The sequence below is a fragment of the Solea senegalensis genome, linkage group LG5, assembly GCF_019176455.1.
Source record: "Solea senegalensis isolate Sse05_10M linkage group LG5, IFAPA_SoseM_1, whole genome shotgun sequence".
NCBI classification, from domain to species: Eukaryota; Metazoa; Chordata; class Actinopteri; order Pleuronectiformes; family Soleidae; genus Solea; species Solea senegalensis.
Genome location: NC_058025.1, coordinates 7,166,699 through 7,268,714, shown reverse-complemented (window position 1 = coordinate 7,268,714; position 102,016 = coordinate 7,166,699). Strand labels below are relative to the sequence as shown.

General features: G+C 42.4%; 5 protein-coding genes across 7 annotated transcripts in view; 4 read left to right on the top strand and 1 right to left on the bottom strand.

Annotated features, from left to right (window-relative positions):
• Window positions 1-52,448: 52,448 nt before the first annotated feature.
• Window positions 52,449-57,601, top strand: riok2 (RIO kinase 2 (yeast)). The gene is made up of 10 exons (XM_044026603.1): window positions 52,449-52,636; window positions 53,311-53,449; window positions 53,531-53,647; window positions 54,078-54,253; window positions 54,366-54,454; window positions 54,558-54,749; window positions 54,849-54,941; window positions 55,205-55,681; window positions 56,155-56,254; window positions 57,115-57,601. The coding sequence occupies exons 1-10, from the start codon at window positions 52,571-52,573 to the stop codon at window positions 57,274-57,276; spliced, it is 1,611 nt and encodes a 536-aa protein (XP_043882538.1). The 5' UTR covers window positions 52,449-52,570; the 3' UTR covers window positions 57,277-57,601.
• Window positions 57,602-58,301: 700 nt separating this feature from the next.
• Window positions 58,302-64,244, top strand: LOC122769773 (protein limb expression 1-like). The gene is made up of 6 exons (XM_044026604.1): window positions 58,302-59,231; window positions 59,509-59,714; window positions 61,014-61,154; window positions 61,242-61,337; window positions 62,289-62,366; window positions 63,540-64,244. The coding sequence occupies exons 1-6, from the start codon at window positions 59,156-59,158 to the stop codon at window positions 63,981-63,983; spliced, it is 1,041 nt and encodes a 346-aa protein (XP_043882539.1). The 5' UTR covers window positions 58,302-59,155; the 3' UTR covers window positions 63,984-64,244.
• Window positions 64,240-66,563, bottom strand: cfap73 (cilia and flagella associated protein 73). 3 transcript variants are annotated; one of them, XM_044026605.1, is made up of 7 exons: window positions 66,416-66,563; window positions 66,018-66,123; window positions 65,491-65,583; window positions 65,227-65,418; window positions 64,819-65,040; window positions 64,559-64,717; window positions 64,240-64,482 (listed from the first exon to the last, which is right to left on the bottom strand). In XM_044026605.1, the coding sequence occupies exons 1-7, from the start codon at window positions 66,454-66,456 to the stop codon at window positions 64,384-64,386; spliced, it is 912 nt and encodes a 303-aa protein (XP_043882540.1). In that variant the 5' UTR covers window positions 66,457-66,563; the 3' UTR covers window positions 64,240-64,383. The 3 variants fall into 3 exon arrangements, with proteins under 3 accessions (XP_043882540.1, XP_043882543.1, XP_043882541.1); XM_044026608.1 differs by having other exon boundaries at window positions 64,597-64,717; XM_044026606.1 differs by having other exon boundaries at window positions 65,491-65,580.
• A 707-nt stretch (window positions 66,564-67,270) lies between these two features.
• Window positions 67,271-87,972, top strand: epg5 (ectopic P-granules autophagy protein 5 homolog (C. elegans)). Its single transcript, XM_044025853.1, has 45 exons — window positions 67,271-68,342; window positions 68,731-69,399; window positions 69,569-69,829; window positions 69,919-70,117; window positions 70,207-70,343; window positions 70,437-70,544; window positions 70,629-70,702; window positions 70,841-70,949; window positions 71,488-71,602; window positions 71,693-71,843; window positions 71,938-72,099; window positions 72,204-72,361; window positions 72,458-72,609; window positions 72,867-73,007; window positions 73,124-73,285; window positions 73,379-73,501; window positions 73,590-73,846; window positions 73,935-74,075; window positions 74,202-74,346; window positions 74,962-75,159; window positions 75,480-75,587; window positions 75,702-75,824; window positions 76,137-76,303; window positions 76,410-76,646; window positions 76,729-76,852; window positions 77,128-77,272; window positions 77,485-77,656; window positions 78,182-78,344; window positions 78,454-78,596; window positions 78,748-78,904; window positions 79,338-79,532; window positions 79,620-79,833; window positions 80,665-80,852; window positions 80,944-81,151; window positions 81,241-81,316; window positions 81,976-82,079; window positions 82,179-82,354; window positions 82,735-82,959; window positions 83,128-83,337; window positions 84,036-84,180; window positions 84,359-84,601; window positions 85,453-85,666; window positions 85,797-86,015; window positions 86,405-86,519; window positions 86,628-87,972. The coding sequence occupies exons 1-45, from the start codon at window positions 68,289-68,291 to the stop codon at window positions 86,808-86,810; spliced, it is 7,770 nt and encodes a 2,589-aa protein (XP_043881788.1). The 5' UTR covers window positions 67,271-68,288; the 3' UTR covers window positions 86,811-87,972.
• A 6,523-nt stretch (window positions 87,973-94,495) lies between these two features.
• dnajb5 (DnaJ heat shock protein family (Hsp40) member B5) overlaps window positions 94,496-102,016 on the top strand; it is a 13,238-nt gene continuing 5,717 nt past the window's right edge. The window contains exons 1-3 of the mRNA XM_044025295.1: window positions 94,496-94,592; window positions 96,124-96,403; window positions 97,914-98,578. Of these exons, the coding sequence (XP_043881230.1) occupies window positions 96,175-96,403; window positions 97,914-98,578 (894 nt within the window). The 5' untranslated portion in view covers window positions 94,496-94,592; window positions 96,124-96,174. The remainder of the gene's footprint in view (window positions 94,593-96,123; window positions 96,404-97,913; window positions 98,579-102,016) is intronic.

Genomic DNA, 102,016 nt, shown 5'->3' with positions numbered 1-102,016 from the left:
TGTTAGTTATGGAGGTCTACTTACATATATGAACTTGTTTTCATGGTTAAAAACCTCCTAATCACTGCAAATGAGCCGATCAAAATATCTCCTCACTGACGCTCTCGTCAGCCGCGCTGTTTCAGACCAAAACCACACCCCCAGACTGTGGACTGTGTTGTGATTGGCCAGCCAACGAGCGCTTTCCCACTGTCCTGTGATTGGCCAGGTACCTGGAAGTGACGTAATAGATAGGCCAGCTCTCAGATACACAGCTCCCCCTCTGGCACGGTGGATGCTCTGCATCTCAGCAGCTACAAAAAGAGTAGTTCTTCTTCTTCTGCGGTTGACAACCGGATGTGCCCGGACTAGTGCCTGCACCAGGAGGCGCTACAGTGGTGTGAGGAGTGGTGAGGATTTCTGATGACGACATCAAATTCGCAGAGCCCAGGAAAACAATACAACACTATTTTCTCAGCAGTGGCTGAACTGTTTGTTCTGAAACTTTAGGGTTTCATAAACGAGGTAATGACGCAGATACACACACACAAACGCAGCGTTAATTGGAGCTTCCGGTCTATGTGGGCTTTAAATCAAACTTGCATCAAATGTAGGATATCGACACAGTCACGCTGTCCCTTGACAAGGTATCATGAAAAAAACCAAAACCATGCTGCTGATTAGATTATTTTTAGTAAACGGTGTAACAGATGCCTGAGTGAATCTATAATAAACATCCATCTATCGCCTCATCCTCTTTAGTTTCCTTCCCTTTATCTATCATTTCATCCTTTGTGTAAAAAAACATCTGAAGCTCACACAGCTGCATCGTACAGCGCACCCTGTGACAACAGAGCCTCTGTTTCCTCTGGTCAAACACACACACACACACACACACACATAGAGCAGTAAGTAGGAAACAGCTGAGGGACATAATGGGGCAGATGAGGATCATGGGGTTGCAGTATGCTTTGAGTCAGCGTGAATGTTTGGCAGCTGCGAGACAAAGACGCACTGATAAAACTGCTCTCGCCTTCAGCCTGCTCTGTACTGACACTTGTTTTGTTAGTCACTTTGCTGCAAACACTGAGCCTAATTAGCAGAAGCCGTGTGATCCTACCATCCACGCTCATCTTATTCCTCGTGCCTGTGCAGACAATCATGGAGGCAGTGCTATGTAAGTCTCTCACCTATCCCCCGCCTCCCGCTTTCTGTGCATTTACTTTGATCACACACACACACACACACACACACACACACAAATCTGTCTCCTGGTATTTCTCACACATGCACAGGCAGGCTGCTTTGTGGATGTGCTGTTACTGTTTTGAACACATGTTCACTCACACTGGGGCTTCACGGATATTTTCAGTCAGAGTGTTGTTGTTGTTGTTGTTGTTGTAGCTACAGATGGTCAGCTCCCATCTCCTGCTGGGATGACCCCGTCTTCCAGTGGTAAACACAAACCCTCTTGACCACACACGCACACACGTGTTTGAGCAGCATTCAAAGTGAGGACCCTCAAAGACATGATCCATTCCCTAAAAACCAGGTCTTAACCATGAAAAAGCCCTTTAAAGACTCCTCACTTTGCCAAAATGTGCTCACTTCAAATGGTTTATACAATTTTTGGTCCTAAAAAAGGCACAAATACACTTTGAATGAAGAATGAATACTTCATTCATAGGGAGGACCTTCATGTACTGTACATACTGCATTCCCTAGCCCCTTACCCTAACCTTAACCATCACAACTAAGTACCTAACCTTACCCTTGACCCGAACCCTAACCTAAACTCACATTTTTCCAGGTCTTAAGCAACTAAAGGTGCTTTAAACATGCAAGGACCAGCCAAAATGTCCTCATTCCATGTGATGTATATGTTTTCTGGTCCTCACAAAGCCACAAATACACAGATGCAGCTATTTTTCTGAAAGTAGGATATTGCACTGACTTGCATTCATTCGGAATCAGTGAGGTTCTGCCGCCTCATTAGAACGAGTTTTTGGTCTCCATAGTGGTCCTGAAAAGGTCAGGTGTTTATGCCAGAAAAGGTCCTACAGAGGTTAAACACAAACACTCACACTGAATCACTAACCTTAACCAAACCACAATTGAGATCTTCTTACGAAATTCTTACTTATGCGAGTCTTTGGTCCCCATAAGGACTAGTACTGAAAAAGTCAGTGTTTACACCAGAAGAGTTTTAACAAAAACATGAGTGTGCACACACACACACACACACACACACACACACACACACACACATAGAATGTGGCGCTATCTATAAATCACTCACACATCAGAGCCATATGCTCATACCTGTCTGTGAGGAAGAGGAAGCCCAAACACAGGTGAGCCCCTCACATTCCAGCCGCCTTCAACCTGACAGATATGCAGATGGAGGGGGAGAGAGAGAGAGAGAGAGAGAGAGAGAGAGGGTAAAAGTTCTCTCTTTCCTGCATCCAGCTGTGAGTGTCTCCCCCTATTTTCCTCCCCCATCTCCTCCCCTCTCTTCCCCCTGGGATAGAGTGCTCACAGAGTGGCAGATGGGTGGAATGCATAATACATAGTCTATTTGGGGGGCTGGGAGGGTGCAGTGTGTGTCTGTGTGTGTGTGTGTGTGTGTGTGTGTGTGTGTGTAGTCGGCCCTTGAGTCGGCTGTAGAGTCATTATAGATCTAATGGTTGTGTTTTAGACGTTGCACCATGCCAGTCTCATTTGAAGTGCAAAAGCCAAATGAGTGTGAAGCGTTTCATTACTCATGCTCTGTGTGTGTGCGCGTGTGTGTGTGTGTGTGTGCGTGTGCGCGCGCGTGTGCACCACCCTTCAGTTCACGCGAGGCAACAGATCAGTGATGCAGTCACAACTCTGCAACTAGCATGGGACATGGATGTGTGTGTGTGTGTGTGTGTTGAGGGACATTTAAGGTGAATTCCAGACTCTGATTACATTCGACTCTTTTGTTCTCCATGTTTGTCATTTCTCTGATTCCCTGCACATGTGAGCAGGCTTTACTTACCATAATTACTGTGATTAGAGCAAGATGAGGCCTATGTATCATAATGCTGTGCAATTAGCACTCACTTGTGAACTAACAAGACCTCCTTAGGCATAGGTAATGGATTTTGGATAGACAAGCTGAGCTGAGGCATGACTAATACATCATTGGTAAGTATAATTAAAGCCTCTGTCTCTGGTGTGAGGCTCGCCTCTCTCTCACACACACACACACACAAGACGTTTTAGTGAGACTGCATCAGTCAGCATCACTGTGAGAGAGGTTTGTGTCATCCCGTCCTGAATCAGGCCTCTTGTGTGATTAACCTCCCTGGGATTTAATGGCGATACGATAGATGTAACACGCCGTCAAATCTGGAGTGGGCGATAAAAAGAAACCTCATCACAGTCAGGAGGTTTACATGATGTAAGAAGCTAATAGCTCTTTTCCATTATATAGTTCTAGTACTGCCCGGTTTGGTATCATCGGTTTTACGTCGTCCTCAGCATGGCGGGGTTGTCATGGCACAGCTGAGTAAAACTGCTCGCGGTCGGGATTTTAAAGTCTTTTTAACTGATCTACAGTCCGGCATTGGTCAGTTTGATTCTTGTGTCGGACGCTGTGCTCATGACTCTTCCAGTGACGACACTGTGACAAATCAGTGACCGGCAGTCTGTCGACGTCCCGTTTTAGTATCGGCTCAGTTGGAACCTCGCCAGAGCAGGTGCCAAAGAAAAGCATGAGATACTATCACTGATGGAAAAGCAAAACAAATGTGTAGAGTCGAGTCGAGTCGAGCCGAGCTGGAACTGTATCATGGAAAAGCACCATAAGTATTGTGTTAGTCTAAATAAAGATCACACGAGTGTGGCAGCAAGTCGTCACGTCACCCATATGACTCTGAATTCCCCTTTTGAAGTCTCGAGATTCGCACTGTGACAGTGGCCGTGTTGATTTTGTTCAAAGGGACTTTCTAATTGGACAATATAAATTTTCAATCACACTATTGATGTGCTACTATGTCCACTCATATGTACCATGATTTATCATCTAATTTCCTCTTGACATTACTTCTATCAAAGAAGAGCTAATGCTAATGCTTGAGACCATTAGCGCCTCAGGATAATGTTCACTCATGTAATAAATCAAGTGAGAAGTTTTGCTCATTTTCCAATAGACTTTCATTTAAACACTGCTCTTTTCCCCCAGTGGCTATTCATTATATTCTTATTTCCTGGTTGGCTTCAGGGGAAAACTGTGTACATTATATATATATATATACATATATATATATGGTCTACGGTTTGAACTGAAGAGGAGACCAAATGTATGCTCTGTCAGCTCAAGCATTTAAAAGTTCATGGATGGTAGAAAAAACGTGAAATGATGCTAACACCTAGCCTAACATTGATTTGGTCCTTGACGAAAATAGTGCAGAACCAGTATGGTTTGGAATGGTAGGGTCCTTGAACTTCCATTGAGAACAGTAAATTTACTTGGTAGGCGGAGCTGCGTCGTGTGACGTCATCACAGCGCGACGCCGAGCGTTTGTCTCGACTGCCATGGGATATTTACACCGATCGCAAAGGAATGATGTTTTCTGTCGCCCAGTCAGCCCACTGTTATGGGTGGAGCCTGTCTAACTGTACCGTACCATTTTACTCTGCCACCCCAACGGAAGGGTAGTTAAGAATAGAAGGGTTAGGGATGGTTATTTTGGAAACACGGCTTATGTGTCTGCTTTTTGAGGGGGGCAGAAGCAGCACTTTTCGGGATATACAGCATCTGTCACATTTCTACCGATAAGTCAGTCATTTCTCATACAAACAACACGTGCTGCACACACTTGTGCCCTTACTAGGTCACATGTCAGGTTTGAAGCATTGGAAACTTGTGCGATTAACAGACAGAGTTCTCTATCATTTATAGCAAGATAGGTCAGTGAGAAAATGGTTAGCGCTAACAAGTTGAAACTGGGGCATATCACCGATAAATCGATTCCCCGCTCGTGCACGTATTCTGGGACAAGGACAGTAGTCCAATTAAGCTTGACATCACTGTGCATGGAAACGCACTGAGTGAGAGTGACAGTGTTGGTTTAAGCAGACGAACAGCGAGAGGTGCTGGTGCTGGTGGTGGGAGAGGTGGGAGAGGTGTGGGGGTGGTGCAGGATGGTAGAGTGAGCGAACAATGAAGACAAGACAGAACAAGAGAGAGCTGGCAGGTAGCTGTACGCTGGAGATTCATTAGGCTTGTCAGACATGTTGGCTGTGAATGTGCTCGCACAGTAAGCTCCTCTGTGGGTAAACACAAACACACACACACACACACACACACATACACACATGCACCAGCGCAGTCTGCCGCAGGTGTAAGGAGCTGTGCTCTGCTGACAGGTAGGCATGAAAGCATGATGGGGACAGTGGGATTTGGAGTCACACTGTGAAGACAGCAGGCTGCATGTCTCTAAATGGCTGCTGTGGGAATTAACATATCCTGACTGGCAGTAAGTCCTCAGCTGTGTGCGCCGCTGAAACTTTTCTAATGTTTTACTCATTGTTGGAGATTTCCCGTTTTATTTTGGTATTCAGTTCTTTCAGACTTGTGTTGCTGTGAGGGTTTCCTGTGCCGATAAGTACTTGTCCAGGTCTCGCTCTCTTTAGTGTATATATCTATATAAGTATATATACACGCTCACCTTATGTCTCCACCCAGAGCCAGTTGGCTTAGTGTGTGATCCTGTGTTGCTGGCTGTGATTCTGTGGCAAATTTTTCAGTAAAAGTTTTGACAGTGAACATAGAAACTTGCTGAAAAACACTTAAAAAGTAATAGTTAAGGGTGTTTGAAACGTGGCTGTTCTCCCTGAAAACATGGCTGATATTTGAAAAATAAGTTTTCCCAGCAGGAAAATGAAGTTTTTATACCTGTCACTCTTTCTCACCAGAGTCAATAGAGAAGTTTATGTTATTTATATAAACTTAGAAGAAGTTCTTCAATCACAGAAGTCACAAAATGACACTTTTTTTATACTGATGGAGGCAGCAGTCGACCAACAACTCCTCTACCATCAAACAATGCACAGCATGAATGAGGATCCACAGAAAAACACAGGATAGCAAATAAATATGGAAAAAACATAGAGCATTAAATGTGACACATATTGACATAAAATCAAGATGTGTTTTAAATAAACTGAAGGTAGTAAACTGTCTTATTGCAGCTGGAATCGGATTCCAACACCTGTTTACTGTGTGATGCACGTCTACGAGGTGTTGCACAATCGCCTCCTGTTACTTACCACTAATATTAATGAACTCGCCCAATGGGGGTGGAGCATGTGAGTGAGAGCGAGCCTCTGTGTCTCGTGTTAGTTCTCGGCACAGGGTGTGTCACTCAGTACCTCAAAAAACATGCTTCAAAAAAAAAAAAAACCCAGAACCATTATTTAAATACATGTTCTGTACAAAGAAAGAACCCGGGGCGGAATCTGTCAATTTCAGTGCCTAAATGAGGCTTAAAACGCTGCTACTGTAACTGAGTGGGTGCCCTGTGATGTGAAAAGGGAGGTCGGGATGTTGTATCACAAGTGAGCTGCTCACACAAGAACCAATTTGTACACAAAGGCTCCTTTTCTCCTCCTCGACTCTTTCTCTTTCAGAATAAATCAGTGAGTTTATTATGGCTGTTTGTTTAAGGTGAAAAGCTCACGGTGAAAAATGACTAACAGATGATGAAATGACCTGAAAAGTGTGACGCAAGCTGTGCAAGTGGAAGAATCCTTTGTGTGCACGAGAGAGAGAGAGAGAGCATGATTGCATGCATATGCATGTTCTGTCTTGGAACGCACGCATGTGTGTGTGTGTGTGTGTGTCTGGGCTTTGGGCAGCGTGTAAATCTCAGCGTTTAGGCGGAGGACAGAATCCCCCAGTCTGATTTCCCAGCTGCTCACACAGACGTTTCTCTGCCTCAGCAGCTCCAGCAGCTTCAGAAGCCTCATCGCTCACAAGGACGTGTTTACTCTACACACTCACGTACATACATACAAACAGACAGACGTTCAGGTTCATGTGGATAACACAGCAAGAACATACTTCTAATGAATGGGGAGGTGTTTTCTCTTTTTTTCTTTGCCGATAAGTGTCCAGAGAGCCAAGCGCCAGCTCCCAGATGCAGCATCTCATCACAGGGACGATCTCAGTGGGAGATGGAGAGAAACTCCACACCAGCAGCTGTAAGCTAGAGATGACTCTTCCATGTGTTCATGTCTCACTGGAGATCCATAAAGCATGACCGCTGAAGCCTGGGACCCATTCTCCAGTAATGTGTGTGTGTGTGTGTGCGTGCTTGTATTAGGACCTTTTTCTGGCATAAACACTCACCTTGCCAGGACCAGTAGGCCTCATGGAGATCAAAACCTGAGGAACCGGTGAAGTTCAGGGCTAAGATTTGAAGTGTGGTTATAGGTTAAGGTTGAGGTTAAGTATTTACTTCGGGGATAACGCTTTGCTTTATCTGTCCAAATGAATTCAAGTTGCAGATGCAGTGTCCTAAGGAAGAGACACACGTGTGTGTGTGTGTGTGTGTGTGTGTACACATGTCTCCAGTAGGCCGTTTTTGGCTGGTCCACACAACTTTAACAGGCTTTTATGAGGATTAAGACCTGGTTTAAGGGGCTAGGGAATGCATTGTGTCCATGAGTGTCCACACAAAGAATGTAAAACCAGCATGTGTGTGTGTTTAAGCAGAAAGAAGAAGAAGAAACACACACACACACACACACACACACACACACCTGCCTGTTTATATTCATGAGATCCAGAGAATAATTATATTTTCTCCACTCCCTATACTAGTATTACAGTGTGTTATATCATTTTTGTAGTCCTGGATAATGTCTTCCTCCTTCTGTCGTATAAAGAAAAAAAATCTCTCCCGGGCGCTGTCACTTTCCAATCTTCATAGTTTTTTTCTGTTCAAAATAACCCACGTTATTTGGGAGATTTAGCACTTTATTAAAAGCGTTTGGAGAAATAGTCATAGACTAGAAGGAAACGGAAATAGTTGACGACTACATTTTCTTTTTGGCCGAGCGAAAATGGCAGCAGCTGTTGTTTGTAATAAGAAAAAATGGACATTTTGAGCCTCATGAGAGTCTGAGTTTTGCTTGAGATGAAATGTTAGGTCCAAAGTAGATGATATACATGATTTCATTATTATTGAATACAGTTTTTTTCTCTCTCTTTATTTTTCTCTCCATACTCGTTTTCACATGAAGTGACAGTGTTTATTCTTTACCACATTTTCTGCCGCTTCAGTGCTCCTCCTCCTCCTCCTCCTCCTCCTCCTCCTCCTCCAAAGGGGGGGACTCAGCTGTGGGCTGAGGATCATGGGACCACGTTTCCGTGACAACCAGACATCATCGCTGAACGCTGACACTAAAATAACAGAGTGAATAATTTAGACAGATCCATTTTTAAACAGTATGTCAATTCAAAAATGTGTCGCTGGCCCACAGGCAGACACCCCGCCTGGCACCCTGCAGCGGGGGCCCACCCAGGCCGGGTGAAGGCTGGGGTGAGTGGGCAAAGTGTCCAAAACCCCTTTAACAACAGTGCGGCTGGTTTTTTTTGGGCAGAAAATAAAGCAGTGAAAATGTGAGTACGTGAAATCTGAGTGCTTCAAATTAAATATTTGCATGGTTACACTTTTTTTCCAGAGAGTGTAAGAAAGTGTCGTGGCAGAATATTTATGAGGCCTTCTGTCTAAGATGTATGTCATGTTTTGTGGCCAAACAGGAAAGGCCGGTTTCACCGTTTATTGTTTGGATGTAGCACATGGCTCCACGCACGATTGAAGTTCAAAAGACGTCATCCATCAGGATTCATTCTCGGGCCTGATTTCCTCATTTAACTCAGTTTGGAAAAAAACAGAGAATGAGCAGTGACGGTCGACCATTCGTCAGCGTCGAGCGTTGATTCAATATGATAATCAGTATAAGTCTAATTAATTCAGGCACATTTGTAACGCGTGTCATATAAACAAGAAGAACGAGGGCCAGATGTACAATTACGACGCACACTCCCCGGGCCACTTTATTAGGTACACCTGTTAATCTGCTCGTTAACACAAATATCTAATCAGCCAATCACATGGCAGCACTTTGACGGGTTGGTTTGAATATTTCAGAACCTGCAGCTCTGATTTTTGTTATATTTCTATTGATTTTAACACAAATTTAACACGTTAAATGTGTTGCTGAAAACCTCACACGGCCGAATTGTTCCCAAACAGACACAAATAACCTAGTATTTCCCTTTCTTTGTCTGTTTGTGTGCTTTTTTTAAATTAGATTAATTCCCCCTGTTTGTTCTGCCTGTATTTGTTGTGTTTAATTATGTGTTGCTGTGTCACATTATCTGTCAATCTTGTCTTTTTTTTAGTTGTACACACCAAATTGGTGAATAAATGGGTTAAAATAAAGGAAGCTGCTCATCTGCTGAGAGTTTCAAACACACCCATCTTCATGTCTCGTGGAGAACGGGCTGAAAAATGGGTCAGAGGAGAATGACCAGACTGGTCCAACGCGACAGAACACACCTTCAAGCAACTTGACTACAGCAGCAGCAGAAGACCACAGGTGTACCTAATAATGTGGTAAGCGTGCATCTCTTTTCAGGGGTTCCTTTCTTACATTTTGGACAAACACAAGCTGCAGAAGAAAAAATCAGTCGCATGAAAATCTAATTGATGACTTTTTCAGATGGAACATCGGGCAGTGCACCAAAAATATTTGCGACACATGATTTACACCGCTTTCCTCAAGGCCTGACTGTTGAGAAATAGTCAGACTCCATTGTGTCTGTACATGTTTGTGTGGGTGTCTGTGGAGCTGCAGTGTCTGTGTGTGTCTGTGTGTGTCTGTGTGTGTGCGCTTGGTTATTTGACAAGTTTTCCTTCACGCCCACGTCATCAGACAGCAATCAGAGCGAGGGAGCAGAGAGAGGGAAAGGTCCTCACAGGTGTTCTTTGTAATCTGCGTCTTTGTCTCATCTCCATTCAGTGTCACCTCGTCGTCTCTACCTCCATTTAAACGGTGCTTTCGTCCCATTATGAAACACACGACGGTGAAAGTGGTCTCCCGTCGACTATAATATGTTTCCTTATCTCTCCATGAGGAGTTTAAAGGCTGGGGTCCTGTGTTTCCGTTTCCTTATAATAGACACTAATTAAATAGAAAACGAAATACGGTAATAAACATGATATTCTGCCTGACAAGAATCCGTTCAACAGAAATGCATCTGCATCACTTTTTTCCAAATGATCAAACCTCCCAGTCTCATTTTTGTGCTGCGGAGTGAATCCTATTGACATTTCCAGCTGCAAATCTACATTTCTAATTCAGCGGATGATTGTAATTTACATAAAAAATACCTCCCAGCTCTATTTCTATCTCCATTTTCTTCCTCTGACACAATTTTCAAATATGACCTTATTTCTGTGCTGGGGTTTGGGGACACGCCAACCTCCAGGCATTGCACCTGGGTTCAGCGCTCAAATTCACACTCACACACACACACACATTCATTCTCACATATACCTTTATATTCAAGGACAAAAAAAAAAACCCCAGACACACTCACATTTGCACCAATATGTGCAGAGTGTCTAACAGATTGTGCTAAACCCCGTGTGTAGCTCCTGATAGCCGTCGTCTGAAGGTCTCCCATTAGGTCTTCTAACAGTTAAATGCCATGAACCAGGAACCATAATGACACACACACACACACACACACACACACTCACACACTCATGAACGCTGAGTGGAAACTGCAGAGAGACTCACAGCAGGATTGATCTTCCTCAATGGCATTGATTAGTCGAACCCCCAACTCAGACCAGAAGATACCAGCTGTGTCAAGCCGCTCTGTTTCCTGCACGGAGGATGAAAAATAATGATGCTGTGAGCAACTTCACTCGGAGAAATTCTGCTGCCTGCTAAAGGGCAGGAAGTCCACAGGGAAACAGTTAACCTCAGATGAAAGTCGCTCCGAGGCATTTCTGTTAACCCCTGCCCAGGCCCTGAGTGTGTGTGTGTGTGTGAGGACTTGTATTTGTTACCTCTTTAGCACCTTCTCTGACATCAACACTCGGTGCATTTACATGCTTGTTAAAGGCCCTGGTATACTTCCAACTCCCAACGTGCACCGTGCGCATGACGAATTGTGTCATCAACGCGCGTGCAAAGAGAGCGTTGGGCGTGCGCGACCTGAATTTGCACCAAGCAGACTGACAACATGAAGAAGTCGTCGCCAAGGACGGTGCCCCGAGCCTCGGCCTGAGCGACAGCCCGACTCCCCTGCCCAACGGACCTTCAACTGTGAGCCGCTCGAACCAGACATGTTCAAGGCAGCTGTAGCATTGTTCGCTGTGCGTCCAGACTTGTACCGCCACCAGATGGCGGAGTGGGATACTACAGGACCCTGACGCGCGAGTACGCCACGGTCTGCGCACTTTGCTGCGCGCGACGTGTGCGGATATTCAGTCGGAATCATGTAAAATCAAGTGTTCACTTCTGAGGAATGTGTGTGTATCATGAGAACGTTTAAGACAAACCCTTTCATCATATGTTTGTTTGACATTAAGCACCTAGAAATATCCATCCATCCATTTTCTACCGCTTAATCCTCCACAGGCGGGTTGTGGGAGGGGCTTGCTGTGCCAATCTCAGCTGACATAGGCGGGGTCACACCCTGGACAGTTTGCCAGTCTATTACAGGACCACATATAGAGACAAACAACCATTCACTCTCACACCTACGGTCACATTAAAGTGTCCAATTGACCTAATCCTCATATTGTGTGTTTTTGGACTGTGGGAGGAAACCATGCAAACTCCATGCAGAAAGGCCTGTGGTCTTCTTGCTGCAAAGAAGAAGGCAAGAGTGCTGCCTTTATATGTGTATATGTCCACTGTGCTGTCTTTGAACTGCACACACATGTTGGTTGAAACCTGTGGTGACATTTGCATATTTTCAGCACAGGTGAGACTCCCTCCGTCTCCCTCCTGCTCTGCCCCATTTCACCCCCCCTTTTGCCCGCCTCTGTATTTTTCAGCGTGAAACAGAGCGTTGTCAAAACGTCAAACTTTATAAAATATAGATTTAGAAAGAGACACTACGGACATGGGGAAACAAAGATGGATGGGAGGAATATGAGAGAAGTGTAAAAAAAAAGAAGAGAGAAAGTGGAGACAGAGTGAGAAAAGAGATATGAGCTCTCGGTGGTAAAAGACAATAAAGTGTGAAAGGTTTTTCCTTTGTTTGATGTCCTCCCCTCAGGGGCCTGTGTGACAGAGACTGCTGCAGAGGCCGAGTTAAAAGAGGAAAAATGACAGAAGCCATTTCTCTCTTTTCCTCTCCGTGGCCCTTCAGGATGATCGTTGTCTGCATGTGTGTGTGTGTGCTTCAGAGAGTGAGTAAGAGGAAGGAAGGAGAGAACAAAAAGCAAACGAGAGGGAGCCCTTGGGGTCTAATAAATCAGGTCTGCATTGAGCAGGGAAGTCCTGAAGGATCCTGCGTGGGAAGACAGGTGTCCATAGCATTCTGGGGCAGAGGTTACGGTCAGACGTATCAGTCAGTCATACGACACACACACTCACACACACACACACATTTTCCTCCTCTTCTGCCTCATCGCCATGCATGTCACTGCTCTCTGCTTCAGATTTGGTTTCGTTTTAAAAGTGAAATACTGCTGTGATCAAATAACGAGCGCACAATGCAACACGGGCAGCTTTTGTAAACAGTTTACCATTGATTATTCTGACACTTTCTGTGTTTCATTGGGTTTTCAGTTTATATTTAAAAAAAGAAACAGCAGGGCTGCAGTCGTAGCTGATATTAGCATAGTAATATTTTGCAATTTGCAGACTGGAGTTATGGAAATGAAATAAAGTGTAATTTTTTTTTATATTCCACCACACGCAGCAGTATTCTGCTATGACAAGCAGTTATTATACAAGACAAATATGAATTATAGACACCGGTCTGAGGCAGAATGAAAGCTGCTCGACTCTCACTCTGCCTCTGTGCTCTCCGAGGGTCTGAGACGTGTACGTGCACAAGTGGCGAGGAACATGGAAATGAGGTCTTTGACATTAACTGCATTCGTGTATAAATTTGTCTTTAAATGTCAAACTCAGATCTTAACGTGAACAAAAATGAACACAACTTTCACAATTACCACATAATTCAACCAGGTGAATACCCATGTTTGTCATGTTATCAGTGCGCGGAACAGATTGAGCCCAAACATTCACAACCCAGTAGTAAAAAACCAGGTATGTCAAGGTTTAATAAGATAAAACTTAGTCAGTAGTCAGAAAGTGGGTGGAAATATCCTCAGAAACACTTCACTCAAAGGACAGAGACAAACTGGCAGGGAACACTGGGGAAGAGCAGGTTTAAATACACCTGCAGGTGTGGGGAGACAATTACACGCAGGTGGAACACATTGGGGAAGGTGCACGTAATCAAAGGGGCGGGAAACACAGGAGAGCAGGATGTGAAGACAACTGAAATGCATTTCAACCAAAGAATAAAAGGAAATGTTAACAATTACCTAGTATAACAAATGGACAATGCTTTTTCATCTGTGTTTCTCTAAATGGGAGCAAACTTTACTAAAGACTATAGCGATTGACACCTCTCCTAATGGAAATGTAAACAAATCACCAACGTCTGTCTATTGTTACCTTTTATAATGTTAAATGCAAACTGCAGACCTTTGTTTTAATTCTCCTCTGGATTTTTAGATGTGGTAAATTTCAGCATTTTCAACCCACAGCTCAGTGTTGATGACGAGCTGAGCATTTGAATCAGGTGTGTTGGAGCAGGACAGCATCTACAACATGTACAACACGCAGCTCCATGCTGATAACCTGCGTGTTGCAGTACAGAGTTTGTGGCCCAGGTGTCATTTGATGACTTAATATACGGCGTTTCTTACATCATGTACCTGATATCAGGACGGCTTTTTAGCTGAAGCAGCAGGGCGGTGACCGTAAACTGCAACTCAACAACTTCAAAGAAAGACGACCGGTGAAAACCCAGCACAGATGTTGTAAAGCGACCTCAGGAGAGCCGTCCACAGTCGACATCCTGAGACTGCGTCTGATCTGAAGCAGGTCTGTGAGAAGAGAGAAACTTCCTTCTGAATGCCGTGCAGGTTTGATTTACAGCTGCACAAACCTTTGCTTGAGGTTAAAAGGGGCAAGACCTGTATGTTCACTTAGTTTTTCCACCGGCACTGTGAATGTATAATGGGTGTGTTCCATAAGTACGTTAGAATTGTTTGGGTGTTACTTGCTTGAACACATTTTGTTTGTCTGTGCCTGTGACTTGAGTAAAGATCAGATCAAGGGCTTCTTTTGACAACTTACTACAGAAAATAGGATTTTATTCCCAAAGATTAGCTTAATATTTCTTACCTGTGCATAAACAATTACCACAATCAGCCACTTTATTAGGGTCACCTGTTGTTCTGCTTATTAACGCAAATATCTAATCAGCAAATCTTAGCATCAAATCTAGTCAAACCAACACTGATAAAAATGAAAGACTGAATGAACTGGAATTATGTAAAACTGATGAAGAACTGCTATTATAATCGTGTTTTTACAGAGTGTAACATGTACAAAGGATCTATATTGTAGAGCAACACATAATGCACTGTTTCATCCACATGGGACAGAGACAGGAACTCAATATTATACCCTCAATATTTCCACAACGCTGTCAATCAAAAAGTGGTTCCGTCTTTTCAGTTCCTCCAATCATTGTGCATCAGCCCAGCGTCCATGCCCCGCCCACTGCTCCAACGCAACACTACATATTTGACCGTAGTTTATTTTACGACCCTCTGGTGCATGACCAAGACGACCAGCTGCTTTGGTTCAAAATGGGGAAGAACGGTGAATTGGGCCTGTGTCATGGTTGTCGACAGACCGTCAGAAACTGCTGATCTTCAGGGATTTTCACACACAACCATCTCCAGGGTTTAATGGTCCAAATAAGAGAAAATATTCCGTTCGACAGCTGTCAGGGGCCAAAGGTCAGAGCTGAATGGCCACACTGGTTTCAAGAGGATAGAAACACAACAGTAGTTCAAATAAAAACTCATTATAACCAGAGAGGAAAATCTCTGAAGGCACAATCTTGAACCAAGAAAGCGGCTGAGCTTTCTGCTGCTGACACTTTATTACTGTGTCCTGTGTCTCATAAAGTGGCTTATAATGCCCCATTCTCACTGGGAAAACACGTTTTAATCCCAGGTTTGTTTTACCAGTGGGAATACATTCACTCATTCACTTCAGGGTCAAGTGACTCTGTAATACCAGTGGCTCCTGTTCCAGTTGGCTTTAGTGGGAATACAAGACTCAGGAACATGAAAATGGTAATTTCTTCTTCTTCTTCTTCTTCTTCTTCATTTTGACAGTGGTGAGAATTATCTTTGCAACACTGAGGCACATGTACATTCATTAGCATAGCTGTTAGCCACACACGTTTTTAGCTAACCTTAGTGTTTACCTTTGATTTTGAATGACAGACTTAAGTAAAAGATGCAAACATGTAATGACGGTAGTTCCCTTTTGTTGTTCTTGCGCTCTTCTCCCTCCAATTCATTCTTTTCCTTGACACATTTAAAACAAAGTAAAGTAAAAACAGCAGCAGAAGCACCACAGGACAGTAGGTAATACCCAGGTTGAAATACCCAGGTATACACACTCATTTTAGTGTAGAAAAACAGGCTTTCGAGGGTGTGTTTTTGTAGCTTGTAAAACCCCGAATCGATTGTTCTTTGTGATGTTATGTACACAGGAGGTCGTGAGAAACTGAGCTGTGTATTTGTTTGCGGGATAAAAGCGGAGCAGCCGGCGCTCCATCACCTGCTTTAGTCGTTTTCCCTGTGAGTGTGTGCATGCCTCGAGGTTATGAATGGGGGAATGTTGCATCTCTGTCCTCCTTTTCACCCTGACAGATGCAGAAAAATGAGACACGAGTGAGTGAGTGAGTGAGTGAAGGGTCCCACAGAGTTTATAGTGAATAATAAAAGCATCACACTGGACCATGCTGTCTGACTGCTGAAAGAAATGTCTGTGAAATAAATAGGGTTCTTGCTGTGTGTGTGTACTTGTATTTATATCTCAGTGAGGACAGTTTGAAGTGCCTTTTCAGGTTTCAGGGTTCAGGTGAGGCACTTAGTTGTGATACCTCAGGTTAGGGTAAGGGGCTATATGTCCTCACTGAGACATAAAAAACAGTTTGCGTGTGTGCATGCACATATGTATGAGTGAGCGTGCGCTCTATGGTAACTAGATGAATTATTCACTGTTTACCGATGAGGAAGCATTTGGGCTCCCGGGAGTGGCGCTCAGAAGCAGGCCTCACCTCTCTCCTCGTGCCTTCTCCATCTCTAGCTCCTCTCCTCCTCCTCCTTCGCTTCTACTTAGCCCATCACACATTTATCTTTTCTCTCATTACTAGGAGATGTTGCTTCTAACAGCACGCCTCTTTTGGGATAATTACGCAGCTGCAGAGATGTTCTGATGGGGAAATTTCAGTGATAGGAAATGCTGTCAGAATTTATTTGCATGTATTTAGCAACAGGATGACATTCAGCTCTACTTCTCTGGGGATGCCTTCGGTTTAACCCTCTCACTCACACACACACACACACACACACACGGGTATACCTGCAATTTTTAAACCTTCTATCTCACCTCCCGCTTTCCCCCATTTTTCCCTTTCAGCCCAACCGAGGAAGATGGCCGCACATCTTTGAGTCTGGTTCTGTCAGAGATTTCTTCCTGTTAAAAGGTGTGTGGGTTTAGCTTTTCTCTATAATACTGTAAAAGGTTTTGCTTTACTATGTACAATGACTTGAGATCATGTATGTTGTGATTTGGTGCTATACAAATACATTGAATGCTTGAATACAACTAAGTGCCTAATCCTAACATAGACCCATTTATAACCATAACCCTAAAACCAGGTCTTAACCCCCAAAAAGCCCTGAGGACCAGCCAAAATGTCCTCACTCTGTAGGGTCTGTACGATTTTTGGTCCTCACATTGCTACAAATACAAGAACACACACAGTTACTATATTGCATGTTTTACTTTGGTCCCCTCTGTCAATCAATCCTTCCAATGACCTCATTGATGAAATAAAAATATATTGAGTCCTGTCCCAAATAAGTAAAACTGCCACAAACAATCATGCCTAACAGCTGGTAAATGAATGCATGTCATAGCACTGCGCTGGAAATGACACAGCACAAAAATTGAGCTGACAAAAGAAGAAAGTGTCATGTTGTTGTTCACCAAGGTCTTGCATTCTCACTGAAAATCCCACTTGAATTATTGGAGAGTCATCAATCCAGGAATAAATGCCAAATAAATACATTCTCACTGGTCGATAACCCATTTAAACCCCAGGATTAAACATGATTTATCCAATCCAATCCAATTTATTTATAAGGAAGGCCCATTTAAAAACACAACAACAGTTGACCAGAGTGCTGTACAGTAGTAATGAAACAAATAAACAAACAAGTAGACAATGACAACTCACCCGGAAAATGCAGAACAACAGACTCACACTGACTCAAATGCAAAGAAGAACAGGTGCGTCTTTTTTTTGACCAATGGGATATAACCCTAACCATCAATAACAAATGACTAGTCCAACGCTTAGTTTTGGGGCGACACTTAAATGTCACATGATGGCATCTAAATCTTCTTTAAGACTCAGAAAAACCCTTTGAAAATGCCCCGAATTGTCCTCACGACTATAGAAAGACATGCACTTTCGCACACACACACACACATACACACACACACAGACTGGTTAAAAAACCAATTAATAGTCCCACTAATCAAGCCTCTATTACCAGGAGGAGGCTTTAACACCTGAGGACAAAACTGCCTTCATCTAATTGGTCCGCTGAGAAAATCGCTAAGCTGTTCACATCTGCAGAGATCATACACACACACACACACACATATGCACACACACACATGTATGCACACACACATTGTCGCTCTTCAACCAATCAGCGCACAGTTCCTTGGGCAATGTGCATGGTCCCGTCCTTTCCTTTATCCAGCCTTTATCCCATGGTTCATCCTTTGCTTTCAGCTCCATCAGTCCCAATTACCACAGCCAGGGACCCCAATCCCAACACACACACACACGCACACGCACACACACCAATAAAAATACAGCGTACTTAGCCACAGAGCGTCCTCAACTATAACAAAAGGGTCCAAGCTTTTTCAGCCTATTGGTAGTTTATGGTGTCTTCTTTATGTGTGTGTGTGTGTGTGTGTGCATACTTGTGTGTGTATTTGGGCACCTTCCCATCCGGAGCAGCCGTTGTGCTGCTTATTTACCAAAGCCTGTCTAAATCTGTCCTAATCCCTTTCCCATAGCCATTCCCGACTGCACATATGGACACATAGACATATCTGTGCGGCTGCTGAAGTCCCGCGCTCAGCAACACATTTTCGTCTTTTGTGTGAAAAACCCGTCTCAGGGAGACAAATTCCATTTCTTCCGCCCCCCAGACGCATGGCCTTTCATTTGGAGATCATTATTTCTTAATTTCACAGTCAAGATTTTGTCCTTGCTTTCCTTCAAAAAATAAATAACTAAATAAATAAACCGTCTCTCTTAAAATGACCTTGCTTCCCATGCTAATTTGCTTTGGGTTTGTTTTCACTCAGACATAATGTTGCTAATCTCCTCACACACACAAGCTGCTTGTGTGCACTTGTGAAACTATGGTGGAGGAAAAGGCGTGGTTATACACACTTTCTGTATCACACACAGACACACACATCTTATGTGTAGAGTACATAGTTTCTTGTATGGTCTGGTGGCTTGTCACCCATGTGGGACTGAAGATAACCTTCACTACACATAAGTCTATGCAGCAGTGTGTGTGTACTTGTATTTATATCTTTGTGAGGTCCAAAAAAACGTGCAAACCTATCTTTGTGGGGACATTTTGTCTGGGCCCCACAACTTTAAAGTAAAAATGTCCTGTGAGTTCAATGTTTTTGCAGAAAAACGTTCAATAGCTGGCAGTTAATTACAATTTGTTGCATGTTTAAATAGTGTATTAACAATTTAAAATGAGGAAAAAGGTTTTTTTTATTGAGAAAAAACACTGTAGTTGCACATGAAAACCAGATTCTGCACGTTAAAATATCATTTGGTTGAGTCTTTTGTCTCAATGAGAAAAAACACCAGAAATATTCTAATTATGTACAGGTGTTTTTTCCAACTCTCTCCTCTCTGGCGTCCTCCGGCACAAAATTACCGTAATAACCACACGCTGGTTTGGACGTGCAACTTCTCAGCTTTAAGAGCCCATCGTAAATTTTCCCAGTAGCACAAACTGTCGCATAATTGCGTTACGATACGTTCGGTGTCAAAGGGTTAAAGAGCTTTGTCAGGGTTAGGACCTGGTTTAAGGGTTAGGGTTAGACACCCTTGAAGTATCTTACCAGAAAATGGCTTTGGTAGAGGTTGAAGTCACAATAGTAATATAAAATGTTCTTAAGTTTTAGAAGTAAAAGTATTGAAAAAGGTGTAGAGTTAGGATTTAGACATGGTAGCTCAGTGGTAGGGCATATTTTTCAGTCAACTGGAAGGTTGTGTGTCCAATTCCTGGCTCTGCTAGTCTATATGTGTCCTTAAGCAAGACACTTAACCCCATGTTGCTGCGTGTGAATGGGTATGAAAGACCTCATCAAGACCAGAAAAGCTTCATATAAATACAGACCATTACCAACTCTCCTTCTGATTTTATTTCATAGGTAACAAAGATAGTTAAAGGAAATGTAATGGAGTAAAAGTTGCTAGAAATATTAATAACAAAGTAAAGCACAGATACGTGGGGAAAAAAAGTGTGTGTGTGTGTGTGTGTGTGTGTGTGAAAACACTGCGTCATCTATTTTCTGAAGCATAAAGCCATTACGCACTGAGAGTCCGCGAAACCTGTACAAATCTCTTGACTTTGTTTCAAAAATAATATGTCACAAGTTACAGCACATAACTGAGACACAAGGGCGGACAAAATAACTGCCTTTGGACGCACAACACAACCGTGAGCCTATTTGAGCTCATTTTCGCCGCATACATCAGTTTTAAGGGACTGGTCTGCATCAAGGGTGGGGAACCATTTTTCCTATCAAGGGACACTTCAGTTTTTACAACATCTTAAAACCTCAATTCTAAATCACTGAACAAAATGTGACACTGACTTTTTGTGAAGTCGTGGCTGGAGTTGCTTCTTGGGAGGCGTCTGATGTCAGATGGTGGTGATAATGATGCTCATTTGAGCCAAAACAACTTGTGCAAACAAATCCCTACCTTTGGTTGCATCATACATGACTAATAAAAACAGCAATTACTCCCTCGTATCAAAAATCAGCAGCAATCCCACACTCTAAAAACGCTTAGTTGGGTGGTGGTTTCATTTATTTAACTGTAGCTCGTTGGCATCACTCAGAAAGTAAAGGACAGAGTTCAACGACATTCTCCTTGGGATTCAGATTATGGTCCATGGAAGAAATGATTAGGATCATTTCTTTGTTAACCTTATGAGATATGGGAACACACGGAGACTGAGAGGAAACAGCATGTGTGGGTGGATGTTTGCGCTCTTTTCTCTAGTTTCAATAATGTCTATATCTACACCTTTATGTTAGGGTTAGGTATTACATTATATACAGTTTGTTTACATACATTGTCAGTTGACTGAAACTGGTGTGAGTGATTCATAAAGTACAAACATGTTAGCAAGAGTTGTCTGAGACACAAAGGTCTAAGAGCTGGTCATTTATATTAGGGCCAAATTTAAGGGTTTTATTTGAATTTTTTTGAGAATAAAGTCGTAATTTTATGAGAATAAAGTCGTAATTTTATGAGAATAAAGTCGTAATATTATGAGAATAAAGTCGTAATATTATGAGAATAAAGTCATATTATGAGAATAGAGTCATAATATTATGAGAATAAAGTCATTATGAGAATAAAGTATATTATGAGAATAAAGTCATAATATTATGAGAATAAAGAATAAAGTAATATTATGAGAATAAAAGTCGTAATTTTATGAGAATAAAGTCGTAATATTATGAGAATAAAAGTATGAGAATAATATTATGAGAATAAAGTCGTAATATTATGAGAATAAAGTCGTAATCTTTCAAGAATAAAGTAGTAATCTTATTAGAATAAAGTCGTTACGATAAATAAGTCGTAATCTTTCGAGAATAAAGTTGAAATATTATGAGAATAAAGTCGTAATTATTATTCCAGCAAAATCTCAAATGATATTACGACTTTATTGTTGAAAGATAGTCATATTCATAGTATTTTACTGCAGTACACTTGTGTTCTTATTCACACTTCAAGTACCACCTGAGAACATACTGAGCTCTTGTAGTGGCGTAAATACATCGAGCAAAGTCAGCTACAGACTTTTCACAGGAGGCAGATTTATTCCCAATAAGATCATTTGCTCTCTCATCATCCTCCTCTTCCTCAAATTATACTTCACACACTGTTATAGTGACATTAGATTAAGATGGAGATGGAGAGATAAGGTAACTAATTAGTATGTAGTTTATCTTCTATGTACTATATACTTCTATATACAGTAGAACAGTATTTGTGATTTTCCTCCAAGTAGCACCAGAGGAAGCGCATCACAGATTTGAGAACCCTGGCTCTATAGAAACAATAATCTTGAGTCGTTCATACATGTTTTACTTAAGCCTGATCGTCTGGTTGTATCTCCCTTCACATATGTCTGCATTTACATTACAGTCGGTTCTGTGCATTCGTTTGCAATAATGCATGTGTGTAATGAGGCTTACGTGGATTACCTCCGCCGCGTGTTCGCTCACTGACTGTGTGAGTGCGAGTGGAAAACTCTGTGTCCACGTCTCTGTTTGTGCTCAGATGTTTGCTGTGATATTTGCAGCTCTGGTTTGTGTGAGCATGACACCCTGTGACTTTGGTAATTAAAGCGCACCCATAGAGGTCTGTTTATGTGTGATTGTGGCGAGCCCTGCAGATCCAGCAGCGGGCCTCACCGCCATTAAACACCATCAGTGTGGAGGCACAGTGAAGCGGGGTGGGGGAGTGGAACTGATTTGAACCTGACACTGCTGTGAACAAAGCACTTCATGCCTTCATCCAATTTACACAGGAAGATTCTTTGGTGTTTTTTGGACGACGTGTTTTTGGATAACGTGGGCTCAACATGAAGGAGAGAGACTGAAGAAACCACCAGCAACACATTAAACAAACGATTCTGAGTGTTGAAATTGGGGTCGTGGCTTCCTTTTCTGTCTGTGTGTGTGTGTGTGTGAATGTGTCTGCATGTGAGTGTGAGATGGGTTGCAGGTGTGCATGTTTGATTGACTGCCATGTGTGTGAGTGTCTTGGAGCTGATTGGTCCTGGAGCACAGGAGGTTCCAATATAAGAGGCCGGATAAAGCCAGCTGCAGTGGACATGAACTGTTCACTGAGAACCAGCATACATTTTTGGCACTTTTTGATTATACAGTTCCAGCACGGCTCGTCTCCACTCAGTTATTTGTGCTTTCACACAGTTAAAGAGACTTAACAATCCTGAAACATGTGTTAATCTCCAACATTTAGCAAAGGAAATGTCTGAAATCTCAATGTTTAACCGAGGAGTCTGGAATACAGTGCCCTCCTATAGTATTGGAACAGTGAGGCCAATTCCTAAACAATGTAACAGGACACACCTGTCAGTCACATGTTCCAATACCTTTGCTCACATGAAAAATGGGTGGGTTCAAACAAAAGGTGCTCTCTTCTATGTTGTGTATCAGATCCAGATGTAAATACCTGGACGTAGAAGCTGAAATGTTCATCCCAAATGTTTTCAGTCTATGGCAAAAATAAAGGAATTGGCCTCACTGTTCCAATATATACTATACTATAGGAGGGCACTGTATAACGCTATTACTGATACCACCACCTCCGTATCAATATTCTCCAACAGTCATCACTTTCTCCTAATTCAGATTTCCTCACCCTCATCCTCCATCCACCCTTCTTTCCTTTTCCTCTTCCCTTCTCTTTGTTCTCCCTCATTCCACTTGTTTTATTTTCTGTAATTTTATTCTCTCTTTTGTCAGGTGTCAGGAGTTTGAATGTATTCACGCGTCAGTCTGTGTTCATCAGTTTTGTGCGACACATTTAACAGGAGGGACAATTACCTGAAAACTGTTCACCCTCGCGCGCGGGCACACACACACACACACACACACACACACACACACACACAGAGGTGGAGGTGATGGGGAACGTTTTGAAGAGCCGCTTCAGACACATGCATTTTCACGATTTAAATGCATCACGGTGAAGTGTCCTCATCATGGACACAGCTGTCAAAGGCAAAACACACATGGTGCACACACACACACACACACACTCAGAACTGTGCCCTGAAAAACGTTGTGTGTTTGTGTCCGAGAACAGCGCGTCCACAAGCACTTCTTTGTTTCAAGACAAAGAGCAGGTCAAATACATCAAACACAGTGGGAGGCTGCAGGACACACACACACACACACACACACACACACACACACACACAGTGATTTCCAGATGCTAATATTGTCGCCAACAGGGGGTCTAACCCCCCAGAGAGACTCTGAAGCAATAACTGAACTCAGAAAGAAATGCATCTCCTCCCTCAACAGCGGCAGCGTTATAATCCAAAAGGAAAGGAAATTGAATTTTTATTAAAGTGACCGAATATAAATGCGAGGTGAATTGACACGCAGAGAAAATGAAAGGGAGGAAAATTGTTTACAAGCCCATTGTCCAGCTTCCAACAAAAGGCACGAAAAAAAGGAGCTCAGTCTATAACCTTGTCCTTGTGAGTCGAGGCATACATCACTGTAAAGTGCGTTTGTTCACACTAATCCACCCTTGTTGTGCGGTGGAACAGTATAGTCAGCACCTACATGTGCACACAACCCTCACCCCCCCATACACACACACACACACACACACACACACACACGGTAACCTGACCTCGCTCCTCTCTGACCTCCTCTGAACTGACATCAGCCTCACAAAACACTCTGACATCAGCTTATTCTTCATTAGAGTCAAGAAAATCCAATAAAAAATGGAAGTTCTGGTTAGAAAAAAAAAGGTTTTGGTGAATATGCATGTCTTTTTTTGACAGAGAGACATTGCGTCCACGTGGAGACAGTGTTTTAGGGGACCTGAATATATTATAGGGAATACGCTCCTTCAGGAAAACGATGACACGTACAGACACGATGACGACGCTAGATATTAGACTAGAACACGTCCTGTCTTTCGCACACGAACGAAAACAAACACAGTTATAGATGGAGCTCACTCGTGTGGCAGAATTTTGCATTTCCTTCTCGTAACGTATTTAGATTTATGACAGAATCACAAAATGAAGTACTGAATATTGCTTTCCTCCCTCTGATGTTTCATAGTTTGCGCCAGAAGTGTTAGTACACTACTCAATAAAATATCTTGTTTTAAATGTTATTGCAGAAATATTACATATGATGTCTTTGACAGGCTGTCTCTGTCCCTCGCTTTTCTTTTATAATCCCCTCTTTCTGAATGAGCGCAAGGTGTAAGGCCAGAGGAATGTTCTGGTGTCTGAGTCTGAATAAACACAGACTGCACTGAGAAAGCAAAGGACAGCGGCTCACACACACACACACACACACAAAATGAGGTTGTGCTACCATAAGCACCTCGGAGCGGAGCGTCAGGGCCGAGTGGAAAACCACAGGAGAGGAACGATGACAAAGAGATGTTACACCTCTCCATCCCTCCTCCTCCTCCACCACCTCCTTCAACTCTCCTCCCTTCCCCCATTGTTCATTCCCCAGCATCAAGGTCACACCGTGATAGAAATGAAGCACTGCTCCACCCCTCTCCTATACACCAAAAAATATCCCCACTTATTATAAACACACACACACACACACACAGGCTCATGACCGTTAGCTGCTGTAACTCACTCCTGGCTGTGACATCATTAATACGACATACTGCCCACAGTGACATCATTAATAAGAGCAGAGGTGCTGACTCCTCCTTAATGGCTCCCTAAATATGACAGGCGTGACATATTGTCCGTGTGGCGATCTGCTGTGTGTGTGTGTGTGTGTGTGTGTTTGAGCACGGAGGCCCGCATCCACCGTGACTGATTTACACTGCAGGCTGTTTGCAGGAGAGTAAATGTCAGCCAGAGCAGCTCACTGTCCTTTTAAGCAATTAGAGAAACACACACACACACACACACACACACACACACACACACTCTCAAAATCAAACATTGATCTTCTCTTCCTCCCCTGCCTGAGTAATTATCTCTAATTATTCACAATCCATCTTCAGCCCAGTGCAGGCCATCACACCGAGAAACCACTTTGTGTGTGCGTGTAGGGAGGGGTGGAAGTGAAAGGGCAAATAATGTGTGTTGACATATTGTTCATATTGTTCACATTTCCAGTTTCAAATGTTGCGAATAAAGACCACAAGGCCAAACAAAAATCACTGTGTAAGTAAAAAACAGACTTTTAGTCCGACGCAGATAATGTGGTTGGGAGCCCATGGAGGAGTGGAAGGGAACTGGGCTTGTAACCGAAGGGTTGCTAGTTGAAATCACAAGGCAGGTCAAAGGTTGGATTGGCACCCAGCCACCACTGCTCCCTGGGCACAGGTAAGTGCTGCCCACTGCTCCTGCACCCAGTGTGTGTGTGTGTGTTCACAACTGATTATGTGTTAATGCAGCAGTATCACTCACTATCATTTGAGTGCAAATAAAACTAATTGTAAAAAACGCATGTGTATGTTTAATCCGATTCAATCAAACTGACCTTTGACCCAGAAATGAAAGAAGACGTTGTCACAGAAGAAGACAACAAAACAAAAAGAAAAACATGGTGTGAACCAGTGGCGGTTGTTGGTCTTTGAAACAGCGGAGCTCATTACAGATTTATTTATACATAAACTCCCACATAATTTGAAATCCAATAATAGTGTTTTTATTTACAATGTATATATATACAAACAAGCTAATAACACACAACGACCAGCTGTGTGTCTACAGACTTCCCTCCCAAAATCCACACAGGACTGAGGCAGAAAAGGCTCCGCTTTGCAACGCTGTCAATCAAAAACTGGCTCCACCTTTCAGACACTTCCTCCAATCATCAGCGCCGGCCCACTGGTTCCACTGACTCCTAGAGAAGCCGAGCTTCCGTGGAAGTGGCGATTTTTGCCATGTTTGTCCAATCACCGCAATGGAAGCATTTTCGCATTCCCGTCGCAGCCTCTGCATTAAAAACAACTGGAAGCCAGTTGTTTTTAATGCAGAGGCTGCGACGGGAATGCGAAAATGATGTCATAGGTCAAACACCTCGTTGAAACGGGGGCATATGACCACCTCAATAATCACTTCCCCTCCAGTGTTACAAAGACAGTGAGCGTAGCGAAGCTACAACTATAGCAAGACTTAATTATGCATGGAAACATACTGAGTGTAAATGATGTGCACACATACAGACACTTCAAACACAACTGTCCTACTTACCAATGTACAGAAATAAATATATTGAGGCTATTTATGGCAGTGTAAATGTCGTTGGGGACGAGACTAAAGCAAGAAAGAAAATGTGTGTTTTTGGAGTAAGACGACGCGACGAGGTTTCTTTGTTCAGAATCAACAGAAAGAGACTTTGTTGCCTTTGTTCAGCAGGAGGGAGAGGAAGGCAGGTCAGGCTGCACCTGCTAAGCAACGGATAAATTGTCGTGGCAGGACTCCTCATTCCCCTCACTCTGTCTCTGACACGCACACTCACACTGGACACACACACACACACACACTCGTCGCCTCCTGTTTCCTCTTAAACTTCCTCCAAAGCTTTGTCTCTCTCTCCGGCTCCTGCTGCTCTCCTTCTGTGCTCCTCCTCTCCCCTCTCACTTCCCCCTCAGACAAAGGTGAGGATACGTCAGCCTGACAATCAGACTGGAGCTCAGAGTGTGAATATAATTAGCGTGCACACACGCGCACAAAAACACACACTGACATACGTGATGAGCTGCCTCCACCTCTCATGGCAGCCAAACAATGAGCCTCACTGGCATTCATCTCCATCAGATTTATCTTCTGGCAGACTACAGGAACGGTTTTGCCCCTGCTATCTTCTCTTTTTTTTCCCCCATCATTTTCTCTGTGTAGTGCATTTGCATTTCATTCCCTGAATTCAAAATCATTATTTTTTACTATCTAGTCTACCAACAAAGGCCAACAACTGAGACAGCATTCCTGTCATCTCTCTGCATACTGTACTGTTAACACTTATCATAGAAAGATGAATGTATGGAGTCTAGAACCTGTTTAAAAAGCCCATTAACATGTTCCCCATTTCCAGTTTGCCCTGTAGTTTTACCCTATGTCACCCATGTATTACTGTGATGTTATTATTTAAAGTTTATACATATACATATATACATACAGTACTTACTAAGTAACTTCTTCTGTATGTTAGAAGGTAATAATGTCACAGACGCGATTGAAACACAAGACGATTCTAAAACACAGTGGAGCTCAATGATGATTTAATCGGTCTTTTAATTGATGCAACTGATAAGATAAAAAATGTCGCCGGAAATAATGCCACATAATTCACATTGCTGCCAAGAAATGATCACACAGAATCTTGAATTTCAAGCGACAACAACCTGCGTCGTAGAGTCACATGACCCACAACACAAGTGAAGGCAGATTAAATACATTCCTGCTGGTCAAAATCCCGTTTAAACCCATGTTTGAGCTTTTTTTGGTCGTTGGGAACGGAGTAAAGCCAGGGATGAAAGAGACGGGGGACATGTGAAGGACAGGGGGGGACAGCTGGGGGTGTAATGCTGAACAAGATAGCGGCATCTCCATATGAAAGGAGCTCTGTGCCACTCTAAACACGACGTATGCATTTGTAATGCAGCTCAAACATAGGGCTGGGAATTCATCCACCACTACAAATGTGTGCGCGTGTGTTTAGGCAGGTGCTCAGAGGACAAAAAGTAATCAATCTGGATTCAAGCAGTCCACTTCCCACCTGGCACAGCACACAGGTCATTTCTTTAAGCATCTATTGAGCCATGTCATGTAAATAACAAAGGTAAGTGAGTTGTGATAAGTGGGTGCCCAGTGTGCACCCCCTTCTAATTACAGATAAACGGATGTTACGCAGTGACGTAATGACGTGTAAATCAACTAGTTCCCACTGTAAAAAAATAAAAGAGTAAAGTGTATGCAGTGCATGTTGTCCTGTCTGTCTTTGTGTGTGTCTCTCTGCCTGTTGGTTGATCCATGATCTCAGCCTGGAACTCTGGCAAAACTGTCAGCTGACTGACAGCTCGAGTCAAAAAACATGAAACATGTTATGTTTCAGCACCTCCCGACAGATGACACCCCGGGGAAGCAGAGCTGACTTTAATGGTTTGTTTAGTTTGGAGTTGTGTGTGTGTGTGTGTGTGTGTGTGTGTGTGTGTGCACGCATGAGCATGTGTGTGTGTTCATTTCGAAGCGAGGGGGCATTAAAATTGCAGCGGCTCTGTGTGGGCTGATGACTTCACACACAGTTATTAGGCCAACTCGGTCGTTTCCGCACAAAACTTACTTCCACGGGCAAACCTGAATTTGCCTCATGCACCTATAATGGAAACACTTAAAACTAAATAACCATAAAGTCTGCCTGTGATGTTATATTTGCTGGACACTGTAATTTTTAAGTGCTTTATTGACAAAAAAAATGCTGCTCACAGAAAATGATTTCTAGAATAAACAAAGAAAAATCACCTTCAGGCTTCAAACTGTGTCTCATGTTTGCAAAAATCCTCCTCACTCAGCTCCAAAGACATTTTACTTTAATTCACTCCTCAAAGAAAGAAAAATCCCAAAACACCAATGAAACTGGCGCAGAAAGAAGAATATAATCAAATAAGGTACAGACAAAAGAGCCTGTCTCTCCCTGTCACAACAAAAAAGAGAATGAAAACGTGTGTCATTATGTATTTTTTATGTCATATTTGATTTAGATTCTTGGGATTTTCTGTCAAGACTGTCCATCAATTTCGTTTTCAATCTCTGTTTCTTTTAAATTCTTTCTTTAATTATTTTTTCAATTCTCTGAATGTTGGTAGGCAGAGTATTCATTTGAGCTTTATGTGACACAATCACTTCACAAATGCTGGAATGTTTCACAGCAAAATGACACATCGGAGTTTTAAGTGACACTGGCCCTTTGTTTCACTGGAAACACTATCAGACTGTGGATGTGGAAATAGCTTTTTTCCACAGAGTAATACAGGGTAATATGGAAAGATGACTGTGGTAACCACACACAGTGACAAAAATGAGAAATAAAATACATTATAGCCCTCTCTGCAAAACAAAAAAATAGGCTATAATGGAGTAATCTGCTGAACACATTAACTAAACATTACACTGTCACGAGGTGGTTGATATACTATTAACTCCTACCACTGTTACTGAGCTGTTATGGCAGCACGATCATATCAGTGCCGGAGTACACACACACACACACACACACACACACGTTTGCACATCTATTCTTCTTGAGACCCTGAACTGACGTTCAACCATTTGGACAGCCTAACCTAAATGTTATCCTTAAACTTAACCATAACCACAACCACTCAAAGCCTAACTCTTACCTTAACTGAACCACAATTTCAAGCTTCTTCAGAAATGAGGTTCTGCCTCATTAGGACCAGATTTGGTCTCCATGAGGATGACTGGTCATGACAAGGTCAGTGTCTATGCCAGAAACGGTCCTAAAGAGGTCCCTGACCCCCATACCCTGACCTTAACCATCAACTAAATACCTAACCCTTACCCTAACGCAGTGATTCTCTATTATTTTCTGTCATGCCCCCCCAAGAGGACAGAAAGGTTTTCACGCCCCCCTGCCCTGAATTGAAATACTATTGAGAACCTGATCATTTTTATTTATTTATCTGTATAAACCCCCTACACCTCACCCACTATTTGAGAAGTACTGCCCTAACCTAAACCAAATTCTAAAGCTAACCCCCCAAAAGCCCTTGACCAGCCAAAATGTCCTCACTTCTTGTAATGTCCTCACTTCATATGGTTTATTTTATGGTCCTCACAAAGCTATACATACAGCAACACACAAACACACATGAACTTGTTTTTATATCTTAGTGAGGACACCTCATAGACATAATGCATTCCCTAGCCCCTTAACCTAAACGTAACCATCACAACTAAGTGACTAACCTTAACCCTTACCTTAACCCAATTCTAAACCTAACCCTAAAACCAGGTCTTAACCCTGAAAAAGCATTTTAAAGTTGTGAGGACCCAGACAAAATGTCCCTACAAAGATAGGTTTGTAAGGTTTATACAAGTACACACACACACGTTATTACTTTTGCTTGTGTTTTGCATTTTCTGCTCATAACCAGATCTGTCAGAACTACAGTACACAACAGACTGAAAATCCAGTTATCCTCCATCCATAGAGGAAATGACCTGGACCAGGCCATCTGTGAGAGAAGTGTGAGTAAGAGTGTGTGTGCATCTGTACGTGCATGTGTGTGTGTGTGTGTTTTTAAGACAGTGAGAGAGAGAAAGGAGAACAGGGTGGGGATGAAGCAAAAAAGAGGGAGTTTCAGTGCTGATGCTCATGTGTTATTCATGAGAGCGTAGAGAATTTTCTGGAATAAAAGCTTTTGCAAACATTAAGCTAAAGAGAGGACAGGGAAGTGAGGAAGATGGCGGCGGGTGGGGTGGTGCAGCAAGACTGAAAGTATGACTTCACTCAGCTTTTTTGCTGTTTTCTTTCTCCATCTTCTGCTCTCTTTATAGTTTCCATTCGCAGGCTGTCACATATAAAAGAGAAATGTGACAGACTGACAGAGTCGTAGACATACGTGACAAGAAAGAGGGGAAGACGGGGAAGCAGATGGGGCAAATTACTCAGAAGGAGGGAAAGAGTGTTGGGTACAGGATTGAAGTGACAGCAGAATGAGGGAGGGGGGCTGAGGCAGGCAGATGGGCTAAATGAGGCCAATAATGCTCCAGGTGCCACTTTTTAGGATGAAAGCAGAGCTGATACGTCTCTGATCCACTCAAAGACATTTGGAAAAGTCAACTGAAGCCAAATTGACTCTATTAGCCTCTGGGAAAGATTATGAATGAAGATGAACAAACAATTACCCGGTGTTGTTCAAACACAGAGCATCTTAATATGCGTCTTCCACACAAAGCCGACGCCGAGCCAATTACAAACACTGAATGAATCCACTGCACCGAACGCTGATAAAGCAGCGGCGACTAATTTGTTTCAGCGTGTTCTTTTAATTAGAAAACTATTGACTTTTTTATGAGGTCTGATGCAGCATTTTTTTTAAAGCTTATCTTGTTTTTTGGATAAAAATGTGTAATTAATTAAATACCAGTTAGTTCATATTTTCCTCACCATAATAAAACATTTTAATGGAGGTACACAAGCTGCGGGATGTGATCGGAGAAGAGCTGAGGAATTTTGGTTTGGTTTTCAGAACCTGACTCACAGATGTGCAGCCATCTGGCCCGACCGGTTGGGGTGAAAGGAAAAATGGGGGATCAGAGGAGAGGAAGGGGAGAGAAAAGAAAAGAGGGAGGTGAGACAGAGACGGAAGAGAAGAGAGGAATAAATCTCCCTTCTGTGAAAAGTCTGTAGCTGACTTTGCTCGATCTATTTACACCACTGTATTTTAATGTTGGTGTTACTTCAAGATACAACTACAACACACATTCTGCAAAAATAATCAAGTCTGACAATGCAGTACAGGCCAATAATAGAATAAATAAATGAAAAATGCACTGTCCTTTCAGGGAACAGAGACGTCCGCACTACTAACTGTTCATCCCGAGGCTTTGCAGACTATTTTCCATCTCACTACCACCAACAAAGTGAGTGCACTGAACCTGCACCTGGAGCTCAGCGAGTGTGTCTCTGAGGTCAGGCCCATAAAAGTGCACCAGCAGGTGCCTGCTACAGTGCATCACACAGAATTACACATTCAGTCTCTCTCACACACTCACTCACGCACACACACACAGACACACACATGCATGGCTGAGCAGCATAATCCAGACGTCAGACTCCAGAGCTCGTTGCTTCTAAGTGCTTCTCGTTTCCTCAAATCGCCTCTGTGGCAGAAAGACACACGGAGACAGTGAGACCCTCTTTTCTCCCGCACATGGGTAACAATTTGGCTCAAATAAGCGGTTGTGTTGGACGTTACAGGGCAGATATTGACGCCATCCACAATACACGTCGCAGAGCAGATGCATGTAGGAGCTGCAGACTCACTCTCTCCAGATGTCTGTCTGATTAAGATGATCTACTGTTACGCTGCTTGGCTCTGCCAGGGGGGGTTTGGATGAGGACTTTACTACGAGCCCCGTGATTGGCTGGCCTCTGTGTGACCCAGACTTGTTGGGAGCCTTGAGGTATCACACAGACATGCCTCTGATGAGAGCTACACATGGAGGACCACAACGATCTGTGGTTACGGGATTGTATTGGCGGTTGTTGGAGTTGCTTTTGTGTAATTGTGCAGATGGTAAAAGAAGAAAAAAGAAAAAAAAAAGTGGGTCAAGTGTCTGTAAGCCACTGCTGCCCGGTTGTTTTGTTTGATAATGGTTGTGCATGTTCAGCTTTCTCCTCACATGAGTGCTTCCAGGTGGGTCCTCCTGAAGATCTTTCCTGAACGCCCTTCTCCTCCCACCTCCTCCATCTTCAACAATAAAAAATAAAGTTAATTTAAACATAAAGTTGAAGACTTTTCTTCGCACCAGCGCCCCGGGATCCTCATGTGGAAGATAAAGTGGTAGAAGATGGATTGATGGATGGTTTCCCAGGAGGCAGCCGGAGTTCTGGCGCCTTTTATTTACTCTGCGACACCAGAGGCTATCAGTAGATGATTCTATACTGTATATATATATATATATATACTGTATATCATAAAATATTTGACAACACCTGTTAAATTAGAGGAGGTGGCATTGAATAATGTCACTACATACAGCTTCACTGCAGCCGCAGGGACAACAGGCCCGGTCGTATTTTATAGCGGCTGAAGAAGAGTGACTTGATACGAGTGGATTAGACGAGTGATTTGACACGAGTGGGTGTACATGAGCGATGGCCCACGCAGACCATGTGCATGTTAGACAGAACAGTCCAGAAGCTTCATACTCATGCACATAATCAGCACAGTCAAACACTGTGACGAGATGTATTGATGCCACTGAACCAAAAATACAGAGGTAATAAATTACAAATGTAGGAGAAGTGGATGAGAGGCCTCATCTCCTGCCCTAATGGAATGAAACTCACTCCTGGGATGTATAAATAAAATGTTAATAGTGATATATGTAAAATGTATACACAAAATATTGTACAAGCACAATAGCAACCGTCAGCATTTACAACAGTGACTGCGATCCCAGTTTTAAAACTTTGCTAAGCGTGGCTCGCGGAGGCTGCCAGAGTCGACAAAACACATAAATAAGATGCCGCATTTATACACGGTGCTAAAACCCATTTATACTTGGGGATGGATGGAGCCTTTCGCCCGTACTTTTACGCTGACAGACAAAACTGAGCAATACCACTGGAAATCCTGGGGGCAGTATTGGGCAGAGTCAATGGTCCAATTTGTCAGGCAAACGGCAAAGACGAAGAGTCTATACGGGCATTTAAAACCGGCTGCCAGAGCTTGTTGGCTTATCCCTGCAGCCAGAAAACAAGAGTGATTGCCAGGTGATCGGCTTTACTCACTGGTGCACTGGAGGATGTGGCATGTTTGATTGGAGGGGCAATCCTGCAAAGCAAGTTGTCAAAAGTCACGGCGGACATGCGGAAATATTGAAAATGCCGCTCAGCATTGACTTACCTTCAGGGTTCTTACATGCCCCCGCCACAAAATCTGCTTACGTTTCAGTCTATCTGGAATCAAGTACAATAAAATAATTTATTCACTGGTCGACATGTTTGTTGATGCCTGCAACTTTCCTTTATGGGGTCACACGGTGGAGGATAAAGCGGTTGAAAATGGATGGATGGATGTTTCCTTTACCTACAGTGACACGTCACTGTCATATGTGTGTTAATATAACACATTTATTACACACATCCCCTCTAATGCTGGTCTGTTTGCCAATGAATGTCTCACTGGAGTCAATCTGTTCAGACCTGCTGGTCTAAAACGGGTAGTTTTTAAGTTGTGGTCGGGGAAAAGAGGAGCATTTGTTTTGACTAAAGCGAGAGCTGGCTTCGTAGAACGTGAGTGGTGATGGGCAGCATGACAGAGCAGATACAGAAACTCAAATAGCAGATGAAATAGCCTTTTTTTTTATCACAGTCATAATCTCTCAGCGCCAAAGCGGTGCAGAAAGGACGGGTGAGCATGGGTTGACGCTTTCATGCTCAGTTATGGAGCATCATTGTGTGTCTACTATAGCGTAACTTTATTAATCAATAATTACATTAATAATCCTTGAGCGCACAATAAATCAGAGATAGAGAGATTATACAAAGGCCATTACTTTAACGACCTGTGGACAAACTCAACCATAATCTGTTTTTCCGGCGGAATTGCCTTCTGCAGCTTTAAATGAACAGTTAGTTAAATCCATCCATCCCCCCCCCACCGGATGACATCTCTATCTCTCCTCCTGTCTTTTGTACCTGACTATCAATCTAGACATACATGTGGCACTCACTCAGCCACACGCCCATTGAGAAATATGCATTGAATCTGTCCATCCATCCTCTCCCTGTGAGAGGCTCAGCTGCCTCCTGCGGACCCATTTAAATGGTGAGATTGAACTATAGGCTCCTGTGGTTCTCCTGAGACACACACGCGCACACATGCATCAAACACTGTGTGCAACTGCGCGCATATCTTTATCTGCATTTCTCTTCCTGCACGTGTCTCACTTATGTGTCCTTATGTTCCGTCACGGCGTCTTTATACAAATCACATGTGTTTAATTCATGTTGCCCGCTGGTCTTTGTCTTGTCACCTTCCTTTCCTTCCCCATACACAAAAACACAATCATCCACCCATTCTCTTTTCCCCCTCCACTCCCTTTTTTCCCCTTTGTGTTCCCATATTCTCCATTCCGGTTGATGATGTTGTGCTGTCTGCAGTAAATGTATTGTGCTCCTGTAATGTGTGGGGACAGGGCATGTGTGTGTGTGTGTGTGTGTGTGTGTGTGTGTGGCAGTCATCCACGCAGGAAAAAGTTAGCTGTGATCAGCACAGATGGAAGAACACCTGCTCTGGAATGGTGTTTTCAAACATTCACCCTCTCGCCCCCCAGAAAAGAATCACAAACACACAGACTTTAGAGAGTGGGCACAACATGAAGGAATATCTTCTTCCTCCCATGGTGCAGAGGAAGCAGAGAGACTGATGGGATGGGGAGAAATGGGAGTTAGATAAAACGACAATACGGAGCCAAAGAGGTTGCTTCAAACGGAAGGGAAATGGGAATCACAGATGGAGAGAGTTGAAGGGGGGCAGACAGGGAGTGGTTAACACATTTGGCGAGCGAGAGTAGCTCTGATAAGCCCGGCAGAGTGGCCTTATCTGTGCTCAGTTGTGTGTTTGTCCTGTGAGGCTGAGAGGGAGCAAGATGGCGCAGCTATGGGGCAAACAGATATATGTGCTGAGGCCAGGAGGCGTTCACGGTCCACGTCAGGGGCTGTGGTTCCACCTCTGAGTTTGGATTCTTGTGACACTGTCTTTGAGATCCAACGTACTAGCGAACACAAATACAATTTGCCTCCAAGGGCTTCACAGTCTGTACAGCATTGCATTAACCGTAACATGAACTGGTATTAATATTAATGTCAATTTTAGTATTAATGAAGATGGCATGAGTGCAAGGCTGTGGGTGGTTCACAGTTACAGGTCCATCCTAGGGAAATGGGGAACAAGGGTGCACGTTCTGTCAAATCTGAAGAATTTAGCAACCCATGTCCAGTTTTTAAATTTTTTTAAAACATAAACACATTTTTTGAAAGTTATCTTGAGTTGATAATCTTTAAATATCAACAAATGCCCATTCAATTTGTGCCACAGACACGTGAGGCCACACAATGCTGATTAAGCCTGTCTGTATTTCTCAATATTACTGTGTTTGAATCTTGTTTCACCCAACGACCTTTCCGTGCTGCACACAGGAGGTGATGTGTTTCATGGCGGCTTCAACGGCAACGTAGTCAGGTCTGATAGTATTGCTTGACAGCACCGTTTGCAGATCACAGACACAGCATGCGCATATAACGTACCATTGTTTCCGAAACCAATCAGAGGCAAAACAATGACATCAACAACAAGAGGGGAAAAAATCCCTCAGTGAAATTTAGTTTTATAGCGTTATTACAACTATTAACTCTATGAGCAGTTGCAGATTTAGTTTTTCCACATTCATTTACATGCAGCCCTTCACTTACATATTTAGTAACGTGCAATTATGTATGTATATCTTGTCTGTAACATGTAATATGTGGATATAGACCCTGGTAGGTACTTGGTTAGTTGTGTAGCCCCATCTACACAATATTATGCTGAATAATTGAGGTAACTTTGCCGTGCACTCCTCTGACTCGGGCCCTGGTGCAGAAACTCAGTCTGAGGGTCCACTGTCACTGAAAACACGAGTGCTAGCAGAGACACAGCAGAGACATATTTTTTTGCAACATCTTGCAAAAATATACTCTCCACTTCCTCTCACCTTTACACAGAGTCTTCCTTTTCGTCTGTAAGATAGAATGTGTTATTTCATCAGCCTTACCCAAGTGACACAAACTTGCCAAACAATGCAGCAGTAGACCAACAGCTCACTTTTTATATAAACTTAAAAACTATTACCTTGACCTTGAATTCAGTGGTAAAGCTCTATTTTGTCATAGAATCGAGAAACTCTCCATTGAAGGCAGTCATTTTCCCTGTGCTCTGTCCCCCCTCTCACTTGATGAGGGTCATGTAGCCACTCATATTGAATAGAAAAAAGTATTTTATTGATGGCCATTATTGTACAAAAACATCAGTGCAGTGGACCAGGCAGGTAAGCAATTTTTTATTTTCTGTCATTTCCAATCACCAAGCTTAAGCACAGAAACATCAGCTCACCAAAGAGGTAAACAAAGACAGCAAATTAAAGATGACACACTCATTTACCTGCATGTTTACAGTTGAGTGAAGCACAGTGGTGGACCAACTGTGCTTGTTTGAAATAACTTGTAAAACGTACCAGCGCAATCATCAATGTCATTCTCTTTTAGCGAACTTGACACTATTCTAACAAGTTCTCGCTATGAATATTTTTATATATAAATCGATGATGCCTGTACACTTCACTCACGTCTCTATTTTTTTAAAAAAGCAGTCTTCTGTAATTTGGTGGTTTGGACATTTTTGGGTTTGAATGATTTTGCCGAGCTGCCGGCGGGTTGATTCCGTTGGAATGAGAACAAGGCGGCGTGAGGGAGATGAAAACGCTCATAGAATGTTTAAAGTTTGTCGGGTGGTGCATTTTTTAAAAAGGTACCCACGATACTGGAAAAAAAATCATTTATTTACCCCCAAAATGATGTCCCTGTTTTAAGATGAATGTTGGTTCACAGAAGAGAACGGGCGACGCAGCCCTGCAGGCAGACACAAAGCAATGCATGTCAATGAGGAGATGATGTAGTTTATTTATACACACACACACACACAATGGTTTGTGCAGCTATCCTTTTGAGGACTCACATTGACTTCAATTCATTTGAACAGCCTAAACAAACCATTATCTATAACCTTAACCATAACCTCACCACACAAATGAAATGAGGTTCTAATTAGGACTATTTTCCTGACAAGGTCAGTGTTTGTGTCAGAAAAGTTCCTAAAGAGGCACCAAATACAAGAACACACACATACACGCACGTGTCAGAAATCTCGTTACATGCGCACATCGCTCTCTCGTTTTCATTTATTTACGAGCAGATTCACCGCAACATAGCCTTCAGGTGTCATTAACGTTTCAAACATGGGAAATTATTCAAACACCCTGCGTCGCTGTGGGAGCATGAAGCTCTGCTCAAAATCTGACCCGCACTAGAGGAATTTTTAAAGTCTGACTTCATAATCTGTTCATACCAGCCTCCAATCCGGTCAAGTCAGGAGGGACAGTTCGGGAGGACCGAAATCTGGCCAATTATCCTCTAGTGTGAGACAGGCTTTAGTTAACACACTCCTCTAGCCTCTCCAACACGACTGTCAATCTCACGTTTACAGTACATTAATGCACGCTCAGAGACAGACAAAAAAAAGAAAGAAAGTACAGCACAGCCGGTGCTGGGAATAAAAAAAAAAAACCTAATTCCAAACACGCTCATATTGACGTCTCGCACATGAATGATGGCATCAATGAACATTTTCTGCTCTCATCATCTTTTCTGACCCCGCTGGATGGACGCTCCATTCCTTGTGCCCAGTAAAACCAATCTGCTATTATTTTATTTCATCCCAACCGATTCTTCTGCTTGGGTGAACCGACCACAGTGTGTGTTTCTTTGTGTGTGTGTGTGTGTGTGTGTGTCCATCACACACACTGTAGATCTGTACGTACGGAATATGAGGTAATCAATCACATCATAGTGCTTTAGATTAGAGGCACATCGATCTGGTCTCAGCTCTGACAAACTGCCTGACCCAGAATACATCCACCTGGACAGGACACACACACACACACACAGAGTTTTTCATAGCTATTCTTCATAGGACACTGCATTTGGACAGCCTAAACCAGGGGTCCGCAACCTGTGGCTCTCGAGCCGCGTGTGGCTCTTTCGTCCTTCTGCAGTGGCTCCTTGTGGCTTTGAATAAAGTTTAAGGTGTTTTAACTCTTTGCATTACCGTGATCATGTGACGGTTTGGTCTATCGGAAACATTCCAACAGTTTCTGAAAGCTGAGTAGTTACACGTTAAAGCCAACATGTGGTTACTACAGTAGTTTCACTCGCGCTAATGCAGGGAACCGGCAAATCGGCACCTTTGTCGCCAGAAAGGGAAAAACGCCTGTACATAGTTCCTGGACATTGAGACAAAGACATTTAAACGTGTTTTATACTTTTCAATTTTCAAATTTAACACACATATCTTTGTTGTTACACTATTTTAACATGCACTAAATTGTAAATAACTGCCAGATATTGAAAATTATTCTGGAGAAATAGGCAAAAGCACTTTTTCTGGCCCTTTAATGGTTAAAATAAGCAAAACTAAATAAGTCTAGACAGACATTTTGAGGCTTAGGTGTTAAAGGCTTAATATTTTGTGCATCACACCCGATGTCTTCATCAAGTGTGATATTGAAAACCAACCCAAACCCGACAAAACTGTATGCCAGGTATATTCTCAAGCATGAACGACATGAAATCCAAATATTGCTTTACCTACTTCAAAGTGGGTTTCCACAAACAATAGAAGGACTAGGTCTCCATAAGTCTGTGTTTTATTTCAAAGTAGTTTTTTCTCCACTTTATAAAAGGTCAGCAATGAAATGTCAACAGTTAACTATCATTATTTTGTATATACAATATATCTGTATAAAAAAGCTGACATTTTATGGGTCAAATTTTGCGGCTCCAGATTCATTTTATTTGGGTAGATAGGGAACAAAAATGGCTCTTTTCATTTCCTTATCCATTAACCTAAACCTAAGACCAGGTTAACAGTTTCCACAAGACTACTTGTCCTGACAAGGCTGCTGGTTTTTGTTTTTTTTGCGAGAACAGGTCCTAAAGAGGCAACAAATTTGTTTCCTTGAAGCGTTTCTGCACTGGGCACGAAACACACATATATACACACACATACCAGGGATATTTACCGAGAACCACAGTCTCTCACAGTGCTGTCCCTGTGCAGAGAGCAGTCACGGTGGGGTGATTTTTCCCCGTGGGTGGCTGTTCATTTGTATGCTCTTTCGCTGTCCATCACCTCCACTGCCCCCAGTCCACAGCAGCAAACACGCGGCCACAGTCGGCCGTTCTCGTCTCTCATTCTCGGCAGACACCGCAATGTCACACATATTTCTCCCACCGTGTGCGTGTGCGCGTGCGAGTTCTCTGCATTGGCCACATGTGCTCATTTCGTTTATTAATGCTGCGTATCGTGCCAATCAGTGGTCGGCAGTGTGATGAAGGTCTTTGCCTGAGGGGGGAAAAGAGAGAGCAAATGAAAAAGACTGAGATGTGCAATGTTCACAGATTCATTAAGTCTGGGCTCAGGCCTGTGTGTGCATGTGTGCTTAACAAGTAATCATTAGTGCTGGAGCTGCAGCCCGAGTGTCAAGAGTCTTATCCAGGTATTATTTGAAGATCTTCGAGCAGACAACCCTGTGGTGCAGACGCGAGAATATCAAAGCCACACTCTGTGTGTGTGTGTGTGTGTGTGTGTGAGACAGAGAAAGTGGGTGTGGGTGGGGCGGGGGGGTGGGCGGCTCGTACCATTCCATCACAGTACACAGACCGAAGTATATTCTCAAGTAAAACTACTGTGAAGGAGCAAACTTTTCCGCCATCTGTGTTTTACAGTATGAAACATATGGCGAGTTAATGTATGCGTCGCCATTAAGAAGATTAACATGGTTTGTTTGTGGAGTTTATTTGATTTGATTTTTCTTTGTATCGCTGCAGCTGAGGTGAAACGACCAAGTTTCAAAACACTAGTTGACGGCGTTGGGTTCACGCTGGGTGAAGAGTGTGAGGACACTTTGTATGTTAGGAGGAAGACAGACAATAATATTTATACCACCGTTGAAGCTGCGATGCATAGCTTTTGGCGATTTTTCTTTCTTGTTGATGTTATTATCGCGCTTCTGTTTGATCTTAGTATGTTGTGTCTTTCATCTGAAAACGGGCTCTGTCAAGTTAATGCTCTCAGACCTTACTGAGGGAGCGCTTGTGTGTCATCTTCTTCTACTTTACCCTCCACATGAGGGGGAAAGGCAGGGTCACGTGCTGGACAGTCCCTCACACAGGGACACATATAGAGACAAACAACCGTTCACTCTCGCACCAAGGGTCAATTTAGAGTGTCCTATTTGCCTAATCCCCAAATCTGCATGTTTTTTGACTGTGGGAGGAAACCGGAGAACATGCAAACTCCATGCAGAGAGACCCTCGTTCAGACCGGGTCACGAAACCCAGGTCTTCTTGCTGCAAAGGCAAGAGTCCACCAAGAACCATTTCTCTCTGCTGAATGACCCGTTTTTTTAAGGGCAGCGTCTTTGTGTTTTCAGTCACACTCTATGTGCGTCATCCTGTTTGCAGTCGTCTCGCTTTACTAGCGCAATGTTGCCGTTTCCTCTTGTCCGTCTTGACATAAAACACATCACTTCCTATGTCCTGTGTACACAGCTGTACCGAGAGACGCCTCCATAGGTGGCGCTGTATCTCTCTATAAGGTAGTGCTATTAGCTCAGTTTCCTGTTGACCGTTTACATCATAGACAAACAAACAGCGAGTGGTGAGATTGAATATTTAGTTCCCTCAACTGCCTAAGCATGAAGGTCATCTCTTTGACCGTCCAAAACTGAGTCTTCTCCGTAGATTTCCCTCTCATCGATGTCACGGTGATGTTTGTTCTTTTCCGGCGACAGTAATGAAGTTTACACGATGTCTACTTCTTCTTCTGGGTCAAAGACCGGGGTCTGACTCCAGTCCTGCATGCAGGCGTAATCAGACTATGAATTGAATTATCTAATGCAGGTATGTTAGTCCGACTAAGAATGGTTTGATTTTACTGGGACTAATATGTTTATGTGACCCTCAGAAAAGCCTAAACTATTGTTTTAGTTACACCAATAGTTAGTGTGTTAAAAGACTAAAATCAGACTTTTAATAACATGCAGTGAAAGTGTTTTCTTCTAACATTCGTTTTAGTATCTGACTACCTCACTCATGTTTTCAGAGAACCAGGGTTCATTCTTGAACCTAAAGTTCCAGGGAACTTTAGGTTCGTTACTTAATCTTAAATTCGCTGCCGTCTCACTTTACAAGCATAGCTGTTATGTGTCTGCCTTCCCCTCAGTACAGCACATTTTTAAATGAGAAGCCACAGCCTGCACAAGAAGCCTCTGGCTACTGTCACACATATCTTGGGATAAATCAGAACTTGCATTATGAAAAACCAGTTATGAGTTCAGGTGTATCGACTCGCCCTTAGCCTTGCTTTGTATTTCACTTTTCATTTCTGGCTTCTGTGCCAAAACAACCCAAGATATTGTTTCCACTTTTTCAGTCAAATATTTCCAGACGAGCATCCGTTGCCTTTATGGAAGACCTTGGAGTTTATGTAAAACACATGATTTCTGTTTTACCTCCGATTTCACTTCAACAGTTTGGCAGCCTTCCATTTATCCGCTTGGCACAGACGACTGGGGAAAGTTTGGGTTGGTTAAAGGAGCTCAGGATCTAAATGCAGACACAAACTGGAGGCAGGAGAGTGAAGTGAAGATCGTTTAGTTTAATACTGATGCTTCTACCATTTTATCCTCTTAAAGGCTGATGGAGAGGTGGAGCCAATCCCAGCTGAGCGAGAGCAAAAGGAGGGTTATACCCTGGACTGGTCACCAGTTCAACACACACATTCATACCTCAGTTTAGAGTGTCTGGTTAATCTCAATCCTAATCTGCACGTCTTTTGACTGTGGGAAACCAAGAGTTCACTCACACACAAAGAGATGCAGGTCCACACAGAAAGGCCCTCAGTCAACAGGTGGTTCAGGTGAGAGTTGGTCAGTTGGTCGATCTAACCAGGATTCAAACCTGTGACAATGTTGTCAGCATTATTTAGATTTAAATCATTTGGAAACACATGTGAATGCAATGTCGATTCAGCATATTGAAAGATTAGTGTTGATAAATAGTAAAGTACAGGTAAAAAGATATTTAGAAAAACAAAAAGGGGGAAAATCACAATGCACACAAAAGGAAGGTCATTTAAATAATATACATATATATATTATATATACATACATATATATGTATATATATGTGTATATATATATATATATATATATATATATACATTACAGGGTTCAGAATGTCCTTTTTTTTCACTATAATACCAAAACTTGAAATGTCTTACCTGCATGTGAGCAACTGCAGGACAGTGGGAGACATCCAGAGACAGCTGGGTGGACGCATGACCAATGAAGTTGTGCTGGAGGTCGAAGGGCCGACCAATGAGAGAGCGCGGCTGATTGGGGTTGATTTACGCTCCTGACATCTTTAACCAAATCACCCAGCATCCTTTGCGGCGTGATTGCTGTTATGCACAGTCTCGATGTTTGTGTGTGTGTGTGTGTGTGTGTGTGTGTGTTTGAGTGTGGGTGTGTCGTTTCACTTCACTGGCAGGACGGCAGCTTGTGTTGGACTGGCGAATGGATTTGGACACAAATGAGTCTCCTTCCAACTAAATTCAAATGTACTCTAGTTGTAATAAGACTGTCTTGACATAAAAACCAGCAGCCTACAGATTTTTAAATGAGTTGAAAGTCGTCGCTTAACTCACATTTTCCTTTTTTTTTTTTCTCATGCAACCTTTTATTACACTCTCACTGGCTATTAAACATAATATACTGTATTTTTTAGTAAAGTATTTTAACCATTTAAATGTCAGTGTTTTTCCACAATAAAATAGCCCTAAATATGCAGTATTTTTCATGTACCACAAGATAATGAGATTTCTTCCAGAGGGATAATACAGCCTGAAATATGTCACGGATTATCAATAAAAATGTTGTGTGTTAGTTTGTTTTTGTAAATAAGTAGTAGAGATGACTGTTGTTTTCATTAAAAACACAACAATTAAATTGCTGGTCTGGAAACCCAGACTGCTTTGAGTGGGTGAATTTTTATTTTTTATTATATTTTTTAACTGGTTTGGACACAACATGCCCGCTTGCACTTTACTGTCCTTACACACTAATGCATCACACTTACAAACATAGAAGCAAATGAAAAGGAAGCAAGTGAAGCACTTTTTGAGAGTTTTCAAATCTACTGACAATCTAACATCAAACACTAACCTTAACCTAACAACAGTTTATATAAATCCACCTTCCATAAAACTACTATTAAACAGAACATACTGTCATTTTTTTAGAAAGCAATTTAACTTTAACGATAAAAATAACCCTAAATATGCAGTATTTTTTCATGTTTTGCAAATGTGACGTCCTGTGCTTTAACACAGCCAAAAATATCAATACATAAAAGACGAAAGAGTGTAACACATGAGGGTTAACAGCTAATAAAGTGGGTAATGTGAGTTCACCTGACCAGCACATTTTCTATAAGAGCAAACAGGCAGCTCATCTGACTGGAAGCCCGCATCATCCATCTGCTCATTTCATCCACTCTGCTCTCTGAGCCTTGCTCTTAAAGGCAGATAGTGGGAGACTGTCTCATTTCACGCTTGCAGGAGTTAATGCTATTAAAATAGACGCACAGATACACTTACGTATGCGCACGTTCAGGCGCACACACACACACACACAGACACAGACACAGACGAGCTGTGGCTGATATCTGATGGCCTGAACATCGGCAGCCTCTGAGATAAAGAGCAGCTTTTCCTGTTCCAGTGATACACGGCCATGTTCAGCCTCTTTAGATGATGTGAGTGTGTCTGTATGGGTGGTTGTACCTTTGTGTTTGAGCACACATTTGTACACATGTACTGTGACTGATGCAGGACCTATCCCTCTGTGATCCCATTACAGGGGCCTGACAAACAACTACGCATGTGTGTGTGTGTGTGTGTGTGAGATGGAGGGGATCATCTGAGGACTGTTGTTATTTAGCGGCGTTCTCTATCACTGTGGCATGTTATTATCTCGCTGGGTCCAGTGTTACATCACTCATACTCACATGTGCACACATGGATGCACATGTACACACTCACACACACACACATACACACACAAACGCTATTCTAGTCAGGAGGCTGCATTGACTTCTGTTTATTTGAACAGGCTAATGCTAACTTAACTTAAATCCTTAACTTAAACTTGAAACTTGAAAATGTCCAGTGATAGGTATCGTATCATTTTTTGACAGACATTCAAAACACTCCTTCAGTATCATACAATTCATCCTTTTGTAGGTTATTGCGCTGCTGGTCTGGCAACCAATGCTGCTTTGAATGTGTGATATTTTTTGTGACTGGGGAAAAGTGGTCTGTTGCACTTGTGCTGTCCTCACACACTAATGCATCACAGTTACAAACATAGAAGCAAGGGGAAATGAAAAGGCAGCAAGTGACACTTGTTTTCAACAGCCTGTCCCCAAATCTACAGACAATCTAATATCAAACTCAAACCTTAACCTAAACTACATGGTTTACATGTTCTTTACCTTTAACCAGAGCCTCACAAATGTGGCTCTGCCCCATTGGTCCTCCTTATTTATCATCACTATATATACAACTCTAAAGAAAAAGTTTTAATATTTTGGGAAACATGCAAATTAGCTTTCTTGTCACTAGAAACACTTGAGCAACTACACTGTGGGTCTATTGCTTCACTTTATTGCTAACATTGTGTGCAGCAAAAGCTGAGAAATGTTCAACTCTCCAAGCATCAGCCAATCCAATGATGTTACTCATGCAATGTGAGCGACAAATCTACACAATTAGAGAACTTGGAGTTGCACTGAAACAGGAGTCTAAAACAATAACAACTGTTTTTTTCTCTGTGTCAATGCAAACCTGCACTGCCAATCCTTTGTTATTCCTGTGCGGTGACAACCATCCTGCCTCGCTGACGGTGCAGCACAACTCAACCAACTCAACTCAACCTCTTAGCAACAACAATGCTGCTGTTTTTACGGTGTTGTTGATTTTTCTCCATAACCTAACCACAATGGTTTTTTTTGCCTAAACTTAAAACCTCTCTGCCAGGAGGTTTTATTGGCAGAAAGCCCTGAGGTCAAACTTCACCCTGCGGCACACGGATGGAGAGACAGTTGAGTGATATGTCGCCTAATGTGTGCTTAGACACAAACACGCCCATATAAATGGTAAAAGTGCATACACAACACAAACTTCCATCACACAGATTCAATAAACAATGGAGTTAATGCTCAGTTACAGGCCTTGAATGTATGAATTCAAATTGTATATGTGATATGTGAAAAGTTAGCGTTACTGTAATTGAGTAGGTTTTTGTATACTTTAAACTTTAAAATGTACAATTTCACTTTTACTTCAGTATGTTTTTTTGGAAGTACTGTACTTCGCTATGTTTTAAATCACATCAATTAGTGAGTAATTAAATTAAATGAATGATGAGGACAGGTGAATGATGAGGACGGGTGAATGATGAGGACAGGTGAATGATGAGGACAGGTGAATGATGAAGACAGGTGAATGATGAGGACGGGTGAATGATGAGGACAGGTGAATGATGAGGACAGGTGAGCGATGAGGATAGGTGAACGATGAAGACAGGGGAATGATAAGGACAGGTGAATGATGAGGACAGGTGAATGATGAAGACAGGTGAATGATGAAGACAGGTGAATGATGAAGACAGGTGAATGATGAGGACAGGTGTATGATGAGGACAGGTGAGCGATGAGGACAGGTGAATGATGAGGACAGGTGAACGATGAGGATAGGTGAACGATGAAGACAGGTGAATGATGAGGACAGGTGAATGATGAGGACAGGTGAGCGATGAAGACAGGTGAGTGATGAAGACAGGTGAATGATGAGGACAAATGAGTGATTAGGACAGGTGAATGTTGAGGACAGGTGAACTTTTGACCCATTTTGGCTGATACATTATTATTATACATGTTTTATTTTGTTAGTACTTTAATTGCCTAAAAAATAATTATGTGAGATTTGTGTCCCTTTGTCCTGTTTGCACGACCCAAGAGACATTGTTAAAAAGTAACTAAGTTACTTTCACTCTTTTATTTTAAACAAGCTGCTTTTTTAATCATTAGATAACGAGTACATTTTTATACCAGTACTTTTACATAAGTAAAATGTTATCAGAATAGTGATACTTTTACTTGAGCAGAATATTTTAGTACTCTTTCCACCTCTGGTGAATATCTAATAATCTTTTATGTTTATTTAAATGTGTGCAGTCATGTCCTGCATAATAGTCCCAACACATTTGTAAAATCCAGACTTGAAAACAACAATGTCCATAAATCACTGCTTAAGGTCTAAAACTAATTCCAAAGAGAAGTGTCCTTCCACCAGAGTTCATGCGTGTGTGTGTGTGTGTGTGTGTGTGTGTATACCTGTGTCTTGAGCTGTATCAGCTGGGCTCGGAGGGAGCAGGCTGTGCTTCCCCCCAGAAGCACAGCCTGCCCTCAAATCCCTCATTTTCCTGCTGCTTGTACAAGCACCTGAGAGCAGATTATTGTTTAGGAGACTTGCAGCAGAACCGGTGGTGTAAGTAGATCTCTTCCCCTGTGCTCTAATCTAATCAAGTTTGATGTTTCCAAACACACAGCACCTGGATGAAGGCACTGCGATGATACTGTAGGAACAAAGCCCACGCTTGTTGCTGGAGACTTACTTAAGCTTCTCCAATTCCTGCCTCAATTTGGCATTCTCCCTCCCGAAGCTTAACGCTGACAAGAAAGCAATTTAACGGCCCAGCATGTGTGGGTGTGCTTTCTTTTTATTTATTTTTTTATTTTTTACTCACAATTGTTCATGTCTATTTGTGGAGTACGCACCTTCTCCATGACCTAATGGTTATGATTCACTCATATAAACCCAAATAGAAATTCAACAAGACAAAATTTTGATTTTAACATTCTTTTCAGGACAAAAATCAACCGTTTAAAGGAGATGTACAAGAGTGACCTTTCATGTTTATCAAAATCACAATACAGCCTATAGTGCATTTTTCAAATGCCAAGACAACAAAATGTGTGTCAAAATATTATTTTAGATGTATTATTGTCTTACTACTTACTATACATATCTTATTCTACAGACTGAAGAGTCATTCTTACCTACGTCACCCTTAAATATTTAAAAAATGAAGTCAAAAATCACTCCATAGTTTCACAAAGGTACGTGAGAGTGAATGGTGGTTTGTCTCTATGTGTCCTTGTGATGGACCTGGTGTGACCCAGCCTTTTGTCCTATGTCAGCTGGGATCGGCACCAGCAACCTTCATGAAGAAAATCACTAGCTTTTACTGATATGTGAAATGTAGAAAACAAACAAAAACGTTGTTTCTAATGAGTTTTTATGTTCAGAGTGTGTAAAAAAAATATCAGAAATTTAAGCTCTCATACATTATTAAAACAAGTAAATTATATTCCCCGTGAAGGAACTAACGGGGGGGATGGGTGTGCAGCTTTGATGCACAATGTGTACGCCAAATATAGAGATCGGTTCACTTCAGTCTGCGCTCCAAAGGTGCTTTCATCACTTTGACCTATTGCAGCTCTCACTTTCATCTTACACTAACGGGGGTTGTGGGGCTCTTATTCATTCCTAATCAAAGGATCCTGATTCACTGTAGCTCCGCTGAGTATATATAAGTGCATGGGGGTCATCACATTTTAAACAATACATCTGAAGACCTGGGCACACAGGAGCCAAACGGTCTCAGGACATTTCAGCCTTCTTTTAATCTGATGTATTAGAGCCTGAGACTAAGACTGGGACTTTTTTTTTTAAAGTGAGGAGTTAGGATTGAGCCATGGTACCTCAGTGGTAGGGCGAGTCATCTTTCGACTGGCAGGCTGTGGGTTCAATTCCTGGCTCTGCTTGTCTATAGGTGTCCTTGAGCAAGACACTTAAGCCCATATTGAAGCATGTGAATTGGTCCGAGAGATGTGTGAATGGGTGAATTTGTTACTTTGTTATATGACATTACAGGCTGTTGACATAGAACAGACTCAGATCCTTAAATATGAAGAGAGCCACAGTGCACAGCAGCTCTCCATGCAATGTAAGACCAAGTCCTTATTCTATGTACAAACAAATTATTTCTGCTTTAAAGCAACACAAATATATATATATATATATTTATATAAACGTATACATTCATAAGGGTATTATATTCAATTTCTGCCAATAAACCCTCCAGAATACTGGACTTTTAAAATAGTACGAGGCCGAAAAAGAGCTGCTGTGTTGAAGTTCCTTTTCACACATCTGGAAAGAAGACACTATCACACTCTGTGTTTGTGTGTGCACAGGAATGACCGTTCCGCCACGTTCCAGATTATTCCACACACAGGCGGGTCCGCACTCTCTCCTCACTACTCCCGGGTGAACTGCACTAACACACCATCGGTCACTCTAAAATGTGCCTGTGTGCAACTGTACAGACTCAATAAAACACACGACTGTGTCTATCTGTCTTTGGCTGTTTAACAAAAAAACAACAACAACAAAAAAACAACAACTTCTGCCTCAAGACTTTCCATCTGTGGACGAGGGAGAGAGCACGGGGAGCAAAACCACATGTTTTATCAGTGAAAAGCACATTAACTCTATCAGTGCAATCAATCAGAGACTGTCCACAACGTCCACAACTGTTCACCACTGTTGCATTATATAGAAGTAGCCAAGTCCTATAATAGCAACATATTAGGAGAATTCCTTTGAGAAATTGAGTTATGGGATGATACGATAATCCAATCATGATCAGAGTTGGTCTGTTATTACTTGTGTCCAACCATGTAACAGCTGATCACATGCTTCCATTTGCCTTGAGGAGGCAAGGACAGAGGAATAAGAAAAATCTGATTTCTTTTTTATAGCTATCTTTTCATCTGTTCCACATACTTACTTTGTCGTACCTGCATGTAAATGAGCATTTTTCACTACGATTTGAACCATTTTGCTGCACACCGTCTGTGGCATTTATGTGGCACAAAGAAACACAGTGGAATAACAAATGCAGCAATTAAGTCACAACACCACAGAACAATGTAGAGGAGCGACGTTCATCTCCTCTTGCACTCGTCCTGTAATTGAAGTCCCAGTCCTGTTAGAAACACTGTCAGTTTTATAGCCTACACTAACAAAATACCAGGTGCACAAACATGACTGATTTCTATCACCGGGCTTTTAACAACAACAACATTGTGCAAGACAAAAAAAAAGCCTGCAGCTCCAGTCAGGTACTAGTGTCACAGTGCCATCTAGCAGTTACATGTTGAATTACACAGAAAAGGGCCTGGTGTTGTTGGGTTCTTTGGGGGGGGGGTTTACACAATAGAATTAACACAAATACATGCAGATTTCTAATACAAATTAATTTAAAATAAAGTTTTGAATCATCATTTAGTTTTTGGAGCTGCTGTATAATAAGCGTTATATTATTGTAAAGTGTAATTTTATTATATTATATTATATGTCTATATCAGGGGTGTAAAACTCAATTCAGGGCCCACATATGGCATAATTTGAAGTGGGCCAGACCACAAAAATAATAACATAATAACCTATAAACAAGGACTTTACTTTAATGAAGTATCTTTTGACAAAACATATGAACAACCTAAGGTTTCGTACAAAATATTATGCCTAAATTTACTATGCACACATTTGCATTACAGCTTACAGATCATAGTGGATCTACGAAGGCACAAAACATCAAAGCATTTAGCCACAAGTATCTCTCACTCCATCTTAATCGAATGTCACTATACCTACACCACTCTATTTTAACGTTGGCGATAATGGTGTTACTTCAAGAGCTCAATATTTTCTCAGGTGAAGCTTGGTATAAAAAGTTTGAGAACCACTAGTCTATACTATCTATATATGATATGTATTCAAACAATATGACAAAGCTGCTGGAGCTATGAATGCACGCTGCACTCCACAGTGACACAATGTTTAACAGGCTGAAGCAGAAGCTCATTTTCTTGTTGTCTAGTGCTTTGAAAGAAACTAATCGCTAATAAAGGATCCAATTCCATTCTGCAGTAATATAATCTAGTAAAACACCTCTGCTTAATTTGAAGGTATATGTGCTCACACAGCATGCTCCTGGGCTCTCTCTCTGGACACAGGCATTTGCTGAACCGCACAACGTTAAATAAACCAGTGGAGGAATTTCACTGAGTCAACACGGCCAGTGGAGCTGGGGAACTGTGTGTCCTGTCACTCACAAGCTAAAAGACAGAATTCAGACTGGAGACTGGTTAAATGGATGCAGGTTGTTTAAACACTGTGTCTACAATACAAAAAATACAAGAAATGTTTTTGAAGTAGGATTTTTGTGAGGCCAGAATGGCAGATTATCACAACTTTAATGGCCTTTTTGACCTGGTTTTAGAGTTGGGTTTATGTTAGGGTAAGGTTATGGGTATAGGCATTTAGTAGTGATGGTTAAGATAAGGGTAAGGGATGTTCTTATTAAGACTCTGCAACTCTAACGTTAATCAAAACCAGTTAATTTCTAACCTGACCCCTGACCAAACCACAATTCCCATCTTACCTCTAACTTTAACTGCCACCTCAGAAATGAGTCTCACTGTGATGATGCAGTATTTCCAGCAGCATCATTTTAGATCTATTTTTCTCATTTCACAACACAGGTCAGTGTCCTTTATCGTCGCTGGGGGAATGTCCAAGACATGTTGTCCTGGATTCACAGCACCATGGCACCATGGAATTATGACAGCACAACTACCAACGATCAAACACTCTATTTATTTACAATGAGTAACAATAAACAGCATTCAAACACAACATATTTTTCAAAATGTGGAAAAACAAAAAACAAGTTCACAGTATAAGAAAACAAGGTAAAATAAACCAATCAAGTAAGAAATGTTTTAAAATAAAAAATAATATCAAAATAAATAGGTATGTAATAAGGGAGAATCACTTTTCTTGGAAGAGATTTGTGTAGAGATTAACAGTTTTAATACTCTTATTCACACAGACAGATTTGAAATGTTAATATTATCTTTGAATTCCATCAGAAAACCTATGAAATTAGGGGAGAAATTTGACACAGAATCGGCAAGCCAACAACAAAATCAACCTCACACCACTTATGTTCAAAGTACATCATAACACAGATAGATAATAACTCTAAAGCTGTAAAATAAATGGGATAAAGATTCTCATTTTCATATACACACACACACATAATCCATGACACCAACGTGTCATATCCAACGTGTAGGCAGGGCACGTCGAGATGACGTAAGACGTTCCTGTGACGTTCCTTCCGTTTGATGCACTTCCGCCTCGCACGTGTGTTTACAGAAAATGTGGACGGTCTAGCTAAAGCTAACGTCAGAAAAATCAGCCTGTAAAGTAAACTGAACCTGTGCGTGTGACCGCAGAAACATGGGGAAGCTGAATGTCGTGGTGTTGAGGTATTTGTCTCGTGATGATTTCCGAGTCCTCACAGCGGTAAGTAACGCGATATTTAAGGTCAGCTCTGTGCCAGCTGAGGTAGCGTATGCTAGGCTAACTTCATCATGTATTTGAGCCTGTTAGTGAAACTCTGACTCTGAAGTATATTCACCGTTCAGTCACAATATTAAAACTACTCTTTTAATGTTGCCATTGTCCGTTTGTACCTTTTTTTATTCATAATTATAGTGTTTAAGGAAAACGTGACCATTGAGGAAGCTAAATAGAATTGAGCTATAATTATAATTCATTATTTACACTTGAGGAAAGGGGTTCATAATATGTATTGTTTTAAAATGCTGCTTTGCAATAATGTCATGCTATTGTCTTAACATGTCTCATCTCATGTCAATTAATCAGGGCACTTAACATTACAGTGCATTAGCAATGGTGATAGTATGTTATAATTAGAGAATAGAGGGGTAATAATATCTTATTTCCTTATTAATACTAAACTAATTCCATTGTTATAAATGATCTGGAAACTGCATTTGAAATATGATGCCGTTACCGTAACATTATGTCACTATTTAAACATTATCTTAATAATGTCATATTGTTACTGTACTGTAATGTAAAGTATCACCAATTTATATATTAGCTGTGACAATGTTGGTGCAAGCAGGAGTGAATTTCATCATGATGATATGCTGTTCTGTTCTTATGTTCAGGTTGAGATGGGGATGAAGAACCATGAGATGGTTCCAGTGAGTCTCTTGTCGTCCATCGCAAGCCTCAGACACGGCGGCTGTAATAAGATTCTCAGAGAACTTTGCAAGCACAAGCTCGTAGCCTATGAACACACAAAGAGTAAGGAAGCTAACACCGATACTCGCTCTGTTTCACAGTTGATGATAAAGTTTGTTTTTCTGATGTATCTGTTGATTTCAGCTGTGCAGGGCTACAGGTTAAACTACGGTGGATATGACTACCTTGCACTGAAGACTTTGTGCGCCAGAGAAGTGGTCATTTCTGTTGGAAACCAGATGGGAGTGGGTAAAGAGTCAGGTGAGAAAACATCAATCAGTAGAAAATATTTATATAATCAACTTTTGCTTTATTGTAGTGATTTGGCTGACGTTAACTAAATGATACATGTACATTTTATGTGTTTATATAGTATAAGATGTGATGTTTTTTATTTTCAATCAAGTGTTACATCTTAAAACTTTCATACTTAGTCGTTTGTAAATAGTAGATTTGTTACCTCAAAGTAAACAACAGATTAATTTTTATTCTCAATTCTACTTTTTATCAAGATGGAGGTTGTGACAAAACTGTCTTACTCAAAATCATAAAATAATACTGAAAAAGAAAGAACACAAATAAAATACATGGAATGAAACATTAATAAAATATGTAATATGTTCTCAGGTATAATATTTCGGCACTTCAATGCCAAGTTCACTCTCATTTGCTCTTGTTCTTTGTTCTGCAGACATATATATTGTGGCAGGTCCAAGTGGGGAACAGTATGCGCTGAAGCTTCACAGACTGGGTCGTACATCCTTCAGGAATCTCAAGAACAAGCGAGATTACCACCAACACCGGAAGAACATGTCCTGGCTCTACCTCTCTCGGCTCTCTGCCATGAAGGAGTTTGCCTACATGAAGGTAATGTGATTTATCACAGAAAGTATGTAAATTAAGCATAATAGATAGAAAATGTCATCAAACAGTTCACTTTTATGTGGTGCATCTTTTGAGTTGTCTCCTTATGTTTCAGGCATTGTATGATCGAGGCTTCCCTGTTCCCAAACCTGTGGACTACAACAGACATGCTGTCGTGATGGAGCTCATCAATGGATTTCCCCTGTATGTGAACAACACATTTATCTCTCTTGCTTTAAAATATCACACTGCACTCTTTATTCTCTGACCCGAATAGTGATGTTTGTGTTGTGTGTGTTTCTTCCAGGTGTCAGATTCATGGGCTGCAGGATCCAGAAGCTCTGTACAGTGAGTTCATGGAGCTCATTGTTAAACTTGCCAATCACGGCCTAATTCACGGAGACTTCAATGAATTCAACCTTATGTTGGATGACCAGGATCACATCACTATGATTGATTTCCCTCAGATGGTTTCCACGTCACACCCTAATGCTGAATGGTTTGTGTTTTTACCACAAAGTTGAAAATTGGTGGTTAAAATGTTTTTAAAACAAACAAAAGGTGTAAATGTTGAACACTTCTCCACTTTTTGTTTCAGGTATTTTGATCGTGACGTGAAATGTATCAGAGATTTCTTTGCAAAGCGGTACAATTACGAGAGCGAGCTCTTTCCAACCTTCAAAGACATCAGGTAACTCCTATTTTCATTCGCCATGACATACAAATAAGCGTTCATACAATATTTCTATATTTTGCTGTGTTTGAAAGGCTCTTACAGTGATTATATCTATGGATTTCTACCATTAAGTTTCTTGCCAAATTTGATGCCTATCAAACAAACCGCGTGATAGATATGTCATTAACAGTTAGACTTTTTTAGAGTACTATTTTAAATGCTGACATTTAAGTTGACTTTGAAGTCTTACTTTGTCTCCTCATGGTTCGTTCCTACAGGCGGTCGTGTTCTCTGGACGTTGAGGTGTCAGCTAGTGGCTTCACCAAAGATATGGAGAGAGATGGTGCATTGCTTCACCCAGCAGGACCAGAGGGAGAGGAAGATGATGAAGAGGATGGTGAAGATGAAGAGACAACAGACGAAGAAATAGAAGGAGAAGATGAGAGTGTGGACATGGAGGAATATAAACATGCAATGCAAGAACTAGAGGGTCTGAAGATCAGTGACACACATACAGACAGAGAAGAAGAGGAGGAGGAGCAGCAGCAGGAGGAGTATGATGAAGAGCAGCAGCAGCAGGAGGAGGATGACGAGAGTGAAAACCCGACAGAACAAAAAGAGACTGAAACGGCACCTGCTGCAATCGGTGATCTAAATGCACAAAATGACTTGGAGGAAGAGCTGAAGGAAGCAGAGGATGAGTGTCCAGAGCTGTCAGACATTTCTGCCGCCAACAAAGAATTCAAACCATTCAGGTAATGGAAAGTTAAAACGTCCAAATAAAGCCCATTTGATAAGATTATGTTTTTAGATTTGAACACTCCATTGGCAACTCTGGTACTGAGCAGATTTCTTTTTAAGTCTTAATAAGGAGAGTTTGGTAGCTGGAGAAGTAGTTTGTACATTTCAGAGATGCAAACATTTGACAAAAATGTAGTGTGTTTTGTGTCAAATTAAGCAGGATTGTTAAACATTTAACTATACAATGGCAGGGCTCTAACTAATGATTATTTCCATAATCTATTAAACTATTGATTATTTTTCTGTTAATCATTCAGTTGGATTGTCCAGAAAGTGGATAAAATGTCATTTACTATTTTCTAAACTTCAAAATTTCTAATTTTGACCTCAAAATGATTTATCACAGATTCACAGCTTGTTTTGTTTTTTTTGGTAAAATTGTACCATTTTAGTAAAAGTCACCACTGGTGTTTCTTCTCCCCTGCAGAGACTCAGACAGTCTTCTACACATGGCAGAACACAGGAGGAGGCGGACAGACAGTGAGGCCACAATGGGCAGCACAGGGAGCTGCTCTACTATACCCCCAGTAAGTTAAACACACACACACCTGTCTGCACTTGAGTGTATAATACAGTACATCTAAAAAGTACAAACACTGATTTGACCCGTGAACATACACAGACTGGCCAAAAAAAATCACACACCTATGTTTTTGGTGGACTGCCTTTTACTTCGATAAGCTTATGCTATGTCACGTTTATTTTAATGCACTTTATTTTGCCAAGAGCTTGTCTTTATGATTGGACTGATATATATTGAATAACCACCAGGGAGCGACTCCGCTTGTCTGCTAGACGTCATCAAATTGAATGGAAGTCAACCGCTTTATTGCTACTTTCAGGTCTTCTTCAATAGAAGATGATGTCACTTGTGTAAATTATGTTCCCATTTGGAGGTAATAAGTGACACATGAATAGACACCAGTGTGATTGACAGGTAGTATCCAGGACCCTGGTTGCAGGTGACGTCTGAGCTCCCATTTGCAAAACCTTGTAGACTTACAAAATCACAGTCTACAGGGAGCTTCATATTCTTCATATCTGTGGTGGCCAGTCCATGTGTGAAAATTAATGTGCATGCTCCCTGAACCATCAATTTGAGCTCAATGAATCCTGGCATTGTAATCTCTGAATATGTCTGAAAAACCTGGTCGGTCAGTGTATTTAGGTTCTCAGGTGACCTGAAGCAACCTCAGATCATAACACTGCCCTCACAGGTTTGTACAGTAGGCAGTAAACAACCAGGAAGTGTGTAACTATTTGGACATTTCACCACACGCTGTAGCAGAGGAAACATGTTTATGTAAGGATGAGTGTGCCCTTTCAGAGACAGATAATGAGTACATTCCTCTGTAGTGACCTGTTGCTCTTGTTGTTTGTGCTGCAGGAGGTGGTCCGTCAGAAGGTGCGGAGGCAGCTCACCAAACAGCAGAAGGCAGCACAGAGGAGACGTCTGCAGAAGGGAGAGGCCAACTTGGTGACCAAATCCAGGAGGGAGAACCAAAATAACATCAAGTCTAGTATGGAGAGCGCCTCTTTCTGGGGATAAACAGGACTCCGGTGATGGACGGATGGAATTCATGTCAGCCTGCTTTTTGTTTGGTTAATTTCGCATGTCACATGGTTCCACACGATGATCAGTGAAAAAAGGACTTTTGCAAAAGCTGTTGTTGGAAAAAAAGGAGATAATGATGACTAAACTGAGAACATGCAGAAGTGAAACCAGAGAGATCCTGTCTGTTTTTCTCTAGTAGCCTTTCCTTTTTGAGCTGCTACTGTTCTTTACACATGTCAATATAATGATGATATAATGTGGTTAATTATTAACCACACTTTCACTTTCATAATAATTAAACCATTTATGGTATATTTTACTGCTTAGCTTTGTTTTTTGTCCAAAATAATGGTCAATGTCATACTCATTCTGTGTCCACTGCTGAAAGTCATAGTGTGTAAATATTACGTGTGTAAATATGTGTGTATTCAAATCATTGTCAAATGAGTTCACACATTGCTGATTAAGTCTATCAGCTCCACATGACTCTCTCTTTGTTTCTCAGTATAGCTGTGTTAAGGTCTTGTACCGCCTGGCGACATTCCCCCACTGCACACAGGAAGTGGTTGCTTTTATGTTGCAGCAAACGGAGGCAACAACGACAACATGGAAATGGTAAAGCAAGAAACAAACAGGTATTGAGTTACTGAAAACACGAAAACACCCACAGCAGTTTAATAAGACGAGTGCCCCTTGTTCCACCTGCTCTGGCGCTGTAGACACACAAAAGCTCCTTCAGTGAAGTCTTGTAGTATTGCAGAACCTCAGACGAACGACTCGGCAAACAATTAATGTCGCAATATTTCTGTACATGAACGGGCAGAAAAATAGCATCGACCACAAACGTCACCAAAAGTTACTCACTGCGGCTTTAAGATCCAGAGCAGGCGGTTTGGGGAAGAGCTTTCATTTATGCAAAACTGCCTTTCAACTATTCTCCCAACTATTATGGTGGTTTGAATAGCGAGTTACCCTCACCCTCTCATCAGCCAGTCAAAACAGGGGAGACGGACAAGCATGTGGGAACCTAAATGCTCAACAACACACCCAATACGTTTCCCATGAAAAGGGGATGTATACCCATTCGCTCGCTCTTTCACTGGGTTTTTATTTTTTTGTAAAGCGCGGGAGACATGTAAAAGATGAGTGAGGGAGTGGAGAACTCGGTAGCTAAAGAAACCGCTTGTTTTTGTCAGTATTTGGTTCATTTATGTGTAAGAGGCTTTGAGAGAGTGAATGAATTCAGACTCGGAACAATGGCCTTTCATATTGAAGAGGATGAATGGAGCTCAGACCCTGGACTTGGTGTGTGAAGTCAAAAATGGCCCACTCCCCCACAAGTTTTAGACACACATGTTGGGTAACGTTGATTCTTTACTTCCTGGGGTGGGGAAAAGGCACATACTTGCATACTGGACTTCTCTCTGAACAGTTCATTATTTTAACGTTCCTCAAGGTGGTACATGTGGTTCAGTTTGCCAACTTACTCCAGGTCTTCAGCTATTCAACTCTGTTCAGGGATTAGCCAGCTGCAAGGCCTGGAAGGAGGGGCTCAGCATTCCTGCTCTGCACCTCTGTGTGTGTGTGTGTGTATGTGTAGAAAGAGTGGGGGGCCCTCTGAGCTAATTGGCAGTGAGGGTGACAAAGGTGGTCTCCTTCAAAAGAGATCCTGTTGAGATGTTCACATACAGAGGAGAAGGCCGAGGGAGAGGAGGAGTGCAGTGAAGGAGAGTGATGGGGCTTTCAGATTTCTGAGTTCATTTCTTAGCTGTGATGATGATGATGACGCCGGTGGCCGCTGATGTCTGGTGGACAAGCGAGAGAGGACGGACTGTGTTTCAGGACGCCATGGACGTAGTAACCAGTGCAGAGGATGAATAAAGTGAACGTTGAGGAGAGCATCATGTCGTGCCTGTCGCAGAGCGAGACTGACAGCATCCCCAACGACTGTAAGTAACTGAAAAATAACACGTGGGAAAAAAGGGATACAACTGTTTTCTCACAACTTTGTTACATTTCTTGTAAATGACAAAGAATCCAAGTTTTCCCTGCAAGCATAAAATGCACTGTAGTAAAAAAAAAAAAAGTGCAGGACACAGGAAATGTTTGAAACCTAATATGGTGCAAGAAAAAGTGCAGATCTGTACTATTTAAAGAAGGGTGGTTCCCTTCCTTTTCTGAATGCTGCTAAAATAAACACTGCCTGCAACGACGTTCTGTGTGCAGTGAACGTGGTGGCCATGCTCCACAACTTCTGGGAGCAGAAGCAGAAGAGTCCGCCGAGTGATTCCTTCAGTGAGTCGGACGGTTCTGTTGGACACGCAGCTGTCCACACAGAGAGCTTACTGTTGTACGAATCTGCTCCGTCCCCTGGTCCACCCTACGTCTGCTATGTCACGCTTCCGGGAGGAAGCTGCTTTGGTAACTATAAGGTGTGTTTGTCATCAACGTTCCTGAATTTTGGAATTGTAAAAGGCCTATGCTGACCTAAAAGATTATAGAACATACGGTACACTAGTTATCCATGATGTGCTGTTGATCACATCACCACCATGGTGTGAGCACACACAGGAGACCAAAAGTAAAAGTGTGACGTTTTGATGCATGAAATACAGGATGGAAACTGAAACATCCAGGGATGCAACAATTAATGGATCAATTCCCAAAATATTCAAACAATTTGATTTTAACAGTTTGAATTTGTTTTTTTTATGGAAGAACTCAAAACAAGTTGTCTGACTTCAGCTTTTTAAACGTGAATATTATTCGCGTTCATATGCTGAAAAAAAGTCATTATTTTAAATTCAGGAAAACACTGATTGATATTTTACACCAGTTTCTGTATTTTATTGCCATAACATCTAAGTAGATTAATGAAGAAAATGATAAACCAAGTCATTGTTTCTAAAAAATATAATCCCTGTAAACCTATAACATGTAAATAACAGCAAAATGTATTTTCCAAATCAAGCAATTAACTATTTAATGTTCAAAATCAGCAACTGGTCTTTCATTTATTTATTATTTCTCAGTTGGATTAGGGTATGGTGAGAAATGGGTAGAAATATATTATGTTTAGATAAACTCTTAGGTAATCTCGTGATAATCTTTGTTTTTGCTCCTATTTTAACTTAACATTTTGCTCAAATAAATTGATTAGCAACCTGTGAAACCTGAAGCACATTAATTTTGTCCAACTATTTATTTATTTGCCCTTCCTTTTTTTTAATTTAATGTTACATTTCTAACAATCATGGTGATGGTGCTGAGAAATATTTGCCCAAAACAAGTTACATTTAAAAAAAAACAAAAAACATTTAAGTTTGTACTGAAGTTATTCAAAGGTTGATACTTTCACACCATTCAGCATCTCTCCCTCTCTCACACACACACACACACACTTTTAAATTTGTCTTAAATTGATGTTGTTCCATTTGAATCCCATGATGCCTCTCAATGGGGCTCATTGTGACCCAGATAGCAGCCCCAGCTCAGAGCAGGCATGTGATTGGTTATCTGTGAATGCCTCTAATATCCACATCTCATTGTGATTTCAGTTCTGATCCCATGATTAGCTGTAGTGGAGTGTAAAATCAACTTAAATGTCGGAGTCTGTGCTCACACACGTCAGCAGACCCTGAAATGTCCTGTTTAAAGTGACCTTTTCAAACAATGTTGCTGCCGTTCTGCATTCTTATTCAAGACGCTGTATCCTCTGTGTTTGTGCTCAGGTGTGCGAAACTCAGGCGGAGGCTCGGAGGGACGCCGCGCGCGTGGCTCTGATGAACTCTCTCGTGAACGAGCTGCCGTGTCGACGCATCGACGCGCAGTTCATCGCTCAGAGTTTGCAGCAGGCGACCGCAGACAGTGCTGTGAGTGTGAGACCGCGTCACCACGTACACTATTGCTCTGTAATACAGTGCAGACTGTATTTGACCTGCACTGTTGTCTCTGTAAAGGTCTCAATAGAAGATGCCTGTGATTCAAGCACCAGTATAGGAACGTACAGCTTCCTCCTCCACTCCTACATAGGAAGGACGATGCTGGAGTTCCAGGTAAAACATAACAACAACAGCTTATATCAAAAACCATCGTGAGTCATGTGGCAATTGTGTGAACGACAGACTTTATTTACTCGAGCCAGACTCTGTAAAGGGCTTCTTTGTGGCTGGGATTCTCTATTTATAGTAGTTTACCCCAAAATGAAAGCATCATTAAGCCAAACATAACACAAACTCACTGGGTGGGAATTCCAGCACACACTGTTATTGTTTCACCCTTATTATCCCCTATCCCATCCCACACTCATGGTATGAAACACTTAATATTTCTGCCTTTGTGTAAATAAGCATCTGTCGGCAGACAGAGGGTTATTAGTTAAGGGGAAATGGGTTCATTATCCCTCTTAAGTAACACTCATAAAGATGGAATGCGTCCAAGTAACACACACATACACCTCCACATGTGCAAATGTTCACTCACTGTCACACCTTTGTAAAGGTCTACACACACACAGCCGTGCAGATTTCCAGTGCTTTGTATAACAACAGGTGGAGGAAGTAGAAAACAGTTTTGTCGAAGCGTGATCACAAACAAAAGCGCGAGGCAAACGCACAGCAGTGCAAGTATATGGACTTCAACCCCCAGACGTGTCACATTTTCCACCTGTGGCTCACTAGATCAATTTCAGTTAATGTACAGACTCTGTGTTTAACACTAATGTCACAGACTCTTTAACATATGGCAGCCGCTCAGTGAGGCAGCGTTTTATAACTCAGGATGAAACTGGCCTGGTCGTGCAAAGGTTTACATTATCTTTACAAACCAATCATCTGCAGTTTAGACGTGCGTTCATGTAATATCCACATCATGTGTTATCTTTGTCAGTCGTATGTACACAAAGCGAGGTTCTTGGGTTTGTTCCTCGAGTCGTGACTGTCGGAGTCACACACTTTGTGTCTCACTCTCACCCAATTTCTCCTGCTCCCCTCTCCCCCCCCATGCAGGAGATGATGACAGTTTTCCAGCTGTTGCACTGGAACGGGACGCTGAAAGCACTGAGGAAGAAAAAGTATTCTCGAAAGGTACCCGGGGAATTGCCAAGGATTTGATTCATTCATTGATTATTTTTTTGTTATTGTGTCATGCAGAGAAAATATGCCCAGCGCAGTTGTGTTTACAAAACCAAAATATACAGACCAGCAAACCAGATCATAGAACATAAATTACTCATATTAAACAAATAACCTTCTTGGAATTCTTTCCCAGGTTTTAGACACATAGGTAACAAATGTACAGAGCAGTGGTTCTCAAACTTTTTACACCAAGTATCACCTGAGAAAATATTGAAGTAACACCATTATCACCAACGTTGAGATACAGTGGAATAAATAGGTCGAGTAAAGTCAGCTACAGACTTTTCACAGGAGGCAGATTTATTCCCGATAAGTTAATTTGCTCTCTCATCATCCTCCTCTTCCTCACATATACTTCACACACTGGTATAGTGACATTAGATTAAGATGGAGCGAGCGATAAGGTGATTCTAATTCTTATTATGTAATTTTAATGTATGTTATTTGTTTCATTTTCTATGCACTAGAGGTAGAACAGTATTTCTGATTTTTCAGATATAAGTACCACCAGAGGAGGCTTGTGTATCACTGGCGGTACACCTACCACAGTTTGAGAACCATGGGTATAGACATTAAACTTAAAGAGCCATTCCATTCTGTCATCATCAGTGCACCCAAATATTTCTAATATTATATTTTTAAATCATCACGATGAGGATAATACAAGAGAAAGTGCGACTCGTTCTCAATTTCATCTAATTCACATAATTAACACAACTTATTTATTTATTTGAAAACGCTGTATAGTCACAATTTTGGCCTTAAAAGCACATTGTGTAAGATTTAGCAACTTGAGTGGTGAAGTTACATGTCGTTGCCTAATATCCTTCCCTTGAAGCACCTATATCGGCTTCCGTTAGCATCAAAATGTATCCCATTATGTGCTATTATAAAAACATGGTGGTCCAAAATGCCGGCCTCCATAAAGCTGACCTGGCTCCAGATATAAAAGGGGGCAACAAAAACAACAACAACAGTACAATCAGGTGATTGTGTACTTATAAAACATAAAGTATTTTACACATTGGACCTTTAAAAAAATGTCCTCTTGCCATTTTTTTCTCATTGTGCTCATGTTGCATCATAAGGTGACTGCTGCTCATTCTCTTTGTTGCGTCGCAGAGTGTAATCGCCTACTACTCTCAGCGAGGCCTCGACGAGTACATGCGCAGCAGCATGGCTCTGGATTGGCTCGTACGGGAACAGAGGACGCCGGGTCAGCTCGGGGAGGAGCTGCAGGTGGCGCAGAGGGAGCTGGTGCTGGCCAGGCGTCAGGGCGTGGAGCTGCGATACCACAAGGAAAAGACGGAGATCCTCTCCCTGGCTCTGAGTCAAGCGTACATGCACGCACCTGAGGCGCCGAGCCAGACGCAGAGTCACACTCACAAACATGCACAACTTCCTTTACACACGTTCCACAGCCAGAAAACAGAGGTCCGGATTACACCACCCTGCACCCCGTCACCGACCCTCCGTAAAAACACAGAATGTCAAACCTCTGGCAAACACATGGCCTCCAACAATCCTTCCCCCTGCTCACAGCACACATATGGACACGAAGACTGAAGCAGCATCAAGTACAGAATTAAAAATAAATGGACTACAAAAGGTACACATACTGAGACATGATAAACACGGCTTGGTGGTACTTTCCTGCATTTTTATATACTTTATTTCGACGTTTATTGATTAATTTCTGTATTTTTACATGTTTTTTCATTGTATTTCTGTGTCTGTATGTTAAGGTATCAGGTACAAAATGTCTGCTAATGTTACACCGGCACTAACACTAAAAAATAATAAAAGCAAAGAAGGTTCAACGTGTCATTCTTCAGTGAAGTTTATTGTCTTAACTCACAGAGTTTTACTTCAGAACAACTGTTGCCATGAAGTGAAATATTATGCTAATTCAATAAAGTCAGCGTGGGAAATCATGTTTAGGTTCAAATATAAACAGATATGTCTCTCAGTGAGGCGTGGAAGGCACTTTTTGCCTCGGTTTCTTGTCCGTTACTCTTTGTGTCTGTTGTACGATGTCCTTGTAGTCCTGGATGAACATCTTGATCTAATGGAGAGAATAAAGCACGGTTAGTTCGGGTTATTTTCTATGATCCATCAGGGTTGTTTGTCAGAACACGTACCTTGTACAGCTGTTTCTCTGTGTCATTCATATTTTCACCTTCTTCTGCTTCTAACGTGTCACTTGTCATTTCGTAAAGGTTCAGTGTCGCCATCTTTATCTGTCCCAGGAGAAGCGTTTTCTTTGCAGCAGTTTCCTGAATGTGGTTCCACTTCCGTTCCTGTGTGAAAAGTGGAACATCTGAATTTCATACAGAACATGTTGGTTGAACATCTGAGCAACATCTGATGTGGTCTGTGACTCCGGATCGTGTGTGGTTACCCAGGTAAGAGCTTCAGAGCGCGTCTCCTCCATTCTTTTCTGGAGCTGGGACAGCTGATTGTTCTTCTGCAGCAGCATCAGGTTGTGCTGGTCGTCCAGTGTCGCCGCCTGTTTTCTCTGCTGGTCAACCTGCTCCTGTGCTTCTCTCTCCCTCTGACAGAGCTGCTCTCTCAGGTGGAGCTGACTCTCCAGATGATCTGCGAGCAGCTCTGCATCTTTGAACTGTGACATACACACAGAAAGGCAGAGAGGGACTATTGTATAAGTCATTATCAAAAGATATGGGTCAATCCACTGTCATGGTGACTTCTGTCATAGTTGTTTCTGTGTTTATTCTCGTACATGCACTGTGAAAATATCTTCTAAACAATGTTCCTATGTCGTGTTAAAATGCTCACATCCACCTACCTTAGTCATATTCACCACCTGCTCCATGATGTGCTGGTACACGGTGTGTTTCTGCACCTGATGACGCAGCTTGTGTTTCCCGTGTGTCAGTTGGGCCGTCTCCTCCTGTAACCTCTCGATCTGCTCGCTCTTCTGAACCACCTCGTTCCTCTCCCTCTTTGCTTTTGCTACAGTTTTAGCAGCGTCTTCATCCTACTCACATGCACACAGACGGATTTTTAGGCAGTTTGGCGTGTGTGAGATGTGGTGACTTAATCTACGTACCTTGAGAAATGTATCAAAGCTCGAGTGTAACTGCTGTGCTTTCTCCTGGTCCTTGTGCAGCTCCTCCATGCACTTGTGCAAATGCTCTAACTTCTAAATAAAAACAACAACATTTTAAGTATGTCACATAATATGTATCTCATAATTTTTTAGACCCCACATCACATAAAATTGAGGAATAATTTTATTCTCTAAATATCTCAGTAGTGTTGAGCTTAAGTAATTTGGTTTTATTTTGTAGTTGAAGATTTGTTCTTTTAGTGCACATTTGCTTAGGGCCCCATAAAGGCTTAGGCCGGCACTGGATGTATGTATAATCTGTCCTTGTTTACATGTGTTTCTGAAGTGTTTCCCTGATGCAGGAGATTATTGAATGTATGTCATGTGTCAATCATATTATTATATTATTATTATGAGCCAGGTGTTGCCTGACAAAAAGCACATTTAGTTAGTGGGACGAGGAGAATCTGTGACATTCCTTACATGACAATTTAAAAATGTTTTATGTATTTCTTTTGTTCACGTACCAGTTCACGCTTCTGTAAAGCTGATCTCAGTTCTTCATCCTCCTGACGTTTCTTCTGTACTTCAAAGATCGCAGCGCTTTTTTCAAGCGCTTCTGTCAGCACAGAGCTGGACACACGCGCACACACACACATACATGCTGGTTTTACATTCTTTGTGTGGACACTCCCTAATCATCACAATTAAATGCCTAACAACCCTCTAACCTAAATCCAATTCTAACCCTAACCCTTACACCAGGTCTTGATCCTGAAAAAGGCCGTTAAAGTTGTGTGGACCAGCAAAAATGTCCTCACAAAGATAGGTTTGTTTGGTCCACAAAGACATGTACTCACACACACAGGACACAGCAGAGAGTTGTTAGTGTCACACTGATGATCTCCGCTCTTCTGGAACTCACCGTGAAAGCTGCTGTTCACTGATCACTGCAGGCACACTCATGACTCTGTGAGGTTATTATTCCATTCACTGTTCCAACTTTTCCTTGTGTTTCGTTCACTGAAGTTCGTCTTCAAACTTTCTGTGTGCGCGAGCGCGCAGCGTCCCTCCCTCTCGTTTCTATGGAAACCCAAACTGTAGTCGTTAAAGGTGCAATCCGCCAATCAGCACCAAATATTAATACAAACTGTATATATTTTCACATTAACTTTAATGTGAACCATAAAATGTCAAATGTTTAACCAACATGCACAGTCTTAAAATAAATGTTTTTGTTTCATTATTGTATTGACGTTGTCCTTTTATTTTTGATACAGAGATGAAAAGAAAAGAGATTGTTTATCATAGTTATTATTATGATAAATTGAGCAGCTGTTGGCCAAGAGGAAAGGAATTGGGCTTGTAAGTGGAGGGTCGCTGGTTTAAATCCTGGGACAGGTCAAAGACTGGGACTCCCCTGAGCAAGACAAGTGCTGCCCACTGCTTTGTGGTACTGGTGTGTAAAAGGAATGGGTTAAATGGAGAGGTCAAATTCGCTATCACACATTTGTTGTGTGCAAAAATAACTAATTCTTATGCTCTATTATAAGTAGTAGTATAACCTTTAATTAATCAGGAAAGCCTCACTATCCCGTTGGTCAATCAGTCAGTTCTAAATGTCTCACTAAAGATGTGCTCATAAATTCAAAAAAACAAAAACAAACGAGGGTTTCGTTCATTAACCATTAACTCAACATTTAGAAACGGCGGCGCCTATCCAACAACACTGTACAATTTGTCCTCTTCTGCTTCCCGTAGAAGGGAGGAGTAGTCACGTGACGACAGATTGTGATAGCGGAGTTCCTGGAACAAACAAAACAAACGAGAGCTGAGCAGAAGAGAGGCTTCACGCTGCGTGTCACTCGCCTCTGACTGTTCAAATCTGAATTTGGCAACATGGGTAACAGCCCGGAAACAACGTAGAGCCGCCGCTGGATGTATTTCTCTGGGGGGGAAAAAAGCAACGTAATATAATAACAGCTTCGCGTTAGCTTAGCTTAGCTTTGGCTGGGCGTCTTCAGTGTTGTGTTTTCATGCGCAGAGTCAGCTTTCGTTTTTTCGTTAATGTGGACCTTTCGTTTAAACTGGCATTCAGACTAGCTGTTCTTCTGTCGGCGACTTTTTTAAGGGCCGTCCACGAGTGTTTAGTCCACGCGTACTGACAGTGTTTATCTCGACAGTACAGCCAGCTTCCTCCTGTTTATCACAGGACAGACTTATGTCATAGCTCATGATAGCTGTTTGTTTTTATAGTTGATCCGAGTAATTAATCTGTTTTCAAGTCGAAATCCAACTTTTTAAGCAGAGAAATTGACACATTGTCGTTCTTTGTTTTATTGAAGAAAATATTGAATGATTTTTTTTTTATTCCAGTGTACTGCAGTGTTGTTAAAAGTCATATGTGTAGACAACATTCAGAATTGTGCTTGAATTAATTTATTTACTACCTAAGAATCACAAAAAGTGTTGTGTTTTCATGACCTTACTCAATAGGCAACTTTAATCCTAGATGTCACTTAATACAATACAGTGGGCCTTTGATGTTTTGATGGTGTCACATGGTAATAATGCTCCTTTACTTTCTGAATTGGTTAAATTGTATTGTTGCAAAACAACAGTCATAATACCTGCCAGAAATCACAATTAGTTGTACTCCCCCATTTCTTTAGGCCCAATTTATAGAAAACATAAATGAGGGCTGCACGTAGCCAGTTGATTGTTTCCTGTAGGAAACGCCTCGGTCCACTGTGTGTGTTCTGAGCTGTGGGGGTAAAAAGCTGGGGTGAGCAGTGAAGATGGAGGCCGTAAGACCAAAGAGGACCAAGGCCAAAACCGTCGGAAAGTCTCAGGTGAATAAAACAAGTTCCTTCAAGAATAGTCAGATGTGTTATCTGTAAACATAGAGAACCTAGAAAACCTGTACAATTTGACATTAAATTGACCTTTTTCCATGACCTGCTTTTGTTAGTATGTCTGTTTGTTTGTTAGCTAGATAACCATGGAAAGGACTTGATTTTCTGGGGATGTGGGGATTATAGCCCAAGAAAGAAATTGTTAGATTTTGGTGGTAATCCCAATATGGATCTGGAGTCTTTTTTTCACATTAAAACAATGTGTTAATCTTGTGAGATTGGAGACTGTATTGACACTGGGGGAAATGAGCAGCCTTGATGGAGGTTTGAACTTTCCAAGTGCTTTCTGTAGTTTTCATTTGTGTTTATTGTCTTGTCTTTTCAGTCGGCTAGAAAACAGAAGCAGGCAGAGGAAGAAAAACGAGCCACAGCTCCCTCAGCAGTCAGTGATGAAGCCTCTGATTCTGGCTTCACTGACATCCCCCTCAGTCTGCCCTATCAGGAGCCAGAGGAGGAGCAACAGGACCATGCTCAGCCCCCTCAGACCCCAGCACAGCTGTCAGACCTGTCCTCTGAGAAACAGAAGACTTCATCATCGCAGACTTTATCCTCATCTGTGTCGATCAAGACTTTACAATCAACTCTCAGTGAGTCAACAGAGACATCACAGGGTACAAAGCATCTGCAGTCAGAAAAGGTGCAAGAGAAGGATGACAGAGTGGCAGATCAGGGGACTGAACTGAAAGCTGCTCCACTCTGCAATGAGGTGGAAAAAGACACACAATCATGGAATCAGTCTTGTACTTCAACTCAGTTTGAGATCCCAAATGTTCCGAGTGCCCCTGCACTCTACCCGTCTCTCCCTACACTGGAGGAGGGTCCTGTGATACAGCTCGCCATGCAAACTATAAAAAATAGTGCAAAAGGTCCTGCAGTGTTGGCGCTTCCTGAGCAGGAGTCTTCTCCCCCGAGTTTGCAGCCTCTGGAGTCTGTAGCCGAACTTTCCATGAAAAAACTCTATCCAGAAATACCCGTGACAGCTCCAGAAATACAGGTACCCTACTCTCATACACACAGAGATGACATAGATTAAATAATTTATACATTTGTAGGGGAAAAGACTGAATGGGTTTGATTACATTGTTTTCTATACATTTATATACAGTATTTTAAAAACCTCAGTATTGCAAGGTCATCAGTGGTCATGATTTCCCTTTTTGCAGCCATTCTCCTTGGAGCAGCTGAGTGTCTGGGAGCCAGGGGGAGGTTTACGAGCCTGGTTAGAAGGTGTTGAAATGTATGCAGTTCAGTTCTGTGCTCTGGCCCGGCAAGAGAACCACGAGCTGACTGAACTGCTGCAGAATTACTGGCGCTGCCGCAGACAGCTCACCCAGTCACACACACAGCTACACACACAGTCTTCTGACTGCAAGAGCACACAGAACCGCCTCTGGAGCTTCAGAGATGAACAGCTCACACTTCAGGTGAGTATTTGGATCCATAATGAAAGAACTCTAATACCACTCCAATCGCTGTAATGATGCCACCTTTGAAATCATGTCACTCTCCACAGGGTGTGTGTGCAGACCAGTCCAAAGTGTGTGGGTACCATCGCTTCCAGCAGGCAGATTTCAGTCAGAGTGTGCTCGCTGAGTTGAGGAGACTTTTCGAAGCCCGCAGTGAGCTGCTCCATCAAAAGGTGGCGCTGCACGCATATACTGCTCTGTTGTCACGACTGCAGGTAGAATCATACCTGTATCGTCTACTGAAAGGTGAGAGAAAGCTGTAGCCATAACTTGCATGTTCCAAACACGTCCTTGTTCATACTGTACACTGTTGTCTTGTTTACTTTCCTTTTCAGATTGGTCTGGCAGCCAAACACAACCTTGTTCTCTCCAACCACTGAAGGAAGCCATAAGTGTCCTGTTTAGCTTCACACGCAGAGTCCTCGATGATGCACAGTTCCAAACAGACATCCATCACTGGCTGGAAAGATTGGTATATATACACACAAAGTACATTTTAACTCACTCTTCCTTTGGTTGCGGTATTTTGTTAAGTTGTCCGTCACCACTATGGTCCAATCTCCAGGTGGCTGTCCTGCTACATGTTGGAGGGTCAGGAGAACATCTGTACTTGCTGTGTCATCTCCTCTGCTGCCCTGCTGGGGTTGGAAAGTGGTCTGCACCTTTCCTTCAGGTTAGTTAGGGACACATTATTACATTTTTTTGAGGATTTATCTGTGGTATAAAAATGGCTGAAGCTTTCTTCTAAATGTTGCAGATTCAAGTTTTCGGAAGCACCTGTGGAGTGCAGCACTTCATGCAAGCTCTGGCAATCCTAATGTCACCTACCAGGTGTGTAAAGGAGCCCATTCTAACCTACTGACTTTCCGCTGCATGTTTATGTGTGTAGTTTTAATTGTGAGTCCAGATCCTCTTTTCTCTTCTAACAACCCTACGTCTCTAACTAGTGGCCTCTCTGTTTTGACTTAGACACCGTGCAGAGTTTCTGGGCCATATGAAGCCAAGTGATAACCAAAGCTCTTCAGGTTCTGGACCTGAGTCTGGCAACTGGACCCTCGTGGATGAAGGTGGAGAGGAGGTAAGTGTAGTAGACCATGTGTCCCTTCTAAGTCAAGTTGCTTCCACAGTTTGACACAAAAAATATATCTTCACAAAATACAGTCAGGGTAATATGTAGAAAGATTTTCAGTCAGTGTTAGAAAATTGTGTTTTCCTGCTTCACTCAGTATGTTAATATTTTCTTCACTGTTTGTATAAGTAAAAAAAAAACAAAAACAGGTTCATGTCATAAAAAGAAATGTCCTTTTTTGTACATTTTAAAACAGAATGTTCTAGTCTTTGTTCTAATCTGCTAAATCACAGTTAAGCCACCAATTATCATTTAAATATCAGCGTGCTCGTTTAAAACCACGGCCACTGCCATCGCTAACATGTTGCTTAGGAACCGCTTTGTTTTGAAGAAACATTGCAAGACAACAACAAGCTGTAATTTAAGTGTTCAAAGTAATACCACTAATGTTTTATTGAAGGGTCATTGCTATTTCATTTGAAAAGATGCAGCTTCCTCTTTGCATTTTACCTTAACTTTAACTTAACCTGCTGTTCTCTGTGTTAAGGATGAAGACCCAGAGAGCAGCTGGCTGCTCCTCTGTGAGGAGGATCTGATCTCCTTACTGAACCAGTTCCCCTTCCAGCAGCTCTACTCGCACATGCTGGGCATGAGTAAGCAGGGTAAGACAGTCTGTCTGTCTCTATGTTCATCCTTCTGTCTGTTGATTTGAATTGTTCATAGTATGAAGTGACACACTGCTCTGTTTCCAGGTGTGTATGAGCCTCAGGCCTACTCCAGTCAGAAGATGATGCGTTTGTTTGCTTTCGCTTCTTCTCTCATTGAAATTCTCGCCCTTGGCCTACAAACCTACAACAGGGCGCGATACAGACAACTAGTCAAACGAATAGGACACATTATACGGTCAGTGCATGCACACACTTCACAAGCCAGATTATAACACTATTAAAATCAGAAAATCCATTCATACATGTACTTTTGGTTTTCTGTCCCTCAGAATGACTGTGTGTTATGTGAGTGATCACTGGGCCCAGTATGTGACTGTGACCAGTGCTGGTGGGTCCAGCTCTCATGTGCACTCTCTGTCGTTGGACAAACTGCAGCTGGAGTATGATCATCTCTTCCTCAGAGCTGTTTTACACGTGCTCAGAAACAAACGGTGAGGCAACTTTAATCTTTGGCTTCAGGTCTCCATCTCAACTGGAAATGATTTGCTTCATGTGCTTAAGTTAGGTATTTGATTTCTCTCCTCATCTCTCACAGGTTGGGTATTTGGTTGTTTATGTCGGAGATGCCTTATGGTACTTTGTCGAGCTGTATGCTGTGGAAAGTCCTGTATGTTATGCAGAGCGCAGAGACGGCAGGAGTCGAAACACTCGGCACTGCACGAGACACACAGTCCTGCATTCAGTCTCTCAGAGGTACCAGTACATTCTACTGTCTTTGTAACCCTACAAAACTATCAGTCCTTGAAGCAGTTGTCATCCTGATACGCTGATATGTTGTTTCTGTCACAGACCCAGAGCACCAGGTGAGATTTGAACAATGGCTGTGTGAGGTGAACAGCTCTGACGGCATCTCCCTCCTCACTGCACTGGCACACATGGCTACACCCACTCAGCACACTGACCCTGTTTTCATCACGACTATAACTCTGCTGATTTACCAGGTAGGGAGGGACGAGAATAAGCTCTTGAAGGGTTGATAAAGTGTGATATGGATTTTAAACAAAGTGGGTGTCTAACTCTGACTTTATACAGTTTTTATACTGAACCAGAAGTTGATTGTGATGAAAGTACTTTGCAAACTAAACCCAGACTACTGGAGGAAAAGTTTACATGATTAAGACTGCATCTCATTCATGTCCTGATGCCTTTTATTACTATCAACATTTTCTTTGACATCTCTTCTCTTATTCTGTGTCAGGTGTCTTATGTGAGCATGTCGACCAGAGAAATATACTCCAAGGTGGGGAGGGAGTTGCTGGCTGCCATAGCAACAGCCCATCCCTATGTTATTTCTGTGCTCCTGGAAAAACTGAGAGAGACGATACAGACTGTAGGAATGGTTAGTATTTTCTATTCAGTGATGACATTATGATTTTATTTTGACTGCTAGTGCTTCTTCATTCGTAAACGTAAAACTGACAAGTGTTTTTGTGTGTGTGTGTTTGTGTGTGTTAGATGGCTCTATACCTGTGTAAAGAGCTGCCTCTGAGTCTGTGGCTACCGCGGCCAGAGGAAATATGTGTGATCGGAGCCTGGCTGCTCCTAAACCCTCTGTCTGCCGTGGAGAACCGGCTGGCCTGTGTCATCCTGGAAGGGCTGAACTGGGGCTATGCACAGGTAGTCATTGGAGCACAAGAGTACATATCCCAGAGTCGTGGCAGGCCAGTGGTGAGTTTGTAATGAAAAGACTAAATGTGTTCACTCTTGTAGGATGGCTCCCTGGTGCTGCCTTCATCTCTCCACAGCGAAGTTGCTCTTCTGGTGGCCGAGGCTTACCAGAAGTATCTAACTGACAAACCGTACAGTGGCCTTATATCAGAGGGGATCAAACAGGTTACACATCAGCCCGTTAACCACAGACAAACGATCTGACTCTCTATGGGTGTTTTCAATGAAGTCACTTCCTGTTTCTTCACCTCAGGTCTCTTACCTTGCCAGTGTTCTTCGTTTGGGCGTATCTCCCGAAGCGTCTTTTAGTCAGTGGGCATGGCAGCTGTTGTTAAGGCTGAAGCTCCACAGAAACAGTCAAAACCCTAAAGGAGCCTGGTCAGTTCCTGCATCCACCCCACCTCCAGAGCTTACACACACTCCCAGCATGCACTCTGTCCTCAGGGCTGTAAAAGCAGGCATCCCGATTGGATGCTACCTCTCCATTGCCATGACATCAGTAGGACACAGGTTTGTACTTTTCATGTCTAAGCTGAGTATTTTTTTCCACGTGCTTGTGGGATTTAAGTCAAATTATGTCATCTCTCCGTTTGTCTAGCCTGGAAAACTTCTGCACCGAGGGAGTTGGGTTGTTGAAGAGTCTGATTCAGTCTCGTCACTTGAAAGCTGCCGTACATCTGCTGGACAACATACTGCCGCCGACTTACCCTCTCAGCTTCTACCTGCTCAACAACTCTCAGTAAGAAATGCTGCATCTCTCAGCCACAGCCTTTAAAACCAGAAAGAAATGTGTTACAGCAGCTACTGTATGTCCAACACCTAAATATTATTTGTGTCTCTACTGTCGTCTCTCCGTTAATGCCAGGTTTGTCAGTTGTATGCAGCTGTTCTTGCAGTACGACAGCGTGTGTCCTCAGGGTGTGACGCAGCAGGTCACTCATCGGGTAGCTCCACTCCTCACAGGAACCACCTACGGGGACAATGTCCGACTGCTGAACAGCGTTATTCAGGTTTGGCACTGAGAGCTTTAAATATGAATTCATGTTTGTGTGATGTTTAGATGGATGCTCACTTACTATTAAGATATTTGGATATGGAAGTAATGTTTATGTTCGTAAGATGTCAGTGTTAGCCCTTTTTCGCAAAATCCTGTGCGCACAGATGATTATTTTGAGGGAACACGTCAGCCAGTCCCCACTAGAGTGTCTCTGTCTTCATTTAGGCACACATGTTAACTGATTAGAGCTGCCACACCACGCAGCTCTTTTTAGGAATTTGTAAACCGTAACAGAATCAGCAGACACAGACTCCCTGTGTGAGCACCAGAGCTGTGTGAGATGCAGCAGATTAGCAAAGCATTTGTCTCACTGCACATGCATCCACTGAGACTGAGACAAGAGAATGTTTTCATATGGCGTTTAAAGGTAAATATAAAATATGAGTAACATTTTCCATATTTTGAGTGCAAATTATCAATTTTTGTTTGATTAAAAACTTATTTTGTGAAACTTTAGGGCCTCAGTAAATTAGGGTTCTAGCAAATTGAGTGTATGCTTTACCATCTCATTCATGCTTTCCAAATCACAGATATCATCATCATCATCTATACATATTTTATTCCCCAGAGCCATGTGGTGGAGAGTTCACAGCCTGGACACGTTGGAGCTGCAGCAGTGCTCGAGTTTTGGGTGGGAATTCTGACACAACAGAACCTGTGGTACCGGGACAAAACAGTCCTGTTCCTCATGGATCAGTTATGCTGCGCTGCATTCACACACCACCAGGAGGAATGTGTGCAGAAACTCCTGTACCAACTGCACAAGGTAAGATTAAGATTTCAGGAACCTCTGCGGTTTCACAGTTGGTCTGTAAATTGCCACAAGGAAGGAATATTCAATGTGTGACTCACTGTAAAAAGAGGAAGAGTGCCCATGTGTGGTTATGAGGCACGCTCATAACAACACATGGGCTTCATATTTGTGCTGACCAAGCAGCATCTGGTTCATGTGACCTGAGATGAAAACTGGACTGCTATGATTTTTTTCTTCATGATAACTTGAATAGAACATTTGTGTTATTAAAGAAGAATGGTCACAGTGACACCGCTAATGTTTGGGATTTTCTTAATTTTCATACCATGCAGGATGCCTTGGGTTACCATGGAGATCGGGGTCTGCTCTCCTCTCTCGTTGGCTGGATTGCTGGAAATGCCACGCCCTCCTTTATAGAGGGCCAATCCCTGAGTGCAGAGGTAAGCACCCCAAAGCATGTGCAAGTCTTTCTGCTATTATCAGTAAAGCACTCAGTCCTGACAGACTCTGTGTTTTCGTTGTGTGTGTATGTGTGTGTTTGTGTGTTTGTGTAGGTTTGGTTCGCCTGGCTGGTGCTGAACATGGAGGGTTTGGTTGAGGAAGATTCTCAGCTGAGACGCTGTGTTGAACTTGAACTCCTCTCAGAGCCCAATGTCTCCCCAGAACAAGCTTTAAAGGTGTACAAACAAACACAATTATACATTTCTTGACCACTTTTGTTGTTTTAAAGTACAGAAATATATTGCTGCCATGCCAGAAAAATAAAAATGAATCCATATCACATAAGGTGAAAAGTTTTGTGTTATAACAAGATATTCCTCAAGTTGTTATGACATACAACCTTATCATGTCATCAGAAGAAACACATTTATCTCATTACCATTTATAAAATAATTTACCATGTTATAACGAGAAACTTTTCATATTATTATGTAATACTGATTAATTCCTGACTTCCTGTATTAACGGTGTATCTGTGTCTGAGCCAGAAGGCGCAGCAGAGGATTAAGTTGCCAGCAGCTCCGTCCCTGCAGCGGCTACAGGTGTACCGCTGGGCGTGTCAGGCTTTAGCCACACCCCCCGACCACCCGCTCCTTCCTCTGGTCTGGCAGAAGTTCCTACAGCTTTACCTCAGACAGCCGGGACCAGAGTACGGGTATGATGCACACACAGCTGTCACTATTCCCTAGCCTAGAGAGCTCTAGATGCATGCAGAACCCAAGTTCTTGTACCATGTATCATGTTTACATGTTTTCCTGCAGACTTGCTGCTGGTGGATGTATCGGACGCAGGTTCTTCCAGGCTTCATCTCAGGCCACTTTACTTGGAGGACTGAAACTTAGAATCCAAGAAGTGTCAGACTTCCACCATGCTGCCAGCCAGGCCCTCAGGGTGCCCCCTCCACAAACACCCTCATCAGACAGTCGGAGTGATGAAACTCCTGACAATCCCTGTCCCTCGTACCTCACGTCTCCACAGCTACACACAGAGCTGGTCAGGTTGGTCTCTCATGTGATAAAAGCATCCCTTCCTATTGTTTGGCAGCTGGTACCCAAGTCTCAGTGGATTGTTTGTTTACAGGTTGTTTGGTGTATTTGCTCTGTGGCTGGATGATGAGACACTGCAGAAGCAGGAAGTGTACCTTCCCTCTCTTCCTCCACAGTACGAACCACACAGACTGGCACAGGTCATGCAGCGGCATCAGGTGTGTGGCTCTTATTGTTGAGCTTTTTCTGCTGACGTTGCTCCCGATGGCTGTGCCAGTAGTGTGTCAATAGATATAAGTGATGTGCGATAGGAATTGCGCTGTATGGATGTGTGAGTGAATGGCAAAACTGTAGTGTAAAGCAGCTTTGTGTGGTCAACAAGACTATAAAAGTGCTATATACTATAAATACAGACCAGTTGCTGCAAATAAGTCAAAGCTCTTGTGTCACATGATATTTTTCTTTCGTTGTCATGTGTGTTGTGATGTTTTAGGAACTGTGGCTAGAGTTTCTGGACCAGGAGCGTCTGCAGTATGATGAGAAGGAGGTTTTGTCTCTGTGGGAGAAGGTGAAGAGTGAGCCAACCTTCCTGCAGGCCCAGAATCCTGGCTTTATTGACTGCACCAGCCCGAACAATGGTACAAAATTCTCTTTTTAGAATCGAAAGAATGCTTTAAGATGATATACAGCGTAAATGTAAAGGTGGGTGATATTGAAACGTGACTTAAAAGAGCATGAATCCACCGTAGAATGATATTGCAGTATTGATGATATCTCACTTGTTTTTATCATTGCCATAAGAGTGTTTTTATTTAGTTTTTATTCCTTTGACATTGTGCCCTGTGTGCAGCAAAGGAACGTATCCTGTCCAACCTGCAGAAGCATCCTATTCCCCGAGCGCCTCCAGAGCTGCAGCAGCTCAAGGCACCCGTGGGTGAGATTCTCACCGGCTGCTTCACTGATTCAAAAGCTGCTGCTGAACTGCTGCAGCAGGACCTCTGCATTCTGCAAGACCAGGCCAGGTACGTGTTCATTGTGTAGTCAAGCTACATCCACACTACTCAGGTTTTGTTTAAAAACACATACCTTTTGCTCTGGTTATGCTTGTCGTCCACCAGTGTATTAGAGTGCCAAAAATGGAGAGGTTTATAAACGCGGCTCTGTTTTTGTTTGTAAAGTCTGACAAACAATGACGCATTTACCCACATTTACTTCCTGATTCATTCTTATCTGCCGTGACTTGACTATCAGCTGTAAAGGTCTGTATTAAATCAGAACAGAAATCCGTATTCTTGCTTTTCATCATTGTTATATGACGTTAGTACTATTCTCTGAAACTGGGCAAACAGCCACAGAGGAGAGAATCAATCAACTTCCTGTTTACACCAGTATGTGCATGTCCAGTGTATGTTCATGGTCATGTGATAAATGTTTTTAAGCATATTAGTATGTACACAGATTACCTCAGAAACAAAGTATATGCACTGTATGTGTGCAGCTTTGTATATTAAATACTGATACACACAAACACGTTTCTTTGTTGTCAGGATTGCAGTGGCACGGGAAGCCCAGCAGGTGGCGATGGAGCAGGAACTGCTGGAGAGCCTTCCTCTACTTTATAAGAACCGGTCAGAGCAAGTCACTATGGCCCTGGAGTGTAAAGGGAAGGGAGGGCAGCCGTGCCAGGGACCTGCAAACATCACTGTCACAGTACATTCTCTAAAACTGCAGATATTTCAAATTGTGAGATATAACAGTGAGGTATTTGCCATTGTTTATTAATCTATGAGTGTGTCTGTGTGTGTGTATAATCACGTAGTGTGAGCGTGTCCAGAGACAGGAGGCAGTGCAGACTCAGATAACGTCACTGCGCAGAGACGTCAAGAAACTCCAAACAGACGCTATGGCCCCTCCACCTCAGAGCCTGGCCCAGGCTGCGGTCCACACTGAGGATTTTATCACGTTAGTAAACATACAGTTTGCTATCAAGAATAAAAACTTATAACATCACAATGAATTTACAGGAAGTGAAAAGACATTTGGGACAAAGAGTTGGGTTTTGGATTTAAATGGGGTGTTTGAACTGCAGCACGAACCACTTTTTTGTGCTCAGGGCTCTGGTGAATATGTACAAGGCGCAGAAATCTCCTGCAGTGCAGCATGTTGGGGTGTCAGCCTTTTACCAAGTGGTCTCTTTTGTGTGCGAGGACACACTGCGACATCCGCCGACACGGCAGTATCTCTCCTCGTGTGTCGAGATACTGGGACAGGTGCGTATGTAGAAACACACAGCAATACACCATTTACAGTATTCATGTATTGATATAGAATTAAAGATTTCCAAACAATTTCTGCAGGGTTTCCGTTTGACTGATTTAAACCAACTTTTGGTACAGAGTTAGGAGGGACTGTGATGTCACTGTCATGCCAGGAATTAATGTAATGAGTGATGAAACTCAGAAGGGGGCAGTAATGTAACATCATGGATGCCAGCAGCTGTGACACTAAAGTAGAAGAGAATCTTTGTGCACAGTTTTAATTGCACACCTTTATGTCTTTATTATTTTCTATGTTCACTTTTAATGGCAGTGATGCATGGAGACTAAATGAAGTTTACCAAACAGAAGAGAACTCACAGATGTGAACAATGAGACAGAACCGATAATAAAACCCACTCCTTAATCAAGTTGAATTTGTATCCAGGTGTTTATCCAGCATAATCCAGAGGAGTGTGGCCGTGTCCTGAAGACCATCCTGGAGCAGCGGCGTCTTTGCCCTCTCATTTCCCCCTTCTTCACTCCCAACGCTGCACCTAAACAGCTCGTCTTTCTCTACCAGGACGTGGTGACGTCCCTGCACTTGGACAGTGCCGACGTCATCTTCATGCTGCTCACAAAGGTCGGTGCCGACATAAATAACACATTATATACGTTATATACAATATATTGTACTGTCACAGTCCACTTACAGCAACTCCCTCTGTAGTTTGACTTGCCCCTGTGGCTGAATGAAGCCCACCCTGTGTTTTCGGAGAGAACTCGTTTGCTTGAGTTGATCCACGGAGCTCTCTGTGTCTGTGGCCAAGACCCAGAGCCTGAACTTCTCATACCTTTTCACCTTTTTGCCAAACACTGGACTTGGCTGCTGCGCCACCATTTCCCTGATCACTACAGTGACTGCCTGCGTCTGCTCATGACCAGTAAGTGTGCCTGCATGTGTGCATATATGCATGTTGGATTTATTCAGGAAGCCAAAACATGTCTTATTTCATATAAGCTGATAAAACATCCGATTGTAAAAAGTTGGAAGACATCAGGCTACAAAAGAAAAATACTTGCAGGGAATTACTGTCACATTGAAAAGCACGTTTTCATTGTCAGTCATGTCACGTGTTGCCTTGTTAAAGCACTTATGAGCAGGGACGTCTCTGAAATTCATGTGATTCAGAGAAAACACATTCATCCTCCTCACACAATCCCTCCTACTCATCTCCCCAACAACAAAGGAGGGAATAAATAATTTAATTTCCGTTATTGTTAGCTGAGTCATTCCTCCAATCAACAGGCAAGGCGAGTTTATTTAGATAGCAGCGTTCGTACACGAGGTATGGTAAAAAAAGTGCTTTGAAGACTTTTTAAAGTTTCTATTGTGTTTTAATTAAACATTGTAATTAAAACACAATATAAACAGAAACATTTAGAAACCGTAAAAAAGACAGAAGCAGGCTAGATAGCTAAAGAAATGATGGGAAAGCTGCAATAAACAACAAAGTTTTCAGCCCTTATATAAATGAGCTGACAGATTGTGCACACCTCGGGTGTTCAGGTAGTTTGGTAGTAGGTGGGGAGCATAGAGACTAAAAGCTGCTTCACCCTGTTTGGTTCTGAACCTGGGAACATACCTGTAAACCTGTAAATTATCACTTTACTTTTAGGGGGTTTGCTTTTGTCTCTCTCCCATTTCCATGACTATTAAAGGCTAAATATACACAAAAACAAAATCAAACTAATTTCATTTTAAATCTCACCAGGCTCTTCAAACCAGTTACTGAGTCCAGAGTGCTGGAAGGTGACTCTGCGAGTGTTGGGCTGCTTACCTCCATCCCGCAGCACTAAGAGCAAAGCTGAACAAACCCTCACTTCCACCGACGTCCCCGGCCGTGCCGTCGCACCACAAGCCTCTCCCTACAGATCCCCCATCAGCCTCTCACCCCAGCAGGTAACTAATGTGGGACCCACTTCGCCTGATATCAGGATACTTTCACATGCATTGCTATTACAGCATGGCTGTCTTTTTTTATTGGTAACAGGTGGATGAGACAGTTCAGTGGTTGAGTGATTACTTCCTGCGGAGTCGTCTCGGCAAACAAGACCTCCGCAGCTTCGGCCTCTACTCTGCTTGGACTCCTTACATCAGTGACGTTGTCTCTTTCTGGGAGCATTTGATCAATCATTTAATCAACATTCAGTTCAGCAGCTGTGCCAGAGAGTCAGTGGGCAGCAGCAAAATAATAAAAGGTAACTATTAAATGTTTTGTTTTTGTTGCATGTTCTTAAGTTGTTGGTTGTCACAATGAAGGAGAAATGTCTCTATTGCTCTCTCACAGCTCTGCAGGACCTCCACAGTAAGATTGTGAACTTATTTAAGCCCTGGATCTTTCCTGTGGACTGCGACGATGGCGGGTAATCATTGCACAACTACACAGCTATCAGTTTTACACAGAGGAGAAGAGGTGTTAGTGTCAGTGGGACAGATGTGAAACAGATGTGAGCACAGACAGGTCAGCAGATAAAATAGTTATAGTCTGCAAGATGGATTTTTTTTTCCCCCAAATGGAATTTTTTGTACAGATGTGCAGATGTTCATTATGTTGTAGTTGTTATACATACATACAATACATATATGGTGGCATTTTGAAGTAGGTGGGACTTTTCAATCACACAATCTCAAAACTTCCTCTTTTATTTGCTAAATCGGTTTCCACTGCATTTATTCATATTTACCTTTATCGTTACACCACATCTCCCTCAAGCATAAAACAAATGACAGCAAATTACTGCAGTTGGAATCGAACCTTGGTTGCTGCAGGGGGTTTGTGACTCATGGAGCGCCATCTCTACCAAGTGGGTTATCCAATGCACCACATTCAGGTGTTTTTACATGCAAATCCAAAATGCACATAAACACAGACTGGTGAAATCTATGACAACAGCATACATTACAAATACAAACAATGATTTAAACAGAAAAACAGAGTAAAAACTAAAGCTCAGACTTCAATTAAAATTAAATTAAATTCAGTTTAACAATATTTATAATAAACGCTTCTCTTTTGTCTCAGAAACCTCAAGTGTTACCCCTGGCTGGAGACCGATGCGAGTGCCGCAGAACGCCTGTTGGGACTGTACGCTCAGCTCACTGACGCGCTGCATCACCGATTCAGAGGTCGGTCCACAGAAGTTCAGTGTTCACACATGAGCATGTTTTTCAAGTGCTGCTCTTCCTCGTGTTGTTATTTTTAACGTGTGTGCTGCTGCGTTGCAGATCGCTTGCTCCCTGGTCAGAGAGGAGCTCTGTGGCTGTGTATGATGCAGTACTGTGAGAGCTGCACTTCGCCCCGTACACCTGAGTACCTTCTGTACCTGTACCACACGCACCTCCGCAGCTTACCCTGGAAATGCCTTCACCCCGACACTCAGCTCATGGAGCAGCTCTTCAATGTGAGACACTGAACCTAGTGGTTCCTGATCTCTGACCCCTCCCACAGCACTGCACACTGATCCAAACATGCAGCACTCAGGGGAGCTTGTTAATGTGAGACCTCAGTCCTTGGCCCCAAGTTCTATTATTAGATTTGCTTTACGTAATTATAGTCTCATCAACATGTTCCTAGAAACTAGGGCCATATGGGTCTGTCTCTTCAGAACCAAGAGGCTCTTCAGAGGCTACTTTAGATCAGAATTAGAATCAGCTTTATTGGTATGAGTGCACATACAAGGAATTTGACTTGTTTTTTGTCACTCACTGTGTAATTACACTTAAGGATAGTTGATTAGTCTCTAGGTCTGTGTTTATTCATTATTTCTTGCTGTAATTTCAGGTGGAGAGAGGAAGTCCCAAGAGCTGCTTCCTGTTCATGGGAGAAGTCTTATGTGAAGTGAACTGGATCAGCGTCTTGAGTGACCACTTGCAAACCCCTCATGCATCTGCCACATATCCCACTTTACCACAGACGTGGACTCAGAAGGAGTCACACACCATGTTAGTGTATCTGCTGTACATGTTAGTTTTTCTGGCAAAGGAGGATCAGCTCCTGACTCAACAGGTGGGTCAAGTTATTTGTTTGTATAGTGCTACACCAGCAACACCCGAAGTTGTGCCAAAGTGCCTTTTAAAAGCAAAGGCCAATAAGGCAAAGGATGAGAAACATTAAAATAGTGATGAGTCCAGATTATTTTTTGTGTCACAACATCTTTCCTCCTACTACCCACAGGACTCCCCTCTGCTCAGTCTGTTGGTTCAGTCCACCTCTTTGCCCTGGCGTCAGCTGGACCTGTCCTCATACCAAGGCATTCTGGGATATGTCAGCACCCACTACCCACCCACTTTGCTGCTCAGCATCGATTCTGCCCCTCAGCTGCTGCTGAAATCACTGCGTAGTGCTGCTGGACTCCACTGCCGCGCTAATGAAGCTCCATACATAGTAAGACAATGTGTGGAGTGTGTGGCCCTGTGTGTGTGGCCCTGCTCTGATCTGATATCACCATCTTTCCTGAGTGATCTGATCACATGTAGGCAGAGCTTAAGTCTGAATTCACCCAAGTCCAATCACAAAAACCACATTCAGAGGTGGTTTTGGAGTCACATCTGTCCTCACGATGCATTACCAGAAGTGATTTTACTCTTCTCAGTGCCCATACTTTGTTTAATATTAAGCCACTCCCACAATATTAACTTTGATTGAAGCATAAAGTCTTATTTCATGTTAGAGCAGGGTGAGTAGAGCTCTGAATCACTCAGTTCCATACTATGACATGGATGCACACATGCACTCACCGTCACACACAAGCATAGTGACGGCGGCGTGTCTGTAAAGTCTGACCCGTTAAAAGAATGTTGCTCCCCTCAACAGACACGGTCTCAGTGTGTATTTGAATAAAAGTCTGCAGGAATTTGTGACCAAACAGTCATACTGAGATTAGGTCACTTGGGATAAATGATAATACCAGGTCTGTATGGGTCATATAACTGGAAAGCTGTAAAAAATGTAATTTCCCTCAGCAAAGATATGTCAAATGTTCTGGTAGATGACTGTGGATGGTAAAATGACTGTGGCAAACTCAGCTTTATTTGTGCAAATATTTCGCATAAATTGAAATGCAACCTCTTTCCATTTGTCAGGAGGAGACACTGAAGGCTGGAGCGTACGTGTGCTGGTGTGTGCAGTCTTTAGTGAATCTCGAGCAGGGAGGCAGCATCAGCCTCGGCAGCCTGGAGGCTCAGCTGGAGACGCTTTTAGAGAGTATTGTCACATTCAACCCCCCAGGTGAGATCTGGCACTCATCTGTAACAGCAGTACCACCCGTGGGGTTGACAAGTCCTCCACTCAACACCTGTCTCCCCCGCTGTGTTCTTTGCATGTCTTTCTCCCTCTGTCTCGACAACACCTGAATGAATATTTCTTCATTACCATTCTTACCTTTTTATCCACGTATCCTTCACAGAGACGGGTTTGGAGCAGAGGCACATGGCATTTTGCAGCCTCTTTAGCGACGCTCTGGCTTTGCTGAACGGCGTGGGCGTCTCATCCGGTGAGGCACTTGCAGCTCGTGTCATTGCCTGGCTGGACAGGAAGGGGAGGGGCTTTCCTATTCTGCCTCTTCTCACAGCTTGCACGCGCTGTCTCGCATCAGTGCGGCACATGACGCGCATCATGGAGGCGTGCATCACGGCGTACTTCAACCACGGTAAGCAAAGTAACAGTGTTTGTTTTTGTTTGTAGAATTATCTCCTTAAAGAGTGTTACATGAAGAGTTAAAGTGTCTCCATATGGCAGATATTTCTGTACATTGGCACATTTTAGCTTAAACCAGTATTGTTTTACATATCACACCTTCGTTCTAAGTTACAATATACAATAGATGCCAGAGTTTTATTGGCATTTTGCACAGTAAGCAACTCAGTGGTTTAGCCCATGCAATAACATTCTTAACTTGCCCATCTCCCTTTACACAAAACAAGAACATTTAGCATAAATTATAATATATAGAGTGAAAATTTGATTCAATGAAGGTGTAGGAGAAGGGAAAAAAAGGTAAAGTGCTTTGTGCTTACAGACAGTAACAGTCAGTGGGAGTGATTAGAGTAGGGAGGCAGCATTGAATGTATTGTTCAAGAGTCTAATGGCCTCTGGGTAGATATTTGTCAGCTATTTTTGTCTTTGATTGATGTTGTGGGCGTATGAACTGCCCTGAATGGTTTTGCAGGCTCTCTTGATGACCCAGGTGGTGTAAATGCAGAAGTGACCGACTATTCAAAAGGTTAATTGACTAATCAATTAGTGAAACAAAGAATCAGCTGATATATCACACAATTACACAATATCTGTACAATTTCAGATATTGTCTAAATCAGATGTCGATTTGTGTGTAGAAAGTACAAACTTGAACCTTAAAAACACCTTGAAGTGAAAATATACAACCTGTAAGTGATTCAGACTGTTTGATATAATTACCACGCTTCTCCATTGATATTAAATGTAATATCACATGCCTCTCTCCTCTCTCTCTCCCCATGTCTGTCTTTTCTCCCTGCTCAGCTGAGGAGGAGTCTGTTGGTTGGGGTCCGGTGTTGGCATCGCTGCAAGTGCCTGAGCTCACAGTGGACGACTTCCTCTCTGAAAGCCACGCAGGAGGAAGCTTCCTGACACTCTACGCCTTCATCCTGCAGCGTCTCAACACTGAATACACAGCAGCTAACGAGAGGAGGACTCTGGCTCTAATTAACACGTGGACCAGTCAGGTCTTCCCCAGGTTCATCCCACTCAGTGTCTCATCTCCTATCATATGTCGTGTTATGTCAGATTGGATTTGACATTGTTTTGCTGTTAACTAACTAACTAACTGACGGCTGTATGTGCTATGATGTGTTTTGCTGGTGCAGTGGTCCAGGTGATGAAGCCAAGCTGTTTCTTTGGTGGCACAAGGCGCTTTACCTGTCAGCGGAGCAGATCCAGCCGCAGGCCGGCCTCACTGAAGTGTCGGGAGTCGTCATGAATCTGCTGAAGTTGCAAACCAGGCTGCTACAGCTGGGAGAAGAAAGGCAAAACTCGGGGCTGCTGGGCGCTATAGGCCTTGGAAAAAAGTCTCCTGTTTCTAATAGGTATACTCACATGTATTTTATCGGCAAATGGGCCAAGGGTTAGTGCCAAGTATACACTTAACAACCTTTGGAGATGGAGTACGTGCATTCCACACTACATGTGCTCTCTTGTGATCTGGAGTCTTTTAACATTTTTGGAGAAGTTGATCAGTTATTTTGACTCTTTATAATTCTATCAAAAAAAGACACTAAACTTTAAAGATGGGAAAAAGATTCTTACTACTTTAATGACCATCTAATTTATGATGCATCTATTATCACAAGGTGGCTGCAGCAGGAAACAGTTAGTGTACTACATGTGTGTTTGTAGATGTGATGGAATTTACGAGGTTTCTTGAATGCATCTCGTAAGCTGCTCCTCCAATCTCAACATCACCTGTCTTCTCTAGGTTCAGGGTGGTGGTACGAAGCCTGGCTGCCTTCCTCTCAGTCCAGGTACCGTCAGACAACGAGCTTCGACTTCAACCCACCAGTGACCTGCAGCTCTCTGTGAAAGCCCAGCAAGTATGCAACAATACCTGAAAATACAGTCTTTAGATTTCTGTAGTCTTTTCTGTAGTATCTTCTTAAAATATCTCGTTTTCCCTGATTTTTTTGTTTCTGTGACTGCAGGCACTAGGGCTGTTGGAGGCCATGCCGAGCAATAAGCAGTACGCCGAGTTTGAGGAGTCTGTGAATAAGGCTGTCCAGTTCATTCGCTACCCAGGACACTGTCTCAAAGATGCACCCCGACTTTTGTCCCTGCTCGCCAACCTCCTGTACCCTGACCTCAGATACCTGCACATTATCCGCTAAGACTGACTTAACTTGACACTCCTGCTCGAGACTGGAAGGACGTTACTCCTCTGTGTCAAATAAAGTGACCGCAAACGTCTGTCGTGTGCAGACAAAATCGAGAACTGGAGCACAATAGTGTCCAAGTAGTTGCACTGGTACTGAATTACTTTGACTATTTTATCAGTACAAACTATGTGTCGTGTCAGCGAGGACTTTGTGGGACTGAAACTGACACAACTAAGAATCACCAACTGAGTAGGATCATAAGAAATGTTGCGTGCTAAGCTGTGACCTTTTCTTCGCTGCTGTTTTTTTTTGCTTTGTTGCCTTTTATTTAAGTTCTCTTCTTAATTTCAGTGTTGCGCCCATTTTTCTGAAGCAGAATCCATTAATCAGGACTCAGTTGCAGGCTTGAAGGAAGTTGAAGGACACATCTAGTAGACCGATGACTTAAGTCGTACCATCTTTAAATGGGGAGGGGGTGGGGGAGCGATGTAGCAGCAAAGACCTTTTGGGTTTAATGTCTGATCCTGAGATTTGCTGTTAATTCCAACACCAGGCTTTGGTTTATGATCTGAAATGTCTCAGAGATCTTTGGTGCTGTATGTATACAGATGAACACAACGGCTGCCTCAACAGAAGTGATCATGTTTGTGCCAGTATTATGTTTGCGCTCAACCAATCGTGCTTTGTTTGTTTGTTTGCCAAAAAAAAAAGATGTTATTTTCTTATGCTCAGCTACGTAAACCATTTTGACCATGTCCTCTGGTTGTGTCGTCTGTGTTGGGGACTTTGGTGACTTCAAAGTGAGGAAGTCTCTGGATTATACACAGTGGTAAATACAAGTGTGACTGACTTAATATAGGGGATTAGATGATTAGCTGTAATAATCTGGTCTTTGTTTCATCTTTATCTAAACTTTGACGATGATTGGTTTTGATTGGCTCTCTTTACTGGACTGGAACTCACTATTGGTTTCTGTGGAGACAGCCTTGGTCTCTATGTCTAATCGTCCCCTTCAATGGAAGTTTAGGAACGTTATCTCTGTGAAACTAAGTGTGCCTCTTTAATTTAAAGCTATTTATATGAATTTATCAGTATTTAACCAGGTATAGATGGATGAAGATCTTAATCTGTGTCTATTTGCTACACAAAATAAAACATCAGAAGCTACACAAAATGTTTACAATGGGCCACGTCATATTTTCTGGTTTCTTTGCTCCATGTAACAAAGAAATCATTTTTGACAAAAACAAGACACTGATCAACATTTTTCAACATTTTCTGGACCAAATATTATGAAAATAATCATTAGTTGCAGCCCTAGTCGAGACCCACAGATGGGTCGTGGGAGAGGGTTTTTTTGGGAGGGTTCCCACACAAATTTGCAGAATCGTTCCAACCTCTGAGTAACAATTTATGTTTATATGTTTAACCCTTAAGAGTTACTTTAAAAAAAAAAAAAAATTGACTAATGTGTTCCTTGCGGTATAAAATGTCCCTGGGAACTCTTAAGGGTTAATAACATGTATAAAATGAAAAACAATCTCTTAGAAATGATAAAAGTGGGTCCCCATATAGAAAGTTTGGGAAAGAGTGAGCTGTAACATTCGTACATGGTGACATTTAAGAATAATGTGTGATTCAAATGGACAGATTTCACATCATAATTATGTCATGTCAGTCATTTTACCTCCTCTGATGCTCTGTGATCGTTCTGCTGCACCTCTGTGGCCTGAAGCGGTTATTATTGCCTGTGTTATTTGACGACCGTTAATGTCAAATGTGTTTCTTTTTTATGAGTCAGTGAGCAGGAATGGGTCTGTTGGGCCGCTGCTGCTGCTGCTGCTGCTGCTGCTGTTAATGCTGCTGCACGGGGGTGTTGCACAAAAGAGACACAGCTCTGTTCAGTGAAGGGAGCGCAGTGTCTCACAGTTCCGTTCTGGGATCTTGGACCAAATGTTAGACGTGTTAGAGACTCAGAGCAGGGAGACTGATGCTAGGACGGGGTCACATGAGGAGACGCCAAAGTGCTCTGACATCTGCATTCTCCACACATAGCACTGTAGGTTGGATTTCAATGCTCCTTTTGTGAGAATCCAGCTGTGACAAGGATGACTTAATATGACAGGGATATAAATAATGTGATTGTCGTGTGCGTCCTGTTGTTCCCTGCATCTGGGAGACGACGGTACAGCACGTCTGCGTCTGAGAGAAGTTTTGACAAAGACTGTTCAGCAGGGGAGGGGGGCAGCAGTGTGGGTATACATGCATCCTGTATCCTCATTTGACTCCACCTCATCTGTCGGGCAGAAAACCTCTCTTCACGCCAACAGTGGTCTCTATGGTTACAGGACGGGTAGAAGGGAGAGAGGAGGTGGGAAGGACGCTGCGTTTTAAGATGGAGACAGACGGGGAGGTGGGTGATGCTTACAGACGCCGGCTCTTGACAAACCGTCTGTTGTCTCCCACCACTGAGTCAACGTCTCTCAGCACAGGTGGTGGAGTACACACCGCGACATAAACGTGGCACTTTGTTCTCAGACTTTAGCCTCACACACTTATATTTATATACAGTCCAGGTGCTCAGGGGACATACAGCTGAGCGTAGTCCTGGCAGACAACAGTGCTGTCTGGCAGATTCCTGTGTTACCATGGAAACCCAGCATCAGCCCGTTTGCTCGTAGCCAGGTTGGAGTGCACACTCAGCAGCGTCGCGGCAGCACGTGGATCGGCTCTCGCTGGCTGTGACTGACAGTTAGAATACAAACATCAGACAAACGCGAGCGTACGCCTCCCATTTGCAGCCGTGACAAATACATTCTCACAAATGTTATGCAAGATCTTCAAATCATTACAGAGCGAGTTGAATAAGCTGCACACTTAAATGAGGCTGGTTTGGTGTCCAAGTCTCAAAAGAGAAACAAATTGGACAAACTCTCTTTTAGGCACTTGTATGCAGTAAAGTAAAATGTCCCTCTGATGTTTCTAACTCTCAGTATCCTCCACCTTCAGGATGGAGGTTAATATTTTTGAATTCTTAATTAGGTCTTAAAAACACTGCAGATACAATATAGTCTGTCCTCACCATACACTCTCACCACCACAGTGTTTACCATGCACATAATTAACAGGTCTGAGCAGAGCTGAGGTCCTCAGGGTGAACATAATCTCCCCCCCCCTCCGCCCTCAGACTCACTGAGTTGTCTAATCCCACCCAATTCCTGGCTACTACATGACCTCATATAAATCCCCTTTAATGTTCAGTTTCTTATAGTTATTCATACCGTTTAAAAGTTCAACTGCAAAAACACGTAAGATGAAATGAGTCCTTTTTTATTCCCACAATGGGGTCATTTACAATGTTAGAGCAGCAAAGACAGTCAAAAGTAAAGCTTCTAAATAATAAAAGTGCATTTTAACATCAATGAATATAAGATAATACAAAATAGAATAACAAGACTTATAGACAGTGAGTAATCACACAGCATGAGCTTAATGGTTTAATGGTCATTGAACAAACTATTTGCATTTACGTTTTTTCTTTGGTATTTTGTGAATGTTAGATCATAATTTGTTATCTTTTTAGTGAATATAAACATGATGATTTACTGTGTTCTAATATAACGGTGTTTATCTGTGCCAATTATGAGTCTGGCTGTCTGAGCTGTTAAGTGTTTTACTTCGTTTTATTGACTAATGCTGTGAGGAACATTGCCCTTTGGGGAGAGGAAAGTCTTACCTTACTTCACCTTACCTTACCTCACACACTCCAGACACTTTATTAGGGAGACGGAACCTTAACTAAAGTATCAGACGTGTGGTCTTCTGCTGCTGTGGCTGCTTTAAGGTTGGATGTGTTGTGCGTTCAGAGATGTTCTTTTTCTGTGGTTGTAACATGTTGTTATTCTCTGATCTCTAGCAACAACGAAGCACGTTCACTCATGAAAAGAACAGTAGATCTGCCGCTTTCTGAAATACTCCACAACCGTGTCTCTTAAATCACCTTTCTTCTCCGTTCTTGTGATACTCGGTCTGAACTTGAGCTGGTCGTCTTGACCGCGTCTGCGTGTCTATATGCATTTAGTTGCTGCCGTACCATTGGCTGATGAGATATTTGGGTCGAAAGGAGGAGTGCTACTTAATGTCCCTGTGGTGGCATGTGGTGCGCTTCAGTCTTCAGTGAGGGATCCAAAAACATCTAAAAGACAACCTGAGAAATCTTAGGCACTCTCTGAGGGTGAGAGTTAAAAAGCCTTTAAATATTTCACGGCTGTCGAATCATATATAGTAAAAATGTCCCCATTACAAAGATGCTCATCACGGTCACTGCAAAACAAATATTTGGCACAGTCTATAGAAGAGGAAATATACATTAAAAAGAAAGTATGAAGAGAATCATTCTCTGGAGATGTCGATTTATAGATTTGTGAGTCTGCTTTCCTGTTGTGACCTGAACTGCCTGCAGAGGTCACGTGACTGCCGCTGCGATCACATGATGATAAAACAAACCAAAACAAAGAAAGTATGGCCATTTTGTATGTTTGCCTTGATGGCTTTTCAACTCTCAGCCCTCAGATTTCTCAAGTTGTCTCTGATTTAGACATTTGCATTAACAAGCAGCTGAACAAGTGTCCCTAATAAAGTGGCCGCTGAGTGTATGTGCTCAGTACGTACACACACACACACGCAGATTTTACATCTCATTTGCTTGCAGTAGTGAGGAGCAGTTGACTTGGACATGTTTCACTGGCCATCACAGACTTCAGTGTGGAAAATGCTCCTGCACTGACCAGTTGCTTTTCTGCAACAGCTGCACAGCTGAGTCCCACAAGTCTGTCCCTTCTGCCAAAACACTCACACATTCACACACACACACACACACACACACACACACACAGTGCCAGACACAAAAATGTCTCTCTCTATGCTGTGCGCTCCTTCTCTGCACACTTGTGTTGTGTGGAATGTCAGATCGTGTAAGTGTGTGCATGTAAGAAAGCTAAAAAATGTAATATTTGCTCCCGTCAGACAGAATCCTCTCGAGACGCCCGGTTTTCTTCGCACCTCCTCGCCAATCCTGTGGGGAGCGATGACTCAAACGTAAATGAGTCTTTATTTCTCCGTCTCTCTCTCTCTAAATTTGACCCAGCAGAGCTGAAGAGCTTCTCCCCGCTGAGTGTACCTTCCTGTGCACTTAACTGTAAAAGTCATCAATAATGACTCAGACCTCAGCCGTGTGATGTTTTTTGGAAAGCTGGGTAGGCAGCTCGCTGATCTGCGTTGGACTGAGGACGACGGTGAAGTCAGGGAGGAATGTTTGGCCTCCAGGATTTACTGTGTGTCTCCTCAGTCTGATGTCAGAGCTGAAGCTCCCCCACAGAGAAGGACGACTTTAAAACAAGTCAAATTGTTGTTGGTTTTTCTTCTCTGGAACATGGAATTCATGGTTTTGAGGCCGGGATGTTAGGGTTACTATTGGAGGTATTTGAGTGTTGTGCTCAACTTTAATAACCAACCTGTCAGAAAGGTTTCAGACCTTCATGGAGCCTAAAAGCCATTAAATACCATTAAAGGGCCACTTCATCATAAAAACATACAGGGGTTTTTTTGTACTAATTTCCAGAGATAAATGTGTTATTTGATCGACAGACAGTGGATCTGAGATACATGTCTCATTCCCACAACAACAGAGGATGTCAGCATTGAAAAGAAAGTAATAAAATTGACAAAAAGTCGACGTCAAAGTCACTTCCTTCAAAGAAAATAAAAGCCCTATACTTTTAAATGCAAATGTTTTATTCCCTAGCTGATTAGTTTTTAATAAGTTTTATTTAAGTTTTAATGAGTTAATAAGGGTTTTTTTTTTTTTTTACCTTTAGGATTTTTAGCTCCTAAAGGTATTTTAGGTATTTTTGGTACTTTACGTATTTTAGGCTTGAGGTCAAGCCAATAAATCATTTTATTTATTCTGGGAGGAAGTTAAAGAGCTGAAGTTCATATCTTTAGTTTAGCAAGTGTGTGTGTGTGTTCTTGTATTTATATCTTTGTGAGGTCCTTGTGAGGACTTTTTCAGGGTTAAGACCTTGTTTTAGGGTTAAGTTTAGACATTTTGTTGTGATTGTGTGTGTGTGTGTGTGTGTGTGTGTGTGTGTGTGTGCAGTCAATGCATGACTCAGCAGTGAGTTTATATCCACTCAGCCCAGGTACGACCACGCAATCCCGCACATAGAAAATCTCATGCACAATTTTGCTTTATCAGCGATGGCACAATACAAATTTTCATGTCTGATACAGTTCATGGATACTACTTCATGAACGTGCACAACTTTTTGGACACTACATTGACTGTATGTGTGAGTGTGAGAGTGGATGGTTGTTTGTCTCCATGTGTCCCTGTGATGGACTGCTGACCTGTCCAGGGTGTAAGGGTGTACCCCACCTTTCACCCTATGTCAGCTGGGATTGACACCAGTGCCCGCCATGACCCTCATGTAGAGGATAAAGTGGTAGAGGATGGATGGACTGGACAACAGCATATTTATTTATATATATTATTTTATTGTGCTCAAACATAGAGTAATACATGTGTATATTTATATTGTATATTGTTTATAATTTCACATTTTTTCCATGCCTTATTCCTGTTTTTATTTTGTCACTAAACAGTTTTTTATTTGAATGTTTTACACTTGCTTTGGTAATTTAAACGTATGTGTGTCGTGCCAATAAAACCCTTTGAAATTGTAATTGAGGGAAGGACATTCAGAGAGAGAGCTACAGAGAGAGAGGCTGATTGACAGGGAGAGAGATAGAGGGAGTGTAAGAAAGGACATGAGAGAGAGAAACAGACACTCAAGGAGACAAAGGAACAGACGGGTACTTTAAAAGTAAGATATTATACATACATATATATATATATATATATATATATATATATATATATATATATATATATACAGCATTATGCCTCATCTTGTTTTGATTTAGTCACTATGTCTTTAATATTTCTCGTGTACAATTCTGTTTTATTTTGCCACTTGCTTTGACAATGTAAATAAATGTTTACATTTATGCCAATCAAGCTTTTACCAAATAAAGCTGAATTTAAATTGAATAGTGACTGATTGACACACATAGAACCTGGATTAATGTCCTCACACCGGGTTCGTGTCCTCAGACTGGGTTCGTGGTTCGCGTCCTCACCTCAGACTGAGTTCGTGGTTCGTGGATTTGTAGACACCGGCGGGACCAGCACGACCGAACATAAAGACAGAAGCAGCAGCAGCAACACAGACTCGGTAAGAAACTAATCTCACAATTTAAACGTAAATATGCGTTTTAATGGAAAGCTTCTCAAGATACAGATGATAATCCCTCCTCCTCCATCATCATCATCATCAGACATGAAGAAGTGTGAGTGAGTGTGTGATTGTGACTCCTCGACAGTCGTAAAAAAGGAACACATTTTCTCTCTTTCTCGCGGTTATTCTCTAAAATAATGCCGTTGTTTCCTGGTGTCGGTGACTCGGTGTCAGTCACGGAGATAAACCCGGGTTAAAGTGTCAGTGTCGCGTCAGACTCACCTCACCGTGTTCGCTCACGGTCTTATTTCGGTTGCCTTGATTGCTTTGATCCTCGCCGCTGCGTCATGACGTCATGACGTCAGTGTATAAATGAAGCCGGCGGCGCCGGAGACTGTGAGCAGCGGCAGCAGCAGCAGTCTGTTCAGCGGAGAAGCACCGAGACAAACCGGACCATGTTGATGTAAAATCCTCCTTTTTGCCGCTGATTGTTGTGGTAGGTCTACATCCGCTTCTGTTCTCCTCATTCCCGCCTTTTTATTTCGCGTTACATTCATGTTTTCAGCCTGTTTTTCTGTCACTAATGTTTCATTTTCTTTGAATGGGCCAGTCATTCTGGGAATACCTCAGCTTTATTACCCGGTAAAACCCGGTGTAAATGACAAATGATCTTAAATAACGGATAGTGTGTCCTCTGGTAGGACTGCAAAGATCAATTTATTACTTATTGATTACTAAATAGATCTATAAGTATTCTATAATCGAATTATTTGAATCTTTATAAAATAAAAATGAGCTATTTGTTATCATAGTCTCCCTCTAAATAAATTGCATGTCTTTGTTTTGTGTACTAAACAAAACCTTTAAAGGTCCAGTGTGTAACACCTAAGTGGGTTTATTTGCACACATTTAATATAATACCAATAAGTGTGTTTATACAAGTGTATTACTGCTTTAAAATAAAAATGATTTGCTTTTCATAGTCTTAGAATAAATCAGTTAGCTAAGGGCTTTGCTTTACAGAGGCCGCCATCTTGTGCTACCATGTTTCTATAGCGGCCCAAAGGCGAATGGATGGATTCTACGCTTAGAACATGCATAATGATATATGCATAAAAGACATATATTTGAAAATATGTATACAGTTATTGTAGACAAACGTGTCATTTTCACACAAAGTGACTGTAGTAAACAAACACTGCTCGTCCCCTCACTGTCCGTCTCAATTCCCCCTCCTCTTCTGCGCCTGCGACTTTCGCGTCTGTTCATTACGTGGATTAAACACACGATAGCACCAAGCCGGGAAGTCATGATCGGATCGACTGTTTATATGAACACCGATCCTAATGACGATCTGCATATTCCAGCCCTCTGGTTGGGAATGAAAGTTGTTTCCGAATGGGCTGTATCGGATCAGAGGTTTCGGATTGGCTTGGGGCTTTTATTTTCTGATTACTTTTGTCCATGTAAATTGTCCTCAACCACAGGGGGGCCACATCCATCCTAGTGTCGGTCCCAAGCCCAGATAATAGGAGGGTTGTGTCAGGAAGGGCATCCGGCTCTCTGCCAAATCAAATATGTGGATCATCCACTGTGGCGACCCCTAGAGAGGGAGAACAACTTGTGTCAATGTCAACAAAGCTAGTGTCTTTCAAGTTGGATAATGCATTTTAGACTTTGTGTTTTGCCTCACAAATGCAAAACACAGGACTTGGTCTTGCAAGTGTGAGTCTCTACCTACCTGAGTGAACAGTGGGGTGCCCTCTGATGAAGTAGAGAAAGGGAATTCCTCTGCACTCTGCCTGGTGCTACATCAGCACAGCAACCACGTCCCCATAGCAACAGTTGGTAAAACCAGAACTCTGTGTTCCCATTTCCAACCACCACTAAACAGACTTCACAGTGACGCTCTGAAGAAGAGTACTTGAGTGCACTCTGCACTTTTGCCAGGACATATATAGTCTCTGGCTTTGAGCAGCAACCAAAGTAATTATAAGGCCCTAACTGTAAGTCCTCTATCTCACCAGTGACTGACCACAGCCGGAGGTGATTAGGGGACGTCCCGGTGCCAAGAGTGTATGTGTGTGTGTGCAGCTATGGGGAAGGACTACTACAAGACCCTGGGCATCCCCAAGGGCTCCAACGAGGAGGAGATCAAGAAGGCCTACCGTCGCATGGCGCTGCGCTTCCACCCTGACAAGAACAAAGATGCCAACGCAGAGGAGAAGTTCAAGGAGATCGCAGAAGCCTACGAGGTTCTCAGCGACCCCAAGAAGAGGGTCGTCTACGATCAGCTGGGAGAGGAAGGTGAGGGGGACGATTTGTGTCTGTTTGTCTATCTGTATCTGTGTAGAATCACTGCGTGGCCTCAGTTGGTGAAGCCTTGTTGTGATGGATTAAGTTGTTATGGAAAGACCTCGTGATGACACTCAGCATCTGATTTCAGAGTGGAGGAGTAATAATGACAAAAATTACATTAGACATCGAGTTAAAATGCTGTAGTTCTAGATGGCTCAATCGTCTTCTTGCAGTCGAACACAGAATATTTTTCAGTCGTCGTCATATTTAATCTTCTCAACATATCTTCATTCATTAAACAAGCGCCCGCCGCTCAAAACACAACACACACACACACGTTTTAAATCCATTCTTTCTCTTCTCCTTGGAATGATCTCCATCTTTGGTCATAACGTCCTGCACGACTTGAGACAGCACTGTTAGATCTGGGTCACTGATGCCCATGAGATTTAACTCCTTAGTAATTGAAATTTGTTGTCTAATGGCAACTCACTTTTGATATTAGGTGATGCAGAGGAAGTTAGACACCACATTTTTTTGCACGTCTGTCAGAAATGGTGTGTGTTATTTTGTTTACTCATGTGTGACATTGCTCCACCACTGAGACATTTATTTTCTGTGCTGTTACCCAAAACTTACCTTTCTCCAGACGGGATTCTGCAGTCCTTGTATCATATTGTCAAGAGACATAGACATGTGTTCTCACTGTCAGTGGGGACACAAGGAGAAGCCTCATCTAATAAAATCTACACTTGACTAAGTCTACAATATCTGACAAGTATGTTTGCCACTTTTCCGACTGGTGAGCAGTTTACAATGTGACACAAACTTAAGTTGAACATATTCTTAAGTTCTCGTCAACATTGTGGGTGTAGATTTTATTAGGAGATCCTTTTGCCAATATTAGTTCATCCTGGAGTTCCCACTGGCGGCCATATTTTCGGTGAGAGGGAACACTGTGTTCTGGACACAGTTAAATATGTCAGTACACCCACGCTTCAGAAAACCTGAACGGTCACTGTCACAGTGAGTGTTTTCAGTGGGTGTGTGTGAATGGGGCGTAGATGAAAAGCTTGGTGGTCACTTTGTGGAGTTAAGAATACATATTGAACTTGGGATGAAAGATTTTTTTAATACACATTTTGGTTGCCAGGGGGAACTCTGTAGCCTCCCAGAGTTCAAAGGCTCAAACTGACAGTACAGGGGATGGTAGCGTTCTGCCTCGCTTTCCCCCCCCATTATTTCTGTAAAGAGTTGAGACAAAGCTTTTGGGGATGTACCAATTACTTAGGTTGCTGTTGACAGCAATTTAGAACGCTTAGAGTGTTGTACACCATTTCTAAGATTTGTTTTCAAACACCAAGGCCCCGGAGCTTTGTCAGAAGATGTGCAGAGAGCATCTCTTCACTGTTTTTTGTCAATCCAAGGATGCATCGAGATATTTAAAATGTTCTACAGTTCTACATAAGTGGGCATTGCATATGAGTTCTGACATTCCTCTGTCTCGTTTCTCCCTCAGGTTTGAAGACAGGAGGCAGCACTTCTTCAGGTGTTCCTGGTAACACAACACACCACTACACCTTCCATGGGGACCCTCATGCCACCTTCGCCTCCTTCTTTGGCGGCTCCAACCCCTTCGACATGTTCTTTGGGTCCAACCGCAACCACAGTCGCACCAACGGCTTCTCCTTCCACAATGACCACAGCAACGATGCAGAGCAGGACATGGACATGGATGACGACGACCCCTTCACTCATTTTGGAAGACAGTTTGGCTTCCCAGGGGGGATGAAAAATGGCTTTCCTGGGGAGAAGAGCCACAGAAGAAGGGGGATGCCGTCAGAGTCCCTATCTAACGGCCGGAAGCACCAAGACCCTCCAGTGGTCCATGAGCTGAAGGTCTCGCTGGAAGAAATCTTCCACGGCTGCACCAAGCGCATGAAGATCACCCGCCGCAGGCTGAACCCGGACGGGCGCAGCATGAGAACAGAGGACAAGATCCTTAATATCATCATCAAGAAAGGCTGGAAGGAGGGGACCAAGATCACCTTCCCGAAGGAGGGGGACGAGACACCTGAGAACATTCCTGCTGACATAGCCTTTGTTCTTAAAGACAAGGGTCACGCTCACTTCAAGAGAGACGGTTCCAATATCATTTATAGCTGCAAGATCAGTCTAAAAGAGGTGCGTGTGCCCATTTTCACCTGACCTCTCTTCTCTCCTCCTGTATCTATCTTCAGTCCTCTCTCTCCCCCTGTGCTTCTGCATGTACACAAGTAAATAATGTTCCCGAGGCTTGAAACACAGTGGAGCAAATAAGGCAGAAATTGAATATATTTTATTTAATTAGCTAAAGTCTCATTCACATTGATATTACTTTATGGCTAAGAAGGCAGCATAACAAATTTAAAAATGACAATCACGATACAAACAAAGACAACTATCGCACACCTAAAAACTAATTAAACAAAATATATAGTATATTAAAATAAGAACATTAACGTAGGCCTTTTTTTCCCCTCAATCATTCATAATTGATATTTATTCCCCCAAAGTGAGAATTTAAGTTCATTTTGTAATTTATTCTGAGAAACTGGGGCAGCACAGTTAAAATGTTTCAGTTCTGACTCTAGGGGCTGACATTTGTTGGTTATCTTTTGAGCACAGGCCTTAATTATTTTGGTTTCTGCGCATTTGTGAACACAGATACATGGGCATCAAACCAAGCTTAGATTTTCTTTTTTTTTTTTTGACAGACGTCATCCAGTAAGTAATTCTGTGACCATACAGAGAAGGTAAAGCCGGGATCAGACTCAGTTCAGACCGGTTTTGAAGCGATTTGGTCGTGACAGACACGTTCTCAATTATGAACGTCAGTAACAATGAATAGATATGTAGTGAAACATTGAAGAACAGAGATTTAGCTTCAAGAATGTTCCACAGCACATGCAAGAGAAGTCATGTCAAACATGTCTGTTGCTGTTGGAGTAGTGACACTAAGGAACGTTTCATTGAGCTTTGGCAACAGTATTCCTGCCCCTATAGGAAAGTCCGTAAGCATCTCCCACAGCGCTTCAGTAGCCATGATTGACAACTCCTTGCCCGCCTCCCTGATGACCTGTGATTAATCAAGTACTTGTCAGAAAATATTGATTGGTGTTTACCAACCCTGGAAATGATGATGTTCTCAAATGTTTTATTTTATCCACAAACTAAAAATGATTTCTTTGTTATATGGAGTAAAGAAACCAGAACATATTCACATTTAAGAAGCTGAAAAATTTGAAAACTTGTGTTAATTATACATGCATTAATACAGTATATACGATGATTGGTCGGGTCATACTTGTAGTGTTGCCAGTCGCCCAAACAAGACACGGCAAGAATCTGTGCCACTGTGATTGATAATGTGACATGGTGACCATCGTGAAAGACAAAAATATCATGCAGTCTGATCCCGGCATGAAGAAGTAGCAGCAAACCGAGAGAAGACAGGGCGCACAGTGGTTCACAGTATCCAAACTGTTCAGGCGATGCCCATATGGTGCTGCAAAGTTTTTGATGCATGTCCAAAAATTACCTTTTCACTCTGGTCAGTCAGCTGTGTTTTTTTCCTGGGTGGGTGGTCATATCAAACATATTGAGTAGTGTGTGCATGTGTTGCCGGAGGGTTAGATCAGCAAGAGTCTCTGTCACTGCGGTGTGACAGAAGCAGCGAGAATGTGGTGTCCTTGTGTGACCGGCTCTGAGCCATCGTCCTCACTTGTTCTGCACTGCTGTATTAATACATATGCATTAATAACACACAGCACAAGCGCACACACTCTCACATCCTCTAACAAATTTGCAAACACACTTTGGTCAAAGATGGATTGTACTGTGATGGTGGTGACAATCCAGGCTGCTATTACTGTGACTGGCAGGACATTTAATTAGCCACTTCCATGAGGGCAACGGGTCCAGAGCAGCTCTGCTCTGTCTGTGAATTACACAAAACCTTAATGCCGCTAATAGCGCGGCCACTCACTACTCTGCTCTTCACATGGTTTTATGCAACACAAGCAACAGTCCGGAACAGTTTTCATCTGAATGAAACACTGACTGGGAAATGAGTGCATGGACATAACGTGACGGGCTAGTTTCATGGTGGTACGAGAGCTTCTGGTGGTTCTTGGAGGAAATATTGTTCTACTGGTATTTACCAGGGTATGTGATCAGTGGAGCTGAGGATTTTTAACCAGAGTGTGCAGAAAATGGCACAAATAATAATAATTATAGAGTCAGCTTACCTCTCACTCCATCTTAATCTAATGTCACTGTGCCAGTGTGTGAGGAAGAGGAGGATGATGAGTAGAGCAAATTATCTAATTTGGAATAAATTTGACTCCTGTGAAAAGTCTGTAGCTGACTTTGCTCGACCTATTGATTTATAATGGTGTTACTTCAAGAGCTCAGTATTTTCTCAGGTGGTACTTGGTATAAAAAAAAAAAAGTGCATTTAGTCTGAGTAGACGATATATGGAAATAAAGTGGCGATAAACTGACTTAGCCTCCAGGGGGTGACTCCACTGGTCGCAAAAACATTCTGTTTAAATTGAAGCCTTTTGGAAAATGAGCAGACTTAAATTCCACTTGATTTATAGCAACAGTAAATATTTTTCTGTGGAGTTAATGGTCTCAACTGCCAGCTTCAGATCTTCAATCAATGTTGTAAATTATGTTCCCATTTTGAGGAAAATAGAAGATAAAGTATGGCACATATGAGTGGAGATCAGTGTGATGGACAGCTGGTTGCAGCTGACACAGGTGAACTTCCATTTGCCACCAAATCCCAAACCTCAAGGCTTCGGAATAGTTTCTGCATCAGATTCATATGATGTCACGACCGGTTGCTACTTCTCGATGAGTCATATTTAGCCATGGGACAGTATGAAAGTGCCCTGTCATGATTGTCCTGACCTAAATGACTGTGACTCACAATATTATCATGAGAATTGCTCCTGATGACCTAGTATTACAAAACATGTTACAAAATTACAACCTTTTGAATCATGAGGTCCTGGAATTACTGCAGAGATGCAGGTTCACCCTTGTCGTAATTCAACATAAATCACCAGGACTGTATGTGGAGGAGCCTGTCACCCACATTTAAATGGTTTTCCTCATTCATGGTGAACCTGATAATGGAAATTCACCACAACCAAACCTGCATGATAGCTCTGCAGAACTCCCTGAGACTCAGCAGCCAGATAAGGGACTGATGCAGCCAAAGACAGGAACGGGGGAGAGACGTGAAGATGTGGATGGAGGAGAGGGGGTGGGTATCCAGGGAATATTAGTGAAGTGGGTCAGTTGATTCAGTATCCAAAGCAAATAAGAGCTCAGATTCCACCGCTCTGCTCTCCTCTGCTCTGCTTATCCTCCCTGAAGATGCTGAATGCTGCAGTGAAGCACAGCACCAGCTACAGGCTGCACACGGCACCACCTGCCACATTTAGTGCACGGCGAGTGTGTATGCAGTGCACCAGAGGATGACATAATCCAGTGAAACAAGATGATGATTTCATGCAGCAAAAATAACTCAGACGTATGTGGTAATTCTGTTTTTCTGTGTGCGATGTA

Excerpts from the sequence above, each read along its gene's own strand:
- riok2 (XM_044026603.1), top strand. The coding sequence starts at position 52,571 with ATGGGGAAGCTGAATGTCGTGGTGTTGAGGTATTTGTCTCGTGATGAT. Across the intron at positions 53,450-53,530 it reads AGCCTATGAACACACAAAGA|CTGTGCAGGGCTACAGGTTA; the intron begins GTAAGGAAGCTA and ends TGTTGATTTCAG. Across the intron at positions 54,750-54,848 it reads TCACACCCTAATGCTGAATG|GTATTTTGATCGTGACGTGA; the intron begins GTTTGTGTTTTT and ends TTTTTGTTTCAG.
- LOC122769773 (XM_044026604.1), top strand. The coding sequence starts at position 59,156 with ATGAATAAAGTGAACGTTGAGGAGAGCATCATGTCGTGCCTGTCGCAG. Across the intron at positions 61,155-61,241 it reads AGGCGACCGCAGACAGTGCT|GTCTCAATAGAAGATGCCTG; the intron begins GTGAGTGTGAGA and ends GTCTCTGTAAAG. Across the intron at positions 61,338-62,288 it reads GGACGATGCTGGAGTTCCAG|GAGATGATGACAGTTTTCCA; the intron begins GTAAAACATAAC and ends CCCCCCATGCAG.
- cfap73 (XM_044026605.1), bottom strand. The coding sequence starts at position 66,456 with ATGAGTGTGCCTGCAGTGATCAGTGAACAGCAGCTTTCACG. Across the intron at positions 65,584-66,017 it reads CTTTACAGAAGCGTGAACTG|AAGTTAGAGCATTTGCACAA; the intron begins GTACGTGAACAA and ends GTTTTTATTTAG. Across the intron at positions 64,483-64,558 it reads CAGAGAAACAGCTGTACAAG|ATCAAGATGTTCATCCAGGA; the intron begins GTACGTGTTCTG and ends TCTCTCCATTAG.
- epg5 (XM_044025853.1), top strand. The coding sequence starts at position 68,289 with ATGGAGGCCGTAAGACCAAAGAGGACCAAGGCCAAAACCGTCGGAAAG. Across the intron at positions 69,830-69,918 it reads ATGAACAGCTCACACTTCAG|GGTGTGTGTGCAGACCAGTC; the intron begins GTGAGTATTTGG and ends CACTCTCCACAG. Across the intron at positions 81,317-81,975 it reads GTGGACTGCGACGATGGCGG|AAACCTCAAGTGTTACCCCT; the intron begins GTAATCATTGCA and ends CTTTTGTCTCAG.